Genomic DNA, 144,179 nt, shown 5'->3' with positions numbered 1-144,179 from the left:
AAGGCAACGCTTTTCACACTTTCTTCGTTTGCAAATTTAAAAGATCATAAATTTGCATACATATTGCATTTCAAAAAACCCCGTTAAGTTATACCTACAGAAAAATACCTTTGTCGCCACTTTGTTTATATTTTTGAACCAAAGCACTGCATAGTTACTCTATTTATTCATTTAACAGAAACGTGAAATTATAAGTATTAAGTACTTTTAAATATTTATTTTAAAAGCAATTAAATATACAAGAGTTACCTACCATACACCCCAAGTCTATTTCTAAAATAGTCCAGTATTATTAATAAAAAGTGAAAATCAGAGAAATTATTCCTACACTATTGATAGTAGATATTAATTATGTCGTATTTACATAAAAAAACACATTTACTGATATCTAAATAATTGGAATTATTATTCACTCACAAGTATTCAGAATATTGGTCACTATTTATATAAATGTTTGTTAAAAATAATAAAATTAATTTAATTTTGAGATAATACACTGTTATTGGTATTAAATTCATTATAGATTTTTTAACAGATATCGTGGGCTTATGTTGCTAGAAAATGCCATGGAAGCTAATAAAGTAGAATGGCGTGGTCGTTTCAGAAACCCGTATCTGCTCCATAAGTCTTTGATGCAGCGGTAATGGTGTTACCTGTACATACATACATATGGTCACGTCTATAGTAGGGTAGACAGAGCCAACAGTCTTGAAAAGACTGAATGGCCACATTCAGCTATTTGGCTTAATGATAGAATTGAGATTCAAATAGTGACAGGTTGCTAGCCCATCGCCTAAAAAAGAATCCCAAGTTTGTAAGCCTATCCCTTAGTCGCCTTTTACGACATCCACGGAAAAGAGATGGAGTGGTCCTATTCTTTTTTGTACTGGTTCCGGGAACCACACGGCACTGTAACGGTGCCGGGAACCACACGGCACTGTATTGGTGCCGGGAACCATACGGCACCTGTGTGTTACCTGTTCTTGTTCCATTAGCCTATGAAACATCATGCGAGGGAATACCCTTACCTGCGTTCTAATAAGCAGGTACCCTTACCTGCGTTCTAATAAGCAGGTAATCATAGTGATGACGACTGTATTGATGACTCAGACGCTGATCCTACGTTTATTGTTGTATAAATATTCTTTCTTTGTGTTTTTGTCTTGAGTTATGACATTATCAATCTTATCTATACTTATAATTAATCTGTAGAGAGGTCAATTCTGTACATGGAATATATTTTCAAAATAACTATCAGGGGGTGATTAGTGATCGATACTGATGCCAAAAATGCAATCAGTAAAATTTTTGTCTGTCTGTCTGTCTGTCTGTATGTTCTTTATAGAAACAAAAACTACTTGACGGATTTTAACGAAACTTGGTACAGTTATTCTTCATACTCCTGAGCAGGTTATAGTATACTTTTCATTGCTCTACAATCACTAAGAGCAGAGCAGTGAAAGGAAATGTTGGGAAAACGGGAGAAGTTACTTGATTTTTTAAGCTTCCGTCGCGTGTGCAGCCTTAGTGGTTAAAGATACAGCAAAACCATGTATAACGGAAATATTCTACATAAAATTATTAAAAAAATATCCCAAGACAGCATGAGCCTATCTTTTATGGTTGACTCACAATAACACGTGTAATTCCTAATAGCTTAGCAGTTCGGAGATTTCTGATTATATTTCTTTACTCTGATGTTTATAATACCAATAACACTCACACTCATTCATAATTCTTAAAAGTTAATATAAGTACCTATTCAATAAAAAAAGAATCATCGAAATCGGTATAGAAACACCAAACTTATACATGAAATGAAATACGCTAGCAAGCCATCGCGCGTAAATACGTTCCATACAAACTTGCACCCCCTATTTCATCCCCTTGGGATAGAATTTCAGGATAAAAAGTAGCCTATATTCTAATCCAGGTTACTAACTATATCTGTGCCGAATTTCGTTCAGATCCGTTCGGTAGATTTTGCGTGATGTGCGATTACGGGTTCTCCTAACGTCTCCCTTTTTCAAGACATTCGAATTGTAAAGTTCGACGAGGCCAGCCCTATCCCAATTTTACAGTCAGCTCCGCCTTATAAATTCCTTTCGTTAATCTGTCTTCATCTATTCTCTCGACATGTCCAAACCATCACAAAATACTTTATATTTCCTAATACCCAAGTCCATGTTTTTCCCGTCTACATTTATATTACATTAAACTCCTTTGTTTCCTTTTTTCCGCCAATCTAAGGTCTGCCGTGCCCAAAGATGCGTGGCTAAGGGCGAGCCTAGTCTCAAGCGTGCTTCGTCCAGGGGTCGGGCGCCCCCAGAGGAAAACTAGCCTTCGCCTGGCAAATCTCTGCTAGGTGCGACACTGTTTTTACCCATTTACTCGTAGGATTCAAAGTGATCAAAATAATTAAAAACCAAAATGGCGGTGATGTGGCGTAACCCATCACGTCGCGATTCTCGTAGAGGCGAAGAGCGGTCTAGGAACAGCCGCTTTGCTACGTTAAACGTAAAAGGTATGAATAGCAAAATAGATAAGGTATATCAGATGGTGGATGAAAGGAGGATTGATGTACTATGTGTAAATGAGACATAAAGTAAGGGATGTGGCACTACGAACTGCAGTACGAATACAGTCTATTGGTCTGGAGAACCAGAAAATACCAAAGGTTGTCAAGAAAGGCTTCATCCTTTCAGAAAGTATGACAGAATGTGTGATTGAATAAAAGTGTGTTAGTTCAAGGTTTGTCTGGATCAGAATTAAAGAAGGTGTAATACGAATATTTGTATTCCGTGTATATGCTCCAATGGAAGATAAAAGTAAGAAGAATAAAAAAAGGAAAGAGTTTTGGGATAATGTACGAGATATATTGAATGAGAGAAAAGCTAACGCAAGAATGATATTTATTGCTAGGTGATTTTAATGGATAGGTCGGAGTGAAACGTACTGGTTATGACAGTGTGCTTGGTTTTTATAAGGATATAGAAAAACAGAATGAAAATAGGAAAAGTGTTCTTGACATATGTATGGAAAAGGATCATTACGTGATAAATACTATGTTCATCTGATGCCTTTAATTCATATAGTTTAAGGTTTAAGCAGACGTATGTTCTTTTTTCATATTTTATAAGGACCGATTTATGTTAAGTTCTTAGGAAAATTTAAGCAGAGTTGCCAATTTACGTTATTTGTTACTTTTGTATAAAAATATTTTTGTAATAAATAGGCATTACTTAATTATTGTTGTGATTTTGTACATTTTGGTGATCTATTTGATTTTAAATGGGGCTACCTAAAAACGAAATAAATAAGTTATTATTGTAAACTAGAGGCCGCCCGCGACTTCGTCCGCATGGAAACCCTATCAATCCCGCGGGAACTCTGGGATAAAAAGTAGCCTATGTGTTATTCTGGGTCTTCAGCTACCTACATACCAAATTTCATGGTAATCGGTTCAGTAGTTTTTGCGTGAAAGAGTAACAAACATCCATACATCCATACATCCATACAAACTTTCGCCATTATAATAGTAGTAGGATTCTGTTGCAGACAACCATCAATAGGTTAATAGTGCCCTATTTCAGCTTTATTCAGTAAAAAACGCTTAAGTCGAAATAATTTGAAAAAAAAAATGTTTTATTGTTCCTACAATAGTGAATTAAGTCGAAAATTAATATTATATGTATATGCTTTGTTTACAGTTTTAAGTTGACTGAACTTACTTTGCTGTTTAGTATTGTAGCATCTCCGTTAAACGTTTACAAACCTGCCAATTTTATCAGTACAACATTAGATATCAGTTTTTCGTTGATTCTGAAAAAAGAGATATTTTGACTTGGTTCACTATTGTTCTGGGAGTGCGATATGTCATTAAATTGAAATAAATCTGAATAAAAATTCAATAAATCAAAAATATACAAAAGTTATAAAGATGAAGATCAATGAATAAAAGATATAAAAAAATACAAAGTAAGTATTTATTTAAAGTTATTTATACAAAGTGAAGGGTTGAATTAACCCTCATAAATTTCGAAAACGAATAGGTGTCCAGTGCCATTGATAGCTCTGTAAAAAAAAAAAAGAAACAAAAGAAAAAAGATGATATAGTACATAATTGATTTAAATAATGTGGATCACGTGAAGAATACTTACATGTATTTTTAAAAGTTTATGCGAACAATTCGAATAACTTATTAGAAATTAAAATTAAAATTTAGCTGAAATATGCAATGCAATAAAAAAATTAGAGGGGATCTTGAAGTGGACAGCAAAATGAAATGAGAATCAGTATATACATACATACATACATACATACATACAATCACGCCTCTTTCCCGGAGGGGTAGGCAGAGACTACCTCTTTCCACTTGCCACGATCTCTGCATACTTCTTTCGCTTCGTCCACATTCATAACTCTCTTCATACAAGCTCGGCGGTTTCGGGTACTTTTGACCTGACCCTTTACCAGGACGTCCTTAATTTGATCAAGATACGTTCGTCTAGGTCTTCCCACTCCGACCTTTCCCTCCACACTCTCCTTGTATATCTGCTTAGTCAACCTGCTTTCATTCATCCTCTCCACATGACCGAACCATCTTAACATACCCTTTTCTATTCCTGTAACTACATCTTCTTTCACATCACAACATTCCCTTATCACGCTGTTCCTTATCCTGTCACTCAATTTCACACCCATCATACTCCTTAACGCTCTCATTTCCACTGCATTTATTCTGCTTTCATGCTTCTTTTGCCATACCCAACTTTCACTCCCATACATTAATGTCGGGACCAACACGCCCCTGTGCACAGCCAGTCGAGCCTTTTTGGATAGTTTCTGACTGCTCATAAAGGCATGCAAAGCTCCATTCACCATGTTCCCCGCGTTCACTCTCCTTTCAATATCACTATCATACTTGCCATCTGATGTAAACTTTGATCCTAGATATACAAACTCTTTCACTTGCTCCACTTTTTCTCCTCCAATCAAAATATTACATGCTGTCATTTCTTTCTCCATTTCAAAAACCAGTGTTTTAGTTTTACTTACGTTCACTTTCATTCCTTTCTCTTTTAAAGCTTCATGCATACAGTTTACCATCTCCTGTAACTCCTCCGCTGATGACGCCAGTATAACCTGATCGTCGGCATAGAGCAGACATTTGACGAGTAACTCATTCATCCTTAATCCACTTTTAGACTCTTTCAAATCTGTCAAACAGCTATCCATAAATAGGTTGAACAGCCACGGTGACGCAACACATCCTTGCCTAACGCCTTTCTCAATCTTAAACCACTCAGTGTGCGCTCCGTTTATCCTGACACAAGCACTCGAATCCTCATATAAGGATTTCAGTGCTCGTATTAAGAGACTGCTCACCCCATGCATAGAAAGTGCTGACCACAATTCATTCCTCTCAACTCTGTCATAGGCCTTTTCCAGATCTACGAATGTGCAATAGACTTTTTGACTCTTGGCCAAAAACTTTTCGGCTATGCACCGCAAGGAAAAGACCTGATCAGTACATCCCATTCCCTTTCGAAATCCCGCTTGAGCATCCCATATTTTGTCATCAGTTTCATTCCTGACTCTATTAATCAATACCTTAGCATACAATTTGCCGACGACGCTAAGCAGGCTTATACCACGATAATTTTTGCAGTCCAGCTGTGACCCTTTTCCTTTGTAAAGTGGCACGATAACAGCCTTACACCAATCTTTTGGTACTCGGCCGCTTCTCCAACACAAATTGAAAAGGCAGTACAACTGACTAGCTACTACGCCTTTTCCTGCTTTAAGCATCTCGACCGACACTCTATCACACCCAGCAGCCTTTCCCGCTTTCATACTCTTAAGTGCTTCCACAATTTCGAACATTTCAATTTTGCCTTCCATCTCATTCTCTTTTTCTTCGCTATAGCAGAAATCTTTCTTATTTCCTTCCTTTTTTTCAAATAAACTTTCAAAATAGTCCTTCCATATCTTTAGTACACATTCTTCTCCTTTCACAACGCTACCATCCTGGCATCTGATCCTAGTCAGCTCTCTGGTTATAGTATTTCCTCGGGCTGACCTTACGGATTTCCAGAATACTTTCAGATTTGACTGAAAGTCTTCTGATAGCCTTTTATCAAAATCCTCTTTATACTCTTCTTTCTTTCTAATCACAGCTTTCTTAACCAAATCTTTCATTTTCTTATATTCCTTACGTGCTTCATTCACATCTTCATCTATAACCTCTTGCATTCTTAAGTTAGCTTTTGCTGCTAACAAATCCAGCCATGCTTTCTTCTTTAATCGCACAAGTTCTTGCACATCTTTACTCATCCACGCATTTTTGTGATTTTTTCCTTTCCTTCTTCTACTTACACCACACACTTCAACAGCTACTTTCACAATTCTTTCTTTAAATTCCTTCCATCCATCTTCAATATCGCTCATTTCCTCTAAATCTTCAAATTCATCCTTCAGTCTATTAATATACTTCTTACCTACATCCATATCTTGCAAATTTTCTACTTTTACTCTTTCCAAAGCGCTGGTTTGCTCCCTTACCCTGTGCCGCCAGCGATTGAAGATACCCCTTATCCGGGATATCACCAGTAAATGGTCCGAGTCAATGCCAGCACCGCGATATGCACGGGTATCCAGCACTTTGTTCTTCAATCTTTCATCTACAATCACAAAGTCTATCATACTTTTTAAAATACCTTCCACTCTTGTGTAGGTGTGGATCTCTTTATGTTGAAACATTGAGTTCGACACAAAAAGATCCCACTCTAGACAAATTTCTAATACACTTCTTCCATTATCATTCACCTTTTCGTCACCAAACGCACCAAGCACCTTTTCATATCCATCACGCTTTACACCCACCAATCCATTAAAATCACCTAACATAATAATCTTCTCATTTGGCTTGGTAACTTTCAATACTTCTCTTACACTATTCCAGAACTCCTCGTTTTCGCTTTTTGCTGATGTTGTACCCCTCGAACCCACATCCCAAGGTGCATAAACACCTAGAACGAAGATCCGAGTGATTCCAACTTTCAGCCTAATCCATAGAAGACGAGGGCTGACACACTCATACTCATTCACGCACTCAGCCATTCGTGCAGAAAGAATTAGACCGACCCCTTGACAGCCTCGGCTGGTACTGGAAATTCCAGACCAATACGCCGTGTAAGGGCCGTGCTGCGTCGCGTCGCATCCTTTCCGCTTCGTTTCATTCACGCACAACACATCCAAACGTCTTTCATCCATCATCTGGCATACTTCCTCAATCTTATCCTTCATTCCTCCTCTTACATTCATCGTCGCAAAGCGGCTTTCAGCAGACCGCATACCGCTCCCGCCGGGAACGAGACGTGATGGGGTGCGGACACCATCGCCGCCATCTAGGTGCTCTTTCAAAAAATTTGCATCCATGCGATTCCCACGAGACGCTAGGGAAAAATTTTGTCCGCCCCAGCAGAGCCCCGCATGCCAGGGTAAGGCTAGCCATTACCTGGGGGTCGCCCAACCCCATGGCGGAAGTGGCACGCTCGAGACTAGGCTCGCCCCTAGCCATGCATCCATCGGCGCGGCAGACCTTAGATTGGCAGGGATTTACATTAAAGAGGAATCCCAAGTCTATCCCTTAGTCGGCTCTTACGACATCCGTGGGAAAGAGATGGAGTGGTCCTATTCTTTTGTAATGGTGCCGGGAACCACACGGCTGGTATAACACTTGTAAGTGTATAAATGATGTCAAAAATAAAATTTGATGTAAATATTTTTATATAATTCAGGTGTACTTTTTAAATTCTCAATTATTTTTCATTTGTTAACGAATTAACTGTTATTTTTCCGATAAAGAAATTCTAAATAGTTAAATGTCAAACAATGTGATACATGTAATGATGATCTTGAGACCATGAATTTAAAAAAAATAGTCTTAAATCAAAGTCGCAAGAACTGTGACAGTAAACGCGTTAACTGTTTATCTAAGATTGAAAGTAAAAAAAAAAATCGTAAGCGACGGTAAGTAATGTAAGTCTAGGATTATGCGTACTATATTCCAAATTTATTATTTTCAAAGGAAATAAGTGGAAAATTATTGCACTCATATAGTTATGTAGTCTCTTTAGTTAAGTGCAATATAAATTTAAAAAATACGGACAAACAAAAACACAATCGATAGCTACACGCAATTATACCTTAAGTTTTTTTTTAAATAGCTAGTACACATTCCAGTTGATGATATGAACAAAAATAAATTGATCAGTCATATAGTCATCAGTATATATGCGCAAAATAATAAGAAGTTGGAAAGGGAATGCCTGCCTTTGAACTTAATTCAACGGTAGATAGTAGGTATAATGATGATGATGAATTTGTGAGATAAGATACTTGTAGGTATTTTTATGTGTTTACCTTTTCACTTTAATTATACTGCTCAGTACGGTTAGTCGCTAAACCTGTAAATAAAAACAATGTAATAAAATGACCATAATGGTACTGTGTACTTGATCCAGGTAAAACAATCCACACATCTTGAAATAAAAAAAGAAAGGTATGTAGTAGGTATATGTGCATGTATATATATATATATATATATCTATATAGAGTGAAAGAGAAGGAAGTATTATGCCGTCTCTAGCACACATGCCACCATTAAACAAATGTCATAAGATAAGAATAAGACGGCAGTTCATGATGGGAAGTACAGTGAGCATGTGTGTCTAAGAGCCGATAAGCTGGAGGACAGTCAAGTCACTGCAGGTAGCCATAGTTTTGTGTCGTTAATTTCGCAATACTTCCCAGTAACATAAACAACAAGTATAAACAAAAAATGGCAATAATGCTTACAACGCAAAAACTGACACAAATAATAACATTGATAAGAAGTTGGGTACGAAAGTACGTTTTGCCTTAAACGAAAAAAAATTGTTGTTTTCCAATCCCTTTGAGAAATATTATAATAAACAACTCCCTAGAAATGATGCAAAAATAAAGGAAACAGACCGTTTTGTTTACTACCTTTCACATACAATAAGTAATTTTACAAAAGGTCCTTTTGGCGGGAACTTACTTTTTGCGAGACTCAACGTAGGTATAGGTATTTTTAGATAAGAAAATTGTTAGCTTAATTGTGATAAGATAGTCTCGAATAGACTCAAAGCCCATTATGGCCAAGGCTAATGGCATAATGATAGTATTGATATACTTAGTGATAGGTTGCAAGTCCATCGCCTATCGCCAGAATTCCAAGTTTATTAGCCCATTAATTGGGTTACCTATATCTTATCTACAGTATAAAAACAAGATGAATGGACACCTATTACCTTAGTCACCTTTTATCACAGTTTTTTTTTCAAGCATATCTGCAGTTTGCTCTTAGCTGGGGCTGGCAACACTGCATGTTATGTCATGTGATCATGTCATGTCTAGACTAGACATTTCTGTGATTTAAAAACAAAAGTCAATACAAAAGAGGTAAACAAATTTTATATTTCAAGGCAATAAATATATTGTATTTATTACATGGACTAATATAATACTATCGCAGCGGCTCAGTAATGGATTTAAAAGTATGCCGTGTATGTTGTGAAAACAAAGGAGATGCATTCATTTTCAACAAGGATGACAAAGAATTACATATCAGCGCTAAAATTATGTATTGTTGCACTAACTTGAGTATTGCCGAAGGTGACGGTCTTCCTGAACATATCTGCAATGTTTGTGAAGCGGAATTAGCTACCACCTATCAATTTATTTTAAAATGCGAAGCTACTGACAAAACGCTAAGGTCTTGTCTCAAAACAAATGTTCTTGAACAATGTGAAGTCGACGATAAAGAAAAAATTGAAATTAAAACTGAAAATTTTGACTCTATCAGTGACGAAGAATTTGTTGTTTACGACAATTCGCGTGATGATTTTCAATCTGCTCTCGATAAACTCAATGAAGAAGTAAAACAGCCAAACATCCATCATTCAATACAATCTAAAAGGAAAGTGTACAAGAAAAGAGTGAAGTATAAGAATTCAGGGTCGTTCAAATGTACTCACTGTGGTCGTAAATGCCCAAATCCCTCATCACTGGCTGTACACATGAGGTCTCACACAGATGAGAAACCATTCCCTTGTTCATCTTGTGATAAGAAATACAAAGACAGTGGAACCTTAAAAAGGCATTTTAATAGAAACCATTTAAACAATAGAGAAAGGAGTTTTATTTGTGAAACCTGTGGTAAAGGCTTCTATTCAAAAAGTGATGTTAAAATACACATGCGTGTTCACACAGGGGAAACACCTTATATCTGTTCCGAGTGCCCAATGAAGTTTACGCAAATTGGTGCTTTGCTCCGCCATAAAAAGCGACACAATGGTGAAAAAACTTACACATGTCCAACATGTAATAAAAAATTTTGTACTAAAGAAGAATTAAAATCTCATCTCCAAGTTCATACCAGTAAAAAGGAATTCTCATGTACACTTTGCAATGGTATGTTTAAATACCATAACAATCTAAGGAAACATATGAGACTACACGCTGAACCAAACAGTTATGTTTGTAATTATTGTGGCCGTACTTTTAATGTCAAAGGTAATTTAAAAATTCACATTAGCCGGCAACATTCTGAAAAGTCTGGCTATTGTAATGTGTGTTCAAAAAGTGTGTCTAACATTGAAGTTCACATGTGGAGACACACTGGACAAAGGCCTCTGAAATGCGAACTCTGTACAAGTAGTTTCTTTGAACTAAAAGCCCTGAATCATCACATGAACTTCAAACATAAGAAAGTTGACAAATATAAATGTTTGGTTGAAGGATGTTTAATGGCATTCCCATCACGACCTATGCTTGATTTCCATACGGCTAAATTACACAGCACTGGTATACCTTTCCCCTGTGATCGATGCTCAAGAGGATTTTATAGAAAAAATGATCTCGCAAGACATAAAATAGGGACTCATAAAGAAAGGCTCAATTAATTATTAAATAATCTTATACTAGTCATTTCTGTAATTTTATTACAATTACTCATTAACTAAGCTATGTTTGTGATTTAATATATTAATAATTTATTAATTTGTGTTTGTCAAATGTAAACTTATGAATAGTTTTATTGAATAAAGTTGAGAAAATGTACATACATACATAAACTCACGCCTCTTTCCCGGAGGGGTAGGCAGAGACTACCTCTTTCCACTTGCCACGATCCCTGCATACTTCCTTTGCTTCATCCACATTCATAACTCTCTTCATGCAAGCTCGGCGGTTTCGGGCACTTTTGACCTGACCCTTCACCAGGACGTCCTTAATTTGATCAAGATATGTTCGTCTAGGTCTTCCCACCCCGACCTTTCCCTCCACACTCTCCTTGTATATCTGCTTAGTCAACCTGTTTTCATTCATCCTCTCCACATGACCGAACCATCTCAACATACCCTTTTCTATTCCTGTAACTACATCTTCTTTCACATCACAACATTCCCTTATCACGCTGTTCCTTATCCGGTCACTCAATTTCACACCCAACATACTCCTTAACGCTCTCATTTCCACTGCATTTATTCTGCTTTCATGCTTCTTTTGCCATACCCAACTTTCACTCCCATACATTAATGTCGGGACCAACACGCCCCTGTGCACAGCCAGTCGAGCCTTTTTGGATAGTTTCTGACTGCTCATAAAGGCATGCAAAGCTCCATTCACCATGTTCCCCGCGTTCACTCTCCTTTCAATATCACTATCACACTTGCCATCTGATGTAAACTTTGATCCTAGATATACAAACTCTTTCACTTGCTCAACTTTTTCTCCTCCAATCAAAATATTACATGCTGTCATTTCTTTCTCCATTTCAAAAACCAGTGTTTTAGTTTTACTTACGTTCACTTTCATTCCTTTCTCTTTTAAAGCTTCATGCATACAGTTTACCATCTCCTGTAACTCCTTCGCTGATGACGCCAGTATAACCTGATCGTCGGCATAGAGCAGACATTTGACGAGTAATTCATTCATCCTTAATCCACTTTCAGACTCTTTCAAATCTGTCAAACAACTATCCATAAATAGGTTGAACAGCCACGGTGACGCAACACATCCCTGCCTAACACCTTTCTCAATCTTAAACCACTCAGTGTGCGCTCCGTTTATCCTGACACAAGCACTCGAATCCTCATATAAGGATTTCAGTGCTCGTATCAAGAGACTGCTCACCCCATGCATAGAAAGTGCTGACCACAATTCATTCCTCTCAACTCTGTCATAGGCCTTTTCCAAATCCACGAATGTGCAATAGACTTGACTCTTGGCCAAAAACTTTTCGACTATGCACCGCAAAGAAAAGACCTGATCAGTACATCCCATTCCCTTTCGAAATCCCGCTTGAGCATCCCATATTTTGTCATCAGTTTCATTCCTGACTCACTGAAAGAAAATGTGATTATTACAATTTAAATACAAATCCACTATATTATTCTACCTAATTTAAAAAAAGTAAAATTCCTAAACATCAAACTAAAAAAGAAATATAATTTAAGGTTGGACCCTCTGGTAGTGTTGCCATCACAAAGGCAGCATTCCCGTCCTGCGCTGTATTGCAATAGAAATATCTACTGCTGTGCAAGAAAGCTGCCCGCGCGTGGATCACCCGTTGCCTCTCTAAGCCGTTTGCTGAGCGCCAAATTAGTCGCCTTTTACGACATCCATGAGAAAGAGATGAAGTGGTCTTATTCTTTTTTCTAATGGTGCCGGGAACCACACGGTACCCTTGGAAATTACATTATTTATTATTTGTGTTTTATTTATTTCACAGAACTTCCTTATGTTTATTTCATACATAATTAAACTTTTTAATCTATCAATTCAAAGTGCCTTCAATAAAGTCAACAACAAATTTATATTGTTTCCAGATATTAAACACTAGCAACCTACCTATACAAATGCTAGTTTAGGTTGGTGATATATCACGGAATTTATTTAGGTATTTTATGTATTTTGATGAGACTATTATCAATTACCTCATATTCTCATGACACCCTTGTGTAATTGTAAATGTGAGAGAATCCATTTAATTATAATGATGGTGGGCATAGAGTGCCTATCTATTGTGAAAAATTACAAATGGCTCCACGCCAGGAGAACTGAATGTTCTATAATGTCTTCTAGCATAGCATGAGAACAGCTGCTAAGGCTTTTAAAAACTTAACCTTTCATCTTGATTGCACCTACGCGTCGTGCATCTACCTGTATCATTCACATTACCGCTACATTACTGCTACTCTTGAAAACGCCAAATGTTAGTGGGTTAGTTTCACTATCTCTGAATGCTAAAAGCCATCCAGCTGAACGTGACCCTGTAAGGGATAAAGACTTGTTATGGTCTGATCTCCTTCCTCCTGACTTTTACTCCCCGTTGCATCTTCACCATTCTGGAGAGGAGCCCAAGGTATGCCTTTGAACATGGATTCTGGATTGTGTGTTAGGTTTCTATACGAAACGACTCCCATCTGATCTCCGCAACCTTCGCAGGGGAATCTCACCCATATTGGATCTATTATACACATCTAGTTGCCTGAATGTGCCGGTTTCCTCACGATGTTTCCCCTTAACCCAAGAGCATCGGTTAGTATTCAAACTAATGCATATAACTTCGAAAATAGTCATTGGGACATGACCGAGGTATGTTATGTTCTGATGTTACAAGAAAAGACATTTACACTATACAATATTCTTTATTTTTGGTGCTGATGAATATTGTGATCCAAAAATAAACCATATCACAGTCCAGAGTAAACAGAAGTGAAAGAAGAAAGTGCAAAATAAGATGAGACAGAATAATAAATTGGTTTTTACGTTTTATAAATTGACTAAGTATATTAAAGTTTACAATTGCAATAGAAATTATGTTTTAATCTGTTATTAAACTTTCTGTGAATTGCGTCATTTTAAAATGTCGTTACTAATTATAAAATTTAAAAATTAAAACATTCAATTATTACAATATAATTTCATTGCACTAATAATAAGTCTGTCCATCAACACACCCCCGTTTGTACAAAACAATAATTATCTTATTAAGTATATTACATTGAAACTATTCCATTATTTACACATTAATAACATGTATCGTATATGCATTTTGTAAATAAAAATAAAAAAGCCATTCATCTTACAATCAAAATTTTGATCCAGTCAAAATACAGATTTATACTAAATAAATAAACAGGACGTAAGCATTATAAATAATTAAATCATCAGTCAACAGGTTACATCTAATTAATGTAATAACATTTACATTGTTCGGAACGAAAATATCGTGCGCAAACTAGTCAACAGTCACAATGTACACGACAACAAATATATAATCGTTATTTTACAAGTCTATCTACCATTTTATAACTTTAGGCCATTAGAGTTCATACAACCTGGAATCTAAACTCCTTTAATAAAAATAGCAGAACCTTAAATGACTTTTTAGTTCCATCTGTATCTGTTAAAACGAATTCGAATTACATTTATTTTCAATTCTGTGTCAAATAACAAAAGGTAACTTTTCCTATAGGAATTTCTCAAAGCGAGGTTGGCTTCCATTTAGTATGAACTCCGTGCTAGGCTTTAGGCCGCGAGCGCGGGCGGGGGGCGGGCGGCCTGGACGAACGGCACTTCACAACCGCAGTGTCCCTCCCAGGACCGGACTAACATTAGCTAGTAACAAGTTTTGTACTCAACAAAACTATAATCCCCTAGAACTACCTAAATTCGTACATCTCGGAATCGAAGTTGCTAAATAGCACCAAAGAAATGTAGGAAGTTCGTGTCTGTACTTGTATACGTTTGGCCGACTTCGGCCGCGTCGATGTCACCGATTTAATTATAATTTAATGTATTATTACTTATTATCGTATATTTACAAAAATTGTGAATAAATTAATTTTATTATTTAAAAATGCAGCTAATTTACATATATCATAATTCAGGTATAGCTTTGGGAGTCAGGTGGTCACACAAAAATTCATGCATCTTAAAATCGAACATTATTTGTATTTTCGTTAAATTAAGGCATCTTTTCTCTAGCTCTTCATTTCATTACTTCACAAAAATAAATACAATTAACTATTACTTAATATACCTATTCATTCATTCGAATTTGTTTCTTACCTATTTTTGAGACCCCAACTAAGTATTCGGATACCTACTCATAGTAAATAATAAATTTTATCCACCTTGCGAAAAAGCAGACAATTTCAACAAAACTTAATATAATAAGGGCTCTGCCCATTGCAAACCCAGTCAAAAATAAATATACAAGTATACAGATACAATTAACATTCTGTAATAATCATAATTGATAGCATTGCAATAAAAATAAAATCTAATAAATAAATTCATAAAAAAACATTGTCAGTTTTTTAACATCAAAAATATTATTCAAAGCAAGTTACTTGCTAACTTCAGGTGTCAATCAAGATGCAATAAACTACATAGTTTTTGACTATAAAAAGTTAACTGTTGTCAACGATCTTATCAAAAAAAGACTCATAAAATTTAAAGCTGAATTGCTTGCTGAATTTAACTCAAAGATTGCAAAAGTGCCATGAACACGATTCTCCACAATAAAGGTAATTTATTTTAGATAATTTAATGAAATTTAAAAGACATGTTTTTCCAATATGTTTCTAAAGTATGGCCAAAAGATCTAAATACTAATTAATAATTTTGTGATTCAAAGAAATTTAAAATTCTTGAAAAATAATACAATATATTTTTTTGTTATATGTAGTATGTATACATATTCCTTGGAGAATTGCACATCACTTTCGTATTGCACTTATAACACCATAACAAATTTAACAACCACTGGTTATAAACAGTCCATTTGGATGCCTTAGACCTATATTCAATAAAGCCTTGTGAACAGTTCAGTTCAATCATTTGAACAATGTGATATGGCCTGTTGAACCATTCAACGTGTCCCTTTGAATCAATCAATTAAGCCTGTTGAACAGTCCAATACAGCCTGTTGAACAGTACAATACAGTCTGTTGAACAGTTCAATACAGTCTGTTGAACAGTTCAATACAGTCTGTTGAACAACCTGCTAGACAGTTCAATGTGACCTGTCTGACAGTTGTAAAATAGCCTATTGGTCTATTTAATTAATGGCTTGTTCTGTCATCTGTAAACACAACGCGTCTAGACTGCTGTACTCGTCGCTGAGCGCCGCCGACGCGGCGGGCGGCGGGCGCGGCGCGGCGGCGGGCGGGAAGGGCGGGTAGGAGTTGGACTTGCCGCGGGGCGCAGGCGGCGCCACGCTGTACTGCGGCGCCCACGATCGGCGCTGAACCACTTTCTGGTACCCGTTGGGGCCTAAACGCCATCTGGATGGTGAGAATTAAGACGAGTTAGAAATATTGAAGTATGTCTAATAAAATCCTACTTATATTTTAAATGCGCAAGTTTGTATGTATGGATTTTTGTTACTCTTTCATGCAAATGAACCGCTGCGCCAAAGATGCCGTGTAATTAATGAATGTGGAGTGTTGTCCCGGCGTTTGTAATAGGATCAGTCTATCACTTTCAATAGATGCCGCAAATTGCGACTGTCACTGATCTAGTGGTTGCCAGCTGCTTCTCATAAATTATATTTTTAAACAGAACAAGTTATTATCTACCTACACAGACTGAGTTAATGGTGACGTAGCTGCTTCAAAGCAAGCAACCGCAAGTGATATGAATGACTCTAAATTAATAATCTCTGTAAAGTAACTTTAATAGAATAAGTCCACTCCCTCTCTGTCCCATGCATGTCGTTCAAGGCGACAAAGGAATGGCTAATATACGTGTTATTCTTGTAGGCAATGGACTAGCAACCTGACACTATTTAAATTTAAATTCCATAATAAAACCATAAAGCTTCATGTGGCTTTTCAACAAGACTATTGACTGTCTACCCCGCAAGGGATATAGACGTGATTAAACGTATGTATGTAACTCTTATAAAAGCTGTCGATTACCTTGGCTTCGGACACCGCCTGTTCAGCGGCATGTCGCTTACGTGGTGGAAGAACTGCCTCGGGGGCAAGCGGTGACGTAGCCGCTTTAATTGCTCGACTAATTCTGGCTGAGTGAACGCTTCGTGGTGTAGCGCCTGAAATTATTTATTTGTTGATTTTAGTATGTTAGGACAAGTTAAGCTACAATCCGGTTTTCGGATTCGCCACAGAACCTAGCCCTATGGAAACCAACACAAATAAAACCTCCTTCTTGCATTATGTACAGTAGGAAACTGATTTTTTCAACTGACCAGATTCCAATATTGACGGAGTTACGCAGGTTTTTTAATGTAAATTTGAGTGAGTTTGACCTCAATATGCCTGATAATTGGTTAAAGATGGCTGATTCTTAGCCTAACTCCGATAATAGGGGAATCTGGTCACGCAAACTCAAATAATGCCCATACACACTCAATGGCCTTAATAATCACTATAATAGTATACCGAAGTTTAACACAAGGGTTGAAACATTGTCATTGTAATTTTACGGGAAAAATCGCGGGCCACAACTAGTTATTAAGCTACACCCGGGTTCGAATTCCGGCCAGGGAATGATCAGAAAAGAACTTTTTCTGATTGGCCATGGCCTTGGATGTTTATCTATATAAGTATTTATTATAAAATATAGTATCGTTCAGTTAGTATCTCATAACACAAGTCTCGAACTTACTTCGAGGCTAACTCAATCTGTGTAATTTGTCCTGAATATATTTATTGTCCCGCATATATTTACACTGGTAAAGGGTCAGGTCAAAAGTAACCGAAACCGCCGAGCTTGCATGAAGAGAGTTATGAATGTGGATGAAGCGAAGGAAGTATGCAGAGATCGTGGCAAGTGGAAAGAGGTAGTCTCTGACTACCCCTCCGGGAAAGAGGCGTGATTTTATGTATGTATGTTTGTATATTTACACCAAGTTCTAGCATCAGTAAACGAATACCTTCTCAATAAGCCAGCAGTGCAGGGAGAGTGGGTCCACTGGCGGCTCGTGGTCGTCCTCCGTCGCACTGGTGGGCAGCCGCGTGCTGTTGCTGCCGCTACTGAGGGCGGTCGATGCTGAAACACACACAGAATCCCTTTACTCATATTCATCATACTCATTTAATCACGTCTATATCCCTTGCAGTGCCAGCAGTCTTGAAAGGCTGATAGGCCACATTCAGTTGTAAGGCCAAATGATAGAATTGAGAAAGGCGAAAGTCTGTTTGTTTCGCTCTCAAAGCTAAGCCGCAGGAGTAAGTTCAAACTTGGTATGCATATAGTTAAAAATCCGCGTTTTAACATGCGATACCTCTTTTTTTCAAAAATCAGCCCCGAAAATAGTAAAGTGGGAGATGAAAGTTTGTATGAAAATCAATAATGCTACCCGTTCGAAGTCAGGGCAGGACTTCTATTTAATGTTATAAATCCCAATTGGGATAAGTCCGCCATTGTACATGTTCTTTTAAATCGAATAATTGTTTTTTAAATTATATTTATTTTTATACAAACAGTTTACAAATAAACAAACAATATGAACAAAGACAACCTTTATAACAATGGGATAATTACCGATATCAAGCACCCTGACAATATGCTGCGGCAGCTCCGACGCTGGTGGCATGGGACTCAGCAACACCCCCCGCAGTTTCTCCAGCGCTCGGGCCAAACTTACTGGGGTCACGTTGGAAGTCAACTCAGACTCTATGCTTTCTAAGATGGCTGATCGTTCGCTTAGCTTCTTTATCGACAGGAGCAGTTTGTGGCGGGCTCCTTTTGTCACACCTGAGAATTGATTTTACATTTACTTGTGTAAGTAACTACGGTGGATAGAGTTTGTATGGCATATCTAACTGTTACAAATACAATGACACAAATAAATTTTAAGCAAAACAGATTGGCACTTCAGATTTAATAAATTTACAATACACACCTAATTCCTCTAAATATTTGTCATCCATTGCGATCATTTGGTCATAACTTATATTGGTGAACAGCCACACATATTTATGTAACCTCAGACTTTTGAGCCATTGCGTCACCGTCGACATCCCAGGGTGCTCTCCGAAGTTGTGCGACCGCAGGTCATCCAGCCGCGTCTCACTCCCAGTCGTCCCGTACATTATACTTATTGGCCGTAACTGACTTAGACTGTGTTCACTAGACAGCGAAAAACTTCTTGGCTTCTGCACAAAGGGCTCGTCGCTCAAATTTTCCGCCGATGACGACATATGCATAAAGTTCGTCGTGGGTGGAGTCAAACTGTTCGATCTTTCCGACTTCGGCTGCGTTATTGTAATGTCGAAATTCAGCTTTTCACCTTCTAAACTAATGTCGACGTCACGTCCGTTTTTTGAGAATGATTCTTGGAGTATATCAATGTAACACGTCTCTATTGGTTCAACTAAGCTTCTAAACTCGACATTCTTGCCGATTGTCCGCCTAAAAGTATTGCTTACACCCCAAATGTTTGAGTCTGAAAATAAGCAGGGATCTATCCTTTGCTGCCAAACAGTTTCTGTGGTCCTGTTGCCTGATATATGATTTTCTAGGTGGCGCAGCCATTGTGTCAAAGTTCTGTAAACAAAAAAAAATCATGTTCAGATTTTATGTATGAAATATCTATTTATATCTATGTATTTATAAATAATATGCATTACGCTTATATTAAATTAACAAATTTAATCTCTAATTTGAAATGAAAAATTTCATTGTACATATTTATGAGCATTAAAACTTCTTTATCACACAGTCAATTTTGGGACTTCTTCTTTATTCTCTAAATAAAATACAGATTATTAAATGACTTATTGTTAAAATGCAAAACTTAATAAACTCACGAAATAAAATAGAAGAAGAAGAAGGAAAATTAACATCATATTAATTAAAATAAAGTTTTATCAATAGCATAAAATGTAATTAAAAAAATATTTTCATGTGACATATGTGATATTGGCACCTTTTCTGGTGCAATGATTGATAAGAAGCAGATAAGGAATTATATTTGACCAAGTTAGTCTTAAAAATTTGGCAAGGAATATTATCACTGAGAACTTATTGTTGAACCTCCGACTTGGAATCATTAATTTTAACTGAATTGTTTTATATGAATTTTTGGGTTTTTTCATGAAGTGACTTCCGCAATCCTTACAAGGAAACTACCAATATTGGGTCATGGTACATTTTTATATTTTATTAATTTTTTTTCATTCATGTTGCCTGACTGAATGCGCAAGTTTCTTTCTTTTTAATCAGTAAAAAAACAATGTTAACTTTTTAATGGTTTAACCATTGATTTTTAAAAAAGATTAAATAAATAAGTTTGGCTATTTGTTCGTACCTTCTTCAATTTGGTAAAATAAAATCAATATTAATAGTAATAAAAATATACATACTTTTGGTCATTATGAGTAAGTGCAGGGTGTACAAGAAGGTAGGAGAGTAGCTGTCTGCACAGGTCTGGTGATGTAGTAGCGCGCCGCGGAGCATCAACACATCTTTGGACTAATGTCTGAGCCCCTGCCACAAAAACATCTTTCGCGCGCTCGTTGTCTGTCCGCAAAAATGGAAGCAGCATCAGCAATCTTCTTAATTGATCAGCACCTAAAAGATTTGTTGAATGTTTTTTTATTTCTCTTGTCACACTATTTTTGCTAGCTAGACATTCTGGTGAAAATCTTTATAGCCTGCATGTTATTTAATGTTGCATGTAAATTGGAGGTACTTGAGTCTAATTATATCCAATACGGCTTCCAAAGTTTATGTGTAGAAGAAGCGGCGGAACAAACTACATTGCAGTATATTTACCAGACATCAATTTACAAATAAGTATAGATCTTAAATCTAAATCGTGAATGAATGCACATTGTCTACAAAAAACAAAGTATTAATAAGGTAACTTAATAATTTGGCAAAAAGATACTCTTGTAACTTTCTATTAATTTGAGAGTTCCATGAACTAACAAAATATGAACAGTATAACTTGATCTTGTGAATGTGCAAAGTTCATATTGTGTTATAAAATTTTCTATATGTATGTTGCTAATAAGAAAGTGATTCACACAAAAACTACATAACAGATTTTCATTAAACATTGCAGTAATACAGCTTAGACATTGGAATAACATAATAACTTAAAATTCATGGAGATTTAAGGCAGATGAAATCACAGGCAACAGCTTAATTAAAAGCAATTATCCATCTAGAAATAATAAAATATATGGATTAAGTAGGTAGGTACAACATTCATGACCCTTAGACTTACAAATTCTATCTACATTTTTCCTACAACTAATTTATATTATTGTTATAATCCCTTTGGATATTGTGGTGCATAATGATACTAATAAACATTGCCAATTATAATATCTTGACTAGACAAAATCGATATTGCTGTAACTAAAAAAATCTGGAATTGTAAATTATTTATTCTTACCCTCATTATCATCATCTTCACATCTGACTGCAAGCAAACCAGTCAGGATTGCTTCATCATTAGCTTCATGCTCTAATCTCTCGTCTTCTTGCATGACATGGTTTTGCAGGGCAGCCTCCACCGCTCGATGCACCAGCTTCAGACCCGGCCAGGGCACACGCCTAGCCAAAGCGCATGCCACAATTGTCTTCTCGCACGGGCCCCATTGATCAAAAACCCCAGCAACGCTCGAAAGCTGTTCGAAAAAAATTCCGTTCATCGCGCCAACAGCATATCAAACTGATAAAATAAGATTTGTTTGTATTCTACACGTCAAAGGTCCCTATGACAGCTGATCGTCCAGGCAAAATTTGGTCGTTTCAGAATAGCAACAGCACTTGCAACGGTAGCTCCGGCAAAATATACATGGAGATGGACAGTTGGGCCAAGCTACACGACAATATTTTTTACAGGTAGATTGAAAACAATATTTTAAATTAATTCATTTTACTCAATCTAACAAAATGGCTGGTTGATCAGAGTTACCAACTCCATTATAAAAACAGCCCATTCAGAAGCCACTATGATAATTACGAAGCCTTACCTATTGTAAGAAGTATAGTTGAAAGTTCAGGAATGTACTATATTATATAATAATCAAATATAACGCATTGAACTATAATTAAGGAAACAAATAATAAAAATATTTTACAATAAAATTAGATCTATGTTTTCCTCTAACAAAACTATGTCATGACAAACGTTACTATGGCATACACAAGCATATGTCTGCCAGCTGGCTTTGCCTGTTAATATTTAAATAAACTAATATTAAAAATAAAGTAGGTTGCCTACACCATAACTATCACTTTGGCAAATCTATTTTGTGGGTTTGGTTCATTTATTTTTTTTAATTCTGGTTTTAGTACACCAAACCATGTCAGAGAGTAGAAACAGTCACATATTTGGCAATTGTTGCTTCTTTGGATCGCGTTATACATTGTTCTATTGTTCTATTTAAATATATGCAAAAAATTTCATGGTTATTTTTTTATTGATTCGTACATGAAGTAATGTGGCTTGCAAAACTGTAATTTATACGTTTGTAACTCAATTTGCTCTAATTTGATGCTAAAAGCTTCTTGTTGGAAACTCTATGTAGATAAGAAAGGAAAAGAACCACAGATGATAAAGTTTTTGTAACTAGTATCAAGTACAGGTATCAAACGTAAAGTACCTATATATTATCACATGCAGCTGCAGCTCCTCATACTCGAATATGTAGGGTACTTATATTTTATTTAGTACATACTTGATAACTAATAGGTAGGTACAAAACCTACATACAAATCAATAATACTACTGATTTTTATTTTGTTTTTAGGTAGTTTTCTTACGTCCGTACTTTTAAACATATTTTTTAATTATTTTATGTAATAATGACTCCGGCCGGTGAAGGATAATCGTAGATGGCGCTCTTATAGCTTGTTTCCCTGTCATTTGTTTTGTAGTGTGTTGTAAGATTGTGATGGCGGTTTTGTGTTTCTTATGTATGTTTATATAATAAAGATGAACTAAAAAAGAGAGGAGCTTCTATGCAAGGAAACAAGGCAGATGTGTTAAAAATCATCATCATATAAAATCTGCTTTGTTATGGATATAAGGTAGGTACACCAGCGCTACTTCACTTTGACAGATGCCGACCCCAACGGGGATTATTATGATTCCTAGCCCACCTACCAAAATTACCTAATAACATTAAATCATCAGATTATTATGTAATTACACGACTATAGAAATGTGCAGGGTGCCAAAGTTACGACTTACGACTCCTAATTAAGGTGTAATATACTTCGTTACATCTCAGGCAGTTTTTTGTTTAGTGACGCAATTAGGGATGTGACATTGCTGATAAAAAATCGATTTTTATCTAATCGATTTATTTTTTAAGTATGAAAAATCGATTAATAAATAATCGATTTTTCTTAAGAAAATAATCGATTTTATTATATTGATAGATTTTTTCCTAATTTTTCAATTAATGTCAAAATAAACGCTATTTACATTATATCAATAGATTTATTCATTTAATATAAACATCAGAAACAGTAAGTTCTAATACAGGGTGACATTTAAAACAACTGCATCCTCTTAAACATAGATTATACCCATGCTTCTGAGCCGTTGGAGCTTATTTTTATTTAAATTAAACGTCATCATTTTCACATTTAAAAAACTACGTCACACGCTTTAAAATAGACCAATACTACAAAAAGAAATTAAAACTAAACATGTAAATAAATGTCTGAAAAATAAATTATTTTTCTAGTATCAAGATCAATTAAAGTACAGAGTTGTCGAGATCGCTCAGCTGAATGAATTGTGCCGTTAACCTTTGAATCTTACGCGTCGCTTTTCCGCCGGCCGGGGTGATATGACGTATTTAGGATCGTGGATTATGATACTTTTATTTTTTTTCGTACTTTCTGAAATAAGAACCGATAATTTTCTTTTAACGTTTTTTAATATCCTTTGGATGAGTAAACTTAACAGTGAAATTTATGCAGTTGAATTAAAAGTCACCCTGTATAATCAACACATATTAAAGTTTTTAACAATGAAGTTTGAAAAATGAAGTTTCAGCAACGAATAATGAATAAAATACCAACCGAATGTCGGTAAAATACTGTTCATTGACTAACTCCATCTAGAGAATGTTTGATTAAATGAATCATCTAAACTGTTTTAAAAGCACAGAAAGAATGCACAGATGGCGTTAATGTAATATTATGGAGCTATGATAGTATTTTTTGGCAGTTTGCGTTCCGGGCTCCAAGCCAGAAGACAAAAACGTAATGTCGGAGTGCATTTATTGCATGATTATAAAAATCGATTTTTAATCGATTATTAATTTAAAAAAAATCACTTATAAAAATCGATTTTTAATTAAAAAAAAATCGATTTTTAATAGATTTTTGCCATAATCGATTTTTTTTTCACATTCCTAGACGCAATTATTTTATCAATGTTTTAGTTGTTCTGAAACGTAAATTAAATTAATTAAACACCAAAACAAAAATTAGTCATCATTAATCATTAATGTGGGAAATCTTTTGGTTCTCCACTTCCAATAAAAATGTTACATTGTCTCGTACGGAATTACATAGACGTACTCAGTATTCATTATGTCCACACTAGTAATATTATCTACGCCCACAGCTCAGCCCGCGTGAAACGAAGTCTACCATGTGGTCGGTATTCCTAGAATAATGTCCAAACAAAATCATAGGCGCACCCCGCGAGCTCTTCTTCAGAGATGTAATGATATAATTTTTTATTAATCTTATTGTCTTTAACGGGACTATCGCCAGGAGGAGCAAAGAGATTTAATGTGGGTAGGAGTACCTATACTTACGTACGCATCTCGTCTTTGTGCTATTATCTATCTATTCGCGGAGTATCCTTCTGTAAGTAAACCTACTTTGTGGATTTATTGGCTACTAGTATTTGCTCGCGGCTCCACCCGCTTTTTTGTATTAGTGCCGGGAACCACACGGCACACCCTCTGTCCTCCATACTATAAATTCCTATGCGAAATTTTACAGCCTAAGGATATACGCAATTGGCATGGTTTTTATTTTCTTGCCGATCTGTACTTAATTGTTCGGAAAATCATAGAGAAATGATATTGACCTAGTATCCATAAATAAGGTAGAAAATCGTATCACACACTTTGATACTTGGTGTGTGAAATTTCACATAGCGTTCAACCTTTACTATCAGGCATGAAAAATAAAAAAGAACATGTTATAATTATATTTATTTTACAAAATTCTGTACAATAAAACTTTGAACACGTTCTAACTTATTCAAAGTAAAAAAGTGAAAATGATGAGGAAACTCGCCGTTCAGATCATCGATTAAATCTTTTATTAAACGGACACCAAAATCTTCTTGTTGTGGGTCATTCTCCACTTTACGGATTAGTTCATCGGACAGCTTAATTTTGCAAAGATTTACGAAATTGGACAACTGTTTAGTTGTTTCAAAATAAAAAATACCAGGCATTATAGGTACATTAATTCCGATCGTTGTACACCTTTTACGAAAGGTTTTGTAAAGAGTTGGTTCGAAGAACGCTTGAGTGATGATAAAGTTTGCCCCCGCATCCGTTTTTTTCTTCAAATCCTGAAGTTTTTCCTCGCTGCAGTCGAGATCGCCGGCGACTGCTATGCAAAACCAATCTCCAGTGTGTTCTTTTATATATTTTATTAGCTCCATTGTGGATGGGAAATCCGATGCGGAAGGATTGTATTTTTCTGTAAAAATGTTCATTTATCTAATTTAGTAATGTAGTAGGTACATAGTTAATACAAAGATAATATCGGACAAATCTTTCTGTAAGAGAATAAAAAAGAAGACACTGTTCATTCAAATATCTTGTTTAAGTACATAGCTGAGAGTACCTGCACTTTAAGTAAATGTCCCTACGAAGCTGATTCCATATTCAGGATGATATCGATACGTACAAAGATGATACATTTTAATAAACGATTCAAAATTCTTCTCGAAAATGTACCTAAACACGCCGGTGAAATTTTGAGTCACTCTAATAAGATATATAGGTATGGAGCGTCGCTTCGCGTCTCTCTATATAGGTTGACCTTAAAGATCATGTGATTAAACAAGCCACTGAAAGAGTCCACACCTCTCTTTTTATTACGGAATTAACCTCCAAGGGATGGTCAATACGTACCACCCAAAATGAGAAATAAATTTCGAATGCCTTGTTCTTGTAGCATCATTAACACTTTATCTAAAAACTCCTTCCTGAGCATATCACACGACATATGCAATAGAACAGTCTTTCCCTTCTTGCTTAACTTTCTGGCCATTCGCAGGGGACCGATATCAAGGTCTTTATTCTGGTGCCCCTTCGCATGCCAAGTCACTGAATAAAATAAAGGCTCAATTTCGAGATTGTCCACATCGCCTTCTGACAACTCAGGAGTCACTTCAAAGGAAAATGAAAACTGGTTGCTGTTATTGATGAGGTCTGTTATTTTCGCCATCTATAAATAAAGCATTAAACTCTGATTACTTCTGATGCAAATTTTCTCCACAGTGGAATATACCTAAAAGTAGAATATAAAGACCCTAGATCTAAATAACATGTTTGTAGGCAGTCGCTGCTATTATCTAACCTAAGTTAGTTGGTTAAGTAGCAGGTAAAAATATAAAATAAGGTAAGTGCTTTCTTACTACCAGACTACGTTTTAGCTCTACTAAGAATTCTGTTTAACATTTTTGATATTTTATTGAACTTCTTTCTCCTGGCTTTAGTCCTGGTTGCATCCTCACTACTCTGTAGAGGAGCCCGGGGTATGCCTTTGACCATGGATCCTGGATTAGGTAAGTCAGGTTTTTAAACGAAGCGAATCTGAGCTCCGCAACATATTGCAGGAAATCCTAACCCGTATTGGAACCATGCTTACACATCCAGTTGCCTGAATATGCAGGTTTCCTCACGATGTTTTCCCTCCCCGTAAGATCGGTTAATATTTAAAATAACGTACATAACTTCGAAAATAGTCATTAGTACATGGCCGGGGTGGGATTCGAACCATAGCCTTTTTGCGCCACACGCATTTAAACCGGACACCGGTTTGACCACCGACGCTAGATATTTTATTGATGATGATAACCATTGCTGAAAAAAAGCTATTTAATGTTTCATTTACAAATATCAAATAGTAACCATTTATTGTTAGCAAAAGTAACTAAAATGTTTTCAAAATGTGTTGTCAATTGTCAATAATAATAAAAATACAAACTTACTGATAATGTTATCACAACAATGGACGTCTCTGTCGTTACCCGGCTCGTACTTTAATGATAAGAATGATTTTGTATTGGTGAGATAACGGGAATGTTGTTTATGTTACTACATCATGCGACTAACTGGTCATGCTTCTCCATCCTTATATATCTTTCTCTTTCATTCATCTTGCAAGCTCGTCTAGCCATAAAATGAATGTTCATTCATATACATACATGATCACTTCTATATTCCTTACGGGGTAGACAGTCTTGAAAGGTATGCTGTTCAGCGGTTTGTCTTATTGAATATGGAATTGAGATTTAAATAGTGTCATGTTGCTAGCCCATCGTCTACAAGAATTCCAAATTTCAGACCCATGGATGCTCTGGCAAAAGGACAGGACAAAAATTCGATATTTGGTTTATTGTAGTTCATCATCCTTAAACTACAAAGCAAACGAATTTCATAATTGATTCTTTACCGGGGCAATTAAATGAAATAATAAATAATACAAACAAAGGTTTTCAAACGTTTTGTATTGACTGTTCTATACATTGATTAACAATCAGCCATCATCACAACCAAAACAACTTGTTTTAACGTAAAAAAGAACTTTAAAATCCTACTTAAAATGTAACGCCGATCGAAAGCAGTGTAATTGGTGAATACATTGTTTACAAAGAAACTTCAATAATTTCATATCAAAATTTCTATTTTATTATTGCTGGTCGCTACGTAACTAGTTTGTTGTTTTATATAAAATTGACTACTTTTTCTAATTGTAAGATTAAATTGCGGTTAATGATGCTAAAATATGGTAGGTATGGTACAATGATATTGATAATATTACTAAAAGTGTAAAAGCTTCAAAACACCTATGCTACTCTATATAGTTACGTCGTATGAATGGTACCTATTATTATATTCTTACGTATGTTATTGTTACTGTTTGGTAAAGCTTTTTATTGATCAGTGCATTGATCATGTAACACCTACGAACAATATAACATATTGCTTATGGATTCCAAACATTGTTACAGTTCAATTATCATAATAAAAGATAAATCCCACATTTATTTATTATATTGAATGTCTACTACGACTAGGTAGACTACCTCACTATTGCAGCTACGGCTTCGTGCTCGTAGCGTATCTTGCGTAGCACATGCTACGTCGTAGCACTCGTAGTGATGTTCTCGTTGTCGTAGCAAATTACATTACATACTTAATAAAAGTTCCTGTAAGCGTTTTTATACAACTTAGTTACGTTTTACAATAATAACAATTAGTTTCGGTAGTTATTAAAAAATTGTATTTTCATAAACAGCCACGACCTTAGAATTTAGAATTATTCTCACTGAATAATAAAGTAAGCCACCACAAATTTTTGAATAATGTCATAAAAAATAATCTAATTCAATCCATGCCAGAATAGTTTAACTGGACTATCTATATCTGCTAAATTAACGCTCACAGGTGACTTTCGTTCAATTTGTGGGAAATATAATACATACAAACATAAATATAATACGCTTGATTTTATTTGAAGTAATTCCAGATCTATTATGATCATTTTTATCAAGTGTATACTTAAGAGAAAGAAAACTTATATTATTAAACCAAATGTTCAAAGCCACTCACATTCCATGTCTAACAAATCACCCACACAACTTATTGTAACTACATTCTGATATGTCTAATCATTATCGATTAAATAATATTTTTAAACAACAAATGCTCAATTACGCAAAACATTAACAAACTCGTTTCCAAAACATATTATACCGTGAGATTGTGTATATCGTATTTGATTTAGTTCTTATTAATTTTACAAAATTATTAGTAATGTTATAAATCAAGTAATATTATAAATACCTAAGTAGTGCCCTTTTATCTTTAGTTTAAGTTCTATTCTACTTTTTTTTTCTTGATGTACGTAAATAAATAAATATTAACTTTGTACTAACTTAAAGTAGATAACAAACAAAAGATGACTTTAGTCAAAAAATTCTATAAAATACTTAAATAAAATGAAGAGCATATAGATATATGAAGATAAATTTACAATGATACGTTTTGTACAAAATGTTGATAAACATATAAAAGTTGAAAAATAACGTTAGTTAATTTAAATAAAACAATATTAATGAATTAAGTATAACGATTGTGAAACGGTTGTCAGTTAACATACATACATTGGCGGCATCGTGAATTCATGCCCGACAACTGATTATAAATTACAAAGTTACGCTGAGGTCTATACAAAAACAATACTTAAATGAATGTCAGAAATTATCTATAGAATTGATGTAAGCTTCCCTTAATTTACATATGTAGGTACATAAAATCACACCTCTTTCCTGGAGGAGTAGGCAGTGAATGAAAAAAATAAGTTTTTTATAGTTGTTTCAACAGGACATACACAACCACACGGGACATGCCGTAACTCCGTGTTACTCTGAATTGACACTGAATTCAGTCTTTTTCAACAATAACTAGGAGGTAGTTTATTTACAGAAAACTTAAACACGGTTGTCACAAATAAATAAGTTATTGTGTTCTCGAAGCTCAAAATTGAGAAACGTGCTTATATTTGTTGAAGGTGGATGAGTGGTGCTCACTTCAACCGACATTATGGGTTTTCCCAAATCAGAGATTTTGACCTCATCCACCTTCGTAGGACGAAATTTGTTATACGTGGTGTTCACATTTTAGTATACCGACATAAATGTAATAAAATGCACCTCATAACATACCCAGCTTAACCTACGTTGATATTGTCACATCATTTATCACTACCTTATAATTACCCTTTCCTAATTAAATATTAACTTAGATTAGTGCACCTAGATTATATGTATTTCTCTAAATAGCTACCCTTATCGTTCAATGTATGAATAAGAAATGGAATGTGTATAAGTAGATTATGTAAACGCATTAAAAATTGCGAAATAAATTTTCATTTCTTTACAAGCCTGTTGATTTCACTTTCGCTGAATATCCTTTCATCTTTTCATATTTGATGATTTTGGTAAATATGTATATACTTCAATCCTAAGTCCAATTTTATTGATTGACTTCTTAAAAGGAGAAGTTTGTTTAGTCTGATTTTTTCCTGTAAAAGTACTAGGCACTACTATAATTTATAAAAAAAAAATGTTACGTAGATAGATTAAAATTGTATTTTGTAGTCTATATTCAAAACTCTCTCTGCTCCATTTTTTCTTCCTAAATGTTTTGATAGTCAATTCCCAGTTAGAATAAGTTGGTACGCAATGTCAGTTTAAATTGGCAAATAAAACCTAAAAATATACCTAAGTACTTTTATAAAAAAAGTATCCGTAACTTTGCAAAAGAAATAAAACTTTAAATTTAAAACGTATTAACCAAGAAAACAGATCAAAATTATCATCATTTTCCAAAAATTTGCTTTAATGAACTTCTAGTAACAATTGACACAGGCTGCTAACAACCAGACGTAACAGATAATTTGAAAACCATGTTAATCCTAATGAGTTAATACATTATTACGATTTCAATGCCACAAACGGATTTTATAAAGGATGTAAAAGTGCTAGTTAAATAGACTCCATTTGTTCAGTCAGCTCTAGAATGGGACTCTCGCTGAGCGGGAGCATGCCGGCGGTAGGTGGTAGACTGTGGCCCTGCCAGTTTTGCTGAAAATGGTTACAACCAGTTGTAGTTTATTGATTATTTTTCTTTTATTACATAACCGCTTCTTCTTTTATTAAACGCTTTAAAAAAAGGTGTGAGAATCACCTTTTTTCTCACACCTTTTTGACCTGTATGTAATTATGTTAGTAGGTATTTATATGTTTGTTCTCAATTATCTCGCCTTTCGCTGAACCGTTTTTGATGCGGGTTTCAGGAAAGTGTTTGTTACACTGAAGAGACGGTATTAGAATAATTTTAGAATTATTTTTGTTTGTCTTTTTTTAAATTTAAACAATCGCCGCGCTCTTTTCGCCAGTCGTCTCAACTACAGAACGCATATTTTTGCGGCATGCAATCATTTTACGTGCATATTGCAAATTGAAATTTCAAGAGCAAAGCTCTCATGTCTGCTGCTTTGTTTCACCATTTAAAATAGTTTAAATTTAAAACGTCCACTTATCTTACTATCTACCTTTTAAGATAGTCTATCACAATAATTCTTATTAAAATTAAATTAAGTCTAGAAGTGCAAGGTGCTAAGATAAATTACGCATCTAGCGACTATCTTAGTATGGGCTATACCTACCTAAGGTAGAAAATAAATTCGGATATCTACTTATTACATATAGTATGTAATATTACGTTATTTCTTTTGTTTTATTGTACTACTCTTTATATTTCAGGATGATAATAAGTATTATTAAAAGCGCACTTTTTGTATATGATCGGTGCAATGATGTTTAAACAAACGCTCTAGCGATTCCACACTTTGGTTGTAAAGTAAAAATCTATAAAATTTGTCGAAATCCGCCAAAATCTTTTGTATTGTTTTTTTATGAGACTAAAAAGATGAAATTGTGGTATTCTTTATTTCCAAATATTCAAAACAGTTCAGTCTCCTTAAAGAACTCAACTTATGTTTTTTGAAGAGAAAGATCTAGGTATTAAATATTTATACCATATGTGGTTTCCATTGGGAAACAAAATCAGATTTTTTAAGGAGGAGTCCCTCGCTAGCACAATGTTTTAGATTGCCTAGTTAACTAATATCACAACTTATATCGATAAAGGGAGGTACTTACGTGTTTCAAGCCAGTGTAAAGTGATTCTAATTTAGTTCATGCGTTCTTATGCTGATATATCTAAGGATGATGCAAAATTATAAGGTGTTGAAATAAAACAAACGACTATTATACATATTACATTTACTTACATTTTAAATAAAACTTGCTTCTAAGTAAAGCTATCACATCTTATATATTATAATATAAATTGCAAATAATAACAAAAATTCTATACAGACTTTCGTTAAGAAATTATCAAATAACTTAGAATAATTATAATAAATATAGACCTTATAATGTACCATGAAGTAGACAAATATTTACTTAGGAACATTGAAGTTATGTTTGAAAAACATGAAATGCAGTATTACAATGGTAAAAATAATATAGGTCTTGATAAAATAATACATTGGCAAGTATCCATAATGGAATAGAGTAAAACGATGAATTTTATTAAACGACACTTAATTAGGAATGAAAATCAAAACAATTATAATTATTGAGTACATAGTATTTTAGTTTATAATGTATTCTGTGCAAATTTCCTTTCATATAATTGATCGCTGCCATAAGTAATTATAACGACTAATATTCATAATTGTTAAATTCATAATTTTGTGATTATTAATTGAATCAGATTAATGGCAGTCATTTGAACATCGAAATGCTTTCAATACACATTATACCTATAATATGAACCGTGTAACGTAATACATAATTTAAAGCACTAATTATTGTCATGCATTCTAAAATTCATACTGGTGATTTTATGCAACGTCAACATTATGCTCATAATACGATGCCTAACGAATATGAACAACATGAGACCAACAAATTGATCTAGTGAACGCATCAAGTCGCTGTTCTAACTTTAAAGCTACGCAACAAACTCACTCTGCGTGCAAATAGTGGGGGCAAGTATTATTAATTGTCACTGAGGTGGAGTTTCAATTTTAATATCTTACAGGTCCCGTACTAAAATGAAAATTACAACGCCATTATTGTTACTTACTACAAATTATTACGGAACAGGAGAATACAGTTAAAATTTTCTTGTTCATATCTATAATAAATTCCAATTTAGTATACGGAATAATACAAAATAATTGCAAATAATTCTAATCAGCATGCAACACCTGGTGATGAGCGTTTATGCCCCCATCGACACTACCAAATCTACGCTCTAATTACGTGGAGATCTACTAACTAGTTGATCTGTCGGAATACCTGGAAGCAGGGCGGCGGCTGGAACAGGCCGGCGTTCCACTGCGCGGGCCACAGCGCGTCGGCGGCCGGCGCGCCGCCCTCCGCGCCCGCCTCGCGCCGCGCCGACAGCTCCGAGATCTGGCACGCGCTCTGCAAGCTGGACGGCAAGTTGGACCAATTCTCGTTCCCGAGCCTGTCCTTATTCATTATGCTTATCTCCATCGATCCTTGATACGCAAACTTCGACGCCTCCTCACTCTCCTCTTTCGGTTTCGGAGAACGATGCGGCCCTTCCACTATAGCTTGGAACGCGAGCAGGTCTCGGTTCTCCGTTTCGGTCAGGGGTAAAGGCGGTAAGATTTGCTGCTGTTGGGCTATTTTGTAACTTTGTTGGCGGAGCATTTGTCGCCTACTAAGCCCGGAGACGGCAAGACTGTGAAGAGGGCCCATGTCGTGAGCAGGCAAGTTAGGAGGAGTCATCTGCTTCTGCAGTAGTTGTCGCTTTTGTTGGAACAGCCTGTGTTGCATTAACTGCTGCTGCAAAGGTGGCTTACTGACTTGTGATACCGTAGCTCCGTGAGGTAATTCTGTCGGTTCTTGTAACTGAGCCACCATTTTAGGACTAGCAGGCATGGGCGGTGATGTACTTGAATAATTAAAGGTTTCCGGAAGACTGATGCGTTTGGTAGGGTTCTTCTCTAAGTAATGAGGACTAAAGCTGGCAGCAAATTGATTATGTTGCAGTTGCCTTTGGGTCATCTCTTCGGCAGGAATTGTAGACTGATACTGAGTTTTCAACTTCTGTGCTTCTTTCTGAACTAAGTGCAGTTCTAATACTCCTTTCGCTTTACAATTTTCGTTCAATCTTTGACTATTGAATGCCAAACAATTTTTTTGAGTGTCATTAGTTTGTGCAGCCTGTTGTGCCACTAAACCGTCACTTGCTCGTCGTCCTTCTCTGAAGTCCACTGGGCTGCGATTAATTGCTCTGGGACAGTTTTTATTAGCGGTTTGATAGTTGATTGGATTATGACGAGCAATAAACCCAGTTCCTGATGTTTTATTATTATACGAAGATATATAAACACACGGATGCATAGGGCTTGTATTGACTAATGAACTATTTTCATAGGCAAGTTTGTCATCATTGGACGTGCAACTTGGTAGGCTGCTGGCTAATTCACTAGAACAGTCTGATAGTTGGTAATCCAGGCTTTCAAATGTAGAAAAATTACTTTGTGATGAGTCACAGCTTAAATTCTGACTGAGGCTTTTGTTATTAAAAAAAGTGATGACTCCGCTGCTGGAACTAGAACTAGCACATGAGCTTAATCTGTTTTGGACTCCACTTGGAACGCTCGCTACATCCTCCATATCTGTCTCGCAACCTTCGTCGGTTGACGATGAATACTGCTGTTGAAATTTTGTAGTTTCAGTCGTAGCATTACTTTGCATAGCTTGTGTATAAGTCTGACCCGTAGTATATCTGTTTAAAGAAAATTTGCTATCTGGCCTATATAATGAATTTGGAAATAAATCACCAGTGGCTGTAGCAGTTGCAGGAAAATTTGTTTCATTTGTATTTGGAATGGGCGGCATTGGCAAATATGAATAGGTTGGAAGATGATTCATATAGTCTTTGACTGGAGGTGTACTGGTTTGCAAACGGTTTAAATCCTGTTGCTGAGCTTGTGAAACTAATCTAGTTGATTCTAATGGCTTTGGTTGCTCTAATACACTACTAAGTTTGGTATCAGTTAATTGCGACGGTATTGGACTAGTGCTTAAGTTTACAGTTCCTTTCAGTGGCAGAGGAGACTGCTGCAAAGTATTCATTAACTTAGCTGCTTCAGAACACATTGTAAATGTCGTCGAGCTGGGTAACTTAACGGTTTCTGCGTTGAAATTTGTTGCTGAAGCAGAATTTTGCAGAAAATTTGCAATGACGTTATGATCATTGGTCGATGAATTTCTCCCCCCGTCTATAGCACATTTAGAATCAAAACTAGACGACGTCAGCAATCTTGTTCCGTCGTTCGTACTTTTATTTGTTTCGGGACCGACTGTTGTCGATTGTTGAAGTAGTCGTCTGCAGTCTTCGCTTGATTGTTTTAATATATTTTGTTGCTGTTCATATGTTGAAGTGAGTAACCTATGAGTGGGGACGATGCCTTCATTAAGCTTCGTGCCTAATCTTTGAGTGGATTGTGTTACATCGATATTTCTCATAGACAGCAGCCTTGTTGACTCTGCTTCGTGACCCCTGGATGCAACGTCGAGGTTTCCGACAAGGAAGCTCCGATGCGTGTCCGAGTCGGGATTTCGCTGGAGCAGTCTTTGTTCAGTCATGTTCACACCTGCGAGGGACAACAACCGCTGCGTTTCAGAAGTCGATGAATCGGCTGGAGCAGCTGATATTGTAGGTGTTGCCCTACTGTACTCCCTTGATGTGGAATCACCAGTGTGTAGTAATCTGAAATTTTAAAAGTAGGTTTTAGGTATAGAATCTGCTTTAAAATCTGATGCTACTAGTTAGAAAAGAGTATCTGTACAATGTATTGTATAAACGCTTTGTGACCATTGCATGATTGTACATTTAGCAGTAATAAGTATTATTATTTAAAAGCCTTTGCTGAAAAGTTCCTTACCTCGTATGATGTTCTCTTCTTCCGTCATGGACGTCTCTTGAAAGAGCTTGGTCCGCCACAGAAGAAGGTCGTCTGGAAGGTCTATTTCTTGCTTCAGAGCACGCCACAGTTGCCCCACTGGCCGCCCTCGCTCGAAGACGTTCCAATAAAAGAAGGTAGATTGCTGCATGATGATCGTAACTATTGGATCGGAGACTCTGAAAATTGTTAAAAATTTATAAATATTTAAAAATAAATTGAAAAATATATAAAATTTATTTAAGTACCAGAAAGTTTGAATTTTGTACGTTTCAAAAGAAATTGTCATTAAAACATATTTTTAAACAAGGTCATATTCACCGCACATTTTATTTCCATTACGTGGACTTGACCGCAAAATTATGAGGTTTCTGCATCAATTGTAAAACATTTGTGGTCATATTGTGGTGACTTCTTTGAATCTATTTTTGTCTATCTACATATAAATAGGGACACAATAGATTAAAACAAAACAAATTATTAATTGTTGACCCTTATATAGTTAGAAGTTTTCTCACGCACTATACTTATCTCATTGATTCCACAAGAAACAAATACATTTCCAGTTAAAGATCCAAAATTTGGATGAACTTTCAAATTCTCATTTATTATAACAGTTACTTGGTTTATTGATATTATTACCTCTTTAGTTTTAACAGGGTCGATTCCCAAACTCTGCATCAATCTCAGCACCTGTTCGTTAGGCTCATGATGTACAGGCGCGTGCGCAGGGCTCCGGGCCGGGTCTGCCACAACCGACGGCACCACGTATGGCTCCGCTGCCATCCACCGGTGCTTCTTGATCTGCTCTATGGTATATCGCTTCATAGGTTCCAGCACCAACATCTTGCGGATCAATGATTCGCAGTCTGTAATGAATTATACAATTCGTTTTATGAACAAGGATTAGGGTAGACAGAGACATATTACATTCATTGGCATTATATTCATAAGACTTAAATGTCTCAATCATTTTGAAGATTGAACCCAAGAGGTTCAGATAGTGACAGGGTGCTTGCTAGCCAATCGCCTAGAAGTAGAAGACTCACACTTTTATAATCTACGTGGAAAGAGAAGCAGTTGGCACACAATGTTTAGCCCTCGCTATCAGACCAGCATTGAAGCTTTAAAATATCTCTGATAAAAAAAACATTGAATCGAAGGTAATCTTAAAATGCAATGAATATAAATCAACCACCTTCTGATAACGCCTGTCTATGTTTTTGCTACTCTTCGTGATTTGTGACTGAATTTACATTCTAGACCAAAGGGTGCGCCTCACTTTTTGTTTCCACAGTAATTTGTGTTCAGTTTGTCTCATTATTGTTCATTTTATTCCACAAAAAAACTAATTTATTTTTACTGATCTTTTCTCATTTAGGTTTGTTCCATTTTTTCTGAGTTATCCAGAAAAATGGTTGAGCTCATCGTTATTGTTTTTTAATTAATATAGAATATGGATTCTGGATAATTCAGTTTGTCTTATTCTCTCATACTTTACAGATTCGTCTTTTTAATTATTTTTATATATGATTCCAATTAAAACACAAATCTGTTTCAGAGAGCGTTCTTTGACATGGTAGTTTCAAAGAGCGGTTGCATAAATATGCAGAAGCATTAAAATGCTACCTAACGTCAGCTCCCTATAGCGTTCTCGTAAATAACATTGGACTGGAAACCCAATGAAGGTCGCCTGTTGTGTAATATAATTTAAATTTTCATCAACTTGTTTGTTTGGTTATGGAGAATTCCAGTAACCACGTATGTATGTTTATTTAGGTTATGTCATCAGCAGATACTTTCGTAGAATTTTGCAGCTTTTAATAGCAATAGAAAGATACATCTCGTGTTTTCACTGACGAATTTATAGTTGCAAAGTTATGTAAGTTATGTAACTTTGATGTAAGAATGAATGAAATATCTTAATTACTAATAAACACTAAAATGTTATACTTTTACCAATTTAAAGTCCACAAAACATTCTTAAGGTAATGCACAAAAGGGGGCCTTATCGCAAAAAGCAATCTCTTCCAGACAACCTTAAGAATATTGCTATAGGATACATTTAAATTAATATAAACAGTGCACATTACCAAGAACTACGTCTGAACCTGACTGTCAACAACTCTACGTAAAAATACTAGGTATTAAAGTTATCTCGAGAAAGTTTATAAAGAACTCGCTATTTATACAACATTAATGACGCATTGGTAGATATAAAAATAAACCAAATAGTATGCTGAAGTAAACATAATATTATCACGAAGAAGCAATCATAACAAAAACGCACAAAACAGTACGTACAGACAGGCTAAAATATGAAAATAAAATACATATATATTATCACTTTCCTACATTAAGTAGGTGTAAGTATATTGAATGCTACACCTGTGTACTGCTTTCTCATTTTGACGCTTCAATTACTTCCATTTGTGTGGAAAATTTATACTCATTTCAGTAGACAGGAAATATCCTATGTTTAGTTAAACATTTCAGTAAGTAGGTAACCGAAATGTTTGGTTGAACATTTTGAATAAGTGGGTAACTGAAATCTTTAACTAGATACCCAAAAAAAACTTATTTACAACTTTATTTATCGTTGAAAGATTTAGGTTCGTTGCCAGATTAACATGCATGCATCAGGTTTAAAGCTCTTACGGGGTTGATAGAGCCGACAGTCTCACAAAGACTAATGAAATACCAGCTTGGGTTGCAACATGTTAATTGTTTGGTTTTAGCCACACTTAGAAACATAAAATGACACAAATCTATATAAGTTACTTAATTATAAATACGACGTTACTTACGTATAGGTACGAGTAAATATTTACGTCAGATTAAGTGTAATATAATCACTGTCCACAATAGGCTAGACTCGACGTCATATTTTTTTAATGGCTTGAATTTTTTTTATCAGCTGGTGCATCGATAGGTATTCGAGGTCAATTGAACAATTAACAGTGCAGAGGACGGAATTTAATCGTTCTGGTCGTTAACCCCGATTAGCTGTAGGCATGTTTTTGAATGATAACAAAGACACATTAAAGAAATGTCCAAATAGCTTCGTTCATTGACAACATTTCATAATAATTAAGAAAAAAGTCGTGTAACATACCTAATTAACTAAATAGTATTTTTGCACGTGGCTTCGTTACCGTGAACAAAGCGACCCCATAGTTGATTTACACACTCGCAAGTAAAAGATTTTGCAGACAGCCCTCTTATAGGTACGGTACCTCTTAAACAATCAGACGCGCTCAGTTAAATCCATTTATACAGTGTTATAAAATCTTTCTTACTTTATTAAAAAAAACTAATAAGTGTGAATAAAAAAGAAAATCGAACAAAAATATCCACCAGAAAAAATATGCAGCTAGATATAAAATAATAATTGATCGTTCGCCACATACGTAGGTATTTTGTGACGACGGCAGCTGAAAAGATCAGAGTCAATGCCTCCTGTAAACTTATTAACAGCTTGTATGTTTGTACTAATTTGTTTATGCATGAGCACGTTATATGATAATGACACGAATGACTGCGAGATTAACTTTATTATTTTTTTAAATTAAGTACTATTTCATTTATTTATTAATTAGATATCAGGTGCGGAGTGCGTCATAAACGAAATTGAGCAATTGACTAGCGATTTCTTCTTTGATAAGTATTTGTAATTACAATATGAACTATTAAAAATAGATAATATCAAAATAATATATATTACTCTAATCCATTACTTTATTCGGACGTGAAGAAGAAAATAAAATTTTGCCATTGAAATTATTAATGAATATATGAATTATTAAATTAAAAAGTAAGTTTTCATTTGAAGCTTTCCTGATCAACCTTTTTAAATCAAGTTTAAAAAAACCTATTAGGCTGACAATGATAATTTAACACTTAAATAATAGTTTAAATCTCCGCAACAGATTATTATGTCGTAATACAAAATGTATATTACATGGTATTATGCAATATTGTAAACACCAGCCTAATGACACATCCAGCACATATATAATCAAAACAACATAATATAATTGATTGCAAGTAGGTAAATGCACTCGCATCAAACTTGTACCATGTGCTGGTAATTGCACGTGATTCAAGATAAGGCACTATTTCATTGCTACAGACAAATGGGTGATGATTATAAGTTACTACATTTACCGTAAAGATATTTAATTTCAATTAGGCATTTTTCATTTTTATTATTTCTTTGTTTTAGTTTATTACAAGCTTAGTAATAACCGTGAAGAAGCGGATCCCGTAGCCTGCACAAATCATTGAGGGTGCAACCGAGAACGCGCGAAGATAAAAGAAAGAGTGTCCAACAGTGAACTTCCTGCAGCCGAGATTTTTGAGATGAAGTGTGCTTTTTGAGTTTAAGAAGTTGTTTTTTTTTCATATTAATTGCAAATCATTTTGAAAAGACGAAAGTCTTTTATATGTTCTTATATCATAGTTGTTTGTTATTCCTAATAAATATTATAAATATCTCATCAAACAAAAAAAAACTTTTTCAACTTGTATACCCATGATTAGCAGCAACGGAATAGCAATCTTACCCATGTGCTTGTTTGAAGTGACGCACTCGTGGCACGGCGGAGGCTTCGCGAGGTAGAAAGTACTCAAAGGTCAGGGGCCTGGGCATTAGCCGAACGCTGTACTTACAATAACGTCACCACTTTGTGTTTAACACCGTGAGAACACGATATTTGTACATGAATCGTAAGAATAACGGTGATTTAGACTTTGAAAAATGATTTTGAATAAGAAGTTTTAAGCTACCGCGAGTTTCCCAATTGCCCACTTATAGCGAAAAATGGTGGCACAATCGCGCGATTTTAAATATGGTTTCTCTGTAAAAATTTATTTGATTTACCTACTTGTGAAAATATTTGCCGTATCTGCTAATATCGAGTAAGTTGATTATGCCCGCCGTAGTTACCCTTTATCAGAGGTCTTGGTCTTTTTTAACAAGTGGGATTTTTCTTAATTTTTTTTTCAGATATGAAATATTTACACACATCTGCTATTCTGTTAGATTTGATACATTTTTGTGCATGTTATTTGTTAAGAAGCTGATGAATAGATTATAGTTTTCTACATACATAACAATTATATGAATTTAAATAATTTAAACCAAACATTTCCTTCTATAACAAATCTAAAATTCAGACAAAAAGGGCTTTCATCTTGCCCATTTTAGCGAAGTATGAAAGATTTGTCAAAGAATATTTTCATAACGATATCGTTACACGTGCCAGCAATCATACCGATTGTATTATATTTCTCCTCAAAATACCAAACATGTAGGTTTTAAGTAGCTATTTATGATATTTCGTCGTTCTCAATATTAAGGTAAACAATTATTTTGCCACAAATTTGCGATATTAAGTGCGAAGTGGGCGGGTCATTAAGGCTCTTGTGGCCATAAGAGGATTACTTACGTCATTATAACCACCTACAGAGATATGAATTATTATTTACAAAAATACGAGTATTTGAAATATATGGAGTGGTTTTCAATCATTATTAAGCAATAAATTCTACGACAATATTTCGTAGAAAGTCATACCTAAAATATTGATTGTTTGTTGGTAAATATTTAAAAGAAATCCTATCTAGGAATTTTCTTAGAAAATGAGACATAAGTAATTAAAATATGTTCATGTTAATTCAAATTCTTTGCAATATAAGACATATTAAGATTGTCTACATTAAAATCTGTTTCTGAATTTGTCTATATCTTAAAATCTAAAAAATTGTCTATATCTTATTATTATATCTGTTGAACTTATGTGGAATTTGGAAATCGATGGAAATAAAGAATTTGTATTTCATTATACCTACTGAACTAGCAGTAACATTCCTCTAAAACGTACATTATCTACCTAAGATTGTTATATAACTGAGGAAAAAAGTGCTAATACTTCCAAGGTATTTGCACGATTTTAACCTCAAATTCCGTTTGGATTACCCCAGCGAAATCCTGGGTTTAACCCGACCGACTGTTAGAACCGAGCTAACGGCTAGCAGATAAAACCAGATACTTTAGGTCTGCTTCCGATTCCATTATTTTGGAAACATTAAGCTAATTTAACTAGTCTTTCATTATAAGTTTATTTGTAGAAAAAATGACTATCTTCTAATAGTATAATATAAAAGTAGAAAAAAATGTATACTAGCTGAGCTTAAATTCAGTTAACTCTATTTGGGAATCTCCCACCAATTAAAGTCTGTACTATTTCGAAGTGTGTACGTAAATAATATGTTAATAGGTGTATGTCCAATAAGAACTTTGGAACTTTGATCGGTTGCTATCCAATTCGGGTGCTAAATACAATCATGCTATAACAGCGTGTCATAACAAAAGAACTTTTTGTTTTATGACATTCTACAACTCATGACAAAGTGACGTACCATATTGTAAAAATACAGCGGCCGATGAGCGGCTGGCATCTGGTAATCAATATTTAGCGACCACCACTTGATAATCAATACCTGGTTTTCCTCCTATTCATAGAATATTAATAAAACGGTCTTTCCCAATTTGTCTCCCCTGAGAAAACATCGGATCATGCGTCATTTCATCGAAAATACGAGTAATTGCTTTCATATGCCGAGGGAGAGTGACGCCCGTCGAGCAACCAAAAATAATCTTATGTAAATATTTTATTCGCAGCACTCGATCTTCGCTCACCTTTAACAAAACATTCGATTTCGATTCGAGTGATGAAGCCGATTATAAATATTCGTTTAACCTCAGAGCCGTGAATGCTGAAAATAGTCGCCGCGCATTCAAAACTGTACTTCGCGCAAACAAAACATAGAGCGCATCAATCCCGAGTAGTTTGGTGAATACTATGTTATTTACCTTCCCTCTTCTTTCTAAAATAAAGACGATGAGTAGACGTTCTGCCAGGCGATTCTATAAATAATTTTACCGACGCAAATATCGCGCGCTTTACTTGAACATTGACGCAATCGCGTGAAAAATTTGTTGGTGTTTATTATAAAATGTTGGAAAGTCGGGTGGGCGCCCTGGCGACGGTCATGCGAGCTCCCTGAACTTGGTGGTTTTACGAGTGGCCGCGGCACACTGACATTAAATTTGCTGCGCTGGACATTGTAAAATAACAATCTTCCACAGCACATTCCATTGACTCAATCCTGGGTTCAGTCCCCGGCCGAGTCGAGGTGTATTCTTTTGATTAGCCGAGGCCTTGGTTATCATCGAGTTAGTTCTGCCTATCCTTTAACATTAAACATACTTATGTTTAAATATTTTTGTATATCTTATTATTTAAAATACTCCCTTTTGGTGTCTATTTTGGTTACCTTCTCAAGAGAGGATCCCGGTTTGCGCCTTTTGCCCATGACGCCGGATTGGTTAAGTCAGTTTACAAAAATCTCTGTCTCCTCCGCAACCATTTCAGGGGAACCAAATCCATATTGAATCATTATATAAACTGCGGCCAGCAGTCCAGCGTATAAAAGCTTCAGGTCAGTGTCGCGACGTCATTGCCGCGCCGCCGGCCGCCCGTCATCCGCCGCCGACGGCTAATTACACCATAAAATTCTTGTAAACATGCCACACTACAGCTGACGCATTTGCGACGTCGTTTACAGGAGGGATAAAAATTTATAGCAATATACAATAACAAATATGTCATTGAAATCCATAATGAGATGTGCAAAACCCTATTACTGTGTTAGTGTTATTAAAATAATCGATTTTCTACTTTTTTATACGGAAGAAAGCATACGTACATAAAATAATGCCTATTTTCCGATGTGGGCAAATATATTTTCTTTCTACTTGACACGAGCCCTGCATACTTTTTTATTTCATCCAAATTCACCACTTTATTTTTGCAAGTTGCAAAAATTAAGTTTTGACCTAAACTCGTAATTTTTAATTTACTCGAATTGATAATTTATTTAGAGCTGAATTTTCCGTGAGTTACAAATTCAATAAGTACACAAAATAGGTATAAGTAGTGGGCAAATTATTTCGACCTCTTACTTAAAAAACATTCGACGAACGAGTTAAAATTCCGTTTTATATTCTTCAGCATTGATATGAAAGGCTAATGTAGCACAACGAGGGCCTGTGACGTCACGCGACTGGTCGCCGTTGGAACGACATACATTTTTCATGAGTGATATATACATAGTAACTTATATATCCGGACGACTTGACAAGCATGCGACAAATTATTAGGGTTTATTAAAGTTATTCTTAGTACCTTCCTAAATAGCGCGATCTAAGCAGCATAAATAAGGCCGCTTTATTGTAAACTGGAAAATATGTATATTGATAAAAGTACAAATGGAGATCTAGACTAGACACAGGCAAGGATAGATACAATACAAATCCCGAGGTTTTAAAATTGAACATTAGGTACCTTATAGTATATAAGGGGCGCACTCGTGCAAAAAATAATTATAATATTGTTCAATACCTCTCATTAGCTCCAGATACTATTTATGATGGAAAAAGTTTATTGATCTCGTACCTATGATCGCTTAAGATCAAAAGTCACGGATAATACCTATTTTAAGAATTGCGTGTCTCTCGAAATCATTATTACTCTAAAAAAAATCTCTAGGGCACCATAACATTAATTATTCTGAAAATATATTTTACATTGTATTCGTGTTAATGTTAGCTCACACCAATAAACATGCGAGCGAACTAATTAATTTCGCAAAAGGAAAGGAAACTTAACAAGCAACGCACATGAGCATAGAGGCAAATAAATTATACGCACCTTAAAAAGGCGTTAATACAAGCACGCGACATAGAGTTTTATATATTTTCATAAACTACAATAAACCAAATAGTGTTACGTTAGGCAAGTTAAGGGAGGTCAGATAGGACAGAGGTCACGTGTTAAAAGCTAGTAGGTATGATTATTACAAATCGGTTTTGCTCGCTAAATTGCATACTACTTTAACTTCTTTCCCGAGAGAGTAATAATGAGAATAAATGAGTAATAAAACCGTTTCCAACGTTAAAATATACGAGTAAAACCAAAAAAACATGAAATGAAGACAACAATAGCAGGTGTGAAATTTCGCTCCAAATATATACATTTTTTCCAGCTAGGTATCTGTTGTAATTCATTGCGTGCGTCTGCGCATCGGTGTCCACGACATGAGATGTCTTTTAGCAATCACCATTTATCATGAGTCTGCTTGTTCATATAGACATTGTATTTCTAAATATCTTCTGACACTTTCGCGTGAAAGTTTCGATGATATCATCATTTTTGGAAGACGGTTTTATCACACTTTTGATGAAATCATTTAGAAATTTAACGTTAGGAAAATTGTTATAATTCTATGCAATAAATTTATTTTCCGCCATCTGGTGTCTAGTAAATCGTAAGTTTAACTTCTGTAATGTATCTCGGAACAATATTAGCCTGTACTTATTTAACAGTGATTTTCTACTGCTTATTTATCAAGATTTATTTAAAATGGCTGAAATTTTATGGCGTATAATTATAATCTTTAGATTTAAAGTACATTTGCGCGGGCGAAGCCGCGGGCAAAAGATAGTTGATTATAATCCCAGCAAAAGTTCCGAACAAACTTATTTCACTTATTTGGACCGCTTCTGAATCAAGCCTTTCCCTGAACTTGCCAAAAGTCAAAGAAATTTTATGCGACACGAAATTTCTATTACGAATCTGAATAATTCATAAATCAGGCCATGTGATACATAAATATAAGCTCGCTATTGGTGTGAAAATTTTATGGTCAGGAATCTCATAAATTTTATATGAGTGACGTCGTGCAAACAAACTAAACCAAACCAACGTCGTGTCAACAGAATATATAACTTGAGATAGAATATAGTCCTGGCGACCTTAATTCCTGCGTGCTCAGTTTCGGTTTAGTTTAGGCACAAGTTGGTATAAGCCGTTTGTTAGTCCCAAACTCAGAATATACATTAAGTAAAATTAGAACATTTTTTAACTAAGCCGAAACAGTAGTTGATGAAAAAATAAATTTATTTCGTTATTCCTTCTTTTGCCTCATGTGATACCCACAAGCCACTAATAGCTAATTTACATATATCTAATCTACTGCTCTATAAAAATCTAAAATATGTTTCAATATTCTTTCTATGTTTTTGTTTAATTTTAAAAACAACAATGGAGTAAGCTCATAAATCATGTACAGATTTTGGTTATACAGCATTATCTGCGAGTTAGCCGCGGTAACGAGGGTTCCTCCAGAGTGATGAATGGCATGAAATATTTCACGGACATGTAAGCATCTAAGTTAAAACATAGCAGAGTGTACGAGATCACTATACATATAAGCTATTTATTTATTCATTAAAAACTTTATTGCACAAAAAAAAATACAAATGGCGAATTTAATGCCATTTGGCATTTGCAGTTTTAGATGAAAGATGTTAAATCTCAGTTCTATCGGAATTGTCTATCTCGTAAGGTATAGAGACGTAATTATACATAAGTATGTATAGATAGATGGTTAAAATACCAAAGTGCGAAATTGTACTTGAAATGGGTGCGAAACTCAATAAAGTAAGACAAGACGGCCGTTTAAGAAAAAGTTTTGTAAAACCCGAAAAGAAACTTTTCATTTGAACCGAATAAACAGCGAACTTTTTCCAAGTTATCTAACTTTGATGCGAATGGAATGTTACCATCATCGTTACAGTCTCTCTTTATGACGCCATTCTGAATCATTTCTATTATCTAAGTTTGTGTTTCGCAAACAATTCCCATTACAATTATTAGCAGTTCATCTAAAACGCAGAGCCTGACTCTTTATTTAATACCAGTAAGTCTTCTAGTTATAAGTCTACACTATCGCTATATGGTTTGAGGGTTTTGAAGTGGAATCTCCAGATTGAAGTAATCTTAATCTTATTATAATGCTGACATGTTGTTTTACCTAGCAAAATCAAGCAAACATCAAAATGCGAAACGTCCAATCGACTATTTCAGTGATGCGAAGTTTACAGTTCATTCTCTATTTTCCCTTAAAAAATTTCCCATTTCAAACTCAATATTCTATCCTGCTATAAAATGTTACTTCTCGCTTAGACCGTTATCGTACTTCTATTACCAAAGGTGCCATTTTATGCTTTCTCAACATGTTTTGAGAATATTTTCTTTATTGTACTTAATTTACTCAATAGTACTATGTCTACTCATGTCACGTGGAACCCTCTCGTAGCTATTACCCAAATAAGAGAAGGGCGCAAAGGCCTTGTAATGTCCAACCTTCTTGAATAAAATAAGAGTTGTTACGAGAAGCGTATGTAGTAAGCTGGGCAAAAATGTTTCGCCGCTGTAATGAGAATATATGTAAATGATATGACTTCTTACTATGTAATTTTTTTTAGCAGGAATACATTATACATACACGGTCAGCTGCAAAACTTCGCACATACTTTTTCATATAAGATTTACCTAAAATTATATATAAAGTTTTGCAACTGTACATCCAATATACGTAGTATTTTATGACCAAAACTATTTGTTTTCTTGCAAATGGTATGTCCAATCTAAGTAAATGCTACGTGCACGTTAATACGTACAAAGAATGTTTGAACCCATTCTGTCTCCACTGTACTACGAGATTGAATTATAATGAAAAAAAGAGAAACAATAGCTCAGGGAAATGCGACATCTAGGACAGTTTCTGCGAACTAACAATAAGTAAAAACAGAAAACGAAGTGACGTTCATAACAATTGTTTCTATTCCGCATCCAGTTGGTGTCTACTTGAAAAGTGTAGTAGAGTAGAATTGTTTTGCCGAAGCCGAAGTTTCGAGTGCTTTAACAACCCTCAAATGGTCCAGCAAAGTTTTTGCAGCAGTAGGTACTTTCAGAGCTGTCCATAGCATTCAGTTTAATTTTTAAAATATTCGCTGCAATTTTCATAAAACTTTGAAGACTGTAAGCTACTTCTTTTTATAAATTAATTAGGTAATGTGTAAAAAACATAAGATTGAAGTAATATAACAAAAAACATTACCAATAGACCTGCACAGCCTAAATTTCAAGCCATAGAAAGTCAGGTAAATTTTATTAAAGAATTTCATATTTCTTTTCTTTTTTTTTTAGCTTTCAAAACCGTAGTTAGGTATAAAAAAATTTAAAACACAAGTCTTATAGTATCTATTTTACAATTTTCCCAAGGAACAGTCCACCCCAGAAAACCTAAGCCCTGTTCATAACTGATTTTCTGCCTTTAACTGCACTATATTTTCACATAGAAGTAAAAGTGATGAAAGTTCATCGCCGGCTTTATCTCAACAAGCTCTAGGCTATCGACAAGCTGTCAAATTCACTTCATCTCCATTTTAGTGGAAACGCACCCTAAGTTATTGCGTCAAAGTAGATTTGTATCGACGCAGTTCACCTAGCACTATTTCTGGAACCAGCGTCATCGTATAGTTCTTATCGAGCAACGAAACGTGAAGGTACTTAACCTACGTCATGGCTAAACAACCGAAGGGCTGTTAGGTTAAATATGACGTAGCTGAAGAAAGTTTTATGAAGGTGATGGATGTACGACTTTTACTAACTCGTATTATTTCTGCGTTAGAGTATAGACAAATTTTTATTTTTTTAAACTTTTGCACCTCAAAAGTATTAATATATATTCCGTTGAGTATACCTTATAATTATTTCATCCGAAATTAAATCTAATAATTTTTCTAGATGTAGATTAATAACTTGGGCTTTTGGTACATAAGTAGGTGGTAAATTGTATTTTTATCCACAGGAATATGGAGTGAAGTTCAACTCAACTTTAAGGAAAAAACGCACGACTAAAAATACTCTGCACGTGTAAGTACATACATGAGAAAATACTAGTAACTGATAACTCCTAAAAATCATCATAAAAATATTATAAGTAATTATCTTAATTCCTTAATCACAATCTCATTTGCGTCAAACGTTTATTGACAATTGACATCTATTAAAAAGATTATACAAACGGATTTGATTGTCACGTAGTTTTATGTTTTCAATGATTACTTAAGTAATCTACGGTGATTACTATATTGTGCGTAATTTCAACGTTTTGTTTGAACTACTGAAAACTAAAGTAAATTCATATTGAAATAGGGTACATATATTTTCTTTTTTGGCGTCGCACTATTCCATAAGATGTCTAATTGAAAATGAAATTCGGCGCAGAATTTTCACCGTTAATTGGACGTGGAAATTTTTGAACAGGTTGTTGCAATTACCTCTATGTTACATGATGGGAGTACATGCGAAAGTTATCCAATAATATGCTTAATAATGTCGATTATAAAGGCAATGTAGCGAAGAAAATGGTGGTCGGTTGCCGTCGGGATGCATGATTGAGCGCGCGGTGACGCAAGCGGCCGTCCCCTTATCGATTTCATTAATTTTTATCTTCCTCATCCGCCTTTCTAGCCTAGTTGTAGATTAATCAATAAAATCAATTGACACCTCACATTTGCGTCAAATGCAGAAAATATCCCAGTTTAAGTATAGTTTAAATACATAGTTGTATGTAGTCTTTCGCTTTCAGTCTTTTCAAGAATATTGGCTCTGTTTACCCCGCAAGTTACGTATGTTACGGATAAACGCAAACTTTAGAATAGAACCACTTAATATCTTTTCCATGGATGTCGTAAAAGACGAAGACACTATTTGAATCTCAATTCCATCATAAAGCCATACAGCAGAAAGTGGTCCTTTAGTCTTCTCAAGACTGTTGGCTCTATCTACTCTCTCTGGTTATATACATGACTGTGTGTATTGTATGTATGTATATATATGTCACAGTCAAAACTCTTAACCAGTCAAAAGTACTATTGACTAGCACTTAACCAGTCAAAAGTACTATTGACTAGCAAAATCAGTTAAAAGTACTTTTGACCGTTGCTGCATGAAGCAGGTACGCGCTCTTACTAACAAATAAGTAGTCGTATTCTTTTCGGACATTGTTCTCAGACGCGACATGCATGTGATAGGTTCGAAGGGTGATCGCGAGCGCAGCGAGCGATCACCCTTCGAGTGTTAGGTATTTTTTTTGTAAACCACCCAAAAAGCTTTTTTGTTGCTAGTCAAAAGTACTTTTGACTGGTTAAGAGTTTTGACTGCAACATATACATATATATTTTCCATTTATATAAAACCATTGCTAAAACACATTTGTGTTTAAATTTGCTAACATTTTATCAAGTGAGTAATTTCCGTTCCGAAGCTGTCATTAACATATCACGTAATTCACCCATGTCAGTTTAAAATTGAGTTCCTTAGTTGTTTCTTATTACGTATTACATACCTACATCGCAATTACGTGTAATGATTTATAGTAAACCCAAAGGGAATTTTGTAAGCAAAGGGCCTTTAATGTTGTTACAACAGTTTGACAAAATTTCTATCACTACCCGTAACTAAGTGTATGTTAAAATAACCGTGTAATTATACTATTGTTTTGTGATATTAGTAAAAAATGTATAACTATATATATTATTAAACCCGGTACCAACCAAGGTGTGTCTGTATGTATGTTTGCATACGTGAAACTACCCTAATTATCCTGGGCTGGGCGGTCTTTTTCAGCCGGGCCTCCGACTTTAGTTATGACCAATACTAATTATTTATTGCACCAAGGGATTACATACATACATATAGTAGTCACGTCTATATCACTTGCGGGGTAAACAGGGCCAATAAACAGTAAAAAGACTGAAACACCACGTTCAGCTTTTTGGTTTGATTATAGAATTGAGATTCAAATAGTGACAGGTTGCTAGCCCATCGCCTAAAAGAAGAATCACAAGTATATAAGCATATCCCTTAGTCGCCTTTTACGACATCCGTGGGAAGGAGAAGGAGTGGTTCTATTTTTTTTTATTCGTGCCGGCAACCACATGGCACCAAGGGATTACATGCTCTGTCTACCTGCATTGTTACTTTCGAAATCGTACAGGTACCAATAAGACTTAAGGCTTATCAAAAATGTTTATACACGTAGCCTATAGATGTTTCTCTTCAAGTTACTTTGAATGCGGCTCTCAATGTTTATTCAGTAGAATGGAGTGTTTCCAGAATTTTCAACTTGTTGACATGAAATCTCACAAACGGCATAAAAAGTTTAAAACAAAATAACGGATAGACACTCAAAGAGAAGTCGGTTTTAATAAGTTAGCTTTTCTTTGATGTTATTTTAATAAAACGAAGGTACTAAAAGAGAAAGATTCATTAGTCAAACATAAATTACAGAATCTAAATGAAAAGTTCGTACTTCATAAGGATAACGTAAAACATCCGTACATATAATAAAACTGTAACTGACCAATGTCTGCACTTAAAAGATATTACCAAAAAGGGGATCTACACAAGAGATTAAATATTATAATTGTTAGAATTTCTGTCTCACTGTCATGCAGATGCAGACAGTACGATTATGTTTGTACTCGCATTACGCAAAAACTATTACTCCGATTTGAATGCGGTTTTCTCTAATGTGTTTGGCTTGGTCCATCTTAAAAACTGATAGGTACATGACATTGACATTGACATTTCGTCCCCGACCCCTGTAAGGGGCAATAACCCCTTTATTCAGCTTTTTTTTATTATGTTGAGCTGTTTGTTATAGCTTATTGAGAGTTGAGATTATCAGTGATTTTTTACAGCGAACGAAGTCGCAGGCGCCGTTGTATAAAAATGAAAGTAATCAGACACTTTTAAAGGGCGTGAAACTTGCAAACCATTTTCTCAAGTTAGGATCCTTGGGCTTGAACAAATTAAAGGATCTGTCCAATCTTCGAGAATCTTAATTAGAAAATTAGTGAAGTCGAAAGACTCGTTTTCGGTAGTACAGGCTTCGCTTAATTGCTGGGGGCTATTGGGAACTCAGTTTTCTTGAGTTTGTAGTTTAATGATAAGACTGAAAGTTTTTTTTTACAGTGTATTAAATACTTTTACCATACACATGTAATCACGTTTTTTTATCCTAACTATAGGTAAAAAATTGCCTAGACTGGAAGTCCACGGTTTGGTTATGGCTTAAAAAATTAAAATGTAATATAATTTGCATAAGATCTCTAGTTAAAATCTCAAATAATAAAGGCCATGTATTTTCGATAAAAAATTACCTCTTTATTTCTTGGGATGTTGTAGGAACTGATAAAAGAATACTTTTAAAAACATTTTCTACAAATACCAAAGTCAAGTACTCTTTTACCAGATGCAAAATTTACATTACATACGAACCCCGTTCTTTGAAACTAAAAGCTAAAAATGCGGTAGGAATACGTTTTTATAAACGAGAAAAAACTTAGGAAGTAATCGTGATAATAAATGTTTTTGTCATATGAAGTGGCTACGGTCAGGCGTGGCTTACAAAATGTACACTTGGCACAGTACCAAGTATTTTAAGCCCTAAATAATTACGCAATTATTTTTAATGAATGAATCTAACTGCTTGGAGAAGTACTTAACGAAAGCTGTTGCCTTGTTGGAGGCTATAACCGTTTACAAACAATTTTAGCTTCTCGACAGAATCATAAACTCGAAGGTTACCTTGGTTTTGATAACAGATGAAACTGACGATACACAATGCCATGCAATCTATGCATGCAATGCATCCAATGCATCGCCAAATAGTCGCATTTTATAGTCTACAATGGAACTTACCTTCGCTCATAAAGTAGGGTATCCTGAATCTTCCCGACAGTACCCGATCCCTTAACGACTGGAGGGTGGAGCCGTCAAAGGGCAGTGCTCCGCAGACCAGCACGTAAAGCACCACTCCGAGACTCTGTGCAGAGAATAAGTTAATTAATATTAATAATAATCTATAAATATGGATTTTTTATTTGTTAATTTCTCTATTGCACAGAATTTTCATTACAAAAGGAAGTAGGTACATAGGAAGGAATTAATTGCAATGGCGGACTTATCCCATTAAGAGATCTCTTCAAGGATAGTGTTGTATCCTTCTTGTTAATATTATGTCTTGACTGCGTAACCATTAAATTTGACCTTATTTGTTTACTCAATATTACAATTCAAGACTAAGTTATTTGCCGTCTTATTACATTCGATATAAGCATATTGTACAAAATTCCGCAGCCATTCCGCGGCCAATATTGTGAAACGGAAAAATGTAATATCGTACCCATATGTCAATTTCTGGTCCGGTGTACCGCTTTCCTTCGAAGACCTCTGGGGCGGCGTAGGGAGGGGACCCGCACCAAGTCGCCAGGAGTTCTCCAGTGGCGTAGTAGTTACTGAATCCGAAGTCGGCTATCTTGATATTCATGTTCGCGTCCAGTAATAAGTTCTCCGCCTAAATGGGAAAAGTTTGGTATAGAACTCGATGACTTGCCAACGAGAAAGTTATTCGATATCGATACTAAGGCAACACGAAAATCTGTTGAAAGTATCTGTCGTAAATGAGAAAAGTATTAGGTACGAGTATGTGACTATCGTTTGCCTGTGGTTTCAGTGAAATTTCATTTTGGTCTTAATAATTGTTTAAATTATGGAAACTAGGTGGTTACTAATTTATATGTTTATATCAAAATATTGAAAATCACGTTTTTGTGCTTTTCAATAGTAATTTCGTAATAAATAATTAGTATATTGTTGAGGAAAATCTTAACAAGGTTCTGGGGCTAGGGTAACCCACGAGCGCTTTACTGCTTATTTCTGAGAAGGGTTGACGTTTGGCAGGCGGCTGGCCTATTGGTAAAAAAATAAAAGACGATTTTCCCTGACCCTCTATAATTTGGGAAGAGGTTAACATGACTTTAATGCGTAAGATTACATTAACCGATATTACTTTCTTTTAAATATTAAAAGTTGGTGTAAATATTGGTGCAAAAATAATTTTATATTATGTTATATAATGCTTCAGCCCTTGTAAGTAATTTCGGTCTTCAAACTTCTTGTTTTCTACGTTTTTTGTATCAGTGTGTTCAATTGAATAAGGTGTTTGACACAATCTAATCTTAAAACTTATCTTAATCGTCACATAAGTACCATTATCTAGTATTTGCGTAAAAGATCATATGACTTACCTACGCTATGTAATATTTGGTTAATACATAAACATATAGACACGTCTCAGCTTTTTGGCTTGATGATAGACTTGTGATTCAAATAGTTGTTAATCATTCGTATGTATGCGCTAATATCGGAAAATTGTATTCTGAGTTTCAATTTTTTTGCAAATGTAATTAAGGTTGTAGGTAAACTTAAGTAAATATTTAACATTAACCTTAAGATCCCTGTGCACGATCCGCCTTTCGTGACAGTACTCGACAGCTGATAGAATTTGCCAGAACTTTCTCCTTGCAGCCTGCTCCGCCATCCGGCCATACCTTGCGATGTAATCTGAAACAAATAAAATCAATGTTAATTCAAATAATAGATCAAAAGATAGTTCAAAAACCTAACGACCTAAAACACATGCTTAAATCTTCCTGAATTTATCCCGGTTATTTGTGATCTACGAGGACCGGAGATGTTCGGAGATGAGAAATTATTTCCCTTTTTATTGATAAACATTCATAAATTCTAAAACTCTGCATCATTACGAAAATCATTATATAAGGAGTTAAGCAATAAAAATTGGTAAGAAGTAAATAATATTTTGATCAAATAAAGCAAAAAGTAAACGTTCCAAAATACCAACAAAAAAAAATAACAGAGAAAAGTTATTTATATATATTATATATTATAAATGGAGGAAGCTCTACTTAACTCACCGACAAAACTTAGCTGTTAAATTTAAGAAAAAGAAGAAATGTTACTAACTTAAAGCCAATGTTTATCAATTTAAAAAGCCCACAAAAGCCATACGTGTTCCGCTTTACAATCTGAGACTCTGTTCAATTCATTTGGAATAAAGACGTGATAATATGTAAGTTAAGTAGGTATGTACGGTGTGTCAATCAAAATAGCTTACGCATTGCGCAAATATACCGTCAGTCTATATTTATCTTATGACTATGGATGGCAAAAAATAATAGGTACGTAAGCCCTAAGATACACGTGTCTGGCGCGTACAATAACAACACAAAAATCTAAAAAATAAAACAACACTACATACGTATATCTTGTCTATGATATATACTATCTTAAACGAAATTTTGTCAAGCGAACACAATTTGCAATAAACGTCAAGTGTGCGCGTGAAGCCGCGGTCAGACTTCTAATAATAAAATTTCTTTAGTGTTGGAATATACTTAATAATCCACCCATTGTCTTTTTTATAGAAAGGAAAAGGTTATATTATTCATTATTACTTCATTTGCTTGTAAAGGCATCAAATATGTTGTTGGTAGAAAATGTGAGCGCACGTCGAAGGAGATCATCTGTTACAGGTGCAACTACCAGCCTGCATTAAACTTCATTTGTATGCCACACCTGCTATAAACTACACCGAAATGAGACGTAATATAAAATTACTTTTGCTTTGTTTAATTTACTAATATACATTTTTGCTTCGAGCATTAATTGCACGAAGTACCGCGCCTTTAACATAAAAAAATATACACAAATATTTAATTTTTACGGGGTAATCAGAGCCAACAGTCACCAGGCTTACGAGTGGGCCACATTTAGCTGATTTGTGATTCAGAAAGAGTGACAGGTAAATTGTGTATTTAGTAAATTGCTTATAACTATAAAAAATCATATCTGAAATCACATCAAACAAAACTAATCTAACCCATAACTTACTAGCTGCGCCCTAGGACTTACTCCCATGGGAATTTTGGAAAAAATTGTTATTTTCAATATATGTATTATTCTACCCGTGTACAAAACATCAAAATCCGTCCAGTAGGTTTTTAGTGAAAGAGTAACAAACATACTTACAAACTGCATTTTTAACACTAGCTGCGCCCAGGGGCTACGCTTTGTGGGAATTTCGTGATAAAAACCTAATATGTTATTTCAGGTTATATTCTACGCGTGTATTTTAAGTGAAAGAGTAACAAATACACATCCACACATTCTTACAAACTTGCTCTATCATTTTTAATATTAGTAGGATGAATATTTAGAAAACATTGAGACTAGTTATCAAATTTGTGTTGCCTGTTTACATACTTTGATAATACATTTTATAGATGGAACTTCTTTATTTTCTGGTTTGTTTTTTAAGTCTCTGGCACTGCTCGGGTGATCCGCTTGTTCTTACAATAGGCATTACGATTCCGAGAAAGGACGTGAACAAATCAACAAACATTAGAAGCAACAAAGTTAGGGCTGTTCTGCAAATTTATGTACAAATATTGATAGAGGTTATTTGCTTGTTGTAATTTGGTTATTAGCAGTATTTACTTGCGATAAGTTTATTAATAACTGTTATAAGCGCTTAATAACTGTTATAAGCGCATCTTTTTGTTTTATAGAGTTGCTGTAAGGATAAGATCTGTTTAAATTGAAGAATTTGTAAGTACTGTACCGTACAATATTAAAAGAGCACTGAATTATTCGACTAAATGATATATTAAACGCCAACATAGGTATTGATGCAAGTATAATATTTTTTCACCTAATGCGAGTCAGTATGGATTTAAAGTGTCACTTTATAAAATCTTTAAAGATAGTACCTCTAACACTGTAGATTAGTTCTCTTATTTCTTGTACATACCTACTCGTAGATAATGTGACTTTGTAAAGTGTAAATAATATTTTTGTCCAATTTATTGTCTTTTCCAAAAATTTGCAAACAGGCAGAACCTTAATCAACTAGAAAAATATAAGGCAACCTCACTCCAAACTGAGTTAATTAAAAACCAGGTACTGTGTAATAAGTGTAAGCCAAAGTAATCAGGGCCGTATAATTTCTAACGGCGGATATTCTCATGAAAATGCCACCTTTCTGGCTTTTGGGGCGAATGTAGTCAGCTGTGCGCGAAATTGCTTTCCCCCGCTCTCCTCCGAGCCTGCCCCGGCGTTACCCTGCGCATAGTGACGTCATCGGCAACTGCTGACGTCATAGACTAAGCGGCCCCGAACTTACGGCCCTTAATCGATCTGTGGGTTAAAGTTGAATGCGTTTTTCGGCATGAGGATTTAACAAGGACAAAATTTAGCGTCCTCGTAAAGCAGAAATAATTTTATTATTAAGTTACCTTATAAACTATGTAAAAAACTTATTATACTGAGTTTCAATAAACTTACCGAAAATTTCTCCTTTACTTGCATATTCGGAAACTATGTAAATCATATTCTTCGTCTCCATGACCTGAAACAAAAGAATAAGCTTTATTATAATAATATCACATTTTTTAAATCTATTTCAATATATACAATTTACATATATAAAATGCCTTTTCCAGAAGGAGCAGGCAGAGACTACATATTTTCATTTGTGACGATACCTTAAAACTTCTTCTGTTTTATTCAGGTGTTATAAAAATAAAGAAATAAAATTATCATAATTTATTTGTCTCTCTTTACGGCAAAAGGAGGCCGCGGTCTTATAATGCAAAACAAGAAAAACTTTATTCGAACATTTCGTAATCCAAACTTCCGTATAATCCGGTTTGTCGAGGTTTAAATTAGGCTGAATAAATAATTTTAAAACAAGGAAGTTATAAATATTTATTTGTTTGTTTCATTATATGGACATCGCTCACGTGTATTCAGTATCAGTCTAATTTATAAATATTAACTTCCTATTTATACTAATATTTTTTTCAAATAAACTTCATATGATCACCGCAATTATCATTTACTCTCGCCGTTAGTAATGTATTTAACTTTAAAAAAGAGACAGTAGTAATGAGTACCTTGGGCAATGGTCATGGAACAACTCTAATTTGACAACTCGACTACCAAACCGATACTTGAACTTTTATTGGTTTTAAGGACCTTCGGTAAACGTAATTCATCAAAAAATCCTTACGATTGAATTGAAATTCAGATATAATTACTAAAAGAAGAATTGTAATAAAAGAGTGTTTATTATCATGAATGCGCATTTTCTTTTTATCAGCGACTATGTTGTACAAAAAGCATCCTTGATAAATTTATCTGAATAGTTCCCATTCATTCGCGTAAATATATCGTATTAATTACTGCAGAATTGTTCACTGGAAGTGTTGATAACGTTTTAAATACATTTTGTAAACGTAACTGTAGTCGTTATTATTATAAATTTAGCATTAAGTTCTTCGCGTAAAGCAGCTTTGTAAAAGTAAGTTACTGAACTACTTACGAGTACATAAAAACTCACAAATACAAAATCGTTATAAGTTAAGCTGTAAGTTTGTCGTTATATTTTTTGGTCAAAACGATTTCACAAAGAAAATCAATAGAATATTTATTTAACACAAAATGCTATCTCGTTCAAGTCTTTCTTTGCAAGTGCATAAATTCGCGGGCGTTTTTTGTTTAAGTTCTGCCTATATCCGCAATCGCAATTGCAGGCCTATACTTCAAGAAAAAAATCCTATAGATATACCATCCTAGGCTAATGTGAACAGCGGCCGTGCCCGTGAACCGACCTCGGTCGACGAAAAATGTAAACCATCACTAAAAATATCTTCGGAACGCTCGTGACTCACTGTCTGTCTGTCTGTTGAGGCCACGGCTTCAAAACAATAACGCATCGCGGAAGAACGGATTCCTTACTATTTATTTCGTAATCAGACATTACGTGCCAAGTCTACCGCTGTTTTCTATTCAATTGTTTGTTTGATATTGTTGTCATACATGGATAACCCTTGTTATGTAACCAGTATAATTACCACATATTATAAAAAAGAATCAGAGGAATGGCTAATAAACTTAGGATATTTTTTTTAGAAGACCTGTAAAAAGCTCTGAATCTCAATTCCAACAAGCCCATCTGACTAAGTAAACGTACCCTCTAAGTCTTATGACAGTCAGCTCTTTCTACGTCTTTAAGAGATAAAGTTGCAATATGTGTATATGTGATTTTGTCCTAATTATTCAGTATCGTTGAATTAAGCAGATTAATGTTCATTACACTTGTAGTATTATTGAACATACATACATACTACACCTCTCTCCCGGGCGATTAAGCAGAGACTACATCTTTCCACTTGTCACTACACCTGCACACTTCTTTCGCATTAGTATAATACAGCAGGAGCTAATTAACCGTTTTAATTGCAACTTAAGAATAGATATGGATGTTTAATTATACTGAATGACCGGAAACCTTCCCTTCCTTTGAAGGAAGGACAAACAGTAGTTCATTCAAGTCAAGACAGACATGTTTGTATACAGGCCTCACGTTTGTTCGCGAAACCTTGTCAAAGTAGCCATTCATTGATGCAATACTTGCATTGTTTCAGTTTTTATAAAGTTGTTAGTAATGTAAAGTATAACATATACTACTTAAGCAACCGTTTGATGTTTTATGTCAGTCGATAATATCTTGTTATGTTATTCTGCTGTTTCATATTATGTCGGAAATTTTCAAGCGGGATACCCTTGAGTAAATGTCGTAATAATAAAAAAAAATCAGACTAAGATAGTAAGTAGACTCTTTATCTACCGTTCTTAATATCTAGATTATCTACTTTAACACGCTCTTAAATACATAAAATAAAATAACATTTAAAAACCAATATACGCGCATATACTACTTGAAATTGCATGTAAATAAAACAACTGATACAAAACTAATGTTATATTTTTAGGGGTAGTAATCGATTGAAATTACATGCTATCATCGGCAGGTGAACATTCCTGCAGGTATTATTTATAAACATACATTCCCTACATCGTGCCGATACATTCCTTTTCATTTGTTTGTCGAATTTGTCACGTGCCTATGAGAAAACGAGTATTTAACATGCGATTATTGAACAGATAATCATAAAATATAAAACAAATTGAGGCATAACACTTTATGTTACGTTATCTTCACATTAAAATTATCTGTTTTTAAAACAAATTAAACGTGTGAAAATTAAACAAGGAATACGCTATGATAATAATAGCACATAAAGAAACCAAAGGACCTAAATGCTTTATTTTTAATTATAACATCAAAATAAAACTTGACCGTGTTTGACAAAAACACACCCATAAAAGTAACGAAGTTTTTTTCTATTTTTAATCAACGTACCTCACTTAAAACGGGGATAATTATATTTAGGCTGAAATTTCGGTCCCTGTGGTGCACTAAATATAGAAATATCACGTGGAGGGTAAACTTTGTGTTAGTCCCGTGTACATTGTTGTTCAAAACGTGCGAAAGGTGGGCGGCTGAATAAAACGTTGATTAATGTATTGCTATGTTTACGAGTTCAATTGTGATTCCACAGAAAACGAAAATGTGCTTGAATAGCATACACACACATACATACATAACTTACAAGTCATACATTTATCTTTTTTGAACTAGACAAAATAAAAAGCCTCCCATTTCTATGGAGTACTTAGGTAGGACGTCTAGAAGGAGGGAGGGATTCTTGTGCTTCTGCTTTGGTAGAAATAATGGCCTCAAAGAAGAATCCCTAGTTTACTAGGTTTTCCACATAAAATATTTTTTTTTTCGCTACTAGATCAGCATGGACATAAACTTGAATGTGTTTGCAATAATATAACCAAGTCGATTCGGTTCGCATAAAGAATAGTATCACAAATGTCATCTTACTGTACTCTTTTCAGACATGTTTGACGTCATTTCTTTAAATTGTAATGTAAATTGCAAGTCATTTCTTTTTTAACTTTAGGCTAATTACTTTTCTTAAGAAAAATTACATAATGAATGTACTTCCCAGATTAAACTGAAAATTCTAGAAAATTCATAAGAGGTTGATTGACAGTGTCATCTCACGACGTTAGCATGTTTTACATCTCGACCAAATAATGGTTGTGATATGTTGAATCTACCCCGCACCTAAGGGATAAACATGATATGTGTCTCTATGTAATAATAAATAATAATAGTTTATTTATATAACTTTCCCATTTTGATTGGGATCTCCAGTTAAGTATAAATACTTGTGTTTGGAAAACCCGCTCTTCTTATGTGGTTAGTAGAGTGTGATAGTAGAGACTAATAAAATAAAAAATAAAAATAATATAATAAAGATCCTAAAAATTACAAATATTGAATTTGACAAACCAAATTAGTATATTTTATAAAAATAAAGTTTGCTTGACTGATGACAAAATATGGGATGCTCAAGCGGGATTTCGAAAGGGAATGGGATGTACTGATCAGGTCTTTTCCTTGCGGTGCATAGCCGAAAAGTTTTTGGCCAAGAGTCAAAAAGTCTATTGCACATTCGTAGATCTGGAAAAGGCCTATGACAGAGTTGAGAGGAATGAATTGTGGTCAGCACTTTCTATGCATGGGGTGAGCAGTCTCTTAATACGAGCACTGAAATCCTTATATGAGGATTCGAGTGCTTGTGTCAGGATAAACGGAGCGCACACTGAGTGGTTTAAGATTGAGAAAGGCGTTAGGCAAGGATGTGTTGCGTCACCGTGGCTGTTCAACCTATTTATGGATAGCTGTTTGACAGATTTGAAAGAGTCTAAAAGTGGATTAAGGATGAATGAGTTACTCGTCAAATGTCTGCTCTATGCCGACGATCAGGTTATACTGGCGTCATCAGCGGAGGAGTTACAGGAGATGGTAAACTGTATGCATGAAGCTTTAAAAGAGAAAGGAATGAAAGTGAACGTAAGTAAAACTAAAACACTGGTTTTTGAAATGGAGAAAGAAATGACAGCATGTAATATTTTGATTGGAGGAGAAAAAGTGGAGCAAGTGAAAGAGTTTGTATATCTAGGATCAAAGTTTACATCAGATGGCAAGTATGATAGTGATATTGAAAGGAGAGTGAACGCGGGGAACATGGTGAAGCTTTGCATGCCTTTATGAGCAGTCAGAAACTATCCAAAAAGGCTCGACTGGCTGTGCACAGGGGCGTGTTGGTCCCGACATTAATGTATGGGAGTGAAAGTTGGGTATGGCAAAAGAAGCATGAAAGCAGAATAAATGCAGTGGAAATGAGAGCGTTAAGGAGTATGATGGGTGTGAAATTGTGTGACAGGATAAGGAACAGCGTGATAAGGGAATGTTGTGATGTGAAAGAAGATGTAGTTACAGGAATAGAAAAGAGTATGTTAAGATGGTTCGGTCATGTGGAGAGGATGAATGAAAGCAGGTTGACTAAGCAGATATACAAGGAGAGTGTGGAGGGAAAGGTCGGAGTGGGAAGACCTAGACGAACGTATCTTGATCAAATTAAGGACGTCCTGGTAAAGGGTCAGGTCAAAAGTACCCGAAACCGCCGAGCTTGTATGAAGAGAGTTATGAATGTGGACGAAGCGAAAGAAGTATGCAGAGATCGTGGCAAGTGGAAAGAGGTAGTCTCTGCCTACCCCTCCGGGAAAGAGGCGTGATTTTATGTATGTATGTATGTATGTATGTATAAAGTTTGCATTAAAATTGGAAACAGTATGTGAATATGAAGTATCGAAATAAATTCCATTCAGCTATTATTTATTCATTAACTAATTACACACATCTCGTGCAAAATTTACTCACACTTGATAATTTCTCCACAATTCACAAGTCACATCGTTTTCTGTGACAAATTGTAACATTTCAAGATAACCTCGTGTTACTTACATCAATAAATAACAAATTTATCGTTACAAATGACTAAACGTAGACCTATCTATTAATTTCTGTCGAATTTTACAAACACTGGATATACGATCGTGTGAGATGAAAATAGAATATACGTTATCCGAATACTAATTAAAATTACTGGATATAATGAGACACGTTTCAATGAGATGTTTTTAATAGAAACATGTTATAGAATTTCACGATCAGGATTTAATAAGAGAAATAAAGAGAGAAGGAACAGATGATAAGCAATCTTGACTATTTGGTAACTATGGTATTTTAATATACGTTTAAGTGATATTGTCATTTTACACTATAGGTATTCTGATACACATGCATTCCTACTATATATATGCAGACGGAACAATGCTAGAATAGATAGGTATAGGTAGGTGGTACAATTCTGGGATATCCAGTTGACTATTCCAGATACCGCTAGATTAATCAAGTGGTCAGTAAAAATGTTAAATGTTGCATCATTGTAAAGTGTGACACAACTCAGATGATAGAATAAAACGGAATGCAGGTGAGCAGAGTCACGGGCAACAGCTTGTGGCAAAAAAATCTGTTTGAAATACGAGACTCGTACGACATGAAAGGCTCTTACTTTCGTAAAATTAGTTCGTGTTTTGTGAGATGAATAATTATATTTACTAGCATTTGTCTCCAATAGATGAAACGGTATGAAAATAACGCCGTGAAGTGATATATAGAGCTGTAAACCTTTCGTAACGAATTCGTAATTTTAATTAAGGTGAATTAGTAAATTTCTTATCGAATCGCAATATTTGATACTTTACTACCAGATGGCAGCTGGCATACACAGCTTAGGGTATTTGTATTTATGGCCAGTAGTACAAATAAATATCAAAAACTAATTTGTAAGTTTCGTTTTTTTTAATCATTTACCTATCATGCTATATACTACGGGAAAAAAGCGTTCTTTTGGAAATACTTAGTCAAGTTATCCATACATATAAGTTTTATTTGTTAGTTGTCTCTTCACGCGTTATCTGCGAAATCAATCTTCTTGTAATTTTGCTTTTAAATAATTAAGAGTCTCCTAAGAATTTAAATTTTGAATCCCTAACAATGACAAATTATAAAATTATCAAAGTAAAATTCAAATAATACTAAGAAAAGCCCAGCTTTTACCAAAAACCTTTGAGGTTTCCCTCCCTTGATTAAATGAATGAAAACTAAAAGAAAACCAAGATTTTCTTAGAAGGACACTCTCCCAGGCTCAATACAGAATTACCATGGAAACGGGGTACAGAAATAGTGAGAGGTTATTACAAGTAGATTCTATTTAGGTCGTTATGTAGCCTAACAACCGTGTTTGAGAAACCCACTCTAATAAGTCTTTTGTTTTTCATAGTCCTTGAATACTTGTTATGCCTGTGCTAAACAATCGAAGTCATGAATGACCCCTTTTTGCAACAGTTCCTATGCTTGTTTTATAACACTATTGAGTTATGAACGTATGACTTCGATAAAGATTGTTTTTAGATTCAGTTTTAATTTACCTGACTTGAGAAAATGGCACCCATGGTGGTTTATGTAATCTTTTTAGTACACCCAGGTGACCAAAGTGGAATAAACCGAACTTATAAATGGCTCATTCCCCTCCTCATGACTTAATCATCTATTTAGTGGTAATGCCAAGCTGAAAACTATGGGATATATCTTAAAGAAATAGAATTGGAATCAATAAATAACTATGTCTGCTACGTTGCCAATACGAGTAGCATATATAGGAACGATTTCTAGGTACACTGACATACACCTCAAACTATCCACCCCTCTAAGGAGCGAAAGAAGGCTATTATAAATATAAAAGAAAGTTAAAATTATTCGCTTTGAATACTAATGCCTTTTCTTTCCTTTCTTATTCAGGAAGACTTTATATATACATGGTGTATTAAAGAGACCTCGCCCACAGGACATTAATTTAATAGTTACTGTCTAAGTTAACATAACCGTACCTGAAGCTAAAGCGTATGTGGTTTAATGTAGTGTTAACGGTGTATTCTGTCCCAGTGGCTGGCAGGCTAACGGGGTAATAGCATTATTGTCATACTACTGTAACCACTTTGATAGCCTACAACGACTTCAATGAACCATATTGTTACTGGATAACACATAATGCTAGCAGAAAAAATAAGTTACTTCGTTGTAAAATAGTTTTTACAAACCTCATTTTCATATTTTTATGTCAATTTTATTTCCAACGTTAACCAAAAGCATGCCAATACATAAAAGGCATTGCAAGGATTTTTATATCGAGGTACATATGGGTCTACTTTCGGTTATTTTTAAGGCCATTCCGGAATAAAGGTTGCTTGAATCAAGTAATTTTTCATAGACCTCGCTTTTATCGATTTATATTACGCTATATGTATGTATTTAGAATATTTTTTCTTCTTTGTCACATGCTCTTGACACAGCCTTCGTGGCCTCAATAACACAGAGACAGCTTTCCTCACGATCTCCCGCTATTATTTCTTTTTTGGGTACCTATTGTAGTATATTATTCAGTCCAATGTTAACGGCATAACAACAGTATTGTCATAATTATAGTTGAGCACTCATCGCGCACCATCAACCAGCAAGTGGCAACAAATTCCTGCGATTTGTTGCACAGCAAACCTGTGCTCTACAGTTTAGACCGATGACCTTATGTTCCAGTCATTGCCTTTGTACACTGCTTATACCCGTCATGCTTCAAGTACTATATTGTGGAAACTCGCAAGTTCATCTTAAGCATGTGTTATACATATATGTAAGAAAAAGTCCGAGTCGAAAAGACAACATAACAAAACAAATATTCTAAAAAAAATGAAAATTCCTTCAGATTTCCCAATATTAAGCAAATTTGTAGAAAGAGCGCCAAGGAAAATTGGCACGTGTAGATAAGTGTTGCCATGTAATAAGTTACCGTCTAAAATTTTATTTTTATCAGCAATATTTTCTTATACTTGCTCTCTAGCGAGAAACCGAAATAGAACCTTCATAAGCTTCATAATATGATTCTCGTAACATATTGTATACTCATTCTACGAAATCCATATGATCCAGATAATGAGATGTTTCCGCTTTTATATAAGCGGAAAACTGACTAAGGATATAAAAAGCTTAAAAAGTAACTGTAGGTAATCTTAGTAATTATTGCTAGTAAGCCGATTAAGTAACGAAGGAGTTTGGAGTTATTCAGTGGCTAGTGTGGCCCTCATTCTCCTTCTAAGACCATACGTATTACTAGATGGCTCCATATTTCAGGTATCGGCTTTTTATAATTTTCAAAAGGAATATGTTGAAAAGGGATGTTTTATGCCTAGAAAATGAAGTATTGATATTGTTACTTGGGATTATAGTTGTCAAGCCTTGGCTACACTGTAATCTCTGGATTAAGCGGATTAAGATTCTTCGGAAACTTTTCATGAATATTACCACTACTTAATGTACTACTTCTTCATTTCACGTAGAACATGTAAATAGTTATAAGTAGGTATATTGATTAGGTGCTTTGATTAAGGTACCAAGGTAGCCTTATTATAAAGATTCGGTCGAATTTACAATCGTTCATTTGAATGTTTTGGATTGCTTAAATTATACATAATATCATCAATCAATGATTTTATTAAATAAACGCTTTGCAATTGATGAAGTGTCTCTGACATTTTGTGAGTCATGTTTATTCACGAACACACGTGTTAATTATATTTGAGATCTAAGGCGGGCTTCCTACGTACTTTTGGAAGGGATGGGGTGAAGTTTATATAATGAATCTGGGTGGGGAAGCGCAGATTGTAAAAGTCAATGAAGGAAAGCTTATAAGTTTTTTAGGCAATGAAACTAGCAATATATCACAATCTCTGAAATTCAATTTCATCATTCAGCCTTCCAGCTAAAAGTGGTCTTTGAGTTTTGTTACTATTGACTCTGTCTTTCCGTGTGATTGACAGGCTGCAACGATGTCACCGAACCCGCGAGCGTGATTGACGCGTAATGGAGGCGACACGCAAACCTAATAATTACATTTGCGTGGATTATCAATTATTACCGCATATTAAATACCTGTGTATTGTAAATATTCATCATTATCATCTGAGTGTGTTCCCGGTTTAGGGTGTACTATCTTACCTAGGGATCTGACGAGGTGAGTGGTTATTCTTTTCTATTTAGCGATTGTCGTCTGACTTTTGCACAACAAGCTATCCGGGATTAAGACAGAACTTAGAATATGATGGGACTCAAACTCTATACAGATAATATTTTGTTCCTTCTTTAAAGGTCACCTGTTTATGGTCGCAATTTAAGAAGTGAAACAGATAGAAACATAGGCAATTTAAATGGATGGATATCAAGTGTAATTAAGTACCATTCGTCACATTTACTTACGTCAATATTTTTTGTCTAAGTTGATCATGTATAACCACAGATACATATACAACAATCACAGATAAAGTGTGTACATTGTGTTCATAATTGCGTCATTATATAAATGTGTGTCTGTAACTTTTTGAAGCTAAGTATAAGCAGTTTTATGATGTGAAAATCTCTTTCAGAAGACTATATAAGAGAAGAATCACTTCATGTCTATTTGATAAAATGAAAGGGCATCTGAAAACCAGCGTACATTTCGGGGTAACACAAGCAAGCCATTCTTTTATTTTCTATCATCAATTATTGAACTGGTATGGGAAGAAGTTTTCTTGTATTTTTAATATATGAGAAAATAACTCACCTGATAAAGCTTAATTATGTGTGGATGATCCAGTCTCTTCATGATGTCCACTTCTCGGTACACCTTCTGAAGATTGCTGGCGTCTAATTGTGATTTATCTATAATCTTAATTGCTACCTGTAACAACAACAAACAATTATTTGTTTAAATATCTAACAATTAGTAACAAGACATTTAATGAGCCTGAGTACAATATTTGCAAAGTTTTAATTAACATTAATCAACTAGATGTAGTGATCAACAATCCAGTTTTACCTTGTATAAATTAACTGTGATTTAAATTTGTTTCATTGTAGTTTTGGAATGTAGTTTTCTTGATGTGTTAAAAATTTTAATAAATACGTAATAAGTACAATAAGTATGTGAGGGCGGCACCTCTTAAGAAATGCGGCAATTTCCTTAGTATACAAGTATATAATAATATGCGTAATAAAGCCGTCAGTGGTAGATAATTTTCTTCGAGTATAAAATTTTGCTCAGTGTGATATAAGCAAGGTTAAGTATATTTAAATAACGGACCAGTACATGGTTTGCAAACAATCCTAACATCACACGGATTGTATTAGTTTTAGTTTAGCTACAATTTTTTCAGCACTCATATAACGGAACAATGCCGTTAGGTGTGCAGACAGACTGAGGCCATGACGTCAAGCTGAGCGTCACTTCTCAGCGATTTAGTCAATTGACGTGATTAGACCTGATCCGGCCCAGTGGAAAGGTTCAAGCAAAGAAAGGACTCCATTCAATGCTATAGACTATTGAGTTAACAAATTATCATCGTTTTGATCTATGAATAGAATTGTGTGGGTTGTAGCATTCAACAACGGAGGGTCCTGAAACGTAACGGCTAAAGGTGAAACTAAGGACACGCGAAAAAAAGCATCTCACTCATCCTTTTTGTGTTACCAAATTGTATTTTTCGCATCACAAATAACCATTAGTAAACTGCTAACTTTTAAAGTCGGTTTTACGCCTATTAATCGATGCAGTCAATAGTAGATAGCAGAGACCAAAAATTAAAATTGAATTGGCTCGCGAGACTTAGCGATGTTATATTAATGGGCGAAACATAATGTCGATAATACAGTTTAACACGAGATATGGCAAGCAATGTAGAAGATATTTATACATGGTTGAAAATACGTAAAAGGCGACTGCGTGATAGGCTTATAAACTTGGGGTTTTTCTTTTTGCGATGGCCTAGCAACTTGTCACCATTTGAATCTCAATTATATCATTAAGCTTAACAGCTGAACCTATCAGTCCTTCGAGACAGCTGGCTCTGTCTCCCCCGCAAAAGATATAGACGTAATTATATGAATGAATGGATGAAAATTCTTATTTTTCCAGTTATAAAGGCAAGTCTACAAACAAACTATACAACCAAAATGCAACGAACTGCGACAAACAAGCACAAAGCAATGAGACGCAGTAAAATTTTAACAAGTACACGCTTCACGAATTTCATGAGCACTGAAGTTGTTCTGCAACTGGGGGAATGCAAAATCCTGTGTGAATTAATATCTGTTGCCTCAAAACCACATTATTGAATGAGTGCTTTTGGTTTTAAAACTTCGTCTATGTTATTGCCACTACCTGTCCAACTTTGTACGATTTTCGTAACCTTCTTAAGTATTAATAAGGTGTCTCGCAAGAGTGACGTACCTATTTTCTGACTAAATTTAAGGAGTGTTAAATTCGCGATATTGGTTTACCTTGATTAAGAGTATATAACCTTGAGAGTCTGATATCTAAATCTAACAAAACTAAATACAATGGTAACAGATACCTATCAATGGGAAAGACATCACACCAATGAAAAGAAATAAAGAAAAATATTTCGTCATATTTTGACGAATAAGTTATAAAATGACGAAACATTGCTACAATAATTTATAAGTATGATCAATCCGCGTTTGTTTTCTAAAAACAAGTATTTTTAATCGGTTTCGTTTATCCGGTTTCCATCAAAGTAGACCAAGTAATTTAATATTTAGGAAGAGGAAAACATTAAGAGATTAAGAGGTCGACAACAGTATTAACAAGTTTATCAAATGCACTGACAGAGAAGTGTTACGTTAGTACTGTTTGTTAACTGTATTACTGACCTAGAACGGCATTACTTGAATATTCGGTAAGTACAAATAAACGAAATGAAAGATTATCATTAATAATTTGTTGAATATTTTAATTAAATTATAATTATATTATAAATAATAAAGAAACGATGAACTGAGATGCGTAATTACGTAAAACAGTCATACTAACGATACATAAACAATCACTTGATCATTAACAGAAAGTCGCAATAGCAAAAACGATACAATAGTGAGAATTCGTTGACGAAACCTATTAAATTCGCAACGTCGTCGTGTGAATGAAAATCCGCGGTTATCGCTCTCATTGTTTTGTACAGGCGTCACATCCAGCTATCCTACATGGATGACTTTGCTGCGATAGGGTATCAGATATTGGCAATCATTACCATATTTCTAGCATAAGCTCAGATTGCATCCTTACTACTCGGGAGAGGATCCCGAGATGTGCCACCTATGACCATAACTATGGATTGGGTAACTCAGGTTTTACACAAAGCTTCCCTCGTTTGACCTCCGCAGCCTTTGCAGGGGAACGTAACTCATGTTGGACAATGGTTACACATCTAATTGCACGAATTCGTAGGTTTCCTCACAATGTCAACGAATGAGCACCGACTAGCATTCAAATACATCACGTAACAGGCTAATAGCCACGGTAGGATAACCTGACCATTCATATGCGTAATCCTTTAAATTCGGGCATCGAGCCGATATTTCGCTGGACAACTTGAAGAACTGTTGTCTGTACAGATAGGAACAGGATACAGATTGTAATTGCAGCAATATGTGAGCGGTCAGCCGGCGACATTGACCCCATTGTTGCGATAGCAGAGTTACGCACGTCTTTACGTCACGGTACATACGAACAGCAGGCCTCATCGCGTTCAGTTATCTGTTTAGATTTTGGTTAATTTTATAACAATGATCGAATAGCCGTTTAGTTTTCTATAGTAAGATAGGAACGTTCCAAGAGAGTAAAGAACACAATGCACTTACAGCAATGTACAAAATTTTTAAATGCGGGTACAATTGTAGTTACAAAATTGCCAAATATTTGAGCATTAATCTAAAGTATCACTAGTGCTGAGGAGACAACTGAAAGATGTAGATAAAGAACCACTTTCCATACCGTTTGCAAATGCAAGGATTTTGGAAATTTAAAATTAGAACAACAATTTTGGGTAGGTAACACAAATTGTATCGAGTAATATGTGACCTAGTAGCATGAGCTGTAAATTCACAACCCATAAAAGATTATCAAATACCTACGGCCAATAATACAACAAGTATATAAGTATTACGTTCATATAAAATTTCACAATGGGCACTTCTAATCATCTTGTTGATCCTCACTCTTAAAAGTAGGTCAATGAGGAACCACGATACTAATTACAATATATATGAATATACTATATAGGTCAAGTTTATTCCAAATATTAAAATTTATAACTGAAAATACAACATGAAAAGTGGGATAATATAATTTGGAGACTTACAAATAAATCTATCTCCATACGAGTTCATCGCTATCTAAACATTGTGACACGAGTATTTGTTTGCATGTCAACTAATGTATGAAACTTTTTAAATAACACCATTAGAACTAATCATGTTTCCAGACACATCTATTTAATCTATGAATGCAAATATTTTTAGGGCTACATGATGCAAAACATGTCACGTGACACTAGGGTGTGCAGTGTCAGGTTGATTTGACACTCGATAAGTAAACAATAGGAACAAAAACCATGATTGGTTAAGAAACAATACATGTGCCAGGAAAGGTCAAAACGAATAAAGATTCAGATAGCATTCATTGAGCATAAGGTGATTGATTATCAGGGTCGCTCATTGTACTAACGTAACCTGCAGGGTATTCACGGAGTACAGATGTATGCCAGAGCTTTAACTCTTACGTGGTAGACAGAGCCCGAAGTAAGTCAGAAAAAGTGATAGGTTATTAAGGTATGCAAACGGCGCGAACATACCGTTTTTTTTCTGACGTTTCGACCGGGTTGTTCCCGGCACCAATACAAAGAAGAATAGGACCACTCCATCTCTTTCCCATGGATGTCGTAAAAGGCGACTAAGGGATAGGCTTACAAACTTGGGATTCTATTTTTTAAGGCGATGGGCTAGCAACCTGTCTCTATTTGAATCTCAATTCTATCATCAAGCCAAATAGCTGAACGTGGCCGAACAGTCTTTTCAAGACTGTTGGCTCTGTCTACCCACAAGGAATATAGGCGTGACCATATGTATTTATGTATGTACATACATATATACTGGGTTGCACCGACTGTGGTCACAGGATGACATGCAATACACAAGTTAAAAAGTATAAAGTGACAGGTTGCCAGCCCATCACCTAAAAGAACACAAGTTTTCAGTAGACCAATCAGAACAAAGTCTTTAAATGACTGATTGATATTGATAAGATAGTCGTTTCTTTCAGACTGGTACCACAGTCGCTAAGTGCAATACATTGCGACATAATTTTACATCTTTGACGTAAACTGAAAGCAATGTGCGCACTTCCGTTAGGTTTTAGATAGTTATGTTTATTGTTTTCCCCAACTAGTTGTGGATGAAAGAACTTAATATTAACTGGGTATAAATAACTAGTTTTAGAAGTCTGTAACTATAAAAAAAGTGTTTTAAAGAACTAGTAACCGCTTTTTAACTTATACTTAATCGCTGAACGAAGGCAGGCACAGATATGAACAAATTTCAAACCACAGCGAAAGTACTAAATTCAAGTACCCGATTGAGGTTACTCCGGAAGGGACGGCCTATCGTTCTATACAAACTAAATACCCAACAAACGTCCGTCCATTGGACGATAACCTTTACGGTTGCTAAGCTTAAGGGTCACCGGTCACTGGGCTGCATTGTCTGACATGGATTTCGTATGTAGGACTGATATCAATGCAGTCATTCCCAGACAGAGTGATTTTAGTTTACTTAGTTACAGCGTAGTAGTTTTGTTTATCCTGTTTGACGCATATAGATCGAATATTTGTGGTATTTATTTGTATTTTATATACCCTTTGGAATATTTCCGTTAAATTTTGTAATTCGATGCATGTGCATGCAAGCTTCGATTGCATATTTTGACGATTACAATAACACATGTTGACTGTGAAGCTAAAAAAAAAGTTACCATAAAATAAATGTTTCGATTGACAAACGTTCAAAGTAACGCCAAATTTGACAGCTAATGACTGCTATAGACAAAGAGCGTCGGTGGTCAAATCGGTAAGGTGTCAAATCTCACCTCGGCCATTTACCAATGAGTATTTTACATTAGTTTAAATACCAACCGGTGCTAAAGACAAAACTTTTATTAATGATATTATTAATTGTAAACTAGTAATAAAATTGCATATAAACAACAAAAGTTATGTATTTTAAAAATGTCATGTAAGTAATAAGTTTGTACGGTATTTGACCTACAAATCTCCTGTTTAGTTAGTTGCGGACTAAGGTCAGATAAGGGCTAAATCATTGAAGTTATTTTCACCTGTCACGATAACTTATCAATATCGATAAAATTAAAGCCCAGTGACGTGTGCTAGTCCGCGTAAACAGACAGATTAAAATTGCCAGCTACGAGTACATACTTATCTTATCTTAACCGTACGAAATCTGTAATGAACTATTGATGCTTTTGCTTATTTAATAGTACTAGATAACTTTCATAAATATGAAGATCAACTAAAACCGCCATAAAAGCTTTTTAATATTTATAACAACCCTTAAATTCTATTACGAAATAAATTTTCTAATGAAGTACCTACAACTTCACATTTCACCAAAAATAAAAATCGTTTTACGACGAATTCTGGCAATGCATGTCCAATTATCTCTGCTATGATATGATGTTTTATTTTTCATTTTAAGATATTGGCACAATTTAGTCAAAAACCCTTTACAATATAGATGACAATTTTCCTTCATCAAATAATGGTGAACAGAAAAAATCAACACGCTGAGATACAAAACGAGATACACGAATAGCAAATAGTAGGACTATATCGTGGTGGCGTCTCGTAGTCAACTGATATTAATTTAATGGCGGTTAATTTCATGGGTCATTGCAGAATCGATCCGACATTACATATACGCTGTTGACAAACCATTGTAAATAAATACATGATATATGATTTCGGCGGCCTTTGTAGTGCTTCGTTAGTGTGCTTGACTCTGAATCATAAGGTCTTGGATTCGATCGCTAGTTAAAAAAGCAGCTGATGTTGATTGGGTATTGGATGTTACCGAATGATGTTCAGTTTATGTGTATGATGATTTATAATAAGGCTGTCTTAATCTTCGTTATTTGTTCCAAATTGGCGACTGTATACAAGAAATGCGAAACAAATTTTTAAAACACGAATTCGTGATTGCCTCTTATACATCTCTTGTAATTTAGTCTCGTCACACCTATTTGCTAACAACCTCTAAGGACGTCAATCTTATGTCAACGTGTATGTATTTCATTTGATAAATAACTAAGCTAAATAAAGAGATCACACATTTATTTTGTAATACCAATAAACGTATTCTTCTCTCCTCTCACGGGTCTACTGAAAGAGATTTCTATTGAAATATGTAGCACTTTTGTACTAAAATTATTGTATTAAATGCTCCTATATGTAATTGTGTGTATATAAATAAACGTAAGTAATCATACAGCTGAGCGTGGTCTTTTAATCTTTTTAAGATTGTTGGCTCTGTCTTTCCGGCAAGACGTAACTATATATCTACATATGTATGCACCAAGCATCCAACAAGCTGAATGTCGGGTTTTTATTCGAATTCAGAAAAGTTCATTATTCTATCTTCTTTTTCACATTCTTGCTAGCGTTAGTCCCGGTTACCGTAAGAACGTCGGTTAGTAATCAAACTAATGTACTTAATTTAAAAAGTCATGGCTGAGCTTGTTTAAAACATTTGCCCTTTATGCACATCATGCATTTTGAGCTCTCTTTGGCCACTGAAGCTCAAAAATTCAAATCCATATATAATTCCATCAACGTCTAAAATTTTTTGAAGATATGGAAATTCCGCATAGGTACAGTTGAGAAATATACCTCATATACTAATACGTACGTATAAATAATATATATTGAACAATTGTAAGAACACATTTGCGTCAATCCTTATCGTATACCTAATTATGATAACGTTAACACTTATGTAAAGAATAAAGTGCGTTTGTATTGTGAGAAGTGTAGGGTAACCTTGCAAATTTTTTTTTTCAAAACTATATCACAAACTAGAGAGCATGCTTTAAGTAGTACATGAATGGTAGTAATCAAAGTTTCGCTGAAAGAGATTGATTCTCTCAAAGGTGATTCAATTGTCATAAAGTAACACTCTGGTAAACAGTCTTAATAAGAGTGTGCGCTATAAACATAAATAAATGAAAATCTCTACAATTAGTCCACCATTTAAAGACAATAAAATATTTGGATTGTATTGTTGTAAGAGTTGCAGATCCTGGGTACCAAACTGAACTTACGCCACTACAACGATGACTATGATGAGTGAGCAGTTTCAAAATCCTCTTATTTTCTCTCCATCAAGTATTTCCAGAGAAAAACCCATATTAAACCATAACCAAAACATATTTAATCAATACAGACTAAAACGCATGAAGCTTTGTTCAGATTTTAGGTACGTGTTGTGTAATTTAGAAATTGTTAAAATATTTGTTATGTTACATTAAAATTGGCATGTTTATAAACTAAGAATTATTTTATTAAAACTATAAATACTTGTATTTCTGCGTATATCTGTGTTTTTAAATGAATAAGGGATGAAGAATTTATCTGATAAAAAGACCAAATGGGAGTTCAAACATAACTTTAGACTTGAAATGCCATTGACTTTAACGTAAATAATTTTAACTGGTTTGCAAAAGTAGTGTGACCTAAAAGCTTCGTAGCAAGCTACGGCGTAGCACACTCGTGGCTTTTAGAAAAACCATTCAGTATTCGTAGAGGACGTATAGAAATTTGGTTTAATTTATATAACCTTTAATAAACCCTTTATCTAAATTCATATATTTACTTCACTTAATTAATTGGTTGGATAAATTTTAAAAGTAGGGTTTTTTATTCTTTAAATGTCGCATGCATTTGCGTTTTCAGAATTTAACCCTAATTAATTTTTACAATATTCAATTAAACCATTCTTGTTCGAAAGTTTTTATTCGGAAATCTAGATTTTTTAATAACACGTTGTTAGGTCAAATATAAAACTTAATTTAAACGGTGTTTGATACCTTTCATTACCGACATCGAAGTATATTTTTCGGATAAGTATGTAAGATTTCTTTCCATGTCCCTTCTCATAACAACCTAAGAACTAACCGAGGTTTATATTTGACCCAGCCAAAAATAGAACGACCAGGTTTTTTCCATCCTGACCCTGCATATACCCCGTACAATATCTTCAATTATTTCTCACACAGAGTCATGAGGTGGATATAAAAAAACATCTGAAAAATCAATCTTTGATAAGCAAAGCCTTCGTCCGGATTCAGGGGCACAAAACCCTCGGGTGTCGATCAACAAGTCTAGACGGCGATCAATATAGTGGGTGAAGCGAGACGGAGGCAGTGCGACGGAGACGGAACGCATTCACGATGCACGCTCTCAGTACTTACGACCACAATTTCTTCGCTGCAAATAATTTTTAATACATTTGAATAACATAATAATGTACGACTTAAAAAATTCTTAAAATAATTATCATTGTTTTAGGATTTTCAAGATTTTTAAACGAGATCAAAAGTGGTAATGTTATAGTTTGTACCTACACACGGTCCGTTTTAAGATTTCTGAAGTACCATTCAGATACCATAATAATCGGTACTATGTGATTCCCGGCACTTAAGGACCATTCCATATCTTTTTCATGAATGTCGCAAAAGGCGACTAAGTAATGGCTAATTAACTTGGGATTCTTCTTAATTAAATTCCATCACTAAGCCATACAGCTGAACGTAGTTTTACAGTATTTTCAATATGGTTAGCTCTGTCTACCCGGCAAGGGACATAGTCGTAATCACATCTATGCCCCTTATATATAATCATATGGTATATATTTGTACGTACCATAATAACACACAAGCCACATACAACTCCATTGAAATTTACCGCAGACTGTACTATGAATTGCAACAACGCATGTTTCAAACAAACGTATGTGTGACCCTTTAGCTCCCGACAAAGTATCACGAAGCCACGTAGCGTGCACCATAAGTACGGTACCCCCATTCTAGTACTGCCCCCCTCCCTCCTCATACACTCCAGACTTTTCAAGGATAAAAGCAGGATATCAAACTAGTATGTACACAATTTGTTCTACGCTCCACAGCTTTATATAACGACTTTCATATCGCTGTTATTTTTTCCCATTCATTTTGCTTTTATTGGCTTCTTCTATGATTTGCGTAACTCTTTTGAAATTGCCTTTTCGCCTTTTTGTTGGTTTGCCAAAGTAAAAGCTATGTTTACTAAAAATAAGCAATAAATTGAAGGATATGAAGCTAGTATGTTCAATTTATTCTACGCTCCACAGCTTTATAGAACGTCTTTTATAACGCTGTTATTTTTTGCTCATTCATTTTGCTTTCATTTACTTATTCTAGGGTTACCGTAACTCAGTATTTTGAAATCACCATTTGCCTTTTTCTTTGGTTTACCTACATTTGTTTACTCACAGACCACAGAGACTACTTCAATAACTTTGTAATCTTTAAGCAATTTCTTTTCCTTGCGATGCAATAAAGTTTGCATAATGGAAACTTAGTATAAGTATAGGGGAAATTAAAATTTTCTATAAAAAAGGGAATTTACACCTGCAATGTACGTGTTACGTTTCATGTCACATCTTCATACTTTATGAAGTACACATAGCCAATTACTCGAAAGCCACGTTTAACTGGATAACGTAGGAACAATGGAATTGAGATTCAAATAGAGTGACTAACTGTCACTAGCGCATCACCTAAAAGAGGAATATCTTAGCCAAGTTTATAAATAAGCCTTTTCCTTTCTACACTGACAGAAGTACTGAAGTATAAAAATACAAATGTCATGTCTTTATCTCCTACAGATATGGGTTAGATTGAACAAACAGTCTCGAATAGACTCGAAGGTAACGTTCATCTATACTGTGACTAAAAGGACAATTTGATGAGACCGATGACACTATAGCTGGTTGGTTAGTAAAATACAACGAGTTATTAAAATAATTAAGAATATGGACGTGACTTATATGCCCTTTATAATATGGCATATTTTAGTTACTTGTGAACGCAAATTACCACTGTGGGCGGTAAAGTATTTGCGTATATAGAGCGTTGACGCGAAAATTTTTATAAAAAAAAAGAAAACAAAGACTAAAATATATTTTTACGTACATTACATTTACGTAGGTATAATGAGGATGAAACTAAATATGTAGGTAGAGGACCTAACCTGACGCACTCGTGGGTCGATCCATTAACCTCAGGTATAAAATATAGTAAAAACAGAACTGTCTCTGCATCCTTTTTACTAGACACTTATAACGATTTTCACAAGGATATATTTAACAAGGGCTACAACAATACAAATTAGTCAAAATATCTACTTTGCAATATTGACACCTGTAGGTATTTCAAATATATAAAATATTTTATTTTAAATTTCCACTTAATTTGGGATTTCTTGGTAACTTAAAGAGTATATCGTTCCAAAAAAAATACATGAAAATATTTTGTTTATGTCTTTATCGTCAAAGAAACTTTACTCTGATTCTCAACAGTTTATAAAATAAAAACTAACATCATTGTAACTATGTATATCTACTACCTAATTAAAGTATTGACGTCAGGTCTGAAAAAAATTATCTGTTTGTGGAACAATCCAAATATCGTCACAATCACATATTATTTGTATATCATATAATCTTCAGATAGCATCAATTGAATAATATACAAAAACAAGTATTATATCATGTATTACCTAAAAATAATGGAAAATAATTGGCATTAATAGTTTATCACAAAGATTTCACAAAGCTTCTAAATACCTAATAATCATCGGATTAGTACCTAATAGTTGTCTTGATGGGAATTTAATTTTAACAAGTATCAAGAAAAACAAGTATTAGTAGAGTTTTTACGCATGGAGTTGACTGTCTGAAATTCATCTTTACAACCGTTTTTCCGCAATCTATTCATTATATTCATGTGTGAAGGGAACTAAACAAGAGTAAGTAAGTATCCTAGATAAACAAACTTATCACTACAAAGGCTTAGGTTGCTAATGTCTTGCCAGAGTCGACCTTTCTTATCCTATTTTACTATAACTATATATATATTTTTAGATAACGCATTTGCGTCAAGATGGCGTCAAACGTACATTTTTCAAGCTTGCCCAGTATACGGAGCGCGTGCCGTACGAAACGATTTCCTGGCAAAATATTCGCAAACTTATTTGTACCGATCACGCATCCTCCGGCTGTACGCTTTCTTTTTTTAGCACAAATACTTTCCGCACACCAGATGACATCTCAGATGTCTAGATTACAGAGATCGGAATGACGCGATATGAGATGATCTATGCATAGTCAGATTTGCGGTTAACATTTCTGATCTATGAACTCTTACGTCACTCTTTTGGAATCACAACGGATATATATTTTTGAAATTAATAAAATTTGAAAACTGTTACATGATTATAAAACATAGAAATTTCTTCATCAGAGTAATTTTCATGTGTCAGAAAAACGTATAACCGAGCTACCTTTAGCGTTCGCTGCACTTTAATAGGGAAGGGTTTAGAAAAGACTGGCCGTCACCTTGCCTTGGCGTTAACCGTTCGCCGAGAAAAATATAAAAGTAATAAAAACAAGATGCGTGCATCCGGAGGCAAGGTCGATGGTATTTCTGTACGCGGCAGCGCGCGCCCGACCTCAAGCATCCATGCCGAATTGTTGAACGATCGCAGCGAACATCTCTCGAGCTAAAGGCGCATTCATACTGAAAGATTACGCTTCACCAAACATGTTTACCTTATACTTTCCATGATATTATAAAGCATTGTAAAGAATTACAACAGAATTACAAAGTCCGAGAATGGGACCCCGTTCGCTAAAAAGTAATAAACTTTTTTACAGCAAACGCAATGATGGTAAGTGTTAACATAATGACTTTTCCATTGTGTTGTGGCCATATACACATATATGACTTTTGTCACACCGTTTATACCTGTATCAATGAGGTCTTTGTCTTTTTATACTTAACGTATTTGACCGTCGTTGACATCTGCATTTTGTCTTTAAATAATGTGGTAATATTTAAAAAAACAATACTTTTTAAAATACTAGTTACCTAATAGAAAATGCCGACAAACAGGATTGCAACCAACAAACCGCAATTTATAAAATCAATTGGTTAAGTAATATGGATTATTTACCGGTATACTAAAAGTTTTCAACTGCTTGAAACATGACGAAACGATTGTTAATGTGATGTGAACGAATTCTACTCGAGCCGTTTTAATTAAGTTGTAAAACGACATTTTGTTGCAGATAATTGTTGAAATAGTTATAAAGCTATTGTCGTTGCGATATACTCAGACGTGACGTAAATTTTGTTTTCCATCACGTTCACTTAACACATTCAATGCGTGATTTAGATTTTTTGGAATATTTTCAATGATTCAAATTATTTTCTAAATTCTGCTCATTCAAATTAATAATATATAAGGTATTTTGGGGTATCGAAAATAGGTAATCAGGAGTTATAACTAGATACCATAAATTACCTAAAAAGTCTTAGCGGTATTGGATAATAACAATGTTGACCCTTTCAATAATAAATGAAACCGAATTATTCATAGATAATGAGCATCTATCAAATTATGTCAGCAGAATTGGGTCAATTTGTAGTAATTTTCTCTTTGACTAACTGGAAGAAACCAGTGTATACAACGCCGAAGGCCGAGGGCAGTCGTTCTGATTTTACTGCATTCGACGAAGCGATGCCCTCGTATTTATGTTTGTTTGTATTAGATAAATTATCACGGACGAAACATGCTACTTGTGGTGTCAAAAACGATCAAAGATCATTAACATGGGTACAGGAAAATTTGGTATTTTGTAATAAGGAAACGATAAGGTTGTCTGCTGGATTAATCTTGTTCTAAGGGCTCTAATATTTATTTTTAAATTTATTAGATCATAACTATATTTGAATTTCTAAAGTTTCTTTTTTACTGGCAATGATGGTAAAAAGCGACTTCCCTATTGAATTATCATAATAATAACATCTGAAATATTCTATAACAGACGATAGAGAATACAGAATTAACGATCACTTCATACATATTCGCGATCTTCATAATAAATGCATTTGATTTGATTATAAATGAGATGCGACGAACAAAATCAATAAAGTCAGGTGTTAGAAAGTCGTCCATATAGACGCAGAGAGTGACTCACTGCGATGGCTCAGTATTCGGCCAATGACCCAGTTTGGTGCCGTGGACGCGTAATTTCTTGTACGTTAACTGCTTTAATTATGTTTTTACTACCCTCTCTATCTATGTAACGTAACATTAGTTCTTTTTAGTATGGTAAGTATATGCACACAATAAATATTTTAGAAAATTCAAAAATCCTCTCTTTTACGAAGCAACAATAACTTACCAAAAAACCCATATTAAAACAAGTACTATACCTGTTTGTTTACTGATAAAATCAGGTTAATTGTATTCGTATCCTACTAATATTTTTTAAGGATGGAAAGTTTTTTTTAAATTTTGTTAAGTTGATAAACATTTAAGATACCTATTAGCTAGGTACTTTTTAAACAACTCATAATTTTTTACACTTAATTTAGTAGGCACTATCAAATTCTGTAACTATAGATATTGTTAATTTTATATAATTATATCAATGATTCAATGGTCAATTAAAACTTAAATGGTGAGCTTCGTGTACCTTCAGCCAAATATATCGCTATTATTAATAACATTATTGTTTTGTTTCCATATTTCAATTCATACAGCGTAATACACGAAAGGTACTAATAGGTAGGTACAACGTAGTTCCAAAAATACAACTTTTTGTTTATCGAAAAAGTGATAGTTGCGTAGGTTAACGGCAAAAAAATTCAACAATAGAACTTAATACACAATAATCCTATTTAAACGTTTAGAAATACAGAATAGTTAATTTGAAATTTTCATTGATAAGTGTTATAGTATGTTGTTCATTTTTATTGATAAGTTGTCGTGCTAAACTTAATACTATTGCGTGACGAAACCTACAATATTTTTATCACATAAACCACAAAATATTTTTAACTATAACTACATTTTTAATTTCCAAATGCACATTAAAGATGCACCAAAGTGGCTAACAAGACAGGTTTTCCGTTAATAGTTTCGACGGTTTAAAATCTCGTTTTGTCATCGTTATCTTGCGTCCGCATTGTTTGGAATGCTGGTGCGCACGTGACAAAGGGCATGGATACCAAATTATTTTTATAGTTTATAGCTTGGGAAAGTTCCTAGTGCCAGCAGCTCCGCCCCCGCCGAAACTTATATCTTTCATACCTTCAAACTTTCATTCCCATCCCATCATTTCAAGAATTTACCAAAATCCTTTCTCAGCGAATGACTACGTCGTTACTATCTGCATGCAAAATTTCAGCCCGAATTTTGTAGTTGGAATTGTGCGTTGATAGATCACACATAACCTTTGCGTTTTAATTATTAAGATTTCTGTATAAAACTTAGATAAAATTTGGGATATTCTTTTGGGCAATGAGATAGCAACCTGTGATTATTTACATCTCAGTTCATTATTTACAGCTGAACGTAGCATTCCAGTTTGTTTGGGATTAAAAATGACCTAAATTAAAGTAATGCAACTGGCAAAAATCATAAGAGTAAAGAAAAGTTTTAACTGTAACTGTTACTAATTATTTTTCAGAATTCTAATTTCGTTCGATTATAATTCTGCCGAAAGACGCAATAGGTACTCAGTTATTTGGTAAGATCATTTTCAGAAAAGAGTAGTTAATAAATTATGGTTTACGTATTTCATTGATTTTCATGAAAGAGATAGTTAAGTAGATACTAATTGTAATTTGATAAGTTACATTCAAGACTGTTTACTTATTTATAATCGCAACTACGGCACATAAAACCCAAGGTGTTTTCCCCTGACCGATTTGTATTGCATCGTCATTCTGCTTGGATTTTATCCGAATTCATAAAGGTGGCTATCGGTAAGTTAACCATACGTTGTACAATTAATAAAACCAACATAAAACTAAGTTAAAAGATAATTAATGGAATAGTGATCATACTACATTTTGGTTAATAACGTTATCAGTAATGATCTGCTTATCTATGTTGCACTATTTGACGTATTCTTAAAAATCCTTAAGTAGTTAGGTATATTGATATTTGTTTCGTGTAGAGGAGATCGATTCATTGTTTAAAAAATCATTATAGGAACGCAGATATTGAAACGAAAGAATTCTGTTAAAGGAAGAGGAAAATCTGGTGATAATGTTTTTAAATGAAAAGATTTTGTCAATAGTTTCAAATTTGGTACTTCGCGTACTAATTAAACCTGTTTTACTCGTATACTAATGGTATTTCATGTTATTTGCGTAGGTATATTACAAATTAATTACATAATCTTTCACTAAAGTAGCTGGTCCAATGAGAGTGGTTTGTTATAAATGTTGTTTTAATTATTCATGCAACCCGTGGGAGTTTCAGTTCAGTTATTTCGTGCGTAGTCCTGGAAGTAATATGTTCTTTCTATTGCACGGACCCTGACAAGCCTGCGGTTGAGACAAATAGCGTGATTTCTTGATAGAGATGAGTGTTTTTATAATATGCTACACATAATATACTTTGGCTCATCAATTTACAGTTCATAACGTACGTTTCTACAATACGTTTCAGTGGTAAAACCAAATAAGTCTCGGGTAATAAGTTCGGTAACTATACGAAATAGAACAAGCAAAGGGTAAGTGTAGTAGCAATAATGAACCTCAGAAGAGGGATCTTAGTAAGCCAGTGGTGCATATACCATGCTAGTGGTGGAATACATTTCAAGACCAAAGGGTTCGCGGGAAATAAGTAGGTAGTTAGATCTGCGCATGGTTAAAAGGTTAAGACAGTCCTTTATAAAATTGCTGCCATTGGTTACAATAGGATTCGTATCCCTTTTGGAACATTCATTGATGGAGATGTAAATAGATTCAGCACTCATTTATCGTCATCATGACTGCCATCTGTATTTGATTTTTAGTCAGAAGTCGCATCACCCTGTCAATAAATAAATTGAGACTAAAGTTCTATTAATACCAATGCAGTAAATTAGATTTTGGTGATGGTCTTAGTACCTTCGTACTCAAAACATTCCTGTTTCTAATTTCTAATATATATAATTGGGTGCTTCCTTTTTGGTCCTTCATGTTGTGAGCCCTTTATACCTAAATGTTAAATTGCTTCATTAAGTGCAGAAACAAAAAGTTTATTTTCTTCATTAATTGTATCCCTTACCTCAGTCTTCGTTATTCGATGTCGTGCTAGTTTAACGACGGCAAAATTTCCCTTGCCAATGGTCCTCTCGATGTCGTAAAATCCCACCCTGATAGGGGTTTTAGCAGGACGTTCACGTTCCGCCATTGTCAGCTGCTTTTTACAGGATTGACATATAATTCCTTACACTAATCACACCAGGATTCTGATACAGTCAAAATTATCAAAGCAAGCCAACGTAACACTCCTGTTGGCCATAATATGTGATCGTCAGTTTTAACACCAATATCGGAAACAACACTGAATCTACTTTAAATTAACGTCATTGTCCTCAAATACGTAAGTATTAATATTTACGTCCATTATTGTTTATTCATTGGTAAAGATCATATCAAAGATGTTGCGTTAGATGATTTACAAAACACATATAATAATTTTTATTTTATTAAGTCTGGACTCGCATGACACTTGCACATTAGGCGTTTGTGTACGAAAAATATTTACAGATAGAAAATCGCGCAGAGGCGGCGTGCGCGTAATTTGCAGTAGGGCTCCGTTGCCGCCGCCGCCTCGCCGGCCGTCAACCGGGGTACTGAACCGCCAGTCGATCGAGTCGGGCCGCGTACTCGTGGACCACACTACCTGCGGCTTCGGCACGCGCGCGCTTTCAGCAGCCGGCCATGTTTCTTCTTGTGACGTCAACTGGGGATATATCTATAGCTCTTGTTGTACTAACGACGACATATACCTAGATTGGTAGGCAGTCCAGTCTTTCTTTTTATGCGTGGAACTTGCCGAAACTGGTATCAGTTTAACGACTGTCTTTTTAGCGCCTTCTTGCCATTTTATGAGAAATAAAGAGAAGCCCGGGTAACCCTTACCACGATATAACTAATGAATTATTCAGATTTTAACACGAAACTTCCATCTTCCCTCGGTTACCTTTTTAGGAAACCCTAACCGTTCATATTCTATTTATCATTATATTTTGTAATATATGTATATTATGTTAGTTTTTTAACTGACAATAGTTCACACGGCGATCCCTGTCTTTGGAGAATGTCCGGAGTCCATCTATGACCAAAAATGGAGTAGATAAAATAGGTAGGTAGGTAGGTATAACAAGAAGCGATACTCATCTGACCTACAGAGGAACATGACCCAGGACTTGGGTCATGATTACATCCTGTTGCTTAAATATAAGTACATACACATACATACATTCATAAATCACATCTATATCACTCGTGGGGCGGACAAAGCCAACAGTCCTGAAAAGACTGAGTGGCCACGCCCAGCTGTTTGGTTTAATGATAGAATTGAAATTCAAACTGTGACACGTTGCTAGCCCATCGCTTAAAAGAAGAATCCCAAATATATATACCTAACCTATCCCTTTGTTGCTAAAAATGGCGTGGTCCTTTTATTTTCTCTATTAGTGCCGGGAACCCCACGGCGCAACTTATATTTAATATAAGTAGGTATCTATAAGTAAACATTTTTCTTCCTCCTCCTGGCGTCAAACCCGGTTACGTCTTTACCTCTGTAGAGGCACCCGAGATCCGTAGAAAAAAAATCTTATTGCACTTGTCACTATGCTACCTGGGCCAAAAAATATGACTGCCATCTATTGATTTTTTGAGTTTTAATTTGATTGATTAACATGCACAGAGGAGCTAGAGTAAATTTTGTGCAACTTGCCACCCATCCAAGTGAGGACGCACTAATAAGATGAAAGAAAGACATTAAAAAAATAAGAGGACAACAAATAGATGAGCTCTTCATCAAATTAATAAGATAGATCACCCTTGATATTTTATATATAGATGACGGCTGTGAAGAAGCTCAATGAAACAGGTAGGATAGGAAGAACTATTTAAGATTCATTCTAACTAAATTTTCCCGAAATGTCCATTTTTCCCTTCTTTTTTAGTTTCTTAGTTCAAGCAAGGAAAACTCCTTGCATGAGAAATGTATATCTATAACTACAAGAAATGTCACTGTCACCGACACCGATTCAGACATAAAATGTCACTGTCAACTCGGTAGATTAAGCACGGCTCTATCGGATTACCCGGCAGGCAGCGTTGCCAGACCGTACCAAAAAGTACGGTTTTCCGTACTATTCATCACACAACCGTACCACTATCGTACCTCAGTGCAGACCGTACCTTTTTCGTACCTTTTCCATATTAGTAGTTTATTTTTCACTACAACCTACAAAGGGTAAAAAACAATAAAAAATCGCCTTTTTATGTTTTGCTCAACATTCTGAATTTGTGTTCAAAAAACTTTTTTCTTCCAAACAAATAAGACTTAGCTGTTTGGATTACATTCATTGCCTTTCTTATTAAGAAACGATGAACTTAAAAAAAAAACAAAATATAGTCTGCGGTCTGCAGGACTCAAAGAATTGGCGGGATTATCACCAAATGTCAAATAGTCAATCTGAAACCGAGATCGAACTAAATATTTAAAGATAACTTATTTTCACAAGTATGATTAGAATTTGGTTTTAATATAAAGTACTGTGTTCTGTTGTTCGGATAATCACATAACTGATTGAGAAAACAATACGAATCTCGAGACGGAAGAAACATTAAGTCAAGGTAAGTTGATGTTGATGATGGTTTGCATTTTTCATGCATGATTTTTGTTTGCATGGCAAGAAGGCAAAGTTGTGTGACTAAATGACAATGCTATTTCTTTTCTTATCACCACAGCCAAGGTGTGGTTTATTGCCTTTCATTCATTCTTATTAAATAGATACTGACAAACAACTTAAAATTTTGCAAACTATCTGTTCCGATCTGATGGTCAAGGGTAGAACTATATTTAATCGCCTTGGACGTTTGATATAATAAATTATTTATAGGTTGACCAGAAATATTGCAGACCTGTCAACGAGGGCGCTAATTATGCATTTTACACAATAACATTATACCCTAAACAGGATTGATAACTGATAGATACCTATCGAAAAAACGACCCGAGCGAGATAGGTAGTACGGGGGCCGGCTGTCCCTTTTTAATAGGGCGACTTCATAGTCGCGATAGAGGCGATTTGGCTATGTGAGACAAATTAGAATTTGCTAAGATTATTTAACTTTGTAAATTTGGAATTGTTTTTATATAACATATGCTATAAAAAACATTAAATGCTAAAAAGATGCTAAATCATCCGACGCCATGACATGATATGATTTTCAGGGTTACCATAAAAAATAAAAAAGCGAAATATAAATTTATATTTTCTTTTTGATTTAAAAATACATGCAAAGAAATTAATGTGATTGTTATTTGTTGACTTAACAATTGTTAAAATACCATAAAAATATAAGTGTTTCAATGAAATTTTTGAGTAGCCAAAACTGTTGATTAAAATAGTGTTCATTTTCGTAAATATATATTTTATATCAGTCCTTTTTTAGCAAAGCAACACCAAATAGGTATGTCATATTGAGTAAACTGTCAAATTGTCAAATATAATCAGACTTATTTTAGAAGATGTAAGAACAAGCAAGACCATAGAGCAACACTGATTACTGAATATTGTCGGGTTATGGTAACATTTTTTTTAGCCTTGTTGCCAGTTATTTTTTTTTGTTGCTTTTTTTATCCGCAGTGTGGCAAAGTCTGCTATATTTCTGGTCGACATATAAAATTAATAATCACCACTAGCGTCAAAATGAAACAGATAAGTTTGATGCTAAAAATCCTGTTTTTTTAATGTTTTGTTGGGGTTGCCATCTTGTGAATTAACAACCGAATTCAGAAAATTCCGGAGTATTTACGTATATCACATAAATTCATTTAAGTAATTGGCTATTTGATAGTTGTAACGATGAAACATCAAATATGTTAAATATGATACTTGAGATAGCTTGTAACCAAAGAATAATGGCACAATAGATATCGCTTTATAAGAAATTTTAAATATTTTATTTTCGCAAAATAGATTTGTCTTTTTTATCTGTGGATATATTGTGATACGTCACATACATCTCACAGAAAATGTCAAGCAAAACGTCACCTGTCAGTTTCAAACAGCGTTCACTGATTGGCGAGAAATTGTAATGTGACGTGACCGGCTGTTTTCGCGCGAATTTAAAGTAATGAATATTTTTTTGTAAATATTTTTCCGAAGGCTGGCACCTAGCCAATTGTATGAATGCATGTGATTCTAATATTTGATATTCAATAATACGAAATTATACTTTGTTTCAATATTTTTGTTTCATAACTTTCTTTTCTACCTATACTTACCTACATTTTTAATAAGAAAATTATTAATATTGTGAACGTATATACTCTGTAAACGGTCAAAGTAAAAGTTTGCGGAATGCACAGAACACAATGAATCAGATAGAAATGAAGACAATTGATACAGACAGAATGAAACATATCCAAACTATTGAAGCTTCAAGCATGTATTAGCAAGTTATTTATTTATAAACTCGTGGTAAGTTAAATTATTATTTTACGAGCATTTTTCAACATTTCAGCAAAACCATACGGGTCAGGATACTTCTGCAAGAACTAGATAATAAAGTAGAATATTATTACCGATTGCCAATATCGAACAAATTCATTTGTAAATCAATTATATTATATCGCTTTTTTCTAACCTATGATCGCAGACAGCCAACTCGAAGGAAAAAAATCTAGTTTTTGCAGAATCCCGACCCAACCGTACCTTGAAGTTGAAAACCGTACTTTTTCAGAAAGTCAACAGTCCTTTTTTGGGAAATCATACTGGCAACACTGCCGGCAGGCTTGGCTATTTCGTTGTTTTGTTTTTGTTTTATGTTACTTATCAGGATTTTCATGTTACTTTCTAATTATTAAATGATTATCTGCCAGTCTTATCTAAGAACACAATTGACTTTTGAATTGATTTACATTCTATTGTGCTGGTAAAAGGTACCATTTTTATCTCCGACACAGATCACTAGTACCGTGTGGTTCCCGGCACCAATAAAAAAAACAATAGGACCACACCATCTCGATCCCATGGATGTTGTAAAAGGCGACTATGGCCTTTGAAACTTGGGATTATTCTGTTAGGCACTATTTGAACCTCAATTCTATCATTAAGTCAAATAGCTTAATGTGGCCTATCAGTCTTTTCAAGACTGTTGGCTCTGTCTACCCCGCAAAGGATATAGACGTGATTATATGTATGTACAAATCACTTAGATTCGGTAGCAGACTTACTTCTATAACTTTTATAGATGGTGATAAAATGGTCTTACAAAAACAGTTTGCTCGGTTTTGTTGAACAGTACCCAGATCTCATAAAAGATGGGAAGAACTACACAATGGAAGGTCGCATTGAAGCCCACCGTCTATGGTGCAAAAATTGAAAACACATGTCAGTCCACACTGCCCTTAGAAATCTTGATGTAATTCATGTTCTCTAAGTTGTGATTTATATGCTCACACATATATTATTCACACACTTATCCTTCACGGACTCACTCACTCACATTTAGTGATCAATCTTTAAAATGTTACTGTTGTTATTATGTATATTTAATATATGTCAAGTTAGTCACAATTCAGATGCAGTGTTGTATAGGTGCACCTGAAGAAAAATGTAACCACTAAGCTTGCATGAAGAGAGTAATAAATGTAATTAAACTAAAGGAGACTATTAAGGTATGTATAAATAACCACTCCAGTGATAATTTCATATAAAAATTCAACAAGTGTATGATATTGTGTAGCTGCGATTTTGTTATTTTATTGGTTTCAGTATTTTAATGATTATGAACATAAGGTGAAACAATAGAGTTTTGCTCTTTTATGTCATGAATTAAAGAAATAATTTTAAAGTACCTAAGTCCAAGTACTTTACACAATTTATTATGGCCAATTGGTTATTATATATCAGTGTACTATCTTAAAGTAATCTGGTAAAAACTTAATTTCCTTATTTTTGCTTTTTAGTTGGGAGACAACTTGAGACGCTACAAAATAGATTAAAGGACATCTTGGCTTAATCTAGTGACTCTCAAGACTCCAGTGAAGATAGAGGTTCTGTGGTAAGTATTAAAGGTCTAGCAAAAAGGATACTTAATTCTCTTGCCATTAAATAAACTTGGCCTTTGATACTTTTGTTCCAGTTCTTCATTCAAATCTGTAAAATGACACATTTGACCAAACAAATATAACAAAAAATGTTATTACCAATTATAAATTTTTACATTTTATTGTACTTTCTTATTTGAATTGGATGATATCGTTATACCAATTGTAAATTTAAAAATTCCAAGGTCACGTAGAACACGAATCTAGTAGTTTTATTACGAAATAATTCATAAAGACTCCTACAAAATTTACAATAGCAATGATATGTTTCTGCATGTATCACGTGACATAATGTACAGGAGCCTTTTATGCGTTTCCACCAACGATTCTTAAATTAGTGTCACCTAAGCAGCATTTAGGATGTCCCTTACTATAAATTCATATTCACCACTGCTAAAGTGTTACCTAAAAATAAAGAGGAGCCCTTAAATTTGTCCTTAAACTCTGTTTTGAACATAATTTGTAATTTAAAAGATAAAAAGATAAAGTTAATAGTTAAATTTCAGAACAACCACCCTTTCGAATCGTCATTAAACTGGGGGTGCCCCTAACAAGAAACACCTAGCGTAGTGAAAATGAATATAGGTAAGTATCTGATTTTAGATGACCCTTAGTTTATGTAATACTTAGTTTAGGGTGAATTAAGGACTCGTTGGTAGAAACGGGCATAAGTCGCATTTGGGTATCAAAGTTAGTGTAAATCACACAACACACTGCCGATTAGATTTTGTTCAGGTTGTGATAGTTGGTAGAACAGTAAGTACAACTTAGCCAACAGTCCTGAAAAAACTATAATAGGCAACTGTCAGCTGTTTGGCGAAAGGTTGCTAGCCTATCGCCTGAAAGAATAGTTGCAAGTTTATAAAATATAAAGACATCTCTTAGTCGCCTTTTACGACATCCATAAGAAAATGAAGGAGTGGTCTTATGCTTTTTTTATTCGTGCCACAGGACACGGCACTGTTTCAGAATAAAAAGGTAGTTAAATCAAAAACACTATCTACAAGCAAACTTGTCCGTCATGGCCAAAAATATTTTCGTTAATAGATATTGTAGATCTATTAAAAGTAGACCATGGCTATCATATCCATGGCTAATACACTTAGGATTCTTGTAGGCGATGTGCTAGCAACCTGTCACTATTTGAATCTCAATTCCATTATTAAGCCAAACAGTTGAACGTGGCCGTTCAGTGTGTTTTCGAGACTTGGTTCTATATACCCCACAAAGGATATAGACGTGACTATATGTATGTACGTATTAAGGTAGTATCCTAAGGTCATAGACGCATTTACAACTAGGTACTTACGACTCACAAATACAAACTCACTAATTTAATATGCAAATATAATGAAGTTTATTTAGGTAGGTAGGTAAGTACTTTCCAATGTTTTCGAAAGCCCAAAAACATTGCCAAAAGGAGTATGTAACCGGTCCACTCCTAATATGGAAGTAAGATATGAAGAGCTTCAGGCGTAAATTGCTTGTGTCAGGCGAATTGTAATTAATTTTAGGGTTCACCTCTTTTATTTATCTTCAATTTATCACGATTGCTGTATTTCGTGGAACGCAAACCACAAATGTGGTTGGTAAGTGACTACATTACAGGTACAAACTTAAAAAAATGAAGTACCTACAAGCTTTACCTACTTAATAGGTACCTAGCTACATAAGTATTTACTTGTAAGTATACCTACATATACTATAAATAAATTTCGAAAAAAACAATACTGCGAATTATATAAATAAATTTCGAAAAAACAAAACTGCGTTATTTTTCTTGCATGTTTTAGTGATATTTTTTATAGATAGACTAGCTGTAGCCCGCGACTTAGTACGCGTGGAAGAATCTTTAATGGTTATTCTACGTTGTATGCTACAAAAGGTGTTATTTTTTACATACATACATACATATGATCACGTCTATATCCCTTGCGGGGTAGACAGAGCCAACAGTCTTGAAAAGACTGAATGGCCACGTTCAGCTATTTGGCTTAATGATAGAACCGAGATTCAAATAGTGACAGGTTGCTAGCCCATCGCCTAAAAGAGGAATCCTAAGTTTATAAGCCTATCCCTTAGTCGCCTTTTACGACATCCATGGGAAAGAGATGGAGTGGTCCTATTCTTTTTTGTAATAGTGCCGGGAACCACACGGCACGTTATTTTTTATATTAAGAAACTTTTCAAAGACAACAAATCCATAAGCTTTTGAAGTACAAACTTGTACGTTAAAAACAAAATAGTCTTGAAACATATAACAACGATCCTATTATCTTGTGAAAAATTTGATAGCGCAAAGCGCCATCTTTTCACTGTGATTGATATCTTCAAGCTGAAATTCACGCTACATAAAGTTTCCCCCGCCCGCCGCGTACGGTATTTGTCAGTTCTTCCTCCTGGTTACATCTTCACAACTTCTGGAGAGGAGCCCGAGGTACACCATCTTGGATAAAAAGAGGAAATATTGACATCTTCGTCGTTTCCTTTTTCCACTCTATACGTTGGGTTGCATGGCTGTTATGTACTATACTGCAAACTATAGAAATAAGTCCCTGGTTTTTTATGTAAATAAGATAATAAAACATGTAATTATAGGTATAAGTAAGTATTATTGGCTATTGCCAATAATGACGATTTCTAAATTCAGTTAAATTCAAATTAAAATATCACTAGGCTGGTTACAGACAGGAGGTACAACAGATCTGTCCATGACTAAGTACATCCCGTAAATATACCAAGTCAAGCTGATAAGTAAGTATTTCAAAGTATTGAATCCCAGAAACACTTATTCCACTAAAACTTTTAAGTGTCTTAATTTGATTAAAAAAGTTAATCCCGCAATCACACGCTTGAACTGCAGACAATAGGCACATTAATGTCACCATATCGGGTGATTAAGAATGTTTTTAGTAAAAAAAAACAGTCCAAAAAAGCATAATGTGTGTCCGAAAATGGCAGTCACGTACGTATTGTTGCCGCCAAAATAACACAGATGAAATCTGTATGGTGTAACTGTCTGGCGCCGCCAATGTACTCAAACACCACATAAAATAGGAACTTTAAAAACTTAGATATGAAATCAAGTTCGTACCTATATGGGTAGGTACTATATCAGGATCTTAAAGCTTTGTGCTAAATATTTATTTAAACCACCAAAAATTTGTCTGATAAAATTTTTTAACTACTAAGGTAGGTAGATATAAACATCTTAAACTACTAAGGTAGGTAGATATAAACATCTTAAATCTTTTATAGTTTGTGGTACTAACTTACGAATAAGTAGACGATTCGACAGTTCTTTGAAACTACTTAAACGGTGCGGACGTTTGCTTCGGTATCATTGGAATCGCGATTACCACATTGACATCATACTAACAAGACTTTATTATTTAATTTATTATTCAATTATGTAATAAACAATAAATTAAATGTAACGTTGAACGTTTAGCATGACCTATAAGCAATTATCAAAAATCTTTCCTCTTCATTAGTGTAGAATTTGTACTCAAGTCGCTAGTATTTGAGGTCGCAAGAGGCTCCGCTGTATCAGGTCGCGTGATTCATACGACTGAGGTCAGGATTTCCAGTTCAGGAGAATGATCGCTATAGATTTTAGGTAGGTATTCACAGCAAAAAGTACATACCGTTAAGCTCTCAATCAGTTTGTTAATTAGATAGTTTGCTGCCCTGCAGTTTAGCTAACCTACACAGTTATTAAGGGGCTAGGCCCAAAAAGCGACAAAATATGTATGTTAACTTTTGTGCTGATCTATTAGGAGTATTACCAACATGTATCTTTTTCATTCCATTTATATTTAAAAACAACATAAATACCTACATCCAATACAAACATATAAATACCTTGTTGGTATTGCTTGCATTGCATCCACTTTTACTTAGAAACGCCAATTTAGAGACAGAGCCAAAAGTAATACTTATATTTTTAATGGATACAGACTGGAATAAGTACAACACGATAGGTACTTTAAGAATAGGTAACTAAATAATGTGAACGTAATTTATGAATTCTTGGAATAGTCTTGGCGCCAGAATCTAGTAGAATTACACATAAAAATGTTAAGATTGTGTAGGACGTAGGGTAGAGCCACCAAAGAGTACGCACTTTTTAAACTTTTATTTCTAGAAAAATCAACTTTGATCATACACTTTGTACTTATTATTTATTTAAAACTTTGGTTAATTAGGAACATTCTTTGAAATCTTATTCTTGAGTAATATCATTAAAAAATACTTAAAAACGCTTAAACTTAGAACTCCTACCATGCGTACTCTTAGGGTAGTGCTTCGCAAAGAGTACGCGCTGGGTACCTTTCATAGAAGGTAAGAGTACGCATGAAAGCAGAATGAGATCATCAGCTCTAGCAGTCATCACACGTGAAGGATCCAAACCCGACATAGTCTGTGCACTCATCATGCCACCAGGCTTCATATTTATTACATTGTGAAAATGAAATCTATAATTGAACCAACGATTAGGTATTCGATTAGTTCAGTCTTTGGGTTGTCACAACTAAGGAATTTAATTTTTCCATCGACATGCATATTTTCAATAATCGTGATGGATTAATAAAATAAATAATGACCTACAAATATTATAAAAATGTTTAATTATATGGTCACACGGTACTTGTAACTCAAGAGTATCAATGAAGGTACACAACTTCAACCTTATTCTATATGTATCATAATATATTAACAATATATTTTATGACAGTCAGTCAAAATTCAATCGATACTCTAAGATGAGGGCTTTTTAAAGAAACTGAAGACAGAGAAAAAATAAAACACCTGAACATTTGTCGCAGAATTCACTTTTTAATTAAAGTAATTCGATCTTTAAATAAGATCTCACGATGAAACGGAAGACTTTCTGTGTCGCCTACATTTTAACAATGAATTATTTGATTGGAGTCAACCATTGCTACCACAATTATCTCATTGACGGTATGTTCCGTTTTATTTGTTGATTGTTTTCTAAACTTTCCGTTCCTTAGCAGAATAGTCCAGCTTACCGATAAGAAATAAAACATCCTTAGTGTAAGGCGGTTATGTAGGTATTAGAATGCATCAAAAAAGTGTATGAATCAAACATACAATTAACCGAAGAAAATATGATAAATTGCCAATAGCGTACGTTCTTAACGTCAGCTCGCCAAGTTTTTGCTGAATTTTTTGAATTACACTGTACTTCGATGTGTCTGTTTTTGCTGAAAATTGTACCTTATGACTTGGGCCATAAAGGTGCATGGAGATTTTCCTACCTGATTTATCACGATGCCGTCCGTGAACTAATGTCCAATTAGCGCAAACACTAGGCTTTTCTTCAATGAACAGAGATTTTCTATTAGTTACAAGTACTTTTATTTTTTGTTCCTTACAGGTTTTGCGACTAATGAATTGATGAATGAAACTTGTTGGCTACTGTACTATAAATCTATTTTTTAACCCCGACCAAATATCCGCATTTGTCTACTCGCGATTTACCTACCGATTTTCCCGCGGTTTATAATAATTTGATAGATCAATACAAAGAGATATAAGAATACTTAGGTAATCTAGGTTCGTACCTAAGTAAAATGTGTTATTTGTATCGAGCATTTACTTTGTATAAGTAAATAAATAAACCAAACTAATTAAATTAATAGCAGCATTAAGTTTAAAAAGGTGTTAAATGGTAATAAAATGTCCAACAAGTGACCATGTGATTAGAATCTACGGTCTTTTATGAGCAAATAATTCAATTAATTTGTTTGTTGTTGTCCTATAAAATTTTATTTGCATTTCGGTAACACACACTATATCCTTACATGTATAGGTAATTAGCGTCATATCACCTTCGCGAATATACCTATGTAATCGAGTCCATTCTTCAAATATATGTACGTACACAAACCCCTTTTAAAAAATTTATTCTGCTTATCTATTTTAGGTCCTATTTCCTTGCGTTATGATTCAAAGTTATAAAACACAGTTGTTTTGATCGTTAGTATTAATGTACGCAGTTTCTTAGCTAAGACAGGGTCCAGTATATATTACATAGTTTTGTTTTACGCTCCAAAGTTTTTGTTTACATTCTTATGCGGTACACAATAAGGGTTTTAATCGCTTAACTTTAAGTTTTTTAAATGAATCTTGTCGAAGGTAGGTTTCATCCTTTATATGGGAAACCTGCATCATTCACATGCGTTCTGGAGGGCGATAAAGTTAGGAGTTAGGGCTCAATAGTTACGTGGCTAAACGCAATCTATGATCGATGATAGCCTTGCCTTGGTGACAGGTTTATTTTGATAAAACACTGACCTACATTTTTTATACTTGTTGCAGTAAACATTTAGTAATAACTTATGCAGCATCTATGATTTTTTTTAAACCGGCCCCGGTTTAAACACACACTTGATTATGATAACATTATGATAACTTGATTATAATTGTACCGCATTTATAGCAAATAAAGTATTTGTATAACAAATTTGATATTACCTTCCTCTTCCTGTGTTTGAGAAATGGATACAAATGGAAAAAAAGGAAAATTGCAAAGAAAAGTCATAAATACTAGGTACATTTAATAATAGTTACTTGACTGTGCTTTTTTTCTTTTCATTTTATTCTTCAGACGTAGCTAGGTATGAAGACCGAAGATGAAGATTTCTGTAATCAAAACTCCAAAACAATATATGCTTTGATCATTGCCTGTATTTATTTTTAATGAGCACATTGCTATCACCAGTAGGTGTAGTGCGCTCCGTCCATGAAGAATTAAAATATTTCAACGCCCTATTAATGAGCATGTCGGTCGCGCTCCTGTAAGCATAACCGAGATTGTCTAGTCATTTTTTATTTAATGGCAAGGAACATCACCGAAGGAAATCAAATATATAAAACACACATATATCATCGCGCAACCAAAAAGCCATACCTTTCCTCCGACGGTTATGAAGAGTTACCTGAAATTCTTTTTGAGCCGCGAGCGTACTCTTCCTAGTAAATTCGTACAAAAGCAAAGCGTATAATTAGGTATACCTACGTAAGAACTCAAATTTATTATAAACTAGCTGAATTGTTTATGGTCGCAGATAGGTACTGTTCAGAGTGTAACGTAAACCAATAAATGTGGAGATTGCTGTAATTTTTTACTACTATGTCATATGTTTATTCTTTAATCCTACATTTGAAGTAAGTATTAAACTACGAATTAAATTTATGCACAAACAAGCTGTGCCCGCAACTACGTCCGCGTGGAACAGTTATTTTGGGCATCATTGAAGCCCTCAAGGATGAATAATTTTCCCCGTTAATTTCACATTTTCCATTATTTCTTTGCTCCTTATAGCAGCGTGATGTTATATAGCCTAAAGCCGTCCTCGATAAATTGAAAAATTTCTTTTGCGTTGACTTCGAGAGAATTCGAACAAAAAATGACGAAGTTCCATACAAACTTGCACTCCCTATTTCATCCCCTTGGGATAGACTTTCAGGATAAAAATAGCCTATATTCTAATCCAGGTTAGTAACTATACCTATCTGTGCCGAATTTCGTTCAGATCCGTTCGGTAAACTTTGCGTGATGCGCGTACAAACATACAGACAGACAGACGGACAGACAGACAGACAAAAACTCTAAAAAAATTGTTTTGGCTTCTATTGACCCTAAAAGACACCTTATAATTTTTTTTCTTAAATATCTTTAATGTATAGACAAAGTTCAGTTACAGTTTTATTATATGTATGGATTATTAAACCTTTTTTTACAAAAGGGTTCTTTTCAGCAAGAAACGTGGGCCAATAATGATTTCCACCGGTCGTGAAAATTTTGGGAAATAATCTAGTTTTTCGCTTACACAAACTACTTATATTTCATCCTAATTTCAGCTATGCTGGTCTAGTAGCGAAAAAAAATAGTGTATGGACTAGTTCGTTTTCGTACAGGACATTTTAAAAGTCAATCAAGGAAAAAGCTTAAGCTTGGAATTCTTCTTTTTTCTAGCAACTGTCATCTAAATCTCAACCAGATTTTTGAGACCACCAACCCTAATGGGGACTTAAATGTACCTACGTATGTTATAAAGAAACGTAATAAAGAGTTCTTGATCTACTTATCCTGCCCTGTATTCCTCCTACCTTTGCGAACTGAATATAACTGCATATGACATCAGCATTGTTATCAATGTCCTACGTAACCCCGAGGTTAATGCATGTATGTTTCTCTTGCAGTTAGATTCTAATCTGATGAATTATATGTCCCCATAGACATATTGATAGGTGGGCACAAGTGACAAGTACATTTCATATTATGTAGATAATGTATCTATTTATGTACTAGAATTTGCCCGCGCTCCACCCATAGTATGAAAATCCCGGGAAATTCTTTCTTCGTGCACACATATACCACGTTATGAATAGCATGCCTAATTTCAATTCTATAGAACCAGGGGTCTTTGGTCTGTGGTTATTAGAAGTACACCATTAAATGATTTATCGTTATTATCGCGGGACGGGAATAGCCGATTATGCCTGAAATAAAAAGTAATTTAATTAATTAAATTAGATAAATAATGATAGTTAAAAACAATAACAGACAGACCTAGAAGTATATACCAAGTAGTATAGGACGATTACTGCGAGTTTAATAAGACAAACTGTTAAAGCTTACAAACATAGGCCATAAAAATAAACCCAAGCAAATCCAAGTTGCATAAATAAATGACTTTATTATGATTAAAACTGAATCAACTCATAAAATGACACAATATCAAAATCCTCAGCACAGAAACGCCATATACGGCGCGGGCGCACCGGCTACCGTGTCAAGTCAGTCGTGACCACATCACTTGAGTCATGACTCCATCTCGCTAGCGCACTGTGGTACGAAATACGGATTAAGTTGGACAATATTATATTAAACTGTAATACAGCCTTAGATTTGCAGCTAAATATAGGTTATGAAATCATTTTAAAAAGCATTAATAAATAATCAGTAGGTGGTAAGGCATCAGAACAATCGGCATTCAATTGAAAATAGTATGTTTACAGAATCTTAGACACAGGGTGTTAATTAGCTATTATACTTACTATTAGCAAAAAATAAAGTGCACAAATTTGTACTAAAATAATTAAACGTAAATATCTTGGGACTATCCGTTTGGCTTTTGTTAAAAATATATTGTAGTAACTTCCTATATGTTTGCAAGTTACCATTATTTTGTCTAGAAGAGCCCGTCTTTAAAACCATAGTGCAGTCTCCAATTTTATTTATCTACTGTCCGATTGTAGTAATATCTATAAATGGCTTGGAGTGTAATCTTTGTATTAGCGTTAAGGGATCAAGATGGCTGTTATAAGATTATAAGTAAGGTGGTAAGTGCTCATAATGTGTAAATGCATGATAGGTAGTATTTTAAAGGTCTAGGCAATTTCGTGTGCTTTGCGTTAGAGTAAAATAGAACATCTTTATCTAATTTTGTGTAATATATATGTAGTAGAACTTAAGAGGTAGGTACCTACTATAATTGCATTCAAATTCTAAAAAACTAGTTAGTGTAGACGGTGTAGGTTAAACTAATGCCAAATTCGCATGTAAAATATTTTATTTTCATGCTGTTATTAATGAAGCCAGACTTTAAAGTAAACATTAAAGTTACTCAAAATAAAGTTTAATTTTTATTGTTTTGTCAGTATTAAATAACTATTACGTTATGATAAATTTCATTTTGACTTTTTAATTAACACTCACACGCATTCTTACTTATTCACGTTCAAGACACTGAGTTTCTTTATTAAACTTTGGTTAAGAACCCAATAGAGAGACTGATAGAGAGGGGTCACCAATCTGTGAGCCTGCGCAATAGCTAATGTCTGCCACTCCTAATACGTTTGTCGTATTCAGTCAGGTGGACAAACATCGCAACAAGACAAATATAATTCATCTACATTTTGAACCTCGATGCAAATCTAACTTTATATTGTAATACTTAAAATTCATATTCTTTACATACAATGTATGTCATGTAACTTTGTTATAATAACAGGCCTGAACGATTTGTCGTGTGCAAAAGCTCACGAATCAATAGTGCTCATTGTATTTCTTTATAAACGCTTTCAAAAATGAGCACATGACCATATTCTAGGACATACCCAATGGGTTGTCAATTGGACACGTAGCAATTTTTACTGGAATAGAAACCGCTGAGTTTTGTTGGCGTGGGAATTTCGGTTGAATTGAACATAAAAGCCTAAAGCTTATTGCAAATGTTTTGAAGACCCATATAATGATTACGTTGACTTTAAAATAAACTAAAATGTAGCAACAAAGTGAGTCATTAAAGTTCACTTCGTAATAATATTGTCATTTATATATACTTGCTTGTACCTGCATTAAAACTAACAAACTCTTCCTCTATATTGTCTCTTTTATATATGGGTAGATAAACATTTAAAATATTCTCCATATATTCCAATTTAAAACCTAAAGCTCTAATAAAGTTAAGTCTATTACTTAAGTATGTACGTGTTGATTAATTTACGCACATGAGTAAAGATACCATTAATAAAGGACAAGTCTTGCCATGAGCGCAGTCGTGATTAAAGCCCTAGGCGCCTCCGGCGAACACATCAGATCTAGGTGAGGGTTAGGACATTTTTCTCACACTAGACCTGAAGCTGCGCCCCGCTGACCGCACACCGCTATGGTGACCATGCTTTTCTAATCCATATACTGTCATTATTGTAAACGCGAAAGTATGCGTTTGCTTTTTACAACATCACAGTTAAACCTCTGAACTGGTTTTAATGAAGTTTTGCATTCATTATTATTACGAGGGCGGAGTCGCGGACGAAATTTACTGACAAAATATTTTACTAGTGGGGCCTTTCTTTATCCTGACTGGGCCATTTAAATTTGTAGTGTGAAATATCCAACCCGTTGGGGTCTTTTGCGTTATAAATACTTCCATATTAATATTTTCATGCTATCCATAATTCCATACTAATAATCTAAATAGTTCAAGATTTATATTTTTTGTCTGTACGAATAAACCCAAATATTCAAAAAAAAAAAATGAAAAAAATAGAAATTTTCCTTTTTAATACTTACATAATGTATTTGTTTAATTTTGTTTTATTTTTGTTCCTGAAAATAGTTGGTAAATATTTAAAAAAGTTGGTTATAATTGTAATATTTTTGAGTAAGTATAGCGCAAGCTAATAATCTGTGTGATTTGTCCCGTATATATTTATTTATAATTCCTGATTGATAATGAAAGTGGACACTCTAACATTGCCTGCTGGGATAAACGATAACACTCGACGTAGATAAAATTGTTAGAAATCGTCATTTCTTGAAAACTAAGTAAGTACTGTGACACCACATGGGTTCAGGTATCCTTATCCGCTCCGCAGGCAGAAATTGTTGTGACTTAAGTAAGAAAATCAGAAAATCAGTAGGTTTTCTTGATAACAAAAAAATTATTTGTGTGAAAAGCCGCGACTGTTAGATGCGCCTGCGTTTAGCAAGTTTAGGAATATAAAATGTTAGTTTCTAAAATATAATACATTTACAAAAAATTTGCAATTAGCGGAACTCCTTTTTTTATTTTTTTATTAGATAATTTTTTTTAATAAATTTTGATCGATAGTTTTGTAAACATTGATTGATTCAGCTCATTTACTACTTACTTAAGATATTACCTAGAGCCTACCCTTTTCTAGGTACGACAGTTAAACTAGTTTCGAGATATTTATTTGAGATCTAACTTCATAAAACATGCTATGCATTTGAGTACGTGCGGATATTTTTGTTTTATGTATCAAGTGTTAGTTCCCACGGGTTTTAGATATACATACCTACTATTTTATCTAAGTTCGTTATCTGTTTGATATGTAAGTTAACATTATCAGTTTAGTTTTCATTGTCATTATATCGTCTAAACTGATCGCAATACAATATCCTAATAAAATAAAAATCTAAATTTAGAACGAAAAAGAAATAAAGTAGTGGATGAAGACATGTCAATTATATAAATAACTTTTTAATTGCACTCCGTTATCATAATAACGGTTGCCTAATTTGATTTTGACACTAATACCTATTAAATTTCTTTACATTTTATATCCTGGCCATTATCAGTGGGAGAAAGCCAAGGGTCTTGCATAAATTTCAAGTTTAAAAACGAGTAGGACGTTTCTCCAATAACCACATAGTATGCAAGGCCGCCTGACATCACACTCAAAAAATAATATGAATACAGAAGATTAACATTCAGTTATGTTTGTGACTTAGAACTTGAAATAAACTTCAGAATTTCCTTTTTGGAAAAATGTAAGCATAGTTTTTGCAGCATCTCTGCACCGTGGGCCTTTCCATGTTTTGTGTCGTTAGATTTTTTTTATTTTAATAAAGTTAGGTAGGTACTTATTAATAATATACATTTCGCGTTTGTTTTATGTCTGTAAAATTCCTACCAAAGGTACATACCTAACAAGTCTTTTATTTACAAAAATTTTATGAATGTGGATTCTAGAGGTGCCTTCCTAAGGTACCTTATGTCAAATAAAAATTTAAAACTTAAAGATCACGTGAGAATTAAAGTATATAGCAACATTAATGTTTATTCCCTATAATTTTTAGTTTACGCTACGGAACCACATTTTTGATGATTGTGCAAAACGCGCGGGCGAAGACGTGGGCCGAAGCAAGTTTTATGGCAAAAAGTTCGTGGACCCTTTACTTGTTTTTTGGACAATGCACGCGTGGGTCATTTATTTTGCGTTTATTTTTGGCCTGCCTTATAATACGCAGAATAATGTAAAAGGTCGACTCAGGTGGTCAGTCAGTCCAAAGACCAAGGGTCATGTATGAAATAAAAATTTTTACGAGTTACGTACACTTGTGCAAGAGATGAAGTCTCCCTATAGTCTTCTTAGAAAAGGGTTCCGTTTAAGTTGGTTATAAACTTGGAGCTGAAAGGGGAATATATATAATATTAGGTCCTTACATATGAAAGTTGCGTTTTGGCATAGTCACTTAGTCAGTCATATCACGCATTTTTATAATATTTTATATATTATTATGTACTTACCTAATTACCTTTTAACTTAATTAGTTCACGACTCATTCCTGGAGTGTGACTGTAGCTAATAATAACAAAATTCTAAGTACTGGCTTTCCTGTTTGTGAACCAGATTATTTCTGTTGAAAAATAAAATGCGTGGAATGCAAAAATAGTAATATAAGGGCATGATGCCTTTTAAAATAGGAGTTACTGGTATAATTTAGTAAAATTGTGTGTTCTTTTTTTATTTTGTAATATGTGAACGTGGCCTTTCAGTCTTTTCAAGACTGTTGACCCTGTCCAGCCTGCAAAGAATATAAATATGACTTTATGTGAGTATGAAATAGGTGAATACATATATAATTTATTTAAATGTTACTGGTACAAAGCTGTTAAGTTACAATCTGGCACCAGTTAAAAAGATCAATCTATGGGTTGGATCATTGGATGTGAGTAAGTATACATTTCAAATGCCGACGAGTATAAGAGATTACTATACCAAAGTGATTGACATCTAATCAGCAACAATTGCGGACAAGTTACCAAAATTGTCGCTAAATAAATTATGACGAGATTACAGTAAGATTCGCGGCCGCTTTTAGTTCGTATGTCATGTCATTTAATCACATTCAGTGAACTGTCATGGCGGCCGTATTTGGCGGGAAAGCAATCCGCTTATACCAAAATAGGAACGAGTTGGGATACCGATCTTTGCGTCTTTATTGCATTGCATGATCGTTGCATAAGTTTTGCATTTTTTCCTTAACGTACGAACCGTCCTTTAACTAAGCATGTTTTAAAGTAACACTTCTGTAAATTAAACAAGATTTAAAAAACTTTTTCAGTAACAATTTTACAACCATAGTGTTCAAAGAGCTGAAAGTTGAAGGATTCTTAGTGAACAGATGGATAGATCACTGGGACGAAGGTATAAGTGCCAATTGAAAATTATTAAGTGAAGGAAAACCGAAGTACAATGAAAAAATACTTATATCACGGATTTGACAACATGGTGGACGCTTTGGTCGGGATGCTGAGAAGCGAGAACACAGGAAAAGCAATCGTCATAGTAAAATAGATTAAGTACGGATATTTTTATATTAAGTTTTCAACAAATACAAAGTGTTTGTTTTTTTAAAACATGTATTGTTTAATTTCTTCTGAATCACTGTTCTTTTTATAACAATGATGACGATCGTCGTCATAGTCTTATCGATAAAAGTAAATATAAAAATAGCGCCATAAATACAATGATGGGAAAGCAAAAGCTGAAATTGGAAGAGAACCTTGGTTACCTATTAGAAGAGGTTACCTATTAATGTACTGATAGATCAGCCAACCTAAGGATTTCAAAAATACTATCATATTTTCTAACTAGAGGCCGCCCGCGACTTCGTCCGCATGGAAACCCTATCAATCCCGCGGGAACTCTGGGATAAAAAGTAGCCTATGTGTTATTCTGGGTCTTCAGCTACCTACATACCAAATTTCATGGTAATCGGTTCAGAAGTTTTTGCGTGAAAGAGTAACAAACATCCATACATCCATACAAACTTTCGCCTTCATAATAGTAGTAGGATACAACGTGTTACTACACTTCTTACCATTTTGTACATGCTAGCTGCAGCTAGTTTTGTTGGTTCTAATGTACCCTGTGCCACTATCAAAAAGATATGAGGTAGGTATAGGTACCTAGGTACCTACTGAGTAACTATGGGAGGTTAAAAACATAGCGAACACAAAAAAGATGTGGACAAATAATAAATTGATTAACATAAGTTACTTTTGATCTCTACGTCTGAAAAAATCAAGATAAGTTAGGTTACTTAGTAAATTAAATAGGAAAGCATTTTTATTTTTGTGAGGTAATATCTTCATGATCAGGTGGGAGTCGCTTCGTGTGAAAACCTCAAACTTCTTACTTTATTACGTAAAAGTATATTTTCGCTGCAGGCAGCTAGTAGGACATCTTACAGGACGAACGAGATTTCCATTGTAATGTGCCCACCAATTTATTTTTTTACAGTAGGTTCAGCGAGCGCTAAATATGAATCTCACGAATTAATTAGTACCTAAGTAGTTTTTTATTGCGAATAGTTAAGTAACATTCAGTTAAAATTTTATAAGATTAGAGGAAACAGATAAAACTACCCTACTTATCCTTCATTGATACTAAAGTAAAGCCCTGTCAACGGTAATCGATTTATATTACCTAACTTATATATTTTCTTATCAAAAAAAGAAAAAAAAACTTTTTTAGCTGTACCTATAAATTCTGAAAATAATAAATGTTCTCGATTATGCTGTAATTATACTAAATGAATTTTTATTAGATTAAAAAAAATTCAAAGTACTGAAATTGAGCAAATTTCATAAACAAAAACCTAGTATAAGAAAAGAAATTATTCACTCTCCTATACATATTAGTTTATCAGCTGATCGGTGTTAGTATGCGAGGGAACGTAATTTTTTTTTGCTTTCTGCTATATTTTTTATGAAAATCCAGCGAGTTTCATTGTCCAAATATGTAGTGAAAAATTCCTTAACGAATAAAGATTCACCTTGTAGATTGGCAAGTGAAAATATGTACTTAGTCTCTGTATACACCTCCGTGAAAGAGGCGTAATTTTGGTATGTAGGTGTATATATTTTTTTCTCTCTCTTGCTTCAATTTCGATTGAGAGCCTTTTAATTTACTACATGCTTTCTTCTGACTACTACATTCGTTATCACAATATTAGCTGCAATTTTATACGAATAGGTGACTAATTAGTTATGTTTGCAACTAAGTAGATGTGTGTTGCATGTTTGACTCATCATCTTATATTGAAACTAATTAAATGTTAAACTACGACAAATAGAAAATTGCTCCATTCTTCATACGCCCAATATTACTTGCCTTCAAGAACAATGAGAGAGATCGGAGTGCGTGGGTTCCTGTCTCAAAGCGACAGAGTTCTATCGTTCAAAACGTTTTATATCTGATGGGACTATGTGTTATTAGGTTGAAGGGGCCCACGCTTCCGGAGTATATTATTTACATAATCAGTGATTATTCCGCATCATTGAATATATTGGTCGGTAACCATGTCAGTCGCATTGACTATTTTAGGTGTTCATATTTTATCTGAATTTAAATAACTATCTACAATAATTTCCTTAAGTAAACCAAGTAGCTACCTAAAAGTCATTTACAAACAAGATTTCATAAAAAAATGATTTCTTGGAATAAATGACACAAACCAATCAATTAAGTCTTAAGTAAATCCTCACTGCACCACACACTCGACTCTTGAACTTTTTATTTGAGAACACTGCATTATATTTATTTATAGATGTCATCTGTCTGTTCCCTGGGGGTAAGACGTGAATTTATGGACTTCTAAAGGGGACTCGGTCAGAATTATTTCAGGCGACATACCCTAAAGAGTAGAATATATTATTAATTAATATTACAAAATAACAAAAACAATGAAAATTTATTAAAACATAAATAATTCAAAAAAATCATCATAAAATATATTAATTAATTAATATTATGGCAAAGTGAAAATTGCAAATACCTAATCAAAGATACCAGTCCATTGGCAACTTAACACTTCACTATCACGAAAAAGTTCTGTCAATATAATCGTAATCGAATTCCGCCAAGAAGGAGTCGAATGGCGAGAGGGAGTCCTCTGCGAACTCGGACGTGGTTTCCAATTCCTGTTCCGTGGAGAATTCTGACAGATCCGAGCAGTAGGGTGATGGCCATCGTTCGGGTCTCGGCGTTGAGTCTCCTTCGGGACTTGATTCTCGGAGTGTGGCCGATAGAGCTGATATGTATCGCATAGCGAGACGAAGGGTCGTTATCTTAGTGAGTTTTTCGCAGGGCATTGGAGCTCCCGTGATGGCAGCAGCCGGGACGGCTCTGCGTAGGGCTTCGAAGGCGCGATTGATTTCTCGCATTCGACTTCTTTCGCGCGCGTTAGCAGTTTTCCTCCTGTATTTGCTGAGAGGCTGAGGCGTGCGGCGCGCGCGCGGCTCTCGGCTGCGCGCAGCGCGCGGACGCAGCTGATACGTGTCGTGCTCGGGCATGGAGTGGAGTCTCGATGTGGTCGCGCAGCCGCCCCACGCGACGGAGACACCGCCCGCACTCGGATTCCGCTTGAAAAATACGCTCACTCCGCCCACTTGCCCCGTTCCGTTCATGTACACTGATGTAGTCAATGACATAAATACTTAAAGTCCATCCAGTAAATCACCACAATACCTACTTGTGAGTACGTTATACATGTGTCCCTTTCAAGATTTTTTTAATTTATCCATTGGTAATTTTCGAGCCCCGGTCGAATCAAGAAATAATATTATATTTTTCAGATTTATTCGATTAGATCGATATTTGATTAAGTAGTTTCAACTTTAACTAAGCGATTTATAGACGAACTATAACACAAGGAACTTTCTAAGTAGGTACCAACCAACCTACTTTGGAATTAACGAAATTCATGTGTTTTGTCTTTATAGGTAGGAGGTATTTATGAACACACCAAAACTGACTTAATTTGTAAGACTTTTCTCTCTGAAGAAATCTATAGTTACTTGACTCCCGTGTTTAATGTCTATATTCCTCTTACTTTTGAAGATTTTACATAAGCAACACTTTTATACACAAATGTACTCCATCGCAATGAATGAACAAGCAAGTAGTAAATAGTTATCTCATGGATAAAGTTAAGACAAGAACCTATGGGTAGCAATAAGGGCAATTTGCATATTCGATTCGGCATTTCCGTTAAAAAAGGCCGGTGTCTAATTGTGTTTACTGACCTTGCTAAGCCGCGTAGGATTTTATAGTGTAGGCGCCAAATAATGTCACAGAATGAATTTTCGAATACAGAAGTCATACTCTAAGGACTTAAAATTCCACAAAATCAAATAAAAAAATCGGCATGTGTCGATATTTTTCAATTTTGACAGGAAAAGGCTGCATGATGTCTTTAACCAAAACTAGAAAAAAATGTTGTTCCTTGTTTAAAAATGAGAGGGATTTCTTTTTGTACCTACATAGTTTTCTTTAACTGTTAAATATGTTAGTTACCTTTAAATAGATACGTACGAGTTCATTCACATTGGGATAAAGTACAAAAACAAATAAACGGTACGACCTAGGCAATAATCTAATCTCAAACCTTTTTTTAAAGACATTTTAGAGAGAAATACGACACCTTACCCAACTGTTAAAATGGATCTTCGAAGCCAAATATTGCTTTACTTAGACCAAAGGCGCATAACAAGTGACATGAAAATTGCTTGCGAACAATTTTTGAATGAAGTAAATGTGAAAACTATTTATAAATATCCTCCATTTAGATATGTACTTGAAATTGATGTTATGGATTTGCTTGAGACATCTCCTGTAATCGGAGAAACATTACTACAAGAACCTCTGAGGTTGCAAAACATTTGCAATGAAATTTTATTTGCATGCTTAGTTTCTTTGAATAGTAACGAGTGGACTCAACATATTAGGCCAAATCAAGTGGCTGTTAACATAAGATTAAATTGTCTATCAAAACTTTTAGTTATTCCTAATCGCCATCACTACAAAGGTCTAGTAAGTTTTGAAGGGTTGTTAGTATCAAAATCTAAACCAGAGAGTTATGCTTATCATACAGTTTGGTCATGCCCTGAAGAATGCGAGGATAGTGAAGTAGTGCTACAATACATCCCAAAAATGCCACCTAAATGTTATGTCTGCAAAACTGTTCTTTTTGAAAACAGCGGCTTGAGGAGATGTGGTGAACAGGTTAAAGTTACTATGAAAATAAAAAACTCCTTACTATCAAAGAATTTCAGAATTTCCGATGATTTGATACCTATATTGAAGATCGGTAGTGTTTATATTTTCTATGGCATTATATTTAAGAAGATAACATCAATTTGGTCTTTAGAAGAAGTGGTGCCATTGCCTGCCCCTATCACGACGCCTATTCCAGAAGATGTCGAAGAACTTTTTAAAGCATGTAAAGAAGTTTCTTGGAAATTTATATACTGTCTAGCTTCGAGCATAGGCATTAATGTGTGCCCGTTGAGTTGTTTCATGCATTTGAAGATAAGTTTATTGTTGAGTTTAACCAGCGTAAAAGCCAACATGTGGACGAACTCCCGCATTATTCACGTGTTTGCCGCCGGCTATGATACTGGGTTTGTCGGTAAACTGATGAATGAAGCGGCCAAGCTCGCACCAAGATTTGTTTACATGGGGACTTCCAGCACGACAACTATTGATACATTAATAGGTTCCTCTGGTGGAATTTGCTTCTTATCCTTACCGTTACATATCTACAATCAAAAACAAATACATGCAATTCTTTCTGCTTTAGAGACGGGAGATATTTTGAATGATGCTTACCCAGCCCAAATTCAATGTGCCGTTTGGGCGCAGGGAATGGATTATAAGAAAATACTTCTATATAATGTAGCAAATATATTTGGATTCGTTTGTAGAGGGGATTTTGGAGAATACAATGACGAAATTATTGGTTTTATGCTTGAACAAACAAATACCCCACTACAAAACACAAAAGAAGAAGTCAAAGCTTTAGATGATGTAGCAAATTACTTAGATATCGTGGCCGCTATTCAAGTATCGTTAGATCAGAAGACAGAGATTCTATTGAGGAATTATTTCCTAACAGCTCGTAGAGAAGGGACTAGAGGTGTGTCAGTGGGAAGTATGGGTGCTTTGGTAGCAATTTGTTTGACTGCAGCAAGACTCTGTCGACGAACTGTAGCAAATGTTGATGATGCAGTCTTGGCTATCTGGTTACATGTGAGTGGCAGCCCTGAACCAAGATTTGCGCCCGACGATTATCTTATCGCGCCGGCTGATATTCATAATTTAAAAGAAGTATTCAAAAAATTCAAAATCTGGCTTACCGAGTTTACTGGGATTAGTGTGCCATAATGTTTATCATTTTGTTCGTTTGCATTGTTATCTTATTACTCATTTGATGTTATGTAAGATTTCTTTACTTAATAATTCAGACAATAATTTACTTTATTTTCACAAACATGTTCTCCTTTTAGAATAAAAGATTTTATTATGTATGTAAACCTTATATTTTACTTCTAAATCACACATTATAAAAATACATATTTTAAGATTGTGTCAGTGACACAAAATAAATAAATCAGCATTTAACCATAGGTTGGTTAGTAACAAAATTTAGACTTTTAACTATATTAGTAACAAAAATAAATTGTTATACATTTAGACCATATACCATTAATATAAGCACAAAAATGCATAAAAATACATGCTTCATAGAATTATTACTGACTAGAATAAACAGCTACACAAAAAACACATTGGCCACTTTTTTAAAAAAATAACATAGTCCACAATTTATTGTGCCCATTGTTATATATTATCATATTCTTATAAACTAAGTTTCTTTGTATTTATAACTGATACCTTTAAAACAAAAGGCCTATGTATAGGTCCAATTTTTATACTAGATTATTTTCATTCTTTGTCTTGTAGAAAACTAAAATCAAAGGCAACTTTTCCAAGCAATTGTTTCTGCATATTAATGGTTTCAGTTAATTTAGTATGGCTTTGTCTCAACTTCAAACTCTCTTCAATCAGAGAAGTAAGAGCTTCATCTTCATCAACTTTATTTGCCATCTTAATGCAATGAGCAGACACGGCTTCACCGACTTTAAAATTACTCTTTTGAAAGGAAACTACACTATACGGAAGATCAACTAAATTATGTGCATCATTAGCAAGCATGGATATAGTTGACCACATACAGTTTGTCAAACCTTCTAAGATATTGTTAGCTTGTAAACTTAACTTTTCAGCATTATTATCTGCATGTCCTATGACTTCAGAAATTTTACTGAATTCTGTACCCAAATCTATAAGTTTCAACATGAATGGTTGGTTACGTATTTCCAGAAAAATCTTACTTCTAATTTTAAGACAATCATAACAAACCTTCATAACATCAAGACATTGCTTTTCCTTAACTCTATAATCAGAGAAAGATTCATTTCTTTTGTAATTTATGAAAACATTCAAGGCATTTTTAAAAATATTTTGGTAATTGTACTTTTGTACAAAGTTGTTGAGGTCAACAGTTAAGGCTTCATTACTTCTTCTAGATGCTGATTGCAATCGTACAGTGAGTTGTGTCCATGCTGTTTGAAGTTTGTTAATTTTGTCATTTAAATCATCTGTATCTCTAAAATTCTTCTCAAATCCTCCAAGAAAGTTTGTCCCTACTGCATTTTGTTTTAAATTCAGGACATGATGTTTACCCACTTCAACCATTTTTAAAACAATTCCATTTCTAACAAGTAGTTTCCCAATGTCTTTATCAATTGCATTATGTTTCAATAGCATTTGTGTCTTTTCATGTTTCAGAGACTCTCCTCTGGCAAACAATCCTTTGATAAAGGAATCATATAGTTCAATTTCATTTATGACAAAAAACAGACCATTTCTGTACAAATTTTGTTGATTTTTAAAATTATATAATGCCTTAGGATGCTCCAAACATCTTTGAATAGTTTTTGGTACTATTGGTTCAATATTTTCTTTTATAATGTTTCCTTTATGGTAAAGGTAAAAGTTTATATCTGAACAATCATTCCAGTAATTTACAACTAGTTCATTATCATTAACTTCATTATAAGTTGATTGAGATATAATTATCTGATCTTGAATAGAAATTTTTTGATCCTTTTCAATCCACAACTTTATATTTGATATCGTAGTTTTAACATCAATTTCATAGGCAAGTTGTGATGATGTGTACACTGAAAATATTTTTATAATCCTTCTTGCCAATACTTCTTCAAGAAAGTTGAAGATAACAATTTTGCTTGCCGTTTTCTTTTCTTCAGTAGGTATGTCAAATGTAACTTTTGATGGAGCATCTCTACCTCGTAATTTGGGATCCCATTCCAATGCCATCCTTAGCCATTGCTCAATGAGCATTTTAAATGGTTTGGAAATATGATTTTCTGCAAAAATTTCTGTCGAATATTCTATATCACCGTGAAACGTTTCATACACACAGACATCTTCATGAGTTTTCTTCTTTACATGAGGCATCCACTGTACTGGTGCCATAAATGGCAAGAATGGTCTTATACCACAGATTACTTCAAAAGCCAAAAGTCCAAATGACCAGAAATCAACAGAATTACTATATGTTTTGCTATAAAGAATCTCTGGTGCTAAATATTGTAGTGTACCAACAAAACTAGCACAAACTGAATTTGAATCAATTTCCTTGGCATATCCCAAGTCTATTAATTTATACTGCATGTTTACTTGTCTTTGAGTGCCATTGTTAGAAGAGCCGTTATCTTCATTTAATTGAATAACAATATTTTCAGGTTTAATATCTCGATGTGTGATTTTGTTTTGATGTAAAAATTGCATAGCATTTCCAATATCCTTTAAAATTTGACGTACCTGCCCTTCCTTTAAACCCCCACATGATTCAGGTTTATTGAGTAACTGTCGAAGAGATCCTCCACTGCAATATTCCATACAAAGAATAGGTAATTTTGATGGGTTTGCAGATTTTAAGCCTTCAATAAACTCCTTAGGTAGTTCCTTCGTGCCAACGATATTAGGGTTGTTGCAGTTCTGTAACATATCGACTTCTTTCGTCCATCGTTCTTTGTGTTTGGAGGTGAGTTCATCGCCCCATTTACACGTCTTGATAGCAAGTTTCTCATCTGTTTTTTGGTGCTTCCATAGAACTACTGTGCCAAAACTTCCTGAGCCTAATACTCTGTCTTTCACCCAATCACCGATAAACACTATACTATCCATTATTACAAAATTTAAAAGATTTCTAAAATATCTTATCGGAAAGTACTATATCCATACTTTATTTTCCTGCTTCTAAAATTTCTTGTTTTGATTGATTCTTGTCTATGTCAAGACACATTATGCCAAGTTTTGGCGTTGACATTTATTATGTCGCTTCGACTATTTTGACGCTGATTTCAGGCTTAGAATCTGTAGCCAAATATGAATGGCAGAGTAAGTAGGTAAGTAAGTTGATTTAAAACATGTCCGTTTCGTATGGTTTCTTGATAGCGTTGATATGGAAATTTAAAAATTTATATATTTCGGGACTACATAATGCGTGGACTAAAATTAATAAATATATAGCTATTTGAAAATAATGTAAGCTTTTAAACTTAATTTAATTGTTGTGCGTAAACATTTGCATAATGATCAATATTTATATTATAAATGATTGCATTTCTCGAGCTTAGACTGAATAAAAAGACGAAAATAAAGCATGATCATCAAAATAATATAGGCTTTAGACTTTTTTCTTTATTGTTATAAGTAGTTTTAGTTTTAAATTAATTAGTTTGTAAGTATCTTTTTTCTTTCTTTTTATAAGTAGTTTTGGCTTTAGTTTTAATTTGATTTAATTATAATATTTATAATAAACTACAAAAATACATTTTATCAAAAACAAACTCAATTTTTTTAATTTACGCATGCATAGGAAATGTAAGGTCCGGCACTTGCTGTGATAAATATACTTGCAGTATTAAAACTTTCTAGTAATAACGTATTTTTTTTATAATGAACCTTATCGGTATACGATTAACGCCAGGTTAACAGCTTTTCCCTCTGAGTCCCATTTTTTCACGAAGCTTTTCTTAATTACTAAGTCCGCCTTTTGTATATTATTTTGTTTTAGACTAAATGTCAATTGTAATCATGTATTATAAAAAAAAAACAAAATATATTTGTCAAAATTAACATTGACAAAACATAACAATCTGTCATGACATGTCTGTGTTTGTTTGGTTTGGTTGTTGACAGTTGTTGAGATACTCCGTTTCGTCCGATTTTTGCAATTTATTTTGCCAAAGATTTCACCTAAATAAATTACAAAAAATGTTTACGTACCTAGTGCTTTTATAAAACTTTAGTTATGTTGAGTGTTCACGTAACAAAACCATCATATCAAGTTGTACTTTAGGCATATTGATAATAGAATGAATATCTGAAATACAGAAAATGCTTACACGACCGCAATTTTGATAAGAGTTTCTTTTATCCAAGTCTGGATAGATCATAAAATTTTTAATGGAGCCAGAATTTAGTGCCTTGAATATGTTCCATATTTCGAATTGCTGTCGGGCTTGTATGAAAGCTGATTCCAGTTTGTTATCCTTATACGAGAATATAATGGTGGACCAACAAGTTTTTCTCATAGCTGAAGCTCTGATGAATTGTACAGGGATGACGGTAGTGTAATTTTTATTCCACTTTACATGTCTCTTTCTTATCCTTCTGCCACTTGGAAGATCATTAGATAAAATACTCAAAGGCCATGTTTGGCTGTATGGCTTTACGATGGAAGTGAGATCTAAGATAGTAATAGTTTGCTAGCTCACCAATTTTGTGAAGAACCACAAGTTCCCTATTGTGTGCAAAGAAAAGCAGGCTTTTTATATACGAAAAAGTATATTTTATCTTTACTTAGGCATAAAAGCCTAATTATTAAGCAATGTGTTGTTTTGGTTGGTTTTATGGTTGGATGGTTTTATTACAGGTCATGCAAGATGATGGTCTACCGAATAGGATTTGCCATGATTGTGCTAAGACTCTTGAAACTATATGTGCTTTTAAAATTAGAGCTTTGGTCTCTGAGACAGAATTCAAAAAGCTTATTAACTCTACACCTAATGGAATAAAGGATCAAGTGATCAAGTCAGAAATGAAATTAGAAGAAGATGACGACATAGGAAATGGAGACTTGCTATTAGAGGACCTATCTGAGTACACTCCCTTAGATTTACCAAAACAAGAGTGTGATACTAAAATATGTTTTGATGATATGGTTTCACAAACTCAGACTTATAATTGTGAATTGTGTTCTAAAAAGTATACAAAAGAAGATAAGTATCTTAAGCATATGAAGTCACACGAGAACCCCATGTATTGTGATATTTGTAAGGATGTCTTTTACAATAAAAGAACTCTTAATAAGCATATAAAAAACCACAGTTCTGGTGTATTTAAATGTGATTACTGTGATGAAGAGTTTGATTTAGAGGCATTATTTTTGGAGCATGTTGCAAGTCATGCAGAGAAAGTTAATGTTAAATGTCCGAAATGTGAAGTTTTATTCAGTAGAAGAGGTGCTTTTATTACACATTTGAGAAAGGTTCACGAGAATAAAATAAAATGTGACATTTGTCAAAAAGATTATTCTACAAAATCTCTTCTCAAAAGACACATGAAGCTACACAGGTAAGATTGGACTACAACAAAAGATTGCAATTTCAATTCGCATCCAGACATCCCCTTATAGCATTCCCTAATCACATCTATACTAGCACCACTGCAATGCAGCTTTGAATTGCTATTAGCTGTGTTATTTACTTACCCCTTGGTAACACACTCCATGATGTAACCTGAAGCCTGGGGTATGCCTTTGACCATAGTTTTTGGATCCGTTGAGTCAGGATTTTACATGAAGTGACTCCCATCTGAACTCCACAACCTTTCCAGGAAAACCTAACCCGTATTGAATTGATCATGGTTACACATTCAGTTGTCTGCATGTGCAGGTTTTCTTACGATGTTATCCCTCACCATAAGAGCATTGGTTTGTATACAAAGGAAATGTACTTAACTTCTTAAATAGTCATTGGTACATGGCCAAGGTAGGATTAGAACTGGACCCTTTCTGCGCATCACACATTTTAACCGAGCACCTTACTGATTCAAATGATGTTCAATTGTGATATACCCTTTTCTGTTAATTTGTAACTTGTATGTGTTGTATGTGCCGTGTGGGGGAATGGGCACCAATAAAAAAAAAGAATAGGACCACTCCATCTCGTTCCCATGGATGTCGTAATAGGCTTACATACATGGGATTCTTTTTTAGGCGATGGGCTAGCAACCTGTCACTATTTGAATCTCAATTCTATCTTAAAGCCAATAGCTGAACGTGGCCTATCAGTCTTTACAAGACTGTTGGCTCTGTCTACCCCGCAAGGGACATAGACGTGATTATATGTATGTATGTGTTGTAGTGACACAAGTGAATTTAATGTTTTTTTTTTGTTTGCAGGAATGAACGCCCTTACCAATGTACGAAATGTGCCAAGTCCTACAGCCGCCACGATCAGTTGTTGCAGCATATGAAATGGCATGATGGGATCAAGCCCTACATTTGTAGCTTCTGCAGTAAAGGTGAGTAGTATTTGTCCCTTACCAGCTAAGTCTTTTAATCCGGTTGCATTTTCAATTTGATCAGATATTCTTAAATCTTATGCCAGTCACGCCATCATAGCATGGCACGCGCGATACCATTTATATCGCGCGAAAGACCATCACTGTTTCGCACGTGAAACGGGACAGCGATAGTTTATCGCGCGATAGAAACGGCGACGCGCGTGTCATGCTTCGGGCATGATGTAGAAATCATATATGTCAGAATGTATTTTTAGGTTTGTCAAGATTTTATTATAAAAAATTTAGTACTGGCAGTTTTTAACTGTTCCAACGCAACATACATGTAAATTAAATCTAATGTAAAACATCTTTTCAGCCTTCAATCAACTTTGTAGTTTAAAAGATCACATACGGACGCACACGGGCGAGACTCCATACCTCTGTTCTGAATGCGGCAAGAGTTTCACCAACAGTTCAAACCTGCGGCAACATTTGATGCGACACAGTGGGGTTAAACCGTTCAAATGCAATTTATGTCCAAAATCATTTACAACCAAAGGTACTGTTTGAGTCTAAACTCTATAGATAGGTCTGTTATTTATAATAAAGTTGATACACTCTAAGCGATAAATAGCTAATTACACGGCACTAATAACACAGATTATTACAATGAGATGGCGCTCTAAATAATCGCGATCTACATTCGTAGTGAAGAACCAGTTTAAACTAGTTAAATTTTTAATAAGATTTATTTAATATTTTAATATTGTTTCTCGTAAAATGCGACTAAGGGCTTATAAATCTGGGATTCATCTTGAAGGTGATGGGCTAGCAATCTATCACAATTTGAATCTCAATTCTGTCATTAAGCCATACAGCTGAACTGAATGCGGCTATTCAGTATTTCCAAGACTGTTGGCTCTGTCAACCCTGCAAGGCATATAGACGTGATAATATGTATGTACAATATGTAGGTATATTGTTTTCAGGTCAGATGACATCCCACTTGACAACTCACACCGGAGTCCATCCTTATAAGTGTGAACAATGCGAGAGTACATTCACTAAAGCTAACTCACTGAAGAAACACAAACTCATACATTTGGGAATAAAACCCTTTCCCTGTGACAGTTGCAATATGCGGTAAGTAACATTTAGGATGTCTCGGAAATTCCTAATATGATATATATTTTTTTTAAATTTTGTGAACGTGATAATGTATAAGGTACAATTCTTATCTGTTTTCAAGAACACGGAACGAAGGAAATCATGGTATAGTTGCTTCTTTTACCGCGCAAATTGTCAAAATCAATCAAGAGAAAGGCTAACAACCTGTCACCATCTGAATCTTATTTCCATTGTTTTAAGCCATTCTGCTGAAAGTGGGCAAATATCAGGGTTTGCAGGGTAAATAGAGCCAACAATCTTGATAAAACTCGGAAAGCCAGTTTCAGCTGAATTTGTAAATAGATATATAAATAAATAAATATATACGGGACAAATTACACAGATTGAGTTAGCCTCGAAGTAAGTTCGAGACTTGTGTTACGAGATACTAACTCAGCGATACTATATTTTACAATAAATACTTAATATAGATAAACATCCAAGACCCAGGCCAATCAGAGAAAGTTCGTTTTTCATCATGCCCTGGCCGGGATTCGAACCCGGGACCTCCGGTGACACAGACAAGCGCACTACCGCTGCGCCACAGAATCCGTCAAATAAAAAAAAAATTTAAACTTATAGTTACGTCTATCCCGTGCAGTGTAGATAGAGCTAACAGTCTTGAAAAGACTTAAAGGCTATGTTCAGCTGTATGGCTAAATGATGGAATTGTAATTCAAATAGTTACAGGTTGCTGGTACATCGCCTACAAGAAGAAGCCAAAGTTAATTAGTCTTTCCTTTAGTTGGCTTCTACTACATCCATGGGAAAGATATAGAATGGTCCCATTCTAAAGTGCATAAGTTTAGTTTTTTGTCCCTAAAAATAAATATGTATTTTTTAATTTGTCTTTATTTTTTTAATAATTTTAGTTTCTCATGCAAGGAACACCTAAAGCGCCACAATCGTATACACACGGGCGAGAAACCCTACAAGTGTCAGTATTGCGAGCGCGCCTTCTCCCAGAGCAATGACCTCGCCAAACATATCCGCACGCATGTTGGACAAAATATATACCAGTGAGTACATGCTATAAAACTGTAAAATAAGTCACATTCTTACCTCGCTAGAGTGTGGATGGAAAAATGGATGAAGTGGGGATGGGATGTGGATGAAAAGCTAATTATTATGAGGAAACTTAGCATAATCCAATGAGATTTATTAATTTTAAGATTGGTTACACTAGTCGTTCGCCGTGAACATGACCTCGCGATTTTTCACAAAATTTTGTTTTCAAATGATTTTGTTGCCTTACGAACTTAAGCAGTTCTAAAGTTATCAGTTTATTTGTAAATATAAATATACCGCATAGAAGTCGCAGGCACAGCTAGTAATTCATACACACCACATAATCTTCTAAAACCAACGACTGTTTTTCATTTTGTTATATTCTTTTTTACGTGCAATAAAGGGTTTAAAAACAATCTACATATGTATGTTATAAGAATATATTACAAATTATTTCCATGCTGTAAAATATTTTTAATTAATTGAAAATAATAACAATTTGATTGCAACATTTCAGATGCACAGTCTGCAGTATGAGATTCAGACTTATCAGTGAACTGAAACAACACTATCCCACCCACTACGTCAACGGAGATGACATTCCCAAAATACCCATCAGCAAAGGAGTGGAAGCTCCCGTCCTGATGATCAAGCCTGAAGAATCTACGCCCGTAGTGACATGCGATCCGAGAATAACGATTACTATAAATAGCAACGGTCTGGATAAAAATGGTTTAGCAGGTGACATTACTATCGATTTGTCCCCTGACAAGAGTTAACAATTTTTGTTGGTAAATATGTTAATAACATTAGTTTTAAAAAAAGAAGGGAAAGGCTAATGGACTTAAGATTCTTCTTTTAGGCGATGGGTTAGCAACCTGTCTCTATTTGAATCTAATTCCATCATTAAGTCATACAGCTGGACATAGCCTATCAGTCTTTTCGAATATTTGGCTCTGTCTTCTCAGTAAGGGACAGATACGTGATTATATTTATGTATAAACGTTAGGTAGTATAATGATTTAAAATACAATTAATGAAAATGATAAATAATATAATTTAGCTGTGAATATGTGTTATAAAAATATGATGTGTTTAATGAACACTTTTTGTGATAACTCGAATATAGTTACTAGATTTTAAATTAGAGGCTATATATTTATGTACACGATTTTAATTAGTTTGAAAATTATAAGTTCTTAATGCGAATCAGATTGAGCATGGCGCAATCTTAATAATAATATAAGTAAACATTCAATATTCAAAGGCCCATACTAAGTTTTATTTACATACCAATACAATACATCACTACGCTATTAATATCTTTGAAAACAGAAGGAATCGAACCACGACAGTGTGGCGACGGAGTCTATGGCGCTTATTGATGTTAAAAAAAACTGTTTGCACTTGCACTATGTCGAAAAGGCGCTTGCTTACAGAACTTCCTTTCGCTTCATTTTTCCAGGGACAACGCTTGATTGCATACAAGTTGATGTAAAATAATAAATAAAAGAGTATGTTACAGTTAACGTGGCTTAAAAGTCTTTTCATGTCGGTTGGCTCAGTCTACCTGCAATGAATATAGACGTGACTATATGTATGTAAAAGAATGAAGAATATACAATCCATTCCCTTCCTTCAGTTATCAGCGGGCTTGTAATTTATTTTCAAACATTTATCGTCCAATTTTTACAGTTTAACTTAACGAAGTTCTCTTAGTGTAAATAAGTATCCAAGTCGTCGGAATGCCTTATTTACAATATATCTTAAAATGTAAACTTTTAAGAACTAAGTAAATAAGTACTAGGTATTTTATTCGTTTTCTTAGACTGATCAAAATTGTATTTACTTTTATGCTAAGTAGATAAGTATACTTACTTACATTGAAGGCTGCTTTGAAAAAAGTTTAACGACGGAAGAATTATCTTTCGAAATAAAAACTGCCGCCATTATATAATTATAATAGTTTTGTGTCATTGAAATAAAAGTTTACTACAATTTCTATAAAGATATTGACTTTGTATCGAATAGTTGTATAATATAATTTATATTCAACGATTTATCGCCCAGCCGGTACACTCAATTTTTGGAATTGGAAACACTATGTGCCTTAATATTTCTATTTCTTTACTCATCAGTAAACTAATAATTTTTGTCAGATGTGTTGCAAAATAAATAGCTAGAAACATTTTGAGGATTTCACAAAACTAGCGCAATTTCATAGGATTTGTTGTAAGCCGAGCTTTACTTTACAAATTATATTAAAAATGAAGGGAATAAAATACTTAAACATAATGAGGCAAATTACTATGTACAAAGTTTTGTTAAGTATCTTGAATAGTAAATTAATTTATTGATTTTCACTCATTCGTTTTATAATATTGTCATGATCATGACATGTTATTAGGCTCAGTTATGTATCAGCATATAAAAATGGTGTTGATTATACCATTATTCGAGTTTGGAACACATTTTAACTCCCAGTGATACACAGATTAGCAGTATAGTTTAAATTTTTTAAATGTTTAAACCCCGTGAGTTAATAGATGTTGAAATGAAGTTCCAAAGTTAGTTGCATTTAGTTAACCGCCTAAAGATTTATACCTACAAGGTGTTCCTTGTTTTGTGCTAATACATTTTAGTGTGCAATAGTGATTTGTATAGTCACCTGCAGATAAAAATGACTTTAGTTCATAAAAATTAAAACCCTAAGGTGGGAGAGCAAGTTTATCTTTTTTTATTTCAATTTATTTTACTTAAAAACAGTAAAAATACAATTCTGCCAAAATGTAATTTAGTTTGTCGGCATCTGCAGCAGACTGTACGTGTTTTTAAAAGAGTATTTTACAGTTAACGTGGCTTAAAAGTTTTAGAACTGCTATGCGAGTTGGTCTTTGCTGGTACTTTGTATATAAGTATTTAGGGATCCTGTCATCATGAAGTAATCGTGACTGTTCACAATAGCACGGAGGGCACAATAGTATTGTTTCCTTTAGTTTTGTGTCTTTAACACTGTAGAATAGAACTACGCTTTATTTATGTATACTGCGATATACCCTTTTTGTTGTTGTATGCTTGTGTTATGTGAAATAATTGCAGAATATAATATTTTACCACAAAGTTGTGACTGTTTCATTTTGTGAATGTGTAATTATGGCCTGATTTACCGATTAATAACGCTGTATTTCTATCTATTCCCATAACCTCAAACAGGAATGAATATAAGAATTGACAAACACCACATCAAAATTTTAAAAAATCGCGTTGGCCGACCGCTTAGCATTTGTCTGTAACCTAGCTCAGGCAAAACTTCTTATAAAATTAAATAAAATCTTGGAAAAGTTCTAAGCGCTGAGAAATATTTTTTTATTGTGCTAGGTCTGTACACCCACACTTCCTTATGGTCTTATTTTGTAATCGTCGGTCGTTAATTTGTAGAAATTTGAATAATATACCTACGACGAAATAGTGACATGTGATAGAAGATATTTTAAAACCTTATTTAGGTATTAGGGAGAATATGCCGTAACTCTCACTCACGACTCACTACAAGAAATAAAGTAGAAACCTAGTTACATGTCTCTTGAATATGAAAATTTATGATGCTCCATATAGTAGTAGTATTTCGTAATTACTGGTAAATACTTAAACCAATGTGGTCTTTCAGTCTTTCTGAGAATGTTAGCTCTGCCTACTGCGTGGGAATAAAGACGTGTATATATACTATATCCTGTTTAACGAATAAAAATACGCTTGGGATTCTTCTTCTATTGATGTTAATTCAAGCTACAGAATATTATTTACCGATAACGGATGTCCTTTCATCCCCCGCCCGTAATCTCGCAGTTTTCTTATTGGGTCACGTTCAGATGTATAAATGTAGTTCCAAGGGATTATTCCACTCTGACCCTTCTTCAGTCGTCCCACTGATGGGACAAAGTAGAACGTCTAACTTCAAAGTGGAAACTACTCCACTAAATTTACGGTGGGAATGTCCCCTTGTTTAAAATAAGGTTTTTACAAATAAATTATTTGATTTGGTGTGTTCTCCCCCTAAAAACAAACTGAAATTAAAAGGTAAAAACGTAAATTTAGTCTGCTTGGCGTAGTGGAGTTTTCGCCTTTGAACCACATGTACTTATACCGTATCGTATGGTTAAGTTACTATTCCTTAACATACGTCTAAAGAACTTTTATTTGGGGATAGCTTCTGTCCGCCAGATAGTGACTTATACCTACGTCTTTATTTACTGGGGACTTAGGAACAGTAGAAGGCCATACCCGTGGTAAAGTGGGTCAAAAGCTTTAGGTTGGTACCACTGAGAGAATAATAGTGAAAACTATACCTATTTATACCAAAGAACAAGGCTGGCTGACTCATCAGCGCCCAGTCTAAACTATAGAGTCGGCACTATCATTTTGTGCATAATACTCGTATAGATTTAGGTAATCATATTGTATTTTTGACTATTTTTGGCTGGTGGGACAAAGTGGAACAATTCATTTCAAGTACACTCGACAAAAGAGAGCGCCGTCTAGGAAACTACTTATTGAAGACATGAGGTACTTATGGAATTATTTACGTTCTACCTAGCTATCCATCTTATAGCCATCTATACATACTCGTATATTTAAACAGTAACTAATCGATGTACAATTTCAGAATTTATCGCTGGCTAATATAGTCTACTGATCGATTGTTGTAATACTATATTATTTCATTTTCTATGGCTATCCTGTTGAGATTTTCGCCATTTCATAGTTCTTAGTGAAGTAGGGCGAAATGTTTGATTGAGTTCACTTATCTCAAAATAATGTTTTTTCTCCTTATATCACCATACATAAAATCACACCGAGAGGCAGAGTCTAAATATATTTCTTTGCACCAATCCCACAATAAGTACCTATTTACATAGGTATATTTACTTGAAATGAGAAAAGTTTTGTGTGTGTGTTAAATTTGAACTCTAACAAGAGGCTTTGTAACTTCGTTTTGTACTTACTATGCGTACCACTAATAGAATATAACTATGTCTGTCATGTTCAGAGCGGACAGCGAATATAGGGAATTGGATAACTTTCTAATTCAGGACAATGATAAAGTGAGAGCAGCGTTTCATAGACAACCCCTCTATCATTATTTAGCTAAAGTATAATGTACAGTTAAACCACCAAAAGATTACTCTTGTACTAAGATATGTTTTTGTACTTCGCAGACGTCCAGTTCTGTACGTCCGCGTAAAAGATAAGTAAATTACATTCAGGCGGGAATTTTGGAAAATCTTTTAGTGCATCCACGTAGTTACAGTCAGTCAATCAGTGTCTTCTTTGGTAGGTATGTAAGATTAGATACCTAGTGCGAAGCCTGGTTTAAAAAATGATAATATGATATATGCAATTGAAAATAAACTGCTAATCAAAAGATATAACATTATCAAGTGATGTTGAAATGTCCCATATTAATGAATTTCGATACATTAACATTAGTAAAGTAACAGGCAGTCTATTAAACCCTGAGGAGTTTAATTGCGTTTCTACGTTAAAATATTCTTTGACGGGAAGGGGCGCGCGACGCCAGGGCGGCCGCCTTATCAGTGCGCAGCGGACGGTCGTGGGCGGCGTACGCGGTAAGTTCAACTTACAACCTTTTCACTACTACATTACTATAAATACAACTAGATTTATTACTCAAAAATACGTTAAACTTAACTGGTCACATAGTGATCGTTTTTTAATATAAGGTTAAGTAATAAAAGTGGATGTATGTATGGCTATAGAACTGAATAGTGGTATTGTCCATCGTTCATTGGTGGAAGCTGAATAATTCGAGGCATTGCGAGCATTCGTTTTATGAAGTGCTGATGCTCGACGATATTTGATTTTGGCTCAGAACTGAGACTTTATTTCTGTTATGAAACCTGCGCTCGGAAGGTTTCTTTGATACACTTAATTTTTAAAGGCATAAGTTATTGAAATATTTTTACAGAAATATATTATCACGCTTCTGTTGCTAATGGAAAAGACAGAATCTTGAATACAAAAATTACAGTAAGCTCGTTGTGGACTGAAGAAAAAAAACTCTGATGTACCAATTTCAACAAATGCAAAATCTTAGTAGCACAGTTCATCGACTTTAACCTTCACGGGAAGAAAAGCTACTGAAAAAAAAATAATAATTATAAACCTGAACGTGGCTTTTCAGTTTTTTTCGAGATGGTGGGCCCTGTCTATCCCGTAAGAGATAAGGTGGTGATTTTTCTTTTTGACATACACTCATATAGGTAGTGTATGTTAATAAGAAAAAAACGACCTCCAACGTAACATGGGCTTAATTTTGGAATATTTTTTAAAGATCCAAGCGTTCGTAGCGTGACCTACAGCAATTTATGCACCCTTGGTTTTTTCGTGTTAACTTTCTCGTAAATCTTGAAAAAAGTCGTAAAATATATTTTATAAGCCTTTTCTTTTGGTTTGGTATTGTTTGATTTTTTATATCATTAAACACAAATTCATTTATGTAAGGATACCAGGCACTACCTACCTGCGTCTATCTGAATCTCAATTCCATTCAGCTGAACCTGGCCTTCAAATATTTTCGAGTCTTTTGACTCTGTGGGGTACACAGAGTCAAAAGATTCGAAAATATTTGAATTTTGTAAGGGATACATATAGGTACTGTTATAAAAATATACTTTTGACAAAATTCTGTAGGTACAAGGGCTTTGTATATATGGTGTGTTTTTGAATCGTAGCATTACTCGTATACTTTCGTAGCACTGTAAACTCGTAGCGCCGAATGTTCGTAGAAGTGTGGACTCGTAGCACTCGTAGCAATTTCTCTCTTTTAATTTCACTCCCAGTAATTTGCAATAAAGCTGGAGCCTGAAAGCATAGAAAAATGAATATAAAAGGTACTTATTTCACAATTTGAGTTAGCTCCAAAGTAAGACCGATAATTTCTTACCGCTTCTAAAAAAATATCACTCACGAAAGGTTCTGGTGGTCATAAAAGGTCGTTTATTTCCCGGCATTAACTGATTTTCATTATTGGCATTTTATAGATACTGCCTTACCAATATAGAAAAGCGTTAGAATTAATTATAATTTTAATAACAATCTCGAATCTTTACAAATAATTTATGAACGCGAAAGTAATATGGATTGGGTGGCCTTGTCAAAAATTTCATCGTAATGGGTCGGGCTTGAAGCGGGGACCGCGGGGGCCGCATTCCTCACTGCCTCCCTGACAAACCCTCTTCAATAAGGAGACGATGCCAATGAGGTACCTACTTACGAAGAATTTGCACGCACAAGTTTGTAGATAGTTATGCCAAGGTCACATTTTTAATGCAGAAAGAATATACCTAGGTTTGTTTTTGTAGAATGTGTTTCTGAAAATTTTGATTATCCTATACTGTTAAAAATTTCAACGAAATCGTAAGAGCCTTTGATATTGTATATTTATATATATTTTTACTGGCGTTCTTGAAAATGTTGTAAGGTTTTAATGTTTTTCTTCGTTTTTAATATTTTATAAGGTTTTTCTGTATGTAGGTCTCTTTGTTTGTATGTGCAATTATCTCGGGTTTCGCTGAACCGATTTTAATGCGGTTTTCAGGAAAGTGTTTATTACACTTAAGAGAAAGTTTAAGAAATTTAACCGACTTCAAAAAAAAGAGGATATCGATTGGCAGCGGTTCTCTTTTTTTTACAAAAATTATTATATGGTTGTCCACCGAGCACCACTTGGTCACCCTGATGACCATGATGATTATGAGTGTTTTAAAGTTAGTGTCAGATTAATTTGTTTATCATGAAAAATAGAAAAAAAGGTGCTCTACTACAAAATATTTTTTTTTAATGGAAAATAAATAAGGCCTTTCTTCTCGGTTCAGGAGTCTCCTGAAACAAACCTTAATTCCGTATTCACCTACTTTGTGGTATGCCAATTTGTTTTTAAGTAATGAACTGGATTTAATCTGATGATATTTGGCACGGAGACAGACAAAAGGAGGCTTCAAAAAGCTTTTTTTGCTGGAAATTCCCACGCTAGCTATTAGCCAAAGCTAGCACATAAATAAACACAACCTACTAAGCCTTGTCATAGTATTCCCCGCCACGTTGTTTTGTGTGCCTTCCCCGAAACGACCTTGTGCCCAACGACCCGGCGAGAAACTGATTAATTTACTATGATGTCGTTGGAAAACATAATATGATGTAGCTTTCACTGGCATAGAAGCCTTTATTGTGTAAATTCATATCAATTAATACAGGGTAGGTACTAATGATGATGTTATTATTATTAAATCAATACTAACATTAGTACGTAAATTATTATGTACCTACAATTAACATTTAAAGCCACTGCTCACTCTTGTGGACGAGTGCGAAAATAGTAGTCATAATTTATTGTAAAAGTCATCGTTTGGCATAAATTTTCATATGTAAGACGTTATGAGCTACGATAATTATGCTAAAAAAACGTATGGTATCCAACATAGACCCGTGTATAACAGGCACCAAACGTACCATAGAAACCTTCGAACAATCTCATAAAGTCGAGAAATGAAATAAAACCGGTGATAGATTAGGACGTGTTGACGACAGGGGCTCGGCTCCCGGCTCAATACCCGCCCAATAGGACCTTGACCTCAGACGTGCCCTTATTCAATAGATACATCGACCGACATTTATATAGCTAGATACTGGAAGTTCACCCATTTGTATGAAACCAAGCGTGTCAGTCAGGCTTACAATTTAGGAAAGTTCAGTGACTTTAATATTGCATCTGCAGCCGTAAATATTCACGTTTACAGTAAATATTTCTTTCAAATACTTCATGCAATTGCCATTGATTTTCTTTATTAAATCAAGCTTACTAAATTTTTCCAGAGATGATGCGTTTCGTGACAATAACCCCGGACATGTCGGAGGGAGTCCTGCAGCACCTCCGGGACAGTTTCTTCGCAGACGAGCCCCTGAACAAGGCTGTGGGGCTCTGTGAAAGGGGGCAGCCCCACGCGGCCCTAGAGAGACTTTGTACTGCCACCATGGCTGATGGGATGTCCATTGCTGTTGTGGAAGGTGACGTGGTGAGTCCAACACATTTTGAATATACCTGATGATAAGAAAAAAAGGCATTATCTGCTGACGAGATCCTGGATGAAGATATAAGGCTTCGTAAACAGGGGCAACTCCATAAAGCTTTAAAAGGTTGGGTCAATATGGCTGATATGTCGTATTGAGTCCAATATTCTGCCGAATCTTAAATAGCCTAAACTGATATCGACAGGCGGAGGGCACGCAAATTGAACCACTTGTCAAAGAAGTCACGCTGTCCGAGATGGATGGATTGTCAAACACAGATGAATCTCACTCACCCATAAACAAAAATATGTTGCTTATTTTGTTTATATAAAAAAAAATCTATAATTCCAGGTCCTTGGTGTGGCGCTGAACGGGATCTTATGACCAGGAGACATCGAGCAGTCAATCGAGAAAATTCAGCAGTCTTCCGATGAGAAGTACAATAAGATCTTCACCATACTCTACACTGTCAGCCGAGATCTGGATTTGTTCGGGACCTATGAAGTGGACAAGATTCTGGAGTGCAGGATCATATCTGTATCAGAACAGGCCAGGGGAAGGGGACTGGCCAAAGAACTTATGAGGAGAAGCATAGAAACGGCCGTTCAGAAAGGTTTCAAGGTATGTTTTTATATTGCCTTTAGAGTCTGACTTTATATTAATTTTAATATGTACGTACTTACTACAAATACTTTTATACAATATTTGGATACACACATCAACTCTTTGAGCCAATAGTTATTAAACATTTTTGAAGCCCATTTATAATTAGGATTCAGAGAGTTACAAATTGCCACCCCATGTCGACATAAAGAAGAATCTTTGTCGCATTGTTTGAATTGAACAAACAGTAGAAATGAACAGCAAATACTTTATTCTTCGCTAATAGCTCAAAATGGAATTAAATAAATATGCTTATTACTACCAGTAGGTATTAGTCTTTAAACATCTTTGAAAGGAATGAAGTGATAGAATCATTTCATCTTTTGATTGCATTTTCATTCCAAAATGCCGGAAACTATACAGCACGGAAAATAATAATTATTTTCTTTAATTCCAGCTATTCAAAGTGGACGCGACCGGCTGCTTCTCCCAAAGGATCTGCAGCAGCCTTGGTCTCCGGGAGCTGCGCAAGATCCGCTATGCCGAGTACTGCGACGACGCCGGGCACCCTATTTTCAAAGTGGACCCTCCTCATGACGCGCTTTCCGTCATGGTCTTAGAGATTCCTTAGATCAGGGGTCAACAGTTATTTTGAAGGTTTTATTTCATCTTTAAAAATGACCGTCGCGGTCTGAATAGAAAACGTCCAATGAAAGTTACACAGACATAGATCTGGCTAAATACTGTCAGATATCTGTTTTATAGGCAGAAATCTTAGAGCGTCGGTAGTCAAAGCGTTAAGGTTCCCGATACGTGGTTAATTTTGTTTTACGTGTGTAAAGTTGAGACACAAATTCAAATCCTTCCCCGGCAATGTATTCGTACCAATGTGGCGACGGCCTCTGTGGCGCAGCGGTAGTACGCACTGTCTGTGACACCGGAGGTCCCGGGTTCGAATCCCGGCCAGGACATTAGGAGAAAAGAACTTTTTCTGATTGGCCTGAGTCTTGGATGTTTATCTATATAAGTATTTATTATCAAATATAGTACCGTTGAGTTAGTATCTCGTAACACAAATCTCGAACTTACTTCGAGGCTAACTCAATCTGTGTAATTTGTCCCGTATATATTCAATGATAAGTTTGAGTGCGATGTTCTTAGATAAAAACCCCGATTAGGGAAAACATCGTGGAACAACGAAACTGAATGTAAAATCATGAACCATTATGGGTTAGGTTCACCTGCAAAAGGTTGCGGAGATCAAACAGGAACCGAATCAAGGTCAGAATCACTCACCAGGGTTCAGGGGAAAAGGTGAAAATAACGCGTATCATGTTGTTTTTTGCTTACTGTGAAGTAAACAAGGCACGTTATGCAACTTATTTGGTAGTTTTACCAAACAATGCGATACCTAACATATTTTTATTTAACATAAACACTGAAGAACAGTTTCGCAAAGAGGTTTAATTTGCAATTACATGGATCAGGCGGTTACCATTGGCACGCAAAGTACCTACATTTATGAGCGATGTCTAGCCAAATCAATGTCTGTTATTAAAGTCTGCACAAAATTAATTGGAACCCCCATAGGTTCTAACCAAGTAGACGTTGTGAATCGTATAACCAACAGTATTAATATGTTGCTGAAAATTGTAAGACAATATGTTGATATATTTTATTGAATTAAGTTTAGATGTGTAAAAGTATATCCATGTGTAAAGCAAAACACCTGTATTTAATAAAAAAAAGTAGGTAATATGTATGTAATACTTACTGTAAGTGCGTATTCCAATTGATTTAATTTTCGTAAATAAAAGTTATTGAATCATTTATTAGTCAAAATGTATTCAAATCCAATAAATCTTTTGGCCGGAATATTAGATCTATAGAATGTTGAAATTTTCTTTCGCAAATGGACCCATAACCTGAAAGAAAAAACTAGTTAGAATTCTAGAGTATCACAGTATATTTAGGGCTTTCCGACCATCCCGTATGAGAGCTAGTACATGAATCAGATTTGATAATGTTATTTGAAACAGAGCTTTACAGTATTTTATTTTTCGTTTACAAATAGAGTAACAATACCTATCTTATGTTTCTTAGTGAAGTAAAATATCAAAACTACTTCTTGAAAAAAAAATGTAATTCTGTTATTATTTTTATATTTTCACTACATAGTGATTTGCTTCAGATATTTTAAGCTATGCTAGGATAATGTGTGATTATGTGGCACAAAATTATAACACAAATTATATTTAGGTTTTATGCCACTTTTTGTATGTATATACAAAAAGTGGTGGTTGAATTTTGGAAAAGTGATTTTCGATACTGAAAATATTGTGGTAAGTACTCAATAGTAGGTAAAGTCTGTTCTGGTTGTCAAATATCTTTGAAATTATAATAGCTTAGTCAGACATAGATATAAACATTACATTGTACTTGAAACTTTAGGAATGATGTGTCATTGTCTTGCATCGCACGCATTTTTCTATGTAGTTGTAAACCTATAATCAAAATTGAAAAGTATTGATTGTGAATGTAATTGTCATTTATCAGTATTCAGACGCAAATTGCAACAAAACGTTAGAGGCTTCAGGTCTATTTTAGGAATTAATTTTTTTAATAATAGGAAATAATTTATTATCAAGTAAATCATAGATACTTACATACTTACTTACAATTAAGTACAATTTGAATGAACTTTTATACAAGAGAATATACTCTTTCTTAAAACATTCTTTAAAAATACTTATTTATGGAACTCGAACTTGGTAGTATTTTTTTGTAATAAACCTACTTATGCGCACAATTTATTGATCATGTCATTTTGAGATTTATAATATCCTGTAAAGAAAATTTATTTATTTATTTTAATACGTTAAAAATATTTGTAAACTATATTACTAACGCTCGAACACGTATTTACATTTATAACGTAATAGTATAATTTATCAATAAAAAACAATTAAACATTTATATATGTCGTTTTGTAGGATGTTTACACACTAATGTTATATTTTATAGTAGTGATTTTAATGTGTACCTCTCTCTCTACACTTATCTATAACAATGTATTTATCAATGTTAGATGAAATTAGCAAAGCGGAATTGTTAAAGTTGTATTGGAAATGAATAAAAAAATATTGAAAATACATTTCACATTGTAAAAAATTATTTACATCATTCCTCTATTAAAATCCAGATGTATTCCAGCAAGATTCTACGGAATGCGTATCCTATTCTGGGAAATAATTTCAAGATGGTTTTTAAAGTTGTTTCCCTGCTTGACACGAAGTCACTAAAGTGATACTTTTTAAAGTATCACTTATGTGACTTCGTTAAGTTAACTTCGTTAGTAAGTAAAAATTAACGGCATTTATGCCGTTAATTTTTACTTATATCCATATTTACTTTCATAAATTCTATATCGTTATTGCAATATCCATCCATATAATCACGTCTATATCTCTTGCGGGGTAAACAGAGCCAATTTCCATACGAATACATAAAAAATATATACCACCGAGAAGGACAAAGGGTGCCTTTCATGCCGGATAGAGTACCTATTATATCTAATAGTTTAGTAATAATAAACTATGATGAGCGCCGGCGAAGCCGCGGAATAAGCTAGTGTTTTGATAAAATGTTTTAAACCTAAAAGCTTACCATCACCTTCCTATACTTAGACATTTTCTTTGCGTTTTTCTTGTTAAAAGCCCGGTTGCGTACTCACCTGTAATCCTGATACAGGTTCATCAATAATAAATAAAAGATCAATATTTTATTTGATATCACAAACTTAACTATACTACATAAGTAACAGGATTTTACAATCATGATTACGAATACCTAATCATCCGCTGGTCTGAATGCAAAAGTATCTCCGCAAACTTTTTTCTCGCCGTAAGAGCATCTCATTCGTTTTCTAATTAAAACGCTCTACGGCTACTTTATATGAAAATACCGAAAAATATTTAAATTAAACACGTTGTGTTGGAGCTGAAGCAAGAATAAAACATGAATCGAATCATTAAATTATACACAAAAATACGAAGATTCCTTTGAAAACACAGCGAAAGTCTATTTATAACTGCGTAGGCAATGGGCGCCGTGAATTGTAAAATTTATGAAGGTCTTTCATCAGATCGATAAGCTGAAAACGCTTTTAGTTTGAAATGCAGTTTTAAGTAAAGCTTTTGAAATTGAACACATCATTTACATTCTTAAACATAGCGATATTATGGCGAAATTGATTTGGTATGGATATGTGGGTAATTTTTGATACATACATACATATAATCACGTCTATATTCCTTGCGGGGTAGACAGAGCCAACAGTCTTGAAAATACTGATAGGCCACGTTCAGCTATTTGGCTTTAAGATAGAATTGAGATAGTGACAGGTTGCTAGCCCATCGCCTTAAAAGAAGAATCCCAAGTTTATAAGCCTACCCCTTAGTCGCCTTTTACGACGTACTTGGTACGACGTAGTTTAAATTGTGGTAGGTTTCTTAATCTAGGCGATTAAGACCACCCATCGCCAAAAAAATAATTCCAAGTTTAGTCGCCTTTTATGATATCCATGGGAAAGAGACGGAGTGGTCCTATTCTTTTTTGTAATGGCGCCGAGAACCATACGGCACGGCAGTTTTTGATAATAGTGATATAAAAGGGTACTCACCATTACCCACGATAAGGGAAAAAATCTGCATCTCAACTAGACATCATTCCTCTGGCGTAAGTCTCAATTACTTTCTCACCTGTCTCAGCAAAGATTCCGGGGTGGGCCGTCACGTGAAGTCGAAATGTCAGGTTTTACCACGCGTTTTACAAAGAGTTTCCTTTGACCTTCGTAAATTTTGCAGGGGAACTTAGCACGTAATTAAATTGCCTGAATGTTCAAATTTCCTTACAACGTTAGAGCATTGGTTAACAATCAAACTAATAAATACCTACTTAAAAAAACTCTTTTCTGAGTTATACAGGTAAGTATAGTATCATTTATTCACGGCGACATTAGAATATGGCAATATGGTCTGGGGGTGCACAAAACTGGGATTCCCGCGGGAACGGAAATTTATAGAATTTTCACTTAACGCCAGCGTAGGTACTCTGTAGATTTTCTATATAAAATGAATAAAAAAAAACCGCACAGGACGTTTACTATCGACCTTGTAACGGGCTCTGAAATGAGCTTAAAATAAATATGGCTATTTTATTTTTTATCAGGAAGTATTTATTACGTATTTATATTTAAGCGGTTGACTACTTTGACCATATTTTCCTGTATAATTTCCCTCAAAGGGATCTAAAAATGCCTGACGTGTAACGTCTGGAAGAGTTTAACATAATTTGTTGCTATGCCACCCGTTATATCTTGAACCATAAATTTTCTACAAATAATTTACAGTTAATTCGGTATTAGCTACATACCTTACATTTGTAACGTGTTTATCCCTTACGCCGTCGTGTGGTTCCCAGCACAAGAATAAGACCACTCCTTATCTTTTCCATAGATGTCGTAAAAGGTGACTATGGGAATACTAATAAATTTGGTATTTTTTTGTAGACGATGGGCTAGCAAAGTGTCACTATTTGAATCTCAATTCAATCAAGCAAGCTGACCGTGGACTTTCAGTCTTTACGAGATAGACAGAGCCAACAAGGTTTGTCCATCCCGTAAGAGATAAAGACGTGATTATATGAATGTATGTAAATTAAGTCCGTTTAAGATGTAGTTGTTATTCAAACGCCAAGTTTCATCCAAATTATTCCATCGGCGACTGAACAAACATTTGGCAGCGGGCCGCACGCAGCAAGTAGAATAATGAAATAACAGCGGCGCCGCGCAGTCGGGAAATACAAGTAAGTGGCGGCTGGGGCGCTGCCAACGAATGATTGAAACGCACGGGAGAGAGGAGCTGAATCTGGACAAAATGACATTAAAAATTAAACAAATATTGTTTTGTTCAGGATGCTCCTTCTTATTACTTATCTAGTTTCTGGGTACTCCATCGGGGAAGAGGAGTAATATTATATTATGTAATATATTTTTCTACATACATACATAATCACGTCTATATTCCTTGCAGGGTAGACAGAGCCAACAGTCTTGAATACTGATAGCCTACGTTCAGCTGTTTAGCTTAATATTAGTAAATTCTTCTTACTGGCGTTAATGGCGATCATATCCTCACCTTTCTAAAGAGGAGTCCGTGGTGCGTCTTTTGACAATACTTTTGCAACCTTTGTAGGTAGGATCCTATAATGGTGTACAAATAAAATGCTTCTACACCCAACTTAACAAAAATAAACTGTCAAATTGCTTAAGTGGTGACTGGGGCAAACTTTATTTAGCTGATTTATACATATACAAATGCTTTATACATACATTGAAGTAGGTATAAGGTGGTACTCAAAGTACTAATTTCGTATCAAACTTATTGACGCTATGACCTCAATGCGTGAATTTTTGTGCAAACAATTTGCTACGAACACGCTACGAAGCTACGAGCTACGGCCTACGCAGCTACGAGGCGTAGCGCCGAACAAGAAAAAAATAAATTAATTTTGTGTATTTTGCATTGCGTACCAAATTTAGTAGCATTTAAATTATGTTAATAATGTTCTCCTTAAATATTTAAATAATTGGTTAAATGAAAGTCGGGCCACCCACGCTGTTTGAATTTCATTTAATAAAGCCATTTTTATCGTCACTAGCTATTGCCCGTGACTTCGTATGTTATTTATTATAGTTCTCGTATAATTTTTAGGGATTCTAAAGTTGGCGTCAATTTTGATAATACAATTTTGTCTTCTTGACCCAGAAGTATTATCGTTGCCTGACATTCAAGTCATCATCTCTCATCTTTTTTATAAATTTTTCACAGATAGGCTATAATTTAGTCCTAGATCAGTTTCAGTCACAATATTCCGAATTCTCCAGGAAATATGTGCTGCTGAGGATAGGTATATTAGCAAGCTTCGTATGATAAAGACACCATATAGAGAGTAAATGACAAAAGGTGCAACTCGGCTCATCTCATGAGAGTGAGATTAGTCTCACTGGCGTTAGCGCCAGAGAAGTAGAAAGTCTTAGTCTGAGCAACTTTTGCACGTGACCGAAAAATTAGTCTATAAGACTATATAATTAACATCTAGCGAATTGAAAAGTGGGAGACGGTATTGAGTAGGAGCTAAGTTATTTCAGTTTTAATTTTTCTCTCTTTTAATCTCTTTTGTGATTGTTACTACAGTTATACGTTTATTTTATGGGACGACACTACAACTACAGTGTACTTGTAAGTAAAGCTGTTCATATACCTTATCTTCTTTAAAATGCGGATATCCGTGTAATCTGGGGTACACCTGCTTCTAATACTAAAATGTTTGTTCCGTGCAACATTTGTTTCAGTCATATTTTTATATTAATTATGTTTATTTAAGTTGATTAGAAATACATTTAACTGCATTATTTTAAATTTTACGTAAGTAGGTAATGTCATGAGCATATTTTAAGTTCATCATTAACTTTTTGTCTTCTTCATACTATCCAAATGCAGTCAGCATATTAATGACACATTTTACGGTCAGGTTACCAGCCTTTTTATCCTTTACTTGCCTCTTACAACTACCACAGGAAGAAAAAGAACAACACCAATTCTTTTCTACTCAGCAAACATAATCGAAAAGCGTGCCTATACTGACAAAGACATTACGTAAACGGAGTCAACGATCTAGACGCCAAAAAATGGCGAATTCCTCCCCTGTTACCTCCAGCTGAATCATCCTGGCATCCCCTCGGGTATATAAGCGTGTGGGGTTCCCCACGACACGTCAGTCCGCTGACGACATTGGAGGGAGAGGTGCTCGCGGCACGATGGCAAACTTTTTACGACGCGCGCAGAACCAAAACTTTCCCGTTTGATTTTAAAGGTGAGGTTTTTTGATTATTTCGTTATACAATTAGTGCACACACAGATGTCTTTTATTTTATTAGTTTAAGTTTATAGAATTTACATTTTAAAATACTCGTATAAAATTTGGTATTTACTTTGAATTCTAAACTATCTGCACTTATAACAAACAGATTTACTAATACCCGTTTTATTTTCAAAAATAGGTTTTAATCAACAAAAATTTCGTAAATTATTTTATCGGTACATTATTTATATTAAAATACCGATAGGATACAATTCAGCACTAGACACATATATCATCACGTTCTTACCCTTTACGGGAAGACAGAACCTACACAATCTGTAAAAGACTGACATGTCACGTTCAGCTGTAGTACTCCATACAATTACGGTCGTAAACCACTTTCAGTTGACTCATGTTATAGATCGAAAAAATTAAACAACGTTTATAAATAAGGCCGTTTATTTCTGTAAACGAAACCCTATTAAAAACCAACATCATTACCATATACAGCACTTAACCTGGGAAATATAAGTATGGATTAAGGAAAGCTGTGTCGGATTATTGTATTAGTGGAACACCAATCGTGGGAACGGACATGTGAGCCACGAAGGTGGTATTTAAACCAAAAGTAGGTAATTAGATTAAGCCTCCTAGTTAATAATTAGCTTCAACACGAAATAGAACAAGTGGCGCTTTCCCGCGTTTTTACGTAGGTACCTACTTATAAATTGAATCTTAAAATAACACGCCAATGGATTAATATTGAAAGAATTGATAATACATTTGTTTTTTTTGGAAATTCTTTATTGTAGTAAAATCAAAATTACTGATTTATTCATAGAAGAGTTCTTTTCCTGTAAACCAAATAACTGAAAGGATAAGACTATGCAGGTCATTTCAGATTCGATATACATATAATGAATACATTTGTGTTAAATAAGTATGTAAGGTTCTACATGTTTTGCCTACTTCTACATGTTTTGAAGTTTATATCTACGCGTGCGAAGATTTAGCAAGCCACTAGTGTAAAGTACACCTGATATGATCAAGTTATGTTGAATATAGTTATAAATTTGTTAGCAATAATACTAAAAAACGCTTCGTAAAAATTTTAAGAATAATTTCTCTGCTATCCCTTTAAGCTTTCTTTCTCGGCAATCCTTTGTGTGGAGTGTCGTCAATATGTCAATAACTTAAAATAAACAAGGTCGAGCAAAAGGTTAATCGTCCTTCGCTATTCTGTTGCAAAAATACGAGTAATGAGCTCGCGTGGGTGTGAATGTGTATTATAAACATAGCCTTCATTGATCTCTACATTATGATAGACATTTATTGATTGAGAGAATTGCATTAACATACATACATATCCTTTACGGGGTAGACAGATTTGACCAGACCAACAGTCTTGAAAAGACTGATAGACCACATTCAGCTGTTTGGCTTAATGATAGATTGAGATTCAAAAAGTGACAGGTTGCTAGCCCATTGCCTAAAAGAAGAATCCAAAGTTTATAAGCCTAACCCATCGCCTTTTACGACATCCATCATCAACAAACGAAAGAAGTATGCTTTGATAGTTACAAGTAAATATGTAGTCTCTGAATACTTCTCCTGGATAGAGGCTTCTACCAAGTAAATATGTAGTCTCTGAATACTTCTCCCGGATAGAGGCTTCTACTTATACTTCTTGGGACCCAGAGGGACTCCATCTGACCTGACCTGAAAGATGAAATTTTTTTCGGCATATTTTCGTTCAATCATTTCATTCAAAAATCTCATCTCTTGTTCAAAGTTTGTGTAATTAAAATCATGATTAATGATATCAGAAAACTGTTTACAATACAATCTTTGCTAATCGAGACGTCCATGACCCAATCCGCCACAGTCCAAAGTTTTATCCCCAGCGTAGACTACATATATTGACGGAGATATAAAATTTATCTGCATTTAAAAATTTCTTATTATATTCATTGTGCATTTGAACATTGACTTAAATTTCTCTCCTTATTTTGTATAAATCGTTTCTTAAACGTATTCCGCTTCAAGGCATTCTCAGCTTTCCATTTCTTTACTTACTAAATCTATTTATACTCACAACTCAACGAAAAAGTAAAAGTACCCTATACAAAGTACTGAAGTACTTAACCCACTGAAGAACAAACTCTGTGGCTTCAACTAATTATTGAATATCAATCGATATTTCACTTAATCAAATATATAAGTAGTTCGCATTAAGTACCGGAAAATCAATAATATTGAATCACTTAATTACTGTTATTATACGAAATAATAAACTCGTAATATTTTTATATGGAAACGTTTAAAATAATTGTTCTTTTTTTGTTTGATTTGTTTCAACTTTACTGAAACGTTATGTCTGTTTTTATGTTTATAATATAGGTATTCTTATGGGTATCCCTAGGTCTGCCTATAACCATGATCGAGGAGTGCTAAGTCAGTTATTTCCAAACACGGGGTAGGTCAATGGTTTAGGTTGCAGACATAAAAGTTGATCTTTTCATCTTAATTAAATCAATTAACCATAACAATTTGTTTTAATTCCCTCGTCCACATCGCTATTCTAAGTTTGAATAATTGTGAAGTTGACGTTATTGAAGAAAATGCTGCACTGCAGTTTGTTACCGCTTCTTCAGCACTGATGCATTGGAAGCGGTAGTAAACTTAGTTTAAAGTAATTGATTTATTGAACCAATGGTGTGAAACCAAAAGATGTTACTTTTTTAAGTGATGTTGAAATGTCTACTTTCTTAACTTAAACAAACATCGATAAAACCGTTATTCAGTCATTGAGGATTGATTGGGATTATTTTTGTGTGAAAAATAAACTTATTTGCAAGTTAATAAGATTTATCCCATTAATTTATCTATCAAAAGACGCGTGTAAAAAAATATAAGACTTTTGCCCAACAGTGGAACTAGACAAAAAGACATTGCGTGACACTTACGATAAGCTTGCGATCTTTGCGGCCCAGTAGTGAAATAATACTTACGTTTTGTCATAAAATAAGGTAACTTGTCTCAATATGTCTCAGTAGCTTGCCTTCACGCAAATAGCTCGTCAACTGTTAAGGGTTCCACACTAACCCAGCTGAAGAAAAAACCGTTCTTTGAAATTGTTTAGTTTTATTGTCATAAAAAAAAACAATTTTTTAATGTTAAAATGGGATGAGCTACGAAATATATCGTATCAATCGTCATAATTAGCTTTTTATTTTCCAGTAAAGTAACATATGATCATTTATCACTCTATGCTTTCCTACGGATGTCGTTGTAGGCGGCTGAAAAATCAAAGCATTTACTAACTTATTTGTCGTTTGAAATTCTTGAGAATGTAATATTGGCACGCAAACAACTAAAAACTTATGCAAAATCGAAGAAGGTTATAATTTTCAAAACAGAAAGAGTTCCCCTTTACGTCAATGGGAGGGTAAACTTAAACCAAATTTACGTTATAAAAGAAAATACGGAACCTTACTAAGTACAAAAATAAATTTCAAAACTTGTTGTTACACTACTTTGCTTTAGCCTAAATAAAGCAGTAACGTGTAATATACGATTTTCTTTTTGTGAAACGAAAGAATATTACATCACCTTGATGTTTGTAATGCCAAATTCTGTTCATAGGTTATCAGTAATTATAATAATAATAACAATTGCCACACTACGAATCTAACTAAGAAAATTGTTGATTTCCATCCCCTCAAACCGTAAATGTTAGAGGTTTATACCTAAAGGCTTACAACTTGGAAATGTTCTTTAAGGCGACAGGCTAGTAACCTGTCAATGAATCTCAATTCTATAACTGCACGTGGCCTATCAGTCTTTTCAAGACTTTTGGCTCTGTCTACCTCGCAAGGGATAGAGACCTGATTGTATGTATGTTTGTAGATTAAGTCTACTAAAGCTAACTAAAGCAGAACCTACTCATTATTAAACTATTTTTTTAAATTATAAAACTAGCAAGGCTTTCTTGCAAACTCAAATACTACAGTACGGAAGGCAAATGGGAAAACCACCTTATATGGAGTTAATACGGAGGAGAGCCAAAAATAAAGAAAGAAATAAAACTATACCTAAAGCTTTCGTTCGCGTTTCCGCCTGCGCAAAAAGTACCTACATTAAGTATGCAAAATCGAGACAACTGTGAAGAGGTAACAAACATACTTTCCCATGTAAAATAATACATTAATTACATCCCATGTAAATTAAAATTGGCAATCCATAATATATATATATATATATATATATATATATATTTTTTTCTTTTTTCAATATTAAATCTCATAAATATATAAATCTCCCGTGAACAATGTATTCTCCCGTCCACATTATATTCTAAGTATAATTTAATATTGTGAAGTTGACGTTGTTAAAGAAAATGCTGCAGTGCAGTTTGTTACCGCTTCTTCTGCACTGACGCCTTGGAAGCGGCAGTAAACTTAGTTTTTAAGTAATATATTTGACGTCAACCAAGTTGTTAAACCATACGACAATTATTAAGCGATATAATAATATCCTATAATAATGAATAAAAAATTTTGAATTTGAATTTGAATTGGAATTGAGATTACAGAGCCCATTCCCATGGCAAAACAATTCGGTCAACATAAATTACAGAAAAATTCCTTTAGGCCGCGCGGTCAAGAAGTAGTTTGGTAGAATCGATACGGTTGCATAACTGCATACGACACAGTGGCCCGGTCGATCCGTTGCAGTGAATTATTCAGACATAACCATGGCAATGGCTAATTTTAACACACCGTGTTCTAGTTGACGGAAAATTAATGTTATTGCGACCGACTTGATTTGTTGGATGTATAAAAATATGTGCCGTGTGGTTCCCGGCACCAATAGAACAAGAATAGGACCACTTCATCTCTTTCCCATGGATGTAGTCTAAGAGATAGGCTTATAAATTTGGCATTTTTCTTTTAGACGATGGGCTTGCAACTTGTCCCTAAATGAAACTCAGTTCTACTAAATATGGACGGAATTTTTACAGAACATTAAACTAATCGACCAGGTACAATGTATGACTCAATGTAGGTTAGGTTCTCCTGTAATGGTTGCGGAGGTCAGGCGGGAGTCGCTTCGTTTAAAAACCTGACTTACCCAATCTGGGATCATGTTCAAAAAGCGCGACAGGCTCTTCTCCTGAAAGGGAACGATGTTACCGAGACGATGGCCAAGAGGAAGACGACATACATGTATTCACTTTCTATCTCTTACGGGGTATATAAAGTCTGTACAACTCTACTACTTCTACTAAGACTGATGTCTTGAAAAGACTGATGTAGGTACTTACTTATACTCGCATACAATTCATTCGGAGATAAATTGGTCACTTTCAAAGAAGAACTACTTAATCCAACAGAGCCTAGTTATTCATAACCTTAAGCCGCTGTATTGTACGGCGATCTAATGAAATGGAGCGATGATTAGTGCAATGAATCGCACATTACAGAGAAATGGGCGCTTTGATCGTGGACCGCTCGGGTGATTCTGGTTACATCCGGGTCCTGCTGGGACTTATACTATATTAATACGTACTCATATACCTATCTGAATATCAAATCCATTATTACCTAAGCCTTAAGAACGAGTTTTCAAGACTATTGTTTGCCCGTTGTAAGGAATTAAGACGTGAAGTATGTATAAAGATTGCATTCCGTCACAATATTGTATTTACTGTGAATGTTACAAAGTAGTCTAAATAATCAAGTAGTAAATCTAAATCGTTTGTTAGTTGGCGTTAGGCAAAGTGCAGTTGTCTGCAAATACTTACTACGGCAAAAGCACCAAGGCTTTGGGTTCCGAGTGCTGAAAACGCAATCAGGGCTGCGAAGAAAGAAAAATAATATTTTCAACCAAAAATACCTTAAGAATGTACCTATTCGTTCTAGCTTACGTAACATTGTCTTTTAAACTTATGGTGGGTCTAAATAATTCAAATCCTATTTAATGTATTTGAATAGCTTTTTATAGCCCTTCCCAGCATATAATGAGTAAATTGTAGTACCTACTGTCTGCTTCCTTAAAGTAAGAAAGGTTTTTCTTCTTTTCAGATTCGCACTTCAGCCTGAGGTGACCGAAGCCACTCGGTTGTAAACTGAGCTCCCAGCGATGGAAATCCGTAGTTGACGATGTCTAACAGTTACAGCTTTTTACACTAGGCAATATTTGCAGTGCAATTTATTAAATGTTCTCATATCGACTTTAAACGAGCACGATTTTGCCTAGTATAAAAAGCTTAATATCATTTTATAGGTCAGTGCTAGCGGTCTCGATAGCTATGTTGTCAAGTAGCTCGGATAAATAATGTAGGGGTTTTAATATGAGAAGCAGATGTATGCACGGCTACCGCAAACATGACTTGTCTTGCACGCTCGAGCATTGTTCATAGCCGTGCGTGTGCGGCAACCGTGGGCGCGCAGCCTCAGCCAAAGGCGCCCACCGTGTACACTCTGCCATTAGAACATACTAAGTAAATTCACAATATATATTACCGAGGCCGCTAGGCAAAAGATGGGTCATTTGTTGTAGGTAGGAACTTAGGAATATTATTAGAGTCAAGTAAAAAGTGAACGATTTTATTTCACTAAAATTCAAAAAACGTACTGCTTTTCTGTGCAGGTGCTACATTGAATGGACAACGACTGATCGAGTTCCGGCTCGGTCCAGAGACCGACTCGGAGCAGGGAGAAGGGCTGGCGGTGGAGTCCGCCGAGCTCTTGGTGCGCGCGGAGACGATGCCGCGCAGGCGCCGGCTACGCTACACGCTATGGGCGTTCACCGTGAATGGCAACGCCAGCGTCGGGGAGCTTGCGGGCGCCTGCAAGCGGGATCCGTCCCGCATCTGGCAGCGCATGGACGTGACGGCCGCGGTGCGGCGGTGGACGCGGAGCGAGCGCACGCGCGGCCCGCTACGGCTGCTGCTGGACTGCAGCGGCTGCATGGGCCGCGTGCGGCTGCGGCTGGGCGGCGGGCAGGCGGCGCGCCCGCTCCTCCGGCTGCGGCTGCAACCGCCTCCCCCGCGCCGCCGCCGCGCGCTCGTCTGCGACGCCGCCAACCACGGCCGCTGCTGCCGCCAGACATACTACGTGAGCTTCCGCGCGCTGGGTTGGGACGACTGGATCGTCGCGCCGGAGGGCTACTACGCCAACTACTGTCGCGGCGCGTGTTCGCCTTTCCTCAACTACCACTCGCAGGTGGTGGAGGCGGCACGGCTAGAACGCGCCGCGTGCTGCGCGCCTGTGCGCTTCTCTGCGCTGTCGCTCATCTACTTCGGCGCCGACTCGAACATCATCAAGCGCGACCTGCCGGAGATGGTGGTCGAGGAATGCGATTGCCCGTAGCGGCGCCCCTGTACATAGCCTGCCGCTCCGCCCCGCGTCCCGCTCTACGCCGCAAACGCCGTGGCGTGCTTCTGCCGCTCTCGAATCCGATTTAATCCGAATCGATTATAAATAATATTCTCGACTTGTGTAATATTTTGTTCCTCGCGTTCGAAAGACTATATCCTAAAATCGATAAATAACACTATCTACACGGACGACGTCGCGTTCCCGTCTCGTGCGCTGCTCGTTTATCACTGCTATAAGCATATCGCAAACGACGGCATGTTCAGCATATCCTTCACCGCCTTCATAGGGTACGGTAGTAGTCGACGTTAGCTAATGTTTAGGCGGGCGCCGGCGCGGTTGACGCGTGAACGCGACGCCCCGTGTGTAGATGGCCTAAATAATTTAATACGCCGTTTTCTTTCACCCTGTTTGGTGATCGCTTGTAATTATTGTAAACTGTATTATAATAATTATTATAATTATATTAATAATAAATCAACTTTTTCATAATTATTATGACATCTTTTATTTCCCCAAACTTGATTCCCTGATATGTTCATTTACATCACTGTTAGTGTGATATTAATTCGTAATAAAAAAAGTACGGACATTAAAGACAAAAATATTTGACAAATATTGTACTTAAACAGTAGTAGGTAGCCACAATAACTTGTTACTTTGTTGTTGTTGTGA

General features: G+C 34.8%; 10 protein-coding genes and 1 long non-coding RNA gene across 13 annotated transcripts; 6 read left to right on the top strand and 5 right to left on the bottom strand.

Moving 5' to 3' along the window:
- The first annotated feature begins 8,763 nt into the window (after positions 1-8,763).
- On the top strand, positions 8,764-11,145 carry LOC106135692 (gastrula zinc finger protein XlCGF57.1). The gene has a single exon (XM_013336057.2). It carries the CDS (start codon positions 9,574-9,576, stop codon positions 10,990-10,992), a length of 1,419 nt encoding a protein of 472 aa, XP_013191511.1. The 5' UTR covers positions 8,764-9,573; the 3' UTR covers positions 10,993-11,145.
- Positions 11,146-15,788: 4,643 nt separating this feature from the next.
- On the bottom strand, positions 15,789-21,994 carry LOC106135755 (protein Smaug). Its single transcript, XM_013336129.2, has 7 exons — positions 21,474-21,994; positions 20,434-20,641; positions 18,972-19,615; positions 18,611-18,823; positions 18,000-18,115; positions 17,023-17,156; positions 15,789-16,386 (listed from the first exon to the last, which is right to left on the bottom strand). Exons 1-7 carry the CDS (start codon positions 21,730-21,732, stop codon positions 16,161-16,163), a joined length of 1,800 nt encoding a protein of 599 aa, XP_013191583.1. The 5' UTR covers positions 21,733-21,994; the 3' UTR covers positions 15,789-16,160.
- A 3,263-nt stretch (positions 21,995-25,257) lies between these two features.
- LOC106135737 (methylenetetrahydrofolate reductase (NADPH)) lies at positions 25,258-27,427 on the bottom strand. 2 transcript variants are annotated; one of them, XM_013336108.2, is made up of 3 exons: positions 27,291-27,427; positions 26,209-26,524; positions 25,258-25,771 (listed from the first exon to the last, which is right to left on the bottom strand). In XM_013336108.2, exons 2-3 carry the CDS (start codon positions 26,522-26,524, stop codon positions 25,272-25,274), a joined length of 816 nt encoding a protein of 271 aa, XP_013191562.1. In that variant the 5' UTR covers positions 27,291-27,427; the 3' UTR covers positions 25,258-25,271. The 2 variants fall into 2 exon arrangements, with proteins under 2 accessions (XP_013191562.1, XP_060804271.1); XM_060948288.1 differs by lacking the exon at positions 27,291-27,427 and adding an exon at positions 27,029-27,182.
- Positions 27,428-32,136: 4,709 nt separating this feature from the next.
- On the bottom strand, positions 32,137-84,594 carry LOC106135736 (serine/threonine-protein kinase SIK2). The gene is made up of 9 exons (XM_060948047.1): positions 83,962-84,594; positions 67,272-67,388; positions 57,076-57,139; positions 54,158-54,273; positions 53,054-53,224; positions 52,570-52,693; positions 36,527-36,753; positions 35,867-36,063; positions 32,137-35,691 (listed from the first exon to the last, which is right to left on the bottom strand). Exons 1-9 carry the CDS (start codon positions 84,085-84,087, stop codon positions 33,219-33,221), a joined length of 3,615 nt encoding a protein of 1,204 aa, XP_060804030.1. The 5' UTR covers positions 84,088-84,594; the 3' UTR covers positions 32,137-33,218.
- A 1,430-nt stretch (positions 84,595-86,024) lies between these two features.
- LOC132902563 (uncharacterized) lies at positions 86,025-91,747 on the top strand. Of its 2 annotated transcripts, none has more exons than XR_009657181.1 (3): positions 86,025-86,549; positions 88,665-89,601; positions 89,893-91,747. It is a non-coding gene; the product is annotated as an uncharacterized LOC132902563 (long non-coding RNA). The 2 variants fall into 2 exon arrangements; XR_009657182.1 differs by having other exon boundaries at positions 86,025-88,863; positions 89,495-89,601.
- Positions 91,748-106,563: 14,816 nt separating this feature from the next.
- Positions 106,564-107,363, bottom strand: LOC106135701 (neurogenin-3). Its single transcript, XM_013336069.2, has one exon. The coding sequence runs from the start codon at positions 107,319-107,321 to the stop codon at positions 106,710-106,712; it is 612 nt and encodes a 203-aa protein (XP_013191523.2). The 5' UTR covers positions 107,322-107,363; the 3' UTR covers positions 106,564-106,709.
- Positions 107,364-108,330: 967 nt separating this feature from the next.
- LOC106135673 (uncharacterized) lies at positions 108,331-110,055 on the top strand. Its single transcript, XM_013336035.1, has one exon. The coding sequence runs from the start codon at positions 108,331-108,333 to the stop codon at positions 110,053-110,055; it is 1,725 nt and encodes a 574-aa protein (XP_013191489.1).
- Positions 110,056-110,206: 151 nt separating this feature from the next.
- Positions 110,207-113,058, bottom strand: LOC106135757 (inhibitor of nuclear factor kappa-B kinase subunit alpha). The gene has a single exon (XM_013336130.2). It carries the CDS (start codon positions 112,945-112,947, stop codon positions 110,617-110,619), a length of 2,331 nt encoding a protein of 776 aa, XP_013191584.1. The 5' UTR covers positions 112,948-113,058; the 3' UTR covers positions 110,207-110,616.
- A 904-nt stretch (positions 113,059-113,962) lies between these two features.
- Positions 113,963-120,957, top strand: LOC106135754 (zinc finger protein 883). The gene is made up of 7 exons (XM_013336128.2): positions 113,963-114,393; positions 114,701-115,401; positions 116,231-116,352; positions 116,711-116,893; positions 117,324-117,477; positions 118,374-118,520; positions 119,027-120,957. The coding sequence occupies exons 1-7, from the start codon at positions 114,232-114,234 to the stop codon at positions 119,286-119,288; spliced, it is 1,731 nt and encodes a 576-aa protein (XP_013191582.2). The 5' UTR covers positions 113,963-114,231; the 3' UTR covers positions 119,289-120,957.
- A 6,449-nt stretch (positions 120,958-127,406) lies between these two features.
- Positions 127,407-128,830, top strand: LOC106135703 (uncharacterized). Its single transcript, XM_013336071.2, is given in 3 exon segments — positions 127,407-127,601; positions 127,948-128,217; positions 128,657-128,830. Coding segments are annotated over 3 exon segments (639 nt in total).
- A 12,781-nt stretch (positions 128,831-141,611) lies between these two features.
- Positions 141,612-143,498, top strand: LOC106135672 (inhibin beta chain). Its single transcript, XM_013336034.1, has 2 exons — positions 141,612-141,639; positions 142,777-143,498. Exons 1-2 carry the CDS (start codon positions 141,612-141,614, stop codon positions 143,496-143,498), a joined length of 750 nt encoding a protein of 249 aa, XP_013191488.1.
- Positions 143,499-144,179: the final 681 nt, after the last annotated feature.

Source organism: Amyelois transitella, chromosome 15 (assembly GCF_032362555.1).
Source record: "Amyelois transitella isolate CPQ chromosome 15, ilAmyTran1.1, whole genome shotgun sequence".
Classification (NCBI taxonomy): domain Eukaryota; kingdom Metazoa; phylum Arthropoda; class Insecta; order Lepidoptera; family Pyralidae; genus Amyelois; species Amyelois transitella.
Note: the sequence above shows the minus strand (reverse complement) of the source record. Positions and strands in the feature narration are given on the sequence as shown.

Excerpts from the sequence above, each read along its gene's own strand:
- LOC106135755 (XM_013336129.2), bottom strand. The coding sequence starts at position 21,732 with ATGAACGGAATTTTTTTCGAACAGCTTTCGAGCGTTGCTGGGGTTTTT. Across the intron at positions 20,642-21,473 it reads TGAAGATGATGATAATGAGG|GTGCTGATCAATTAAGAAGA; the intron begins GTAAGAATAAAT and ends CAAATCTTTTAG. Across the intron at positions 18,824-18,971 it reads CAAATATTTAGAGGAATTAG|GTGTGACAAAAGGAGCCCGC; the intron begins GTGTGTATTGTA and ends ATCAATTCTCAG.
- LOC106135672 (XM_013336034.1), top strand. The coding sequence starts at position 141,612 with ATGGGCGCTTTGATCGTGGACCGCTCGG. Across the intron at positions 141,640-142,776 it reads TTTGATCGTGGACCGCTCGG|GTGCTACATTGAATGGACAA; the intron begins GTGATTCTGGTT and ends TTTTCTGTGCAG.
- LOC106135701 (XM_013336069.2), bottom strand. The coding sequence starts at position 107,321 with ATGTCATTGACTACATCAGTGTACATGAACGGAACGGGGCAAGTGGGC.
- LOC106135737 (XM_060948288.1), bottom strand. The coding sequence starts at position 27,160 with ATGGTTATCATCATCAATAAAATATCTAGCGTCGGTGGTCAAACCGGT. Across the intron at positions 26,525-27,028 it reads ATGACTATTTTCGAAGTTAT|ATGGCGAAAATAACAGACCT; the intron begins GTACGTTATTTT and ends CTTTATTTATAG. Across the intron at positions 25,772-26,208 it reads TTTATTTCTCATTTTGGGTG|AAAAATACAATCCTTCCGCA; the intron begins GTACGTATTGAC and ends ACATTTTTACAG.
- LOC106135754 (XM_013336128.2), top strand. The coding sequence starts at position 114,232 with ATGGAGCCAGAATTTAGTGCCTTGAATATGTTCCATATTTCGAATTGC. Across the intron at positions 114,394-114,700 it reads TGAATTGTACAGGGATGACG|GTCATGCAAGATGATGGTCT; the intron begins GTAGTGTAATTT and ends GTTTTATTACAG. Across the intron at positions 118,521-119,026 it reads GTTGGACAAAATATATACCA|ATGCACAGTCTGCAGTATGA; the intron begins GTGAGTACATGC and ends GCAACATTTCAG.
- LOC106135692 (XM_013336057.2), top strand. The coding sequence starts at position 9,574 with ATGGATTTAAAAGTATGCCGTGTATGTTGTGAAAACAAAGGAGATGCA.
- LOC106135757 (XM_013336130.2), bottom strand. The coding sequence starts at position 112,947 with ATGGATAGTATAGTGTTTATCGGTGATTGGGTGAAAGACAGAGTATTA.
- LOC106135673 (XM_013336035.1), top strand. The coding sequence starts at position 108,331 with ATGGATCTTCGAAGCCAAATATTGCTTTACTTAGACCAAAGGCGCATA.
- LOC106135736 (XM_060948047.1), bottom strand. The coding sequence starts at position 84,087 with ATGGCGGAACGTGAACGTCCTGCTAAAACCCCTATCAGGGTGGGATTT. Across the intron at positions 67,389-83,961 it reads ATCGAATAACGAAGACTGAG|GTAGCAATTAAGATTATAGA; the intron begins GTAAGGGATACA and ends TTGTTGTTACAG. Across the intron at positions 52,694-53,053 it reads GACCAGAAATTGACATATGG|AGTCTCGGAGTGGTGCTTTA; the intron begins GTACGATATTAC and ends TTCTCTGCACAG.